General features: G+C 40.9%; 4 protein-coding genes across 18 annotated transcripts; 2 read left to right on the top strand and 2 right to left on the bottom strand.

The window, feature by feature from the left end:
- The first annotated feature begins 16,197 nt into the window (after positions 1-16,197).
- On the top strand, positions 16,198-17,419 carry fibinb (fin bud initiation factor b). Its single transcript, XM_030048111.1, has one exon. The coding sequence runs from the start codon at positions 16,602-16,604 to the stop codon at positions 17,223-17,225; it is 624 nt and encodes a 207-aa protein (XP_029903971.1). The 5' UTR covers positions 16,198-16,601; the 3' UTR covers positions 17,226-17,419.
- Positions 17,420-20,647: 3,228 nt separating this feature from the next.
- On the top strand, positions 20,648-49,310 carry bbox1 (butyrobetaine (gamma), 2-oxoglutarate dioxygenase (gamma-butyrobetaine hydroxylase) 1). 3 transcript variants are annotated; one of them, XR_003928081.1, is made up of 9 exons: positions 20,648-20,760; positions 22,689-23,157; positions 29,368-29,482; positions 43,064-43,262; positions 44,186-44,291; positions 45,214-45,410; positions 46,297-46,463; positions 47,826-48,079; positions 48,115-49,310. XR_003928081.1 is itself a non-coding variant. In XM_030048599.1 (8 exons), the coding sequence occupies exons 2-8, from the start codon at positions 22,750-22,752 to the stop codon at positions 47,984-47,986; spliced, it is 1,353 nt and encodes a 450-aa protein (XP_029904459.1). In that variant the 5' UTR covers positions 20,648-20,760; positions 22,689-22,749; the 3' UTR covers positions 47,987-49,310. The 3 variants fall into 3 exon arrangements, 2 of the variants coding, with proteins under 2 accessions (XP_029904459.1, XP_029904460.1); XM_030048599.1 differs by having other exon boundaries at positions 47,826-49,310; XM_030048600.1 differs by having other exon boundaries at positions 20,657-20,760; positions 22,694-23,157; positions 47,826-49,310.
- A 167-nt stretch (positions 49,311-49,477) lies between these two features.
- Positions 49,478-114,707, bottom strand: madd (MAP-kinase activating death domain). 10 transcript variants are annotated; one of them, XM_030081332.1, is made up of 38 exons: positions 114,346-114,707; positions 105,996-106,211; positions 103,543-104,187; positions 98,780-99,083; positions 97,130-97,261; positions 96,777-96,890; positions 94,050-94,130; positions 90,607-90,663; positions 89,153-89,325; positions 88,732-88,967; positions 88,461-88,617; positions 88,157-88,260; positions 85,106-85,311; positions 84,273-84,526; positions 83,958-84,097; positions 83,356-83,457; positions 81,226-81,243; positions 74,908-75,016; positions 74,494-74,680; positions 72,749-72,899; positions 72,116-72,319; positions 70,731-70,781; positions 68,377-68,480; positions 67,644-67,727; positions 66,604-66,762; positions 65,754-65,874; positions 64,772-64,834; positions 63,227-63,347; positions 62,993-63,098; positions 62,742-62,852; positions 62,186-62,293; positions 61,908-62,072; positions 61,742-61,814; positions 60,566-60,672; positions 57,146-57,154; positions 56,414-56,483; positions 53,696-53,742; positions 49,478-51,367 (listed from the first exon to the last, which is right to left on the bottom strand). In XM_030081332.1, the coding sequence occupies exons 2-38, from the start codon at positions 106,052-106,054 to the stop codon at positions 51,254-51,256; spliced, it is 5,046 nt and encodes a 1,681-aa protein (XP_029937192.1). In that variant the 5' UTR covers positions 106,055-106,211; positions 114,346-114,707; the 3' UTR covers positions 49,478-51,253. The 10 variants fall into 10 exon arrangements, with proteins under 10 accessions (XP_029937192.1, XP_029937199.1, XP_029937210.1 ...); XM_030081339.1 differs by lacking the exon at positions 90,607-90,663 and adding an exon at positions 93,689-93,697 and having other exon boundaries at positions 85,106-85,320; XM_030081350.1 differs by lacking the exon at positions 90,607-90,663.
- Positions 114,708-118,223: 3,516 nt separating this feature from the next.
- On the bottom strand, positions 118,224-141,974 carry nr1h3 (nuclear receptor subfamily 1, group H, member 3). Of its 4 annotated transcripts, none has more exons than XM_030078468.1 (11): positions 141,862-141,974; positions 138,678-138,909; positions 132,384-132,466; positions 131,510-131,734; positions 127,782-128,051; positions 127,332-127,537; positions 126,422-126,601; positions 125,853-125,952; positions 125,406-125,519; positions 125,189-125,283; positions 118,224-123,419 (listed from the first exon to the last, which is right to left on the bottom strand). In XM_030078468.1, exons 3-11 carry the CDS (start codon positions 132,424-132,426, stop codon positions 123,273-123,275), a joined length of 1,380 nt encoding a protein of 459 aa, XP_029934328.1. In that variant the 5' UTR covers positions 132,427-132,466; positions 138,678-138,909; positions 141,862-141,974; the 3' UTR covers positions 118,224-123,272. The 4 variants fall into 4 exon arrangements, with proteins under 4 accessions (XP_029934328.1, XP_029934323.1, XP_029934347.1 ...); XM_030078463.1 differs by having other exon boundaries at positions 132,384-132,471; XM_030078487.1 differs by having other exon boundaries at positions 131,510-131,606; positions 141,862-141,973.
- Positions 141,975-144,179: the final 2,205 nt, after the last annotated feature.

Consider the following 144,179-nt stretch of genomic DNA (forward strand, 5'->3'; position numbering starts at 1 on the left):
TGAGACTGGGCAGGGTTGAGGGAAAGCTGAATGGAGCAAAGTCCAGAGATATCCTCAATGAAAAGCTGTTCCACAGCACTCAGGACCCCAGACTGGGCTGATGGTTCACCTTTCAGCATGACAGTGACCCTGTACACAGCCAAAACAGCACAGGAGTGGCTTAGGGACTCTGTGAATGTCCTAGAGTGGCCCAGCCAGAGCCTGGACCTGAACCCTGTCCAACATCTCTGGAGAGACCTGGAAATGGCTGTTCAACCAGTTTCATTTTGTGGCTACTTGATATCAATACAAAAATGCATCATTCCCAATAAGTAAATACATTTGACCCAGCTGTTTCTGAGATATTGAGTGTGAAACTCAGAGCTGTCTTGGCCTGGTGGTGGCGCTGTCCTGGGCCAATCATATTTATATTAAAACTTCCACTCCCCAGTGTCAAAATCCATCATTCCCCCAAGTTTCATTTAAAAAAGGCAGAAGAGACTCAGAAATCACAGACAGATAGACATACAGAGCCAAACTGTCCCTTTGTTGTGCATCATGAGATGCTATTACTCCCATAGTGAAATGAAAGGGATTATGGGTAGCCTCGTTTCCAGGTTGTTGCTCTGAACGTGCTGCAGGTGCATAAAACTTTGCATGTTAAGTCCAAATCAATAATTATCATTGTTATGCTGGGAACATGAAACTGTAAAAATATAACAGGGAACAAAGCTTTAGGATTATACATTTTGATTTTGACTTAATTTGATATGTATTTTTCTCAAACTGATCCAACAAATAGATCACCAAATATCAGATACAAAAACAAATATCTCACTAAATAAAACATCAGTCGATATGCAGAAAACACACCTGCGGTGTTCGAGAAGCAGCAGAAAGAAGCAAAAAGCTGATCTGTCCCTGCCTCTTCCTAACACAATCAAATCATAAATAAAAATAAAAACTCTCAACAAATATATATAACATAAATACCGGAGACAACAAAAATAGTAGGGGAAAAAATACATATTCACACATTTTTTCCTACTTTTTGAGCTCCTCTGTTTTATAGTTGTCCATTAATAATTGCTTTGTAGCTGCTTTTGATTTTTTTTTTTTTTTAATGTTATTGCACATTTTTATGGCCACATCAAGGCTGTTCCAAAGGGTTTCCCCACAAACTGAAATACAAAAGAGTTGCACAGACAGCAGCTTGTCTTAAATTCAATTTCCCTCTTCAATCATAACCCCCCTCTCAGCCTGTGAACATCTTTTGAACATTATTTATTACCTTATACATAAGTTGGGCTGTGTTAATTCAACAAAGTCCATAAATTTCAGTGTATGTGACTGAAAAAACGAACGGTTGGTATGCTCTCGATATCCAGCATGATTTATTATCCTTATAGCTCTTTTTTTGCAATGTGCATAACTTTTCTAGGTTGCTTTTCTAAGTGTTCACTGGTCCATTCTGCAACAGCCTGCAGCATTTCTTCAACTCCAGCCCAAATATTAAAAAGGTACCAAGCTCGTTACCGCTCACATGGCACAAACACACTGAGGCCTTGCTGTGGCAGTTTTTATGAACATCGTGTTTTTCCATTTCACAGTAGCACCAGTCTGAGCAACACGGCCGCCAAGATGACAGATTTTCTACCGTGTCATTCACAGTTTCTCGAGCCACCTGGATAAAACACTGGAGCACAGCAACTTGGACTTAATATTTGATCAACAGATGCAGTCATGCAGAGATTTTGGGAAAGATTTCCAATGAGGGTGCACTCTGTTAGTATTACTGGCTTCCTGTCATCTAATTAAAATATATATATATATTTGTTTAATAATTTTAACTATATATATCTGGGTAAGTCATATAAAGAGTGTGCATAAAACTTAAAAAAAATCTATTTATGACATCTGTAATTTGTTCTTTGATTGAAGACTGGGCTATGAAACAAAATTATTAATTGACCCGTTCTTAAATTGTATTATAAACATCTGTGCTGTATTAAAGGGCCAATGAGACACATTTTTATCGTTCCTTGCAGAAAATTGCAGAATGATGATAGAGGTGTTAATCAGCGAGTCAAGCATTGCTTTGACTTTGGCTGGCAGCTTGAGCGTGACAGTTGAAACATGACGATAGCCGTCGTAGCTCAACAGTGACTTCACCGTGACTTCCCCTTGTGACTCTGTGAGCCTTGCCAGCCCTGCTGCCACACATAAAACTCCAATCAACAGTTTGGCTCTGGAGACATAACCAGTCAAATGCTCTCCTTAGAACTGCGTCACAAAATTGAGTCGTGTAGAATTAGCTGGCTGAACGTGTATGTTTGTTTTTCCAAATTTCTCCTGCTATGAATGAAGTAGTGTTTTATTTATGCTTCCCAAGTCAAAAAACCACAAAGTCCCTGAAGTCATTATCAAGTGATTGAGAGTGGAGAATGACGCCACCCCTGACTGCATATGTAAAGCATTATCATTTTATGGTTGTGGTTCTCCAGATCTTATGGGGCGGGTTAGAGATGGGAAGGGGTCACTTCCTGGGTCTTGTCGATTGAGGGCAAAATAAGCATTTGATTATATTTTCCTTTTCCTTTCAGGGTTATGATATTTTGTACTCTTCAGTTTGTGTGGTCCTGCCAGTGTAATTGCATCAAATCTGCTTTGTCTTCTTTTTTTTCCTTGACAATCAAAACTGTCTCCTTGTATCCCCATGTCACTAATGAATAATATTTCCCATAGGAACCGCACATTATAAATTCTTAGTTCAGTTCCGCCTCACAATAACAAGGATCACAAGCTAAATTAGGGATGTTATATTCTAAGTGCAATATATTACAGCTATGACATCCATTCAGCTATCAGGGATTTATCTCAACGTCTCAAAAGCCCCTCAGTACAAAGAGTCTCAGCTGTTAGAAACACCGTTCTGGGTGATGATCTCGCCCCCAGCCTCAGGCATAAGCAGTTCTTTGTTCGTTCTGTCTTGGTTCTACACCAGCAAAGAGTTGGTGCTGCGGTGGAACCGGTTTTCCTGGCTGAGTGCCAGTTCTTTGGCTGTTGAAACACAAAGAACCGGTCATGAGATTAGGCACAGGCTCCGAAACTGGCCCTTAAAGGAATAGTCCGACGTTTTGGGCAAAATACCCTTTACTCCATCTTACCCAGACTGAGACGAGATGTTTGATACCATTTTCACCTCTGTACGTCCACTGGTTCGGTTCCTCAGGGTTGCATTTCGTGTTACTGGTAACACTGGCAGGGCGGGTTAATATAAAGCACTTTAGACAAGGCCATGCATCATCAAACCTTGGCTGCTGTTCTCGTGCACTGCAGTGGTTCCCAGTTTATATTCTACTCTAATACCAGGAGCTGATTTGAACTACCTAAAAAAAGACAGAGAAACAGCAGTTTACTGTGCATCCTGAGGACTGGGATTAGGACGCACGGTGCGATCGAAATCCTTATCACACAGAGATGGTCAAGGACTCACAGTCGATATTACCGATAATAGACTAGACAGACGTTCACCAGAGACAAACCTTGGTCCTATCAATGCAGTTTACAGCAGTCTCTGTAGACTGTTTTATTTAGGAGTTGTTGTTTAGGGTATAACCTGATCGGTGAGGGCTACAGCTGATAGGGACATCAGATATCGGACGTGAGGCATCAAAATTAGAGAGAGAGAGGCGGCAGCTTCCACAATAAAGGAGCTTTACTTCCTTTAATAACATTGGTCTGTATGAATCACACAAACAGAGGAATTAGTTCCATGTATTTCTTCATTTATCTATCAAACAATAAGACTAAGTCACTTTCTGATGCACTCGACGGCCATAAGGGGACAGAGATCTTGTTGGTGGCAGAGCAAACACAACAGTGATTTCCCCTCCTAATTACAGGAGCTTTGATTCAGGGCAGATTGATTTCACCTGTGTCTGGTTAACGCCAGACAGAAGGGGTGCTGATCGGCTCTCCCAGAGCTCAACAAGGTCCTGATGAACATGGAGCACTTCAGTAGTTGTTAAGTTGGTGAACACCTAAGTCTAGGAGACACCAGCTGTAGTTTATTTTAAAATGCATTTTCTTTAACTCTTAGCTTAGCATAAAGACTGGAAGTCTTCGGGAGTTGTGAGCCTAGCTCCGTCAAAATGGAACAAATAAACCTTACAACAACTCTGAAGCTGTCTTATTCACACAGCGTACCATGTGGATTTGAAATATAAGTCATGGAATTAAAATAAACAAACGAGTGGTTTTAGGAGAAGTTAATGTGTGCAGGATCTTCCTCTACCTTCAGCGCTGTGCGGATCACTGCGACAGACGGAAAGATAAATGTGTTCAGAGGTTACAGTTCCACCACCTAACTTTTTTTTAAAATCCCAAGACATGTGCACTGAGTAAATCAGACAGCTTCAGAGCTGCTGAAAGGTCTATTTATTCACTTTGACGGAGCCAGGCTAACGACTCGCATAGATTTCCAGTCTTTATGCTAAGCTAACACGAAATGCTACCCATAGGAGCCAAACCACTGGACATGCAGATGTGAGAATGGCATCAAACATCTCGTGTCAGTCTGGGTAAGTTGCAAAAATGTTGCCCAAAATGTTGGAGTGTTTCTTTAAGGGCTGGCTTGGTGGGAAGGGGGTATCAGTAAAGGTCATTGTAGTCACTGCTGTATCTTTTATTGGGTAATTGTGTAGTTAAATCGTTGAAGTCACCACTGGCCAGAGTTCAGGGAGCATTATGTCAGTGATCACTTGGAGGAAGAGTGACGCAGGACTGTTGTGACAGCTGCCAAGCTGCTAAAAAACTCTAATAAAAGGAGGTTTGTGGGGCTTTTGTCCGCAAAATGCCTGCTCTCTCTGCCACGGTCCTGTTAATTATGTAGATTCGGTTTTATGGAACGCAGTTGTCTTATTAACGTTATAGTGCAACATGCTGGGCACCATCAATAAGCTTCCAGTTTCCATTCGGTGCCCCCAATTCATTTCACCCTAATAATTTTGCCCTATTAATTAAAAAAATTACGAGGAAACCTGTTTCACCGACCAATGCACCTACTCGTGAAAATGCCCCTTTGCTGAAGTGTGCACTGGAATGGAGAAGAAATCCATATATTTTTAATTATATTGTGATAGATTCTGTGTAAATGATGTTTCCATGGTTTTGCCTTTTGAGTCAGCATGTATGTGAATAAGTGGTGGAGTGAGATATGTTTAAAAAGGCAAGATTTAACCACATACAGAACATAGCTCTGTCTGCTCTAGGCTGCAGAAATCACTGTTTGTTGGTTGTTATGTGGGGAAAAGAAGGGCTATATATCAGGCTTATGGAGATGTCTGGCGACGAGCCTGTCCTGTGCATCTTTAAAGACATAAATGTGCATTTGAGTATCCGCAGTGAGGTCATCTCTCATAAAATGCATGTGAAAAAATTCAGTGTTTCATGCTTAAATGTGGAATGGAATCGTTTTTGGCATCTTACAATTTGCCTTCTGATATTATGGCACTTGGAAAGAAAATGCCTGTAAGTAAAACTTTTATTTCCTAAGAAACTGGTGGAATCTGAAAACAACAGGGTTTTTTATTAGTTTCTACAGAAATAAAGCCCAAACATCTACTGTCCCGTGCATCCACTCTGTCTTTTCTGACAGAGTTCAGGTTCAGATGAGGTTCTCCGTGGTGAATTATTATTCCCTGCTTGTCTGAGTTCAATCAACCCACACGCGTGTAGACAAGGTGCCAGTACGAGTCAGTTCTTTGTCTCTCTCTGTACTCTTTATTCTATTTTATATGGCGAGTCTGAGGATATGACTGACAAGTCTGAACAGCAACAGCTGGGTCTATGGCCAGTGGCCATGCTTGAGGAGAAAACCATTATAGGAAACAGAGACAAAGAAAAAAAAAGCCCTAAGCAGCTCTTAGGCTAAAACTGTAATTCATAGGATAAAATTGGTCTTATTTTTAAATATATAAAATATCTGAATATCAACACAAACCATTATGTCATCTACTAATTCATAAAGGCACTTAGAAAGCAGCACTTGGTGGACAGTTTTGGACAGGCGTTCAAGGAACATTGAGACTGAATGTTTATTTTATCTGAGTCAGGAAATTTTCTAAATGGCATTAAATTATGAGCATTACTGATACTTTCATCCAATATTTTTTCATAGACCAAATGTTTGACAAAACTTGTCACTGTGGATAAATCACCGTACACACAACCAGCTACCAGTCTGATTTCAAGCAGGCAGCTGCGATGTAAATGTGTGGCTTATGCATAACTGAAACAAAATAAAGACACTGCATATTTAAAGTGCTAGCAGGCTCTTGATTGTGTTTGTTCTGGGGTTTTACAAGCTGGGTTTCCATCCAAATATATCGAAATTTTTGAGCGAATTTTGTCAAAATGCGCAAAAGAAAATGCGAATTTATGCCTGTTTTCATTAGTTTTGTTTTGCGATTATTGAGAGGAGAGTGCGCCGTGAGATGACGCCATAAGATAGCGTCTGTGTGTCACTGAACAACAACAAACACTCAGCTGACACTCAAACAGCTGATCAGGGACAGATTCCTGCTGAACTTGTCGGCTCTTGGGAGAAGTCTGCTTACTATTTTGGCAGCGCTAACTTCGTACCGAACCATCCTAAATAAGGAATAAGAGACTAATAATAATAATAATAACTAATAATAAGACTGTAGCGTAGAAGTGTGACGTGGTATCCGCTCCAGTCATCGTTTATTCGCAAAACCTGTTTCCACAGCAAAAAGTCGCATTTTCTTTCATCGATACGCTGAGAAATCCACCCCCTCCAAGCGTAAAAACGTTTTTGCAAATTTTCGGCCGTTTTTCGAATTTCTGGCGTTTCCATCCAAGTTTTTTTTTTTTTTTTTTTTCGCAATTTCTGAAAATGTGAATAAAAATAGGTGGATGGAAACCCAGCTACTGTGGCTCGTTTTTTTTCCCCGAGTTGTGAGCATGAGTAGGAGGGAACAGGTGCACACAACTCAGGTAAATGAGTGGAGGCAAGGACCAAAGTGCTGATAAAACAGTGAGGAGCTGTGAAGGCGGGCGCTGCATCAGGGGGAACCGGCGGTGAAGGAATCAAACAAACAGGGAGTGGTGGTTTCCTCAGTACAAGCCGTCCAGTTCTCTGCCACAGGACATTCCTAGTTAGCAGAGGATGGAGCTATTTGAGCGGGGAGCAGCTGTACAGTCTGATGGGGGAGAAAAAAAAAACCCACACACACCTTAAGCAGTGTGTGTGTGCACCTCTGGGCGATGACTGTGCTCCTCGGCTGTATTAGCTCAGCACTGAGGCGGTGAGCTGTGCTGTCAAGATGTGGGTGCAGTTTAATCATCCTACCTGCCCTCTGCTACTGTCTCAGACACTTTGCCTTGCGCCAATCTAAAAAAGCTCTCTCTCTCTCCCTCTCTCTATCAACTGACTCCGCCGCTCTCCTCCTGCTCGTCCTCGCCGAGGAGTCATCTGAGGACGTCTGGAGGTGGGATGACCCGCAGTTGAATCCGAAGGCTGATGATGTGCAAAGTGTGAACAAGGACAGTGACAGCGTTGTCCCCCGGGGGCCCCGTGCCGCTCTGGGAGGGACGAGACTCCGCTCCTGTGTGGGAGCCACTCTGTTAATCTGTCTCTTAGCTTCTCCCCGAGCAAGCTGAGCTGGATGGAGGTGAAAGCGTTGGTTCTCTCTTTTCACAGTTGCAAGAAGTGAGAATATCACACATCACTGTAGGTGTTAACTCGTCCTACAGGCAACACTGGCAGGGCGGGTTCGTATAAAGCGTTTTAGACAAGGCCATGCATCATCAAACCTTGGCTGCTGTTCTCGTGCACTGCAGTGGTTCCCGGTTTATATTCTACTCTAATACCAGGAGCTGATTTGAACTACCGAAAAAAGACAGAGGAACAGCAGTTTACTGTGCATCCTGAGGACTGGGATTAGGACGCACGGTGCGATCGAAATCCTTATCACACAGAGAGGGTCAAGGACTCTCAGTCGATATTACCGATAATAGACTAGACAGACGTTGTCCACCAGAGACAAACCTTGGTCCTGTCAATGCAGTTTACAGCAGTCTCTGTAGATTTGTGTTGAGGTGTCCTTATAGCACTCACTGTTTTCTTTAGGAGTTGTTGTTTAGGGTATAACCTGATCGGTGAGGGCTCCAGCCGATAGGGACATCAGATATCGGACGTGAGGCATCAAAATTAGAGAGAGAGAGGCGGCAGCTTCCACAATAAAGGAGCTTTACTTCCTTTAATAACATTGGTGTGTATGAATCACACAGACAGAAATTAGGTCCATGTATTTCTTCATTTAACTATCAAACAATAAGACTAAGTCACTTTCTGATGCACTCGACGGCCATAAGGGGACAGAGATCTTGTTGGTGGCAGAGCAAACACAACAGTGATTTCCCCTCCTAATTACAGGAGCTTTGATTCAGGGCAGATTGATTTCACCTGTGTCTGGTTAACGCCAGACAGAAGGGCTGTAGCAAGATTAGCAGCAAGCAAGATTCCTTTACTTGTCATTTCGCCCATAGTAAAAAAATACACAGGTTAAAACGAAATAGCGTTTCTCACTAGTTCTAGTGACCAAAAGTGCAAATCGTAATAAATAAATAAATAAATAAATAAATAAATAAATAAATAAATAAGAAAATAAACTAGAAAAGTGCAGTTTCTGGGGAAAGTTGGGCAAGCTGGAAGAGTGACCGTGGTGCGCGGTTTCCGAGCAGAAAATAAAATGTATCATGAGAAAGGTAAGGCTTTGGGCTTTCAAACTGTGTCAAAATTATGTTTCAGTTCCCAAAAATGCCCGCCTTAGAGCGAGTTTCTCGCTCTCTCCCCAGATTCTGGGTTCCAGATATAATGGGAGTCTATGGGGGAGAGAGCTGGCACTCCTGCCTCGTTAAGTGTCACCGTTTAAAAAGTTGAAGCAACTTTGCTTTTGTATTTACATTTTTCAAAGCAAAACTAGTTTTCCTACTACTTTATCTGAATTTATGCATGTGGAGTGAAAATTGTGGCCAGTGGAGCAAGTAAAAGACCAAATTTTTAGACGATTTTTCAGGGCTGCTGCACTCTAGCCGTGATGTCACTCACTCTGGCACTCCGAACATTCCTCCATTAGTGTGTGTTGCATCTGAAATTCCGACTTCAAACTGGAATTGCGGAAAAACGGAAAGTCTGATCGGTTTGAAAATCGGCACACCGCTTCTTCTCCACAAGACGCACGTTTTTCCCATTTGGTGCGTGGATGCAGGTCAAAAGCTCTGCGCCCTGGAGCCTTCCGAAGTTTTGGCCATTCATTTCGGATGGCCGAAATTTTCCGTAAAATTGGAAGTGCAAGAATTCTGTGATTCGGATTGCTTATAAAAGTAATAGCACACTTCTCCCAATCAGGCCTGAAAATTTTCCCAATTCATTGTGTGGGCCTAAAACCAAAGCTGTAGGAGGAGTTACGGTCCAGAAAACGTACAGAAAAATAAAGAAAGAAAGAAAGAAAGAAATAGTCGGAAGAACGTGAGTGTGCATGCTACCAGCTTGCCCACTAATAAATAAATACTAGTTGAGTAGATATAAAATCCACACAGCACTTATATCTAAAATGTGTAAAATACGAGGTGCATACATTCTTGTGGTCTGGGAAGGAGGTAGATCATTGAGGGAGAGCAACAGAGTGTGTGTGTGTGTGTGTGTGTGTGTGGGTGGGGGGGGGGGGTACGAGTATGTGTAGGGCTGGGGAGGGGGCTGAGCCCATTCACCAGTCTTACAGCATGTGCAAAGAAACTGTTCCTCATCCTGCTGGTCCTGCAGCCGATAGTCCTGTACCTCTTGCCAGATGGCAGGAGGGAGAACAGGCCCTGAGAGGGGTGATAAGGGTCCTGTATGATAGAGACGGCCTTGCGCGTGCAGCGCTGCTTATAGATCTCCTCCAGGAGCTGAAAAGGGGCACCAGTGATTTTACTCGCAGTCCTCGCAGACGACCTGGTTTAGCTGCCGCTGATCCTGGACCCTACAGCTGCCGGACCAGGATGTGAAGCTGTATGTCAGGATGCTTTCGATGGTGCCGCTGTAGAATGTGATGAGGTGATGTGTTGGAACTCCCACTTTTCTGAGTCGTCGGAGGCAGTGCAGACGCTTTTGGGCCTTTTTTGTGACCTCTGAGGAGTTGAGGGAGAAGGACAGGTCATCAGCGAGGTGTACTCCCAGGAACTTAATGCTGTTAAGCCGCTCCACTGGGGCCCCATTTATAGTCAGTTGTGAGTGCTGGTCCTTGTCGCACCTCCTGTACTGATCGGTCCTCCCAGTGCTCAACAAGGTCCTGACGAACATGGAGGACTTCAGCAGTTGTTAAGTTGGTGAACACCTAAGTCTAGGAGACACCGGCTGCAGTTTATTTTCAAATGCATTTTCTTTAACTCTACTTTTACTCAAAACAACTTTTAATCCCACAAACATTACTGTAACGCAGCAATGTGACGTGTTACTGTTCCTAAATTCACTAAACACATTACAGTCACAAATCAAACAATTGTAGCGTTACTTGCATTGTATAAGTTCTTCATTTATCTGTCTTATCTGTCTTGTCTTCATGCAGCAGTCGCCTGACCCCTGACCTCTGACCTTTGGGAGTCATCACCTGAGTTTGGCCAGAGTTCATGTGGGAGAGAGGACAAAATGACGGAGCAGTCTACAGCTTTTGAGGCGTGGACATGTGCACGTTACTGAGAATTTGTTGCATGCAAACGTGCAAACTGTGGCCAGCAACAACTCTCCACTCCACTGCTGTGAACACGACATCAAACAGGCTGCTTTTATTTTGCTGTTACGTTATTTAAAATATCTTGTGTATGTCCTTCATATGAGGATGGGGATTTGTGCCAATACCCGGCAGATGTAAGCTTTAACATTTTGTTAACTGGCAATTACATGACAATGAATCTCAGGTGATGTTGTGGAGTAACGTATAGGTAATGTGACAAGTAGCGTAATGAATTACTTTCCACAGTGAGAAAATAAGTAAAGTAATGCATTACTTTTTTAAAAAGTAACAAGTACTGTGTAATAATTACTTTATTTGAGTAATGACCCAGCATCCCTTTTTCTTCCATCCTAGATTTCCTAAGGAAATTGGGCGACATGCCTTTAAGTTTAAAGCTCCATCTGACTGGAACAGGCTGCCCAGTTCACTTGGATCTGTTACCTCCCTTCATTACTGCAAGGCATCGCTTTATGCTGTATTGATTTGTGTACTTATGAATTTGGACATCTTTGGGGAACGTGTGTGTGAGAACAGCTTGGTCTGGGAGAGCTTTTGTGTGTGTATGTTCATTTTGTATGTTTTGTATTTTCTGTATGTTTGTGTGAAGGAGACCCTTGAAAACAAGCTAATTCATCTCAAGGGGTTTATCCTCCCAGTGAAATGCTATGACGTTATCAGCGTTGAATCCAGTGTCACACCACTGTCACATTTCTGCAGCACCACTAAACCGTTTTCACACCTGTGATTTTTTTTTTTTTTTTTTACACAATACATAATCTATTTCGCAGTTGGTTTTCCATTTGTCCTCAAGTTTCACACATCTGCATGTTTTTCCACTTTTCAATAAGGCGTCATCAAGGTTCAATTTCGCTTTTAAGATTCTTTGTCACAGAAAAATAATCATAATTATAGAAAAGGGGGGAAAAAGTCATGTAAATTAATTTGAGAGTTGCTATTGCAAACAACAGAAAACCTAAGCATCCAGACTGAGGAGATCAGAGTGCAGAACAGGACTGAGAGATGACTGTCGTAAATCTGTGCACTGTGTTTTGTGATCCAGCTCTGGTGCAAAAAGGGGGAGTTCACAAATAAATAAAAATAAATAAATAAATAAATTCTCAGGTCTTCATGAGACTGTCCAGTTTGAGAGGGTGGAGTGCGTCCCCTCTTCAAAATGATTTCATGTAAATCTAAGTATGCCACAACATAATATAAATGAAAACAGAATGACACACCCTAAACCCCATAACATGACATCATTTTCCTTTTTTTTTTTTTTTTTTCCTTTTTTTCTGCCTCTTGACAGACACCACATAAAAATTCCTGTTCCAAAGCAATGTCACAGAGCAGCGATTGTTCCCTCCGCCGCCTCCTCGTATTGTCTGTGTCCTTGGAGTTTGTACAACTGGTTCCTAATAAAAAGTGGAATTGTCCGTGTAACTGATCACAACTGTGTTGGGAAAGACTCTGAAACTTCAGGGACTCCGTGATGTGCGCACACTGTGTGATTTTCTTTAAATGTCTTTCCAGGTCTTTGTTGCAACATCATGAATGGGACAGGTGCATGTGACAGGCCCAGCTTTATGGATGGTTTATGAGGCATGCTTTTGTCCATCTCAGTAAACTGATTGCATTGTGTTTCTGTATTTGGCAAAATATGTCTTTTTCCCTCGATGAATAAATAAATCTGGAATTATATGACTTCTACTACTACTCCCAGGGACGGGGGGGTAAGCCCAACTAAAATCAGTTTGCTTAAATTTTTATTTGTGGAATAGAATTTACCCATATACTCCAATGTTTTGGGTGAAATCCCCTTTTTTCCAACTTTCTTAGACTGAGATAAGATGTTTGATACCATTTTCACCTCTGTGCGTCCTTATTAGCTTAGCATAAAGGCCTGAGGTCTATAGGAGTTGTTAGCCTAGCTCCGTCATACTGAAAAACTAAACCTTACAGCAGCTCTGAAGATGTTTTATTCACACAGACTATAGTGGATTGGATCGAACATCTTGTCTCTGTCTGGGTAAAAGGCTACTTCACCCAAAACTTTGGAATATTCCTTTAAGACTGATTAAATGATCATGACATCAATCCATTCAGTCAAGCATTCATTAATACTTTTTTAAACCTATTTAAATTGCTCTGGCCGATATTTGCCATACTTAGTACTTACATACTTACTTTGCTTATTAACCCTTTTGCAGCATCTCCTGTCTTTCCCTACTGTATGCTTCCTCCATGGAGGTCAGAGGTCAGGATCAGTTACACAACAGTGCCTCTGGAGGTGGAGGAGTGTGTGTGTGTGTGTGTGTGTGTGTGTTTGGGGGGGTGGGGGTGGGGGGGGCTCACTGTTTTGCTCCAGGACACTTCAGCAGTGCAGATACTTTCCAAAACAGGGGCTAAAACCAGGTCACCGGTTGATGAATGGTCTCTCTACGCACTAAAGGTCACGTTGCTCCACCACACCTCCTAAACTGAGATGGAAGTTTCACCTACGAACAAATGGGAGCCACCGAGGAAAATATGACTTCACAGTGTTGACATCCCTCTTTATTTTGCCACTCATTGTATATGTCTAAAGGTTGATCCAAAAAAATAAACCCAAGAGTCTGGAGATCATGAAGTTAAGGCAGAACACAGCCAAAAATAATCATTTACAATTAAACTACAGAATAATGATGATTGTGCAATAATAATAATGATGACCTACAGCCCCTCACAAGAAATCCCCTCAGTGACAGAGATAGACTCCCTAGAGATCCTCTCTACAGAAAGATCACCACACAGTAGCAACGTTACATACTAATCTAAACCTGTGATACCCACTACATGCACTGCAAAGCTACCTCCTCCTAACATCATATCTCTTACAAATCACTTATTTTTATTAATGATGTTATTTCTGAGCGTAATCTTAACATTCTACCTTACCTTGCCAATAAAGGCGACACAAGTGCGACATTTGTCATGTCTGATAAGCTGACTGATAGTCTGATTAATGCATCAGTAATATATTTCATCACTAAAATCTACACAAACAAATCTACACATGTAACCAGGTTCAGCGCGGCGGCTCAGGGGAACGGCTGCCTGGTGATTGGAGGGTTGCCGCTGGAGATGGTTGAGCCTATCAGATTCCTCTTAACATGTTAGTCCTTGTATAAGATCTGTTTTGCCAACAAAATCACTGGACCTAGAATCAAATTCCTGTTGGCACATGTGATTAACGCCTGGAGTTTGCAGGGGAAAACAGCCTGAACGGCATTTCTTGGTTCATCATCATAATTAAAACCGCCTTTTAGCTGCAGCAGACTATAACAACAGGCCATAAGTGTTTCAAAAATGCAATAAAATGGATTTCTTTTGTCTTTCCTAAAAAAAAAATTAAAAATGACTCTTTAGCATCATTGCCAAAATCTAGTCAAAAGTCAACAAGATGTAAAACTGACAGTCACTTCTCATCAGTCACATGCATTTGTTTTTGTTTGAGCCAAACTGAGATCTTGGGGTCAAAAATGACTTGTCATTTGACGCCGTTGAGTGCCCAAAATAACAGGTGGTCACTATTTACAAGTTAGGGGAGGTTCACTTTACGTGCCATGTCATGTCTCACACCACTTGAATGCTGCTTTCTGCCTCTAGCTTCCACCAAGTGCACAAGACAGACCTACAGTATGTTGTCATGACCTCGCCACTCGACTTTATACTGAATTTAACAGGCTGATCAGTTTGCAGGCAAGGCCTTTTAAACCCCGTTTAAAGCTTTCTGCAAACTTAGATGTGTTTGAACTGTAGACAGGGGTGAGGTGGAAGGTAAACTCGCCTACAGCCACCTTTTAATATGCGGATGAGGGATTTATCCTGCTTTTTACGCTACCATCGGCCTAAACCTCTGATGTACATTTTTAGCGGGTTATAACCTACATCATAAGTCCTAAAAAACTAATGTTTAACAGCCTATATAGGATCTTTTAAAGGGAAAAAAGGGCATAAATTAATACTTTTCAAACTACTTGTTGGTCTCAGGACAGTCACTGACACCTGGTCATCTTTTTATTTTATTATATAAAGATTATAATATCAATACAAGAAGAATATCTGAACTTGACACACTACTACTAATGTTTAACAGCTTATATAGGATCTTTTAAAGGGAAAAAAAAAGGCATGATTGAACACTTTTCAAACGACTTGCTGGTCTCAGGACAGTCACTGACACCTGGTCACCGTTTTTTAGGATATAAAGATTATAATATCAGGACAATACAAACATCAGAACTATCAAATCAGTGCTCTCACACTGGAACAGTCATCCACATTTTGATTTTCTCTAGAGTCGCCTCCTGTCACTCCCTCCTCTGTGGCACAAACCAAAAGGCTCTCTCTCGCCTCCAGCCAGTCCAGAGAGCAGCAGCTCAGCTTCTTCCTGGATTTACAGGCGACATCCCATCCTGTCACCTCAGTCCTGGCTTCTCTCCACTGACTGCCTGTTTGATTTAGAGTTGATTTTAAGATTTTACTGATCACTTTTAAAGCTCGTCTGGGTCTGGCCCGGAGCTACCTGCACATCATATACATGTTGACCCCATAGGAGCCAGCTCCCAGCCTTAGATCCTCAGCCAGGAGAGTCTCCTGGCTGACATCTAAAGACGACAGTGCTTTCGCCATCAGGGTCCCTCGGCTTTGGGACGTCCTGCCTGAGGAGATAAGACTCTCAGAATCAGTACCTTCTTTTAAATCACTTCTTAAAACCTATTTTTATTGACTTACCTTTATGTGATGTTGTCTTTTTATTTTATTTTATTTTATTTATCACTACTTCTATTCGTGTAGTTGTAGTATTGCTGATTTTATTATTTTTTAAATTTTAATTTTATTATATATGTTAACTAAAATAATATAGTTGATTAATTTAATCATATACATATTTTTCTACTGCCTTTTTATCTCTTTCACCATCTTTATCTTTCATCATCCCTCTGTTTCCTCTCAACTGTGTTTTGCATCTTTTGTTTTCCTGCTTCAGTCTTATCGTGATTTTACCCTTGCTTTGGTGTTGCTCTTGTTTTGCTCTTTGCATACAGCTTTGTTGTTATTTTGCTTTCTGATTATTCTATTTTTTTTTTTCTGTGACTGTCAAAGCACTTTGTACACTCTGTTTTTAAAGGTGCTATGTAAATAAAGCTTATTATTAGTAGTATTATTAATAAGTTTCCTGTGGTCCTCCTGTGTGCACAGCCTGTTGGTTTTCCTCAGTTTCAGTAAAGCCCCCTAACAGCTCGGTGCAAGCTGAATGCAGCCTTTTAAGTGAGGGGGGAGCTGTAATTTGAGAGTAGGAGAGAGGTATTATTAGCCAAAAAAAAAAAAAAAAAAAAAAAACGCAGCGCGGCTCTTGGAGAGGTCCAGATGTTGAATGTGAGGCGCAAAGTGAAGTCGGGCGCACAACTGTTTCCTTCCACACTGAGTCTGAAGTTTCACCAGCCGCAGTTTGGCCTGCTGGGACTGAAAGGGGCTCCGCTACGAGGCAGAGGAAGAGGAGCTGGCTACTTAAACATCTCACGTCACTATCATCTGCGGCGGCGCTCGGACGGACGGAGGGGATCCTGAGCAGGACGCAGCGCAACAAAACCTCCGCGAACTACGCACTTTTACGCTCCAACCTAATTGAGATGTGTGTTGTTCAGCGCCGGGTTGGGATTAAATAATCTACAGGCTGCTATCCTCTAACTTTTGCCAACTTTTCGGCGTTTGCATCGCTCCCTCTCTGTGTGAGTGTGTGTGTGTGCGTGTGTGTGTGTGTTTTGCGCTGAAGCGTGGATCATGGCTTTTCTTCACTTGCTACTGTGCGCCGGGATGTTCTCAGCGCCGCTCGGTGCAGCTTTTTTCAACGGACCTCTGCATCCGGAGATGTCGAACGGCACTTTTCATCATTATTTCGTGCCGGACGGCGACTACGAGGAGAACGACGACCCGGAGAAATGTCAGATGCTTTTCAAAATGACCGACGACCGAAAGTGCGGTCTCGACGAGGACCACGACTCCGTCATACGGGACGATTTCACCATAATCAAGAGGCAGATCGAGGACTCGGCCAGGGTGCTGGAGGGGATCGGGAAAAGCATCTCGTACGACCTGGACGGAGAGGACAGCTACGGCAAATATTTGAGGAGGGAGACGGCGCAAATAAGCGAGGCGTTTACAAACTCGGAGAAATCCCTGCTGGAGCTGGAGGTCAAATTCAAACAGAGCCAGGAGAGCGAACTGAAGGAGGAGCACCGGATTAACGACGACTTTCTCAACATGGTCGTCCACACGCGGGACGTCCTGAAGGAGACGCTGGACATCTCGCTGGGGCTGAAGGACAAGCACGAGCTCCTGTCCCTCATCATCCGCAGCCACGGCACGCGACTGAGCCGGCTGAAGAACGAATACATGAAGTTTTGAGAGTCTGACAAAATACAGCCCACACGTCCGAGAACAGCTCTATAGTATTATTATTATTATTATTATTTTTAAATAGTAGTTGACCATGAGGCAGAGGCAGTGACAAAGGAGCATATAATATCAGGGATTAAAAACACAAAAAACTGTAGGTCTTTTGACAAAAATCTGTTCATTTGTTATTGGTTAACTCTCTGGTTTTATTTTTTATTTTTATTTTTGTAATATTTTTCTTTTAAACTTTTCTTTTTTTTTTTTTTTTTTACTTTATTTGATTTTTTTTTTTTTTTTTTCAGTTCATATAGTCAAAGCATTGGCGCTGAGCAGCTCGCTTTCATTAAACAAACCCGTTGTGTTGCTCGTTACCATGGCAACACACACCATGGCAGCACATCATTGTTTGAAAAAAACAACACCAAACAATGCGTTTGTTCATTTTTAAAATAAATATAAATATATATAAAGCCTATATCTATATATATGGAACATATAGAACATAATACATGTTATCCTTCCGCCAAGCCAAAAAAAAAAAAAAAAAAGTAGGGCTAATGGAACAAAAGGTAAACAATGTGGTTGCTAAGCAACGCCCCAGCGCACGGGGGTGTGAGTGGCGATGGTTTAAGGCATGCGCATTAATTTTAAAAATGTAAAGCGGTCAACAGGTTAGTGTTTTAACAGTGGCTTCGAACGCGAGTCAGCCAATCAGAGCAGAGGACATGCAGGAACTATGTTCTTGATGTAAAGAGGATCCTGTCTGACCACAGTGCGGTGGCGGAAGGAGTGGTGACGTCATGTGAGACAAACCTTCATCACCGGTCTCGTGACACTCATGATGAATGTGTGTAATATTAAAAAAATGTTTACATGTAATTCCTTTCAGTTGTATTGTTGCTTCGAGGCTCGGCAGACTTTGCACAATTCTTTCCTGTTCCAGTGCTAAAGGTTGTGACTTGGTTTAAAAATGACCGGCCTGTTCCTGTGCCGTTTTGCATAGCCAGCGTAATCCTGGGAAATGTACAGTGTATTATTGAAGTAAATAAATACTGTGAGTGCCAATATCTTAATTACAAGAATACCTTAGTTTGTATTCACTGTTTATATAATGTTTTGAAATAGAGAGTAGCATATCTATTCTTGTATATCGTTTAAAGATATGTGGAGAGATGAAAACTTTGACAGATTAAGACTGCAGGCAGCACTCCGTGGACTTGGATGTCAAACACTGATCTGTGTGACAACACTCTGAGCAGGTTGTGTGTTCATGTCTTTACAAATAATAAAGAGGTTGTGTTTTGAAGTGCGGTGTTGTGCAAGAGCATGCTCTCTGTGGGAGGTGTTCACAGACTTTTTCATGTCCCTAAATAGGGAGGCAAAGATCAAAGGCCCCTATTTTATTGGATTTTTGTCCCAATTAAGGCACCCAATCTGAGAATATATTCTGATTTAGGATAGATATGCATACCTGATTTTATTGGAGGTGGTGTGGAGCCAAGAATCAGAGCAGTGTACCATTACTGCCATTGCAATGGTAGCGCTAATGAAGATATAGGAGAGTGTATTCTTGAGGGACCCTCTGAAACGCACACACATAAACACACACAGCATCCTCTAATTACTGATGCTTTCAAGGAAGACGCTGCAGCTGGTATTTATGAGGAACAGAGATGAAAAGCAGTGTTACTGGTGTTTTGAGTGGTTTGGTGACCCTAACCCTAAATAACTTGTTTTTTGCTTCTTTACTTCTTTTTACTTCTGCTCCAAAATGGGTTTAAAAAAAAGGAAAGCTTTAGTGTGATACCATATGCTTAAGAGATATCCAAAAGGGTTGAGGACATGGTTTGGGTCCGGGGCTGCAATTATGTGGTTTTATCATCAACCAGAGGAGTATCCCAAGCTGAGTACTACTTATAGGAATCTCTGAGATGAACACTGAGGGTGAGAATATGACATGACATAATATTTCACTGTGCATCTTGACTTTCTGCCACCACAAACGTAATATTTGAACCACACTGACTGTATGCTTCATAGGCAGTAGACTATCACTGATATATGAGATGTAACACACAGCACTGACACTCTGCCATGTCAGTGTTATCAAGAGACACCAAATCATGAAATAGCAAACTATCCTAATCCTATTTGTGCATTAACCCTAGTTGGAAAAAGTATGTGCATGAGGATATTATTGAAGCAGTTATTTGCAAATGTGTGTGGAGAGTTGTATAACTGTCTGTGTGTGTGTAATCTGATTTGTAAATGAGTAAAAAAAAAGTCTCTCCTCTGTTCCACATTTACAAATCAGATTACACACACACACACAGATTCTGAGTACACATTTGCAAATTATCTTGTACATTCACAAATCTCAGTGCACATTTACAGATCTGTTTTCACATTATGTTCTGTTACTACAGGTGTGCTAATATTACTACAGGTATTGCTACAGGTGTGATTATGTTACTACAAGTGTGGTAATATTACTACAGGTGTGATTACATTACCACAAGTGTTACTACAGGTGCGGTTATGTCACTACAGGTTTATTATGTTACTACAGGTGTGATTACATTACTACAAGTGTTACTACAGGTATGGTTATGTTACTATAGGTGTGTTATGTTACTACAGGTGTTACTACAGGTGTGGTTATGTTACTACAGGTGTTACTACAGGTGTGGTTCTATTGCTACAGGTGTGTTCTGTTACTACGGGTGTTACTACAGGTGCGGTTATGTCACTACAGGTGTGTTATGTTACTACAAGTGTTACTACAGGTGAGTTATGTGACTACAGGTGTGTTACATTACTACAGATGTGTTACGTTACTACAGGTGTGGTTATGTTCAGTGAGGACCCTACAGCAGAGGGAAGCTTTTTGATGATTTTAAATGACATGTTGTAGCTCTTCAGTGTCCAGACCAACTAAAACAAACAAATGTTTGTAAAAAGTTGCTATTTTGTATATGTTTTATACAACCAAAACAGCCTGGAGTCAAACTGACCCCAGAGAAATCCTTTGCATACAAAATGTGTACAGGACATTGAAAACATATCATTATGTTAATTTGTCCCCATTAAATTAGTAAAAGTCATTAAATATTAACTATGAAGCAAAACAACAACAACAAAAAAGGCTAATCATATATTAAGAGGTGTTAAACACTGAATGGCGTCAAACTGACCCCAGAGATAATATTTTGCACATTTGTTTTTTAGTTGTACCTCTCACTCTGAAGATGCAGGCTTGCTCCAGAAGCCTCCTGACTTTATCTCCCACCACTGTGTACGCACATATCCCGAGGCTCCACTCCACTCCACTCCACGCTATCAGCAGTCATAAAAAAAAAAAGCGGATCATAGTTCATGCACTTTCACTGGTTATGTCATCCTGCGTAAGAGCCGGCACCCACGACCTTTCACCCACTTTCTGTGTGAGCGTGTGTCTGTGTGTGTGCGCGCGTGTGTGTGCGCGTGTGTGACAGCCGGCGCTGCACCGCCTCTGCTGACGGACGCTGTGATATCAACACTGCAGGTAACTTTGGATATTTTAAAAAAAAAAATGTATTTTCTGGTTATGAAGCGGCTGTAGTGTCTCTGTTATTCGCCTGAAGCCGCCTGGAGCTCGGCAGAGAGCAGGTCGGCTGTCTCGCCTGGTCAGTTAGCTTTAAGTTGCTGACACCAGGATGCACAGCCAATAACTTATGCTAACCGGCTTCAGGCTAACGCCGAATAACGGACGTTATCTGTGTAAAAATCACATTTTTTGTTTGTTTGTTTGTTTTTAGCAATAACTTAAACAGTAACTTTGTTCGGGCAGCTTGGCTTGATGATGATACTCCGCTGAGAGCAACACTGAGGGATGTGTGTTGATTGACAAGAAGCTAACTAGCATCGCTTCAGTTTTTAAAGCACCGGTGTTAAAACAGTCGGTGGCCGGACGGAAGTTGTACGCTAATAAAACTTAAATCCACCCGTTGTTGATATTGCAGCCAAAATGATGAATCTTCACACAAAATGATGACAGACTCGTAATATTCAGTGTATTATGGCTATAATAATACAACAGAATACTGTTATTAGAGAGTATAGAGGCGAAGCGAGAGGACTCACTTCACACAACTTCCGGTTTCGTTTAACGTTACTACTATCTTTGGGATCAATTCGACTCTGCTGATGTGTTCTGACCAACTTGTGAAGCTGAAGGCAAAAGACTGTATCTTTCATGCTAATTACATGTTTACCTAGTTGTCCCCATTAAATCGGGAAAAGTCTCTACATAAATGATTAACGTCTTTTTTTTCTTTTTTGCTCTAAAAAAAATAAATAAAAAAAGCATTAAAAAAATTAATTAAATTAAATTAATAAATTAGTTAATAAATTAATAAATAAATAAATTAATTAAAAGCATTAAAAAATTAATTAAATTAAAAAAAAGCATTAAATCGGTAAAAGTCTTGGAGCTCTCAAGACTTTTACCGATTTAATGGGGACAACTAGGTAAGCATGAAATTAGCATGATAGATACAGTCTTCTGCCTTCAGCTTCACAAGTTGGTCAGAACACATCACAGTAAATCACAATACATGAAATTAGCATGATGATCATGTTTTCAATGTCCTGTACACATTTTGTATCCACTGGTGTGTCTTTGGGGTCACTTTGACCTCTGGCATACATAAAACACACCATAAATCAACATTTTACAAACGTTGTTTTGGACACTGATAGTTAATGTGACATTTGGGAGGGAAAAAGAAATTGTTCCCGCAGGAGGTCTGATGCATAAGGAAGGTGAGTGGTTGGATTTAGTTTTATTTAAAGGGCTATTTAGCAAAACTCATAAAGTACCTGACACACACAAACTTGGGTAAAGATTTTTATTTTAATAATTTTCTGGAAGTTTAAACCACCGGGGTCAAAGTGAACCCAGTTGAAAATATTAGTAAATTTGAAGGTAACAGAGCTGGCAAGACCACCTTGTGGCTAGGAGTCGGCATGACTGATTGGATTGAGAAGTCTGTATGATGTTCTCATGGTGTACTGTATTTCAAAGTGCAGCGCACAGCGAAACATTGTCAAACAAGATAGCATATGATGTAAAACTGAAGAAACTGAAATTAAGAGATTTTTTTTATTTGATCTTGCCAACAAACTAAACAGTAGTTGGTTAGTTCATGTACAAGCTGCACTGCCATGTAACTATTTCGTTCTAATTTTAGACAGATGTTCCCTGTGCTAGTGAAATGGAGAATGCTGAAAAATGACCTTAAGTACAATCACAGGGAGATCATAGAAAAGAACGAGGTGCCACCATGAAACCCTTTCTTATCTCTGTTAGATGGCAGCCATTCAAAACAACCTGTGCTGAGTCATGGGAAAAAAACCCTTTGATTTGCAAAGTGGAGTTGTGGTTCTCTGGCTTCCCATTGGTTAAATCAGTGCTCAAATGTTCTTCATCAGTACAGGGTTGGTCGCAGTTTCTCACCTGGCGACGTAGAGTACACCGAAGACCCAATCAAGGATGTGGAAGAGTACATTTGTACGCTGTGCGCTGCCTGCTCTGCTGCAGAGAAGTAGCTCCGTCACGGCCTGCCAGGCTCTGAGGGCTCGGGGTCGGCTGGGATCGCCTGCAGTTTCCCCCCCATGTTTTCTGACTTCAATGCAGCTCCGCGGACAGCAGACGCTGGTGTCAGCCTCCCTCGCCATGGCTCGCCACGGGGTGAGGCAAGCCCGGGCCCTGCACAAGGAGAGGCTGGTGGAGGTGGAGTGGGAGGATGGGGGCCAAAGCCTTTATCCATTCACCTGGCTGAGAGACAACTGCCAGTGTCCGCTGTGTACGCTGCAGTCGGCAGAAGCCCGCAGCTTGTTGCTCTCTGATCTTGATATCCACACGGGCGTCGAAACTGTCCAGATCACCGACAGCAACAAGGTAGGTCGGCTCCTCTCTGACTTATCCAGGTTCAAAGAGTTTTCAGGCTGTGTTTCAGCTTTTTCAAAACAGTTACCCTTGCTGCCATTTGGAGCCACCAACATGTGCAGTTGTCTGCTGTAGTTTTAACACATGAATGCTCCTCTGTGTGTGTGATGGTGTTTAGTCAAACAGTTTGATGGCTGGCCAATAACACATACAGACTCAGATTGTTGATGCAGCTACATTTGTAATCATCTGCACGTATGCATTCACATGAGCACAGTGTTGTTATTAAACATTTATTATTGCTATTGTTATTATTGTGTTTGTGACCTCTATTCGGTGACTTTAAAGACTTTGATCATCCTGAATATACTTTTGTTGTTGTTGTCATGTGTCAATTTTTAATCCCAGTCAGAACCTTTAAGCTGTCTTTATGATTCTCTCAAATTCATAACTTTTTATTTCATCAACATTTTTGTGTTCTTATGACTGGAACAATCCAAGTAAAGATATCCAAGTAAACAAGTTAAAAAAGGAAGGACTCAGTACAGTGCATACCTCCACCAATTCCAACCATGCAATAGTCAAGTCTTGCCAGTTCCACTTGTTGCATGTTCACCAAAAATAATGCCACTGGCCCACATGTGAAAAGTCTGTGAAAAGTTATTCAGTTCTTCCTTGTCCCATGACCGACCCTTCCACCAAGGTTCATACAAATCCCTTCATAGCTTTGTGATACATCCAAACCAAATGGGGCTAAAACCATAAACTCCATCCAACTCTGTTGGCGGCGGAAATAAATGAATATATGTACACAAACTAACCCTAACCCTAAGAACCATGAGTTCCTGCTTCATGGTTAACCTTTAACCCTGAGAGTGGCCAGCTAAATCTAATGTATCTATCCCTTCAAGTTCAGGCATTACACACCTTGAAATTATCATTATAGTAATCTGATAATAAATTAGTAATAGTGACTTATTAACTAATTGGAGAACCAAATAAAAAGAGCAATAAGCATATCTAAAAATCAGGGTTTTTTTTACATTGAGGCATAAAAATAAGCATTACAAAATATATGAGGGTGTAGAGAGGCAAATGAGAAACAGCTTAAAGGGGAAAAAATACATAAAATGAGATAGCAACAGCAAAAGACACATTAATGCTACAGAATGCAACTTTTCAGTCTAGTGTTTGCTTGGTCCAGACTCTCTTCCCCCTCAGTTGGACCAGATCACACAGCAACACTTGTCACTCATCTTGATGAGTTGTCTAGCTTGAAAAACACTGTAGCCTGAGGCTGAGCAGGGTGGCATCTGCAGAGACACCACAGGGGTTGGACAAGCAGATGGTGTGCACAGCAAGTCTGCAATTAAAAAGAAAACAATGACAGTGTTCAGCTGTATTTTTGAATGGTCCTGTCAGTTTTACATGTAGATTTTGTGTTTTTTCTTTTCTTACTGCTCTGCAGCATCACTAAGCCTTCCCTGCACTAGAGCTGCTCGCAAAAGCTGAATAACTGCAAACCACATCACCACTGGCTGTGTGCATACAACATTCACCCCACAGCAAATACATATTATATACCACAAAACATAATGATCAAAGCTGTAAAAGATTTAGACATGAGGGTCACAAACAGACTCAAGATGATTCATGTATCTTAATGTTTATTTTAATGTTAAAAATGTACTAATGTTAAAAAAAATAACCTTTGCAACTTTAAAGACTGGAAGAGGGTGAAATCAAAAACAGTTGTTTATAAAAGGAAGTCGCAGGAATGCATTAACAAGCGATGTAAAAGATTATAGTAAATTAGTGAGCCTAAAGGTCAAATTATACCTATGCACTGAAGTATTTACAGTTCTGCTAGGGAGAGTCTGACTGTGCTAATCTCTGAAACACTGGTCAGCCATGTCAAGATTTTATTAATTCTGTGTTAATGAAGCACTTATAAACACAAAAGCAGTCATGTTTGCATCATCTGAAACATCTGTGGATCCCAGGAAGAATAGCGGCTGCAGTGCTGCAGCTCGTGGGGATCCTAATAAACTAAACTAAACTAAACTAAACTAAACAGAGAGTTCACTCTTGGACACAATGGCTGTTTCCAAAGCAATGTTTTGAGATATTTGTCTCCATGGATTTAGACTTCTCGCAATATAAAATAATATGGGGATGAGTTGGCAAGATCAGATCAGATTTGCACACCTCCTCAGTTCCAGCTAGTTGAAATGACATCATGTTGTAGGGCTGGGCGATATGAGGTCAAATCAATATCACATTTAATTGAACCGTTTACCTCGATTCATGAACAATTATTTGTTTTTGTTTTTGTTTTTTTCCCTCATAGTGGTACTCATAAAATTTCCTCAAGGTTGGCAGGTCTGCGACGGACACGGCATTTTTCTTTGATACGAGCTGCTCAAGTCGCTCAGTCGGCTCGGTGTTTCAGTTCTCCTTCCTGTTGCTTCAGTGTCGCACACTGGACGGGGTGGAGTCACATGACTACACACACTGTCGTATGTTTCTAAGGGGACATTATATGAACACACAGTGATGTAAATATGAAGTTAAAAAACATCTAAATTACTGACATGAGCAAGATAATGTTGGCAAGAGGTTTTGAATGTCTGCCTCGGTTAATTTTCAATTAATTGCCCAGCCCTGTCATATTGTCTTCACTCTCACTGGAGATTAACTCACAAAACACTAAAAACCTGATTTCTGTGTTCTGTATGAGCTGGAGACATGAGAGTGACTTTTGGCTCAGACAGGACTGGAGGGAGTTGCAGTTTTCAAAATGAGACAAAATGAAAACATGGATAATTTAATTTAAATTTTGTAGTAAAAATCTGTCAGACGTTTCTGGCTGGTGGCTCTGTGTTGGACGACAGGTCACAGAGATTCATTCAAGAATGACAGTTTTGGCTCTAGGAGATTGAATAAGGCAGCATTTAACAGATTTGCCATCACTGAGCTGTAAAAAAAAAATGCTCCAACATCCAACTCTGTGAGAAAACGCCTGTGTGTTAATGAATTTGGGTATTGAGGTTTTAAATAAAACTGTGTTCAATATAACAGAAAGAAACACTAAGTCTACAAATGATGTTGCTGTGAAGGTACAACTTTACTGTCAGTAATCTTATGAACATTTTTAATGTCTGCACAACAATTTCTGCTGACATGAGCAGATATACCATTTCCAAAAATACCATTGGCTTAGATAAAATGATTGTCTGCATCAGTCATGCATTCTGAAAGGCAGTAAATAAAGACATTAAATTTCTGTCCAGCCTTATTGCTAAGTATGTAGGTTGAGAAAAGGATGAGGCCTACAACTGAGCCCTGAGGGACACCACAGGTCAAGTTTTGCTGAGTTAGATGATGCATTACATATTATAACAGTGTATGTTCTGTTCGAGAGATGGGATGAGAGCCAGTTCAGCGCTGGAACAGAGTACAACCATAACCAGAAACACATTTACTTTATCAGTCTTGAATTTCCATTTTTTCCCCAGCTGTTTTTTAATGGAACAAAAGGCCCTATTTTTTATATATATATTTATTTAAATTAACTCCTTACTGTCTTCCTCTCTATTCTTGCTCATGTGCTGTGTATGTTAGAGAGTGTAGTCCAGTTAGGCTGACAGTGAGTGTGACTTCAGCTCAGTCCACTTTAGCTCAGGAGCAGTTATGTTGTAGTTGTTGTGTGTTGTTGTGTTATTTTTGTAACTATGGACGGGTTGAGTGTAGAAATGAATTGCCCTTCTGGGACTAATAAAGTATTCTGGATCGGAGCAGCATAGTGAACATGGCAGTACTCGAAAAGAAAAGATTTTTATTTGGGATTGGTAGTAATCACTTCCGTTACAGGCAGTGAAGAATGCTCAGATAATTACAGTAACATAAGTAAAACAAGATAATAAAATAAATGCTAACGCTAGAATCACCAAAATAGAACAATAAAAATAACAAATTAATGAAATAAAATAAAATAACAGCAGCAATGAAAGCAGTACCTCTGGGTGCCTGGTGCTGTATCTCCAAACTTTGTTTTGTTGTTTTTTTACAGTCTACTGTCTTCTATGTAATGACAGTTTGTTTAAACGAATTGCACTGTATCTAAGAAATGTCATTGATTGGGCTGTTGTGCCCAAGGCTGCACTGCAGACAACATTTGTTAAGTAGAATAAACTTTATAAAAAGGCTACACATTTCTCACTGCGCTCAACAGAAAAAACAGACTTCAGGTGTGAAAGAAAGCCTCATGTCTGCGAGCCACATGTGGTGTCTGCTGCTCTTGAGCTTTTATTTCTTTAGGTTGCTGTAAAAGTGTAAATGTAATATGTTTAATAGAAGAACTGTTAAAAAAAAAAACGTAAATGAGTTGAAACTGCCATTTTTAACACTTATATGTTCACATTAGTTCATGGTGGATGGTTCCAAGTGGCATCGTAGCCATGTAGTGCTTCTTCACATTCACAAAGTGAATACAGTAGAAAAGCATACACGATCTTCTTAAAACAAACAGAAAAAAAAGAACTTGAGAGCTTTTTTGGCAAAGCTGTCTCCTAAGGAAGTGTTACTGTCAGTGTCCACAACTGCTGCAACTTTCCATAGAACTGAAAATATGCTTGCTTGCTGGTTGCCAAGGTTGTTTTTTTGTGACATAGAATCACTTCTTGTTGAGCCTTTAAATGGAGTGAAAACCAGAGATACAGATTGTCATCCATTTCTAAACCTCAGCAGGTTTTAAAACACTCAAGACACGGCACAACATTCCTGAAGTCAAAAGACACAGAACTTTTGTATTTTCACTTTTAGGAAGAAACTAAATTTTTATGGCACTTGCAGACAAAACCATAAAACAAGCCCACACAGGTTAAGGGTTGTTGGCCTGAAAGCAGGTTATTTTGACCTGAGATCATAATCAACCTGTCAAAATCGGGCCTGGTGTTTCTTGTGTGTAGTTCAAGTCTTTCACATCCAAATAAAATATTTGGAAATGAAATTGGTGCCATCAATCTGTTAAGCTTTTCAGCTTCTTGTTAGTAACACATGGACATAGTAACACTTCTGCACGCCACTGAAAAAATATAAAAAATAAAGTCACATGTACATTTCAGGAGAGAATCCCCCACGATGTTGCACAGCTGACATATTACAGCACTTAAGCTAAAATTATTTGGGGAAAAGTGATTTGGACCACATCATTACTAGGCAGAAAAACAAACTTGTCTCGTTTACTGTCAGCCTGACAGAGAGGCATAGTGCTCGCTTCGGATAGATGGATTAACACAACAAAATATTCAGCAGTGACAGCAGAGAGGGAAAAAAAATGCTGACTGCGCTTTGGCCAGTTGGGGTCAGTAAAATTTTGTTTTGTGAATAAGTCTTTTATATCTGATTAAATAATAATAGCCTTAAAAGTCAAAACCAGAATTGTCTGGAGTTAATGGCTTATTATCATTATTGAGCTCTAAAACATAATTTACCAAACCGTTTGGAAATTCATAAACATGTTCAAATGCTCCAAGCGATATTATGAAAGAGTCACCAGATGTCAACAAATCAGTTCAAATAAAATTGGTTGAGAATTCAGTGGTTGGTTCAGTCAGTGTTACAACTACACACAGTGGCCACTTTATTATACACCTGTGCAATCTAATCCTATCCAATCCAATCCAACTGTTGTGCCATAAAGTTTCCTTTCCTGCTGCCTGTAATAAGCTTGTCTTGTTGTCACAGTAACAGAGGTGTTCATTCACTTCTATGTTTGGCATTGAGCTCATAGTTAGTGCTGCTGTTGGACTGGACTGCACTTTACTGACAGCTGTTTCCACTATTCTGTCCCCCCTCATGTATACAAATAGGGAGGACAAAAAATTTGAAATACCTCTCAGTATAATATAGTCCAGTACAAGACCTCTGCAAACTACAACCTCAGTAATAAACAGAATTAAATCAACACATTCTCCACAATGTCATCACAAACTGAACATGATAAACTTTGTTAAAAGGTAGAAATTATGGCAGAGCTGCTGAGGTGAACTGCATCAGACTGGACAGGTGGAGCTGATAAAGCTCACAAACAATGATCTAATCCAGTTTGTTCACTTTTCTTTTTTGTCCTGAAGGGGTTAAATGCCTTTGTACAAGTTGTGTGTGGCGTCACTGTTCATCTGTTATTTGTTGTAGATCATCGAACTCATCTTTCCACAGGTGTCCATCGTGTGGCCCGACCAGCACACCAGTGTGTTTGACGCGGAGTGGCTGAGGAAACGCTGCTTCTCTTCTGCCGCCAGACAAGCAATGCAAGAAGAGCTTTTCATCAATGGTGAGACCAAATTCCAGATTTTTCTTTTACAACGTGATATGTCTTTATCTTGTAAAGAATTGCTGCTTCGGGGGGGCAACTTTTGCTCTTGGTGTGCACAGTTTTCTCCATGTAGACCAGCGGCGCAGAGGCAGTGTATGCAAAAACATATATGCATGCTCATGCCTCTTTGCACGCATAATTTGGGACTGAACTGAAGCGTGCATGAAATTAGAGCGAATAACCATAGTAATGTCATCCATGACCAGTTATCAAAGACATCTGTAACTTGACATTTCATCATGTTTTATTTTATTACGCTTTATCAAGATGATCACTGAAGCGTCTGTCTTCTTTTCCTTCCACAAAGGGCCTCCTCTGAAACTCTTATGCAATCTGTGCCATGTCCCTCATGACGTTTGACGTCTGTTTTAAAAATCAGTGTAAAAATCAGCCTGCCGGAGATTCTGTCTTAGCAGCGCTGGACAGAAATGCATGCAGTATCAGTGTTTTATTATTATCCATATAAATTTAGATGCACAGTATCTGGATGACGTAGGACTTTGGACTTTTTGAAAGGTGAAAGAAATGCAATGTGTCACTTTTATTGTGGACATCATTTTGGTCGGCACTGGAAAAAGTTGCTCATATTGTTGCTGCCCTTTCTTGATTTGGTGTCATTTAATTCACTCTGCCAACATTAATGCTTTCATAGCTTGTTTTTCTGTTTGTTTGTGTTGGCCATTTTGTTATCAAGAGTGACCAACTTCTATGAGAAATTTAATGTGGGCGCAGCAACAATTTATGACCAGGAACAGACACATTATGAACAAAATACTTGTTCATCTGCGCACCATTTCATTGTGTCTGTAATTTAGTGGCAGGTCTTGGATGCGAATATGTGTAACTGTATGAAAGCATTTCATATCTGAAAGTAAGTGCTTTTCCTGAGAGGGAAAAAAACACCCCTGACGTGAACTGTAATATCCTGATTTTTTTCCCTTTTGTTTGTAACATTACAAGGTGCTCAAGAAAGGCAGTTTTTCTCCTGACAGGGAAGAGAAACACCCATTACAGTGAGTTTACAATAGCCCATTACATTTAACAGTGTACCAGACAGGAGAGGAGAGGGTTCAGCTGTGGAACAAGGTAGCAGCGTTTCAGCCGAGCGGGGGATGGACTCCAGATAGTTTGTGTACACACGTGGTCCTGAAGGACCCACAGGGCTGAGCGGCTCCTGCTCTGTCTCTGTTCCAGACTGATTAAGGGGTGAGTGTGTGTGTGAGTGTGTGTGTGTCGACCGGTAAACTCCCTCTTCCCTGTAGTTGTAGCATTATACAGACAGAGACACCACTCATAATAGACTTCGTAGTGTCTTTATTTTTTCCAATCACTGCCAGCTCTGAGCCAGGAGTGCTCAGTACTCTCTCTGCACACACACACACACACACACACAAACAAAATACAACATAACACACACATGCACATGCATACACATAGTCTCTGGGTTTAATTATTTCCCCTTGAGTGCCAGTCTGAAATTCCTCCTGCCGAAAAGTACCGGAAGGTCTGCGTTTTCAGATGGATGATGAACAGCGTTCACGTCTCAGGGCTTTGCTCATATCCTACCCGCTTCTTTTCTCCATGACGTTAACTCACCGAGGCATCGTCCGCGGTCAGAATCTCTGTTTCCTTTTTCATGCAGTGCACCTACATTTTACAGGCCCGGCTCTGCCTATAAAAGTGTTCTCAACAGTGAAAGTGTAGCACACACGGGACACTGTGAGGTCAATATGATAATAGGAGCTGTGGGGATATTACTCACGTTGCACCATGCCTCTTTTTTTTGCCTAGTGTCTGGGATGGTTTTTTTTTTTCTTCCTTTTCTTTTGTTGTTTCTATGGAGTCGTGACCACAGGAAGCAGCATAGTAGTAGTTAGTATCAGTGACATGAAACTAGTACTATTCATGAGGGCTTCTTGTGTATCTAATACCAACTTAACTATATGGATGTAGGTAGGGCACCCTGTATTTGTGCCACTGAAGCCACTCATATGCAATCTGTTTTCTTAATTTGGGGAAGTTTCATTGTTGGAACAAGCATAGTCTTTGGTGAGGTTCACGATTAAATTTATTAGTGTGTAAACCTCCATTTACCTCACTATCAGGCAATACATTTTACGATTAAATTACTTTCCATGCATAATAAGAAAGCTTTTCAGTTTCTTCAGTTCTTTACACTCTTGAACTCTGATTTCCCCTTAACTTTTCACTTAAGTAAAGTTAGAAAACAAACAAACACAAAAGCCAACATATGTAACTTCTCTCTGTATTGCACAACAGTATCACATCCATGTTGTGTCTCTGCTGGTTGAAGCTTCATTGAAGCTCCATCACACTGATATCGAGTGAAATATGTATAGCCAAGTTGCCATTGTTTTATGGCTGCAGCATTACATCAGACAGAAACAATCTACGTGTCTTCTGCATCATTTTAGACTCATTTCCCTGGAATTCAGCAGCTCATGTTTGGGATCTTTGGAAACCTCGGGAGCTCCGCTAGAACTTAAAATAAAGTTGCGAGGGTTTGAACAAAGCAACAAACATTTGTAATGTCAAATGCACACTGTGAGCAACCTGTTAGTTTGCCTACTGTTTTGCCGTCACACTCAAGATACATAACTGAGGTGTGCGCAGCCTGCATGTAAAACAGTTTAAGACAATAAACCCTCCGCAAACCTGTAGTCTGTATAAATATGCAGAGCTTATTCAGGCTCCCTCCCGCCTCTGCCATATGGAAAATTGATTTAGGGCGAGGGTCAAGAAAAGATCTGCATGTTCTTACACGAGCTCACCATCGAAGGCAGTTGATTTCTTGTGATCAAACAAATCCCAAAACCTGAAGGTAAGTGTCCATGTGTAGTCAGTAATTTAAATTCAAATCCCCCCCCCATGCTGGAGACTTTCCATATTTAAAGCCGTGTGAGCTGCTGGTCAGAATTTGTGGTGAAGCAAATCCATTCACCTCCCAATCCCCCCACTGATCCCTGTGTTATTTCTCACAAATATCTCTTTTGTCATGGGCATTATTTTGCGTTTCAAATAACAGAAAAATACAGACACAAATACAGATTTAGGACTGTTGGGCAATGACAGAGTTGGATTTCTGACACTCGATGATTTATGTGAAAAGCAGCAGGAGCAGGTCTCAGCTGGTCAGGGTGCACACAGAGGTAGGTGGAAGAATGTACCGAATTGTGAAAATAAATTATACATCACTTGTCGTGAACAGATTCACAATGTGCTGGCCTTAAACATAATAAAATTAATCTGAAACACCATATTCAGACTAGTTTGTTAACAACAGTTGGTTCTTTAACTGAAGTGCTTGTCTATTATAACAATAATATAAGTATAATAGATTTAAGCTTAATTGGTAATTGAATATAACTAATTGATTTAAAAAAAAAACAAACTGTACCTATATTAACAAGAATGACCATGGAAACTAACAAACACTGTGATATCCAACAAGGAACACTACATTAGCTGTGAATCAGGATTGTTCCAGAGAAATTAGAGCTTATAAATACAGGCCCACAGTCTGGTGTCTATCAGTTTGGGGATCCTTGTCTCTGAAGAACCATTGATGTAAACCATGTAAACCCTGTTAGGGTTAGAGTTAGAGTAATAAATGGGCTGAGGAAATATTCAATTTTTTTATTACCTAGCTATTGGATAAGGCAAGCCAAACTGTAGTCAAATACCCATCATCGTCATACGTGTGTCATCATTTTGTGCAGGACCTTTGGAAATAACCCTCACAAAGTGACGTGTTATTTTCTGGTTGGCAAATGCACTTTGAACTTTTGACACACATGAAGAAGAAGACTGTTGATGCCAGGTTGGCCCATGGGTTTACGGCAGGCTTGTGTTACTCACATCCTTATCTGGACTCAGTCTCCTTTGCACTGATATTTGTATTTGTAGAACTGTATGGTCCTTTTATTAAACCTTAGAGTGATGTTTCTTCTGCACTGTTTTCTGTGGAGCTGCCAAGGTTTACTGTTCTTTGCCGCACTTCATGGTGCCTGTTGTAACTTTAAAGCAGGAGGTTAAATATCTCGTGATACTTTATGACACTTTGGTTTATACTGGGGGCTGAGAACCCAGGGCTAGAGTTTGATGTAGATGCAGGCTCAATGTCAACTGTATTTTATGATTTTTTTTAAAATGAAAAGCTCTCAAGGTCTTGAGAGAGAAAATGATGACACTACAAGTGGGATCAAATTTTTCTCACTAAAGTAATGCTCTCCTGCTTTGCTGATAAGTTGTATTATCTGAAAAAATCCCAGCCTTGAGCTTTGAATTGCCAGTCAAAGAGTTACTGGCATTTTATCAGTGGGGCTCGTTGGATTCGTCTCTGTACAAAAGGTCAAAAAGTCAAAATATCTATAAGAAACTCTGTATCTGGCGGTTCTTAGGCACACTTTATGGTACTTCCTGGTGCTCTGTGGTACCAGAAAGATATTTTTCCTATCTTGAGTGATTAAAGAGGGACCGTATTGAGTTTAAAGTTTCTCTGCTGATTCTACTGACGCTTGGTCTGAACCCAGCCAAACAGCAGCTGATTTATCAGGTCCCTGTCTGGCTGGTGTTTTCCTTTCGCCATTTGGTTTGAATGTAGTTTTCTTTCCCTCTCTTATGTCACCCTCTATTATGACACTTGACTAAAAGCCTCTTGGAAATATCGCCGTGGTGGTTCATCAGTGACAAAACAAGTATCATTCTCCAAATGTGTTTCACCAGACTGCACACTGATCACATGGCATCAGCAGAGCCTGCCATGTGAGCGTGTGTGTGTGTGTGTGTGTGTGTGTGTGTGTGTGTGTGTGTGAGAGGACACACATGTTCACCCACACAGCTTTGCCCTGTATGAACAACTTGAGAGGAATTTGAGGTATAAGAGCAAGCTATGACTACAATCATTTCATTAGTCAAAATCAGCTTTTATCATGATGTAGTCCGCTATTTCAGTCAGTCGAGGGTCAGTGTTGTACACAGTTTCTGTGTGTGTCTGTGTGTGTGTCTGTGTGTTTGTGTCCTGACTATGCAGAGCAGCATGCGAGGTTTATTTACATCTGACAGTGTTCAGTTTTCTGAATCTCTGGTCTCATGTTGAAGAATGGAACATAAACAAAGAGATGTGCACGTACTTGACTTTCTAGTAATAATTTGTAGGGCTGTCCTGAAAATTGATGAGTCGAATCGTCCGTCGGGAACCCCCGAGTCGACTTGACTTGAGGGCTGTTTATTTAAATTTATCCAAGAGATTCAGCACCTGGAGTGAAGTGCAGAGCATCTGCTGCGTGTGAGCAATGCAGTAAAGACTGGTGATGTGAAAGCTGACAAATCTAAATGTTTACTGAGGGGCATCTTGGGTGTGTACACAACATGTAAAGTACAGTTATGATGTTGGACCAGTAGGTGGTGACAAAAACCACTAAATGTCATCATATTTTATTTCCACATTCACGGCAGTGAGTGTCAGTTTCCGTTTTCTTAAGAGTGCCATGGTTTTAGATGTGAAGCAGCTCTGAGGGGAAACAGCTGTGGGTGCGCTCCATGTGGACGTGACGGCTTGCTGTTCCTGACGAAGCGCTGAGGGCGAGGCTGTGGTAGCTACTGGCTAACATGCTAATTATCTTGTTGCTTGCTTGTTTCATTGGCAAAATTTGCCAGTGGAAAAAGTGAAAATTCTTGAAATAAGTGAAAATTAGCTAGAAACAAGAAACAAATTTTGCCAATGAAACAAGCAAATTTTCACTTGTTTCAAGCAAATTTTCACTTGAAACAAGAGACAATTGTCTAAAAACAAGTTACTTCTGAGGTGATCATGTCTTATTTTAAGTGTAATGAGATATTTTGACTAGTAATAAGACATTTTTGACTTGAAATAAGACAAATAATCTTGGTAAGATTTTGAGTTTTTGCAGTGTAACTGTAGCTGTGAAAGCAAACAATGGACTGTTATTGGCTCTTCATCAAAACCAAACTAAAAATGATCTTTGTGCTTCTGTGGCATTCTGACGTTAATCCAGTGACATTTTTTCATGGTTAGATTATCAAATATGGCTCAGTGTTCATGACTGTTGTGGGCGGGGCTTCCAGGTTGTGTGAACAGAGCTCTGGTCACGAGCCGCTGTGCCAGCAGGCGGGGGGGAGGGCAGCGACTATTTGCATATTCATTGATCCGTAAATTTCTAATGAGGGAAAGATTTAGAGTTACATTAAGTTTTTTTTTTTTTTTTTTTTTTTTTAAAGGCACTAAGGAATGCTTTTCATGGAACAAACTTCTACATACACTACTCACAAAAAGTTAGGGATATTTGGCTTTTGGGTGAAATTTACGGAAAATGTAAAATGTTCACGCTACAGTGATATTATATCATGAAAGTAGGGCATTTAAGTAGAAGCATACACTGGTGATTTCCTCATCTCAAACAATTTCTTGAAACAAAAGCCAACAACAGTGGTGGATATACCACAACAAAAAATGTCAGTGTCAATAACTTGTCATGTGCCCTTGAGCATCAATTCCAGCTTGACAACGACGTCTCATGCTGTTCACAAGTCGACTTATTGTCTGCTGAGGCATGGCATCCCACTCTTCTTGAAGGGCGGCCCTCAGGACATTGAGGTTCTGGGGTACAGAGCTCCGAGCCTCTACACGGCGACTCAGCTGATCCCATAGGTTTTCTATGGGATTCAGGTCTGAGAAAGTGCAGGCCACTCCATTTGAGGTACCCCAGTCTCCAGCAGCCGCTCCCTAATGATACGACCTCGATGAGCTGGAGCATTGTCGTCCATGAAGATGAAATTAGGCCTGTGTTGTTCATGCAGGGGCACAATGACTGGATTAATGATGTTATTCAGGTAACATGGGCTTGTCACTGTACCAAGTGTAGGGCAGTTCTGTACTGACGTGTCGTCTTGGTCTCATGATGTCAGGATGTGAACAGCATGATGAGGAGGACTGTTTTAAATGCCAATTCTAATTGAACCAGGAAATGTATTGGTCGATTCATGCATCAAACACCTGATGTGAATTTTGCCGTTAAGCTCCTTGTTAGAGAACAGCAACTTGTGCAAAAAGTACTGAAACACTGAACAGTTGGACATGTGCATTCAAAAGTTTACAGAAGGTCATATTAAATTCACCTGTAAAGGTTAGAATGCATTTTAGGTTCATCCTGAAATTTCACCCAAAAGCCGAATATGCCTAACTTTTTGTGAGTAGTGTATGTAATCTTGACGAACAGAGATTATTTTTTACAGGGCTGAATGAATGACTGGAGGAGGATTTTAATCCCACATGCCTCTAAACTCCAGCTAAAGCTGAGCTGTCAAGTGTCGCCCTGCAGATCCACCAGTTGGTTTTATTTCACTTTTCTAAACATAAACACTGCAAATCAAGAGTAGAGCAACAAAAAAAACAGCAAGTTTTCTTTCAGGATTTTTTTTTCTAGACGTTTATGGTTCCAATTTCGTGTAGACAGTCACACCCCTAGTAATGATGCCATGTCTCGTTCGGGGAATCGATGAATTCCTGGTGGAGCGTGCTGCGTTGCGTCAGGGTGTTTACAGCACAAACAGCTTGGTCTGTTGTATGTCTGTTGTCAGATGTAATTGTGGTTACACACATAAACAGCCAAACTTCATACAAACGAGGCGCGTCTTCGAAGATCAGGGCATTTTTCAACAGATTTGTGCCTCGGTCACCCATGCATGAAAACACTCCTCACGCTTCCTGTCGTTCCTTCACTGCTGAGCAATTTTAGGGGAAATTTCCCTTTCATTATCACCTTTTAGGATATTTCAACACCTTGGCATCAGTCTGTGTGGAAAGCTTGGTCATTACAGTGATTTGAACTTCTCATTTCTCTGGCAACTCAGGCCTCCTGCTTAGCACTTCCACTAATGCTGGAAGTTGGCAAAACGACATAATCTGACAACCTCCCACCAGGCTCAGCGGAGTCTGGGAGTCCAAATCGCTGATGGAGAAACAGGCAAAGTTCAGCCGGGAACTGTGGGAAGTGACAAGAACAGTGAAGAACACTGCTCGCTCTGTCTCTCGATTCACGAAGCAGACCTGCCGTCCACGCCTGTGTCACGAATAAAGGTGTGTTTGTTGAAATTAGCGCGGGGTGGAGCGGCAAATCCAGCGATGCACAGTGATGCAGTGGCTTATTTTACACACAGAGCCTTTGTAAACACACAGGTACAATTTGATAGAAGAAAAAAACATCAGGGCTGGAAGTGGCTGTGACTTCATTTACTAGTTTTTTATTCAAATGCCAGGACTCGTGGGTGTGGTGAGAATTCGATCATAATTACTTTGGAAACGCTTACAATAACGGAGCTTTGTCCACATTTTTTTCAACCACATTTTTTCCTCTACAAGGAACACTTGCTAATTTGTCAGGTTAATTTTGTGTTATAGTTCAGGGAAAAATGCGGCACCACAAATGAACACTAATGAATATGAAGTGTGGCGGCAGCATGGTAATGTAATGGGCATAAACTGCTTTGCTTACACAGGAACTGGATGAGAATCATTTCATCCACTTTTGCAAAAGTTCCAGTTCAGTGATTTCACTAATGACTTTATTTGCACATATAAGCAGCGACATAACAGTTTTGATGGCTTTTGACTTAATTAAGTGAAGATAAAGTAATGAACTTGTAATTATGTAATGTTTTGCTGTTTTATTCGGTTATGTTGTTATAAACGGTAGCGGCTGAATCTGATTTATGAGGCTGACTCTCGCTGAAAGGGGTCGCTTATGCCCGTGTGGCTTCAGGCCCCGCTGTGTGTGTGTGTGTGTGTGTGCATTTCACAGACAGTCCATTGAAGGAAGCTGATCCAAGCGCTGTGATAAAACTTAACTAACTCAAACAAAGCTCCTTGGATAACACGGCGGCTTGAGTCGAGCAGAGGCTTTGAAGGCGCTCCCAGCCGCAGAGGGAAGCGGCGCGGCCTCCAGCTCAGAGCCCGAGCTCGACGAGCGGGAGCCAAACTGCCGTGAGCCGCCTGACAGCCGCAGGAGCCGCAGCTTCAGGTTTCCTCATCTGGAAAAGCCACTGTGGCAGACCGGGGCTGGGGGTGGGGGGAGGGGGTCGGGGGGGATTATGCACACGCTGTCTTGTCGGACGGTCAGATGTGTCCCCTCATGCCCCCTCCAGCGAGAGCCGCCGTGTTTTCGCTCAAAGGAAACCCAGAAACCCAGAACAGGAAACCCGAGGCGCCCACTTTAGACTCCATCGCCGGTTCTCACACACAAAGTCTTTCTGGGCAAGAAAACACTCAGTTTAACCCTTTGAAACCTGAGCAAATTAAAAAAAAAAACTGTCAAATAGAAAAGAAATGTCTGCAATAAATAAATAAAGTCAATAAAATGTTAAAAAAAAATAAATAAATAAATAAACAATAGCAATATCTAGCATAAATGAGTAAAAATCAAGAAAAAAAATACTGGAACAATTTTTTAAAAAAGAAAACATTGGAAAAACAATCTGAAAAATGAAAAAAAAAAAAAATTACAAGAAATTTACTAGAACATCACCAGAAAATTAGCTTGTAAAATATACAATGGAACTAATTATAAATGCATCTTTAAAGTTAAATGACAGGAAATTTACCTAAAATTGCCTTCCGGGTTTCAGAGGGTTAACCCCGGCTGGGTGAGACTAATCTGTGATTGGCTCGGCGGAGGCTCGGGCCGTTCCAGGAGATCGGTGCGGTAAATTCGCCTTTGGTGAGCAAGAGGGTGTTGAGCATTACACGCCAGTAAGACCAGAACATTGTGGGGTCCAGCGAGGTGCGCGTGCGTGTGTGTGTGTGTGTGTGTGTGTGTGTGTGTGTGTGTGAACCCGCTCTCCCAGGCTTGCCTCTGCCGGGCTCTTTGCCCCGTCACCGACATGAAAGCCTGTCTGGCTTGAGTTGGCTCCAGTCAACTAACATTGCTCACTTCACTTGTGCGTTCTCCCCAGGCTCAGTCATTCTCTGCGACCTGTTTTTTTTTTTTCTTTTTCTTTTCCATTGTTACGGCTTCTAACAAAGGCGCTCTCAAGGCATTAATCACCACTTAAGTCTCTTTTATTCCAAGGCAGCTCGGCTTAACTATACACTGTCAGCTCCTCACAAATCCACTGAAAGGTTTCTCTTTTATTAGCTCCTAAGTAGTCTGATAGTACAAATGGCAGCGAGGGTGACTTGGCCCCGTGTGGCTCGGAGCTGTGGCCAGCTGTGAGCCGATAGATGACAAGAAAAAATCTCCAGCCCCTCACGTCCAACTTAGAGTCAGCGCCAAAGCTCCTGTGTGGGCCCAGACTGACACGACTGAAAAGCGCGCGCCGGTGCAGAAACCTCTCATGTTTTCTATTAACGCGCCGCCACAATGTGAACTCATCCGATGGCAGCAAACACCATGAGTTTACAAAATGAGTCAGATTTTTTTTTTTTTTTTTTTTTTTTTGTGTTAAGAGTAGAACTGCAACCTCAAGCCATTTTTTTCTGCCATGTGTGTCATCCAAACCCCCCGGAGCTGAAACATCCCAGCGCCTGCGGAGACACGCAGGTCCAGTTTCACGAGACTAATTGTAACATTCAGGCTTTGACCTTTGCCCCAGTTAGTCATGCCCGGCCTTTGTGTTCTAATGGTCACCCTCAAGAACCGGAGAGTTAACTGCATCATTACGGCTTCCTCAAGTGTCTCCCCCCTCCCTCTTGACAAGTTTTAACAAGGAGGGGGCTCTTGACCCTTCAGAGGGTTTGGGACAAGAGCCTGCAGGGACGTTGCTAAGACACGACGATGAGTGTGTGTCCGCGCGTCGCATCTCAGGAGGCTCTCCGTCTGTCCTCTCCCTGAGGCGGCGGTGTGCTTGGAAAGACGTATGAAGAAACAAAGACACGATGAAAGAAACAGTAAAGTCAGTAAGAAATGTGTCTTTTGCGGCAGACAGAGGTTTGTGGAACAGGCAGGCTGAGGACAGAAAGACAGAATTCACTGAACCGACTGTTGAAGACAGAAAAATGTGTCTGAGTTCAATATTGACCCAAATGCACTGCAAAAACCAAGACTATTTGTCTTATTTCAAGTCAAAAATGTCTTATTTCTAGTCAAAATATCTCATTACACTTAAAATAAGACATGATCACCTCAGAAGTAACTTGTTTTTAGACAACTGTCTCTTGTTTCAAGTGAAAATTTGCTTGTTTCATTGGCAAAATTTGTTTCTTGTTTCTAGCTAATTTTCACTTATTTCAAGTGAATTTTCACTTTTTCCACTGGCAAATTTTGCCAATGAAACAAGCAAATTTTCACTTGTTTCAAGTGAATTTTCAGTTGAAACAAGTGAAAATTGTCTAAAAACAAGTTACTTCTGAGGTGATCATGTCTTATTTTAAGTATAATGAGATATTTTGACTAGAAATAAGACAAATAATCTTGGTAAGATTTTGCGTTTTTGCAGTGTGTTGGTCAGGATAATTCCATAGACTATTTTTTACTTGCATTCTTGTCAGACAGTCGTATGTGCAGCACGATATGTCCTCACATTTGGCTCTGTTTTTGTCTTTTTGTCATATTGATATAGTGTGATTTTAATTGTTTGATTTCATTGTTGCTGTTTTTGCACGGACCTCGGGGAGATTAGCAACCCCTGTCTGGAGGCTAACAGGGATCCAAATCGCTAATACTCAACAGAACATGGACCAGCTGCGGACGTGGAGGTCAAAGAACAACCGAAGCCAAAGTTTAGTGGAGAGGCTTCTTGAGAACGCTCCTCATGACGTCGCCGTGCCGTGCCAAACGTCTTTTTGCCCCAGAAACGTTCGACTTCTCACCGACCTTCCTGCCTTTAAACGGCGAGGTGCTGAAATTCCCCGTTGCGCTGACGTGTTGCAACCCTTCACCGCCGGTTTCAGCCTGTTACAGCTCTACATCTGCAGGGCCTTCAAAGTGCGCCATTCACCGAGGTGATTTCTCTCCTTCCACGTTTTTCAGACGCCTTTAACGATGATAAATCACACAGGACGCTCAGCGCAGCCCCGTCTCTCCGGCTCCTGTAATCTGCTTGTTTGTGACGCAGCGGCGGTGGAGTGCGGTGTCACTACTGGTGGGTGATGAAAAGAGACATGATGAGGAGACAAACATCAGACAGGTCCACCGTCTCTGCAGTAACCCCCCCCTCCCCTCCCCTCTCCTCTCTCCCTCTTTCCTTTCCCCAAATGTACTTAGCAGCTGTTTCTGTCAAAGTCACAGGAGAGAGCTTCCATGGAAAAAGGAGTCGAGCCAGCTGGGTGGAGAGCTGTGGGAGGATTTTTTCCGCTGCTGTCTGTCTGTCTGTCGGTCCGAGACATGCTGATTCCTCTCAGTGAGCTATTCATCTCAAAGTGCATGCAGTGGCAAGCTGCAGCATTTTCAGCTCAACAGATTTTATGAATCGTTTTCCTGCTTTACAAGAAAGAACGAAAGAAAGAAAGTAGTCACCTTCCTAAAAGTCTAGCGTTTAGTTTTGCTGTCTGAAACTAGAAAACAGCAACCTTGACTCCTGATGGCGTGATTCAGTGTGTTTGTGTTTGCTCATGATGACTTTATTTCCTTTACTTTGACCCATCAGGCGAGGCTGTCCAGGCCTCACTCAGAGCCTGTGTGGCCATATGGTGCACAGTTTTATGTTTTACTCTCCGTGTGACCTGCTGACTCGGCCCTCAGCGGCCAACATGTGGATTCAACCAAAATCCTAAAAATTGGTCAAGCCACAGTATGTTCATCCCTGCATCTCCTGTATTGATATCTAAAGGGGAAGAGAAGGAAGGGAAGGAGAGGAAGGAATAGAAAAAGATAGGGGAAATAATAACTAGATAAGATTTATAAGAGTTACATTTTTGTGGTTTAAAGGGACTAAGAGCTCAGGTCACTCGGTGAGAGGGGGTCAAAAGATATAATCCAGATCATAGCAGGTTTAAATGGAGGTTATAAAATTATGTAGAACTGATTGTAGTTGTCATAACACACTAATGCACTTATCTCGGCTTCTGGGTACACATTCCTTTTTTAAAATTATTTAAATCATTTATTTCACTCCATCTCTTCATGTGTATGCAAACGTATTTATAATGTATATGTGATTACCTTAGTGAATAGATGTAGTTGTGTTTTATTTCAGTGACTTGATTTTTGTTATGTAATGGCTCCTCCATAATGAAAGCAAATGGAGGGAAAGAAAAACCAATAAAAATTTGGTCCAAAAAAAGGAAAAAGAGCTTATGCGGCCACCTCGGTGGAAAAAGTGTCCTGCAGGTCGGGAGGAAGAGAGGGGCCTGTGTGTGAAAACTGAACCTGGCCTGCTTCTGGTCCAGTTTCTATCACTTGATTTAAACCAGAGGAGGACGGAGCCTTAAGTGTGAAGAGTCTTTAGTGGGGAAAAAAGTGTGTATTTCTCAATCTGAGCATAAAATGGTGAATTATGAATGGTGCATATGTGCTCCTGTCCGTTACAAACTCAGTATCCTCCTCCTCCTCTTCCTCCTTTCAGAGCGTTATTACTGGGACTCCAAGCTGCGCATCCCCACCGCAGATTTCCACGAGGTTCTCCATGACGACAAGGCGGCTCTGGCCTGGCTCCTGGCGCTGCGTCGCGTCGGCATCGTCTACCTGAAGGGGGCGCCGACCACCCGAGGCCAGGTGGCCAGACTGAGCGAGCGGATCGGCTATCTGAGGCTCACGTTCTACGGGTAAGACGCCACCGCGACATTCGCCAGTTAAACTCTCAGCCAAGCCACCGTTTAATAATCTAAATCCCCAACAAATCACACGGCGCTGAATTTTCCACTGATCATATTTTAGCTGGAGCGGAGCCCGAGGAGGGTTTTAGTGCAAATTAAAAACAAAGTAAACTTGATTTACAACCTTTTTCCAGGGAATCAGAAACGTTTTTTTTTTTTTCTGATGGACAAATCACAGCTCTGAGCTTCTCACTTTTGTGCTGATGTTGAGGAAAACTTGCAGAGCACCCAGATATCTGCGACTTTGATTCATCTCGGTGATGAGGTTTCATGGACAAGCAGCCCCAGAGAGTGTCTGCTGCCCCTTTCATCACACAGGGATTCAGCAGCTTGAGTTATTGCAGTGCTGATTGCTCCAGGACAGAGACGAGGAAAACAACCTAAAAGCATTCCAGCCTTTTTTTTTCCTTTTTTTTTTTTAAAGCCAGAGGAATTACCTGCTGCACTCAGTCAGAACAGAGTTTTGGAAATACAAAGCTTTTCCACTGCCAGCGAGTGAGCTCATCCCGGTGGAAGCGAAAGACTGCAGACCAAAGCTGCAGACGTGCCGCTAGAAAAAGGCGAGACTGTTTTATGAGTCGGGCAGCGGCTCAAGAAACGCATCTGAGCGAGTTGTGCAAACAGAACATGGAAGTTAACTTTAGCTCATTAGCACAGCGCCCTCGCCGCATCCTAATGAACCGTCTACTTCAGAGGCTACAGTGTGTAAGCACTCTTCTGAAGCTACCCAATTTCCCCCTCGGGGATCAGTACAGTTCATCTCTCGTCTTATCTTTTTCACCCAAACCGCCTAATTGTTGCTGCTGATCTTCTAAAGCTTTAATTAAATGATTAGCATGGAGTTTATTAATGAGTGTCCCGCTCCTCTGCAGGCACACATGGCAGGTCCAGGACAAGCCCATGGCAAACAACGTGGCCTACACCTCAGGAAAACTCAGCCTCCACACAGATTACCCTGCACTGCACTTCCCACCTGGAGTGAGTAAATCGGACTTTAAAGGGATAGTTCACCCGTTTAACAAATGTTGATATTATTTCACTTCCCCCCAGCTCTTATGTAGGACAGTAGTGGTGCTCTCTTCCTCTCACTGTTACTGAGTGCTGGATGCTCCAAATGCTAACTGTTAGCCTCCTGCCATTGGCGTAGACTTCCCCCCAGCTAGCATTCGTCAAAATATCCACTTTAATCCACTCAAATTGCTTGATAAACAAATTCTGAGTTTATGTTTAGCAGAATTTTTACAGCCCAAAATAGTTGTCAATTTTCCAAAAAATAAGTAAAAAAAAATACTATATATACATATATCTCAACTGTAAAGCTATTTTCTTGTGCGGTCCAGGCTCTGTGTCAGTCCCCAGATTCTACGGTGGCTCGCAGGGGCCTGAAAGCTTCATGAAACATGTGACGTAGAGGGGAGCAGACATTACCCGCCTGCTGTCTTTTAGTTCTCTGGAGAAAGTTGTTCTTTTTGTCCTCCAACATGCGTTCATGTGTTCAATAAAGAAAACAAATGGTAATAAACTCCTGAGAGCAAGTCTGTCTCGGTGGTGGCTGCTGCTCCTCTGGTGGAGGGATACAGGAAGAGCAGGAGTTACCGGATCCTTCTGGATGCTGATAACAGGAGAAATACAGTTTCAAATTGTTAATTTGACAAAAAATCTAGTCTGTCCTACCTAACGGCTAAGGGGGCAGTGAAATAACATAAACACAAATGCAAAATGGGTGAACTGTCCCTTTAATGGTCTGTTTTGAGGATTGTTTTTCATTTTTCAGACATGGCATCACCCGTGTTTTGAAGAGCTTTTGTTCCTTGTTTACCTGAGTTGCTGGTGTTTGTCTGGATGTAAAACGAGCGTGTGTGTGTGTGTGTGTGTGTGTGTGTGTGTGGGCCTGCTGTAGGTGCAGTTCCTGCACTGCATAAACCAGGCGGATGAAGGAGGGGAGAGCGAGGTGGTGGATGGCTTCCACATGGCCGAGCAGCTGCAGAAGGAGGACCCCGGGGCCTTCGGGACCCTCACGTCTCTGCGTGTGGACTTCAAGGACACGGGGACGGACTACTGCGACTTCATGGTGCAGTCCAAGAACCGCATCATCGAGTGAGCGGCTCCACGTCTTAACCAAACACAGAGAAAAGTAACGAGTAGAGCAGAGAGCGAGCGGCTGGTCAGGGGTGAAGATGAGGAGGAGGAGGCGTGTGTGTGTGTGTGTGTGTGTGTGTGTGTGTGTGTGTGTGTGTGTGTGTGTGTGGGCTGGGAGTCCGCAGGTTTGATCCCAGCCAAACAGCACAGGAGCAGATCTGAGCGGGTCCTCCTGCTCTCTGGGTGGAGGTGCTGGTCGGTGTGGAGACCTGATAGGAAACTGAACACTGCCACCTGCTGTTCAGAGGCGATATTAGCTCTCAGGACAGGAGCACAGCATCATTTTAACATACAGAAATGAAGTTTCTTTAATTTTTTAAATGTGTGAATTTTTAAAGTAATTTTCAGGCAATTTTTTTTCTTACCAGTGTGCCAGCCATTTTTTTTTTTTTTTTTTTTTTGCCATTTTTAAAACTAATATCCCAGCAATTTCCTTGTAATTTGCATTTTTTTTAAATTAATGTTCTGGCAATTTGTAGTATTTTTTTTTTTTTTTTTTTTTTTTACTAATGATCCAGTAATTTTCTTGCAGTTTCTTTGTATTTCTTTTAACTTTTTTTCTTTCTTTTTTAATACTAATCTTCTGGTAATTTTCCTGTAATTTTTTTTTTTTTTTTTTTTTTTTTTTTTTACTGATATTCCAGTAATTTTCTTGGAATTTCTTTCATTCTTTTCTCATTTTATTTATTTATCTTTTGCTAATATTCCAGTAATTTTTGTAATTTCTTGTAATTTTTCATAACTTTTTTTTTTTTTTTTTTTTTTTTTTACTAATGTTCCACTAATTTTCCTGCTCATTTTCTAATCCGTCTGTATCCTGTCTGTTGCCTGTCTGTTGGCTCAGTGTTGACAGCGAGGGTCGAGTCTGCAGGATAAATTTCAACAACGCCACCAGAGACTCGGTGCTGGACGTCCCGGTCGAGCAGGTGCAGCCCTTCTACCGGGCGCTGAAGGCCTATGTGGACATCATGAACCGGCCGGAGAACGTGGTCACGTACCGGATGGAACCAGGTCAGCAAGCCCCTCCCCCATCCCCCCAGCCCCCCAGCCCCCCAGCCCCCGGACCCCCACACGACCCCCACCCCCCTCCTAAAGTCACATTTATCTGTCGGTAACAAGTGAGAGGTGAAGGAGCCTAACCCTAACCTGGACAGGACCACAGCAGAACTGAAAAAGGACCTGGTGGCCAGTTCAGCGTCCTCATACCCGCTGAGGTCACTGGGAACGCCAAAAACATCACCGGCTGGACAACAGTGTGCCGTCGTCATGGTTACCTCCTGCTGTGCCAGTCCAACCAATAAAACACTCCCTTCTGATTCATTAAACCTGCTTTTCTCCTCCTGAAAGAAAACTCTCATCTGAAGCAGAAACTCTCATCTGAAGCTGCTCCTTTAGTCTCAGTTTGTTTTGTCTTCAAACTTTGTCACAGAAATCTGCCAGACAGATGAGATAATCCCACTTTCCAGTGAAGTTTGACATGTTTTCTGGGAACGAGTAGAAATCTGTTGAACTGAGGCAGAACAAGGCAGATCAGCCATCAGGATCAGGAAAATGACACTTGATTCAAGAAATTTCTGGAAACAAGTTGATTAGTGTTGGAAACAGGTGGGATTATTTCATCCTGCTGGCAGAGGCGGTGTGCTCTTCTTGGCCAGGTCTCCCTCAAAAAAGAGATTTTAATCTCAAGGGATTTCCTGGTCAAATAAATAAAAATAAAGAGGAAACACAAGATACCAGACATACGGCCCGCGGGCCAAATCTGGCCCAAGAGCTGGTCTCATCAGGCCCAAGAGGTTTGGAGGGAAGGAGGAAGAAACAAACATATTTTATAATCTTAATTTTTTAAAATTAAATAGCTGCATCCGCTTATTATCAACTACATCTAATAAGCAAAATAAGAGGTTTATATGATAAACTGATAAATTAAATTATTAGATGTAGCGCTACAAACTGCATCAGCTGGAAGTAAAATTAAACCCTGCAGGCTGACTGCTGCGCTCAGAAAAGCAAAAGGTCGACATGGAAAGTAGAATTTTTCCAGAAAGATGGAAAGAGCGGTTCTTTTATTTTCCTCTGGGAGGTAAATGGCCAACCTGTATGCAATTTCTGATTGGTTGGTCGGCTACAAATTGATTAAAATAATAAATCTGAAAGTAGCCTAAAATATCCATGTGTCGACTCGAGTCATACTGATGTTAACAAAAAAAATAATCCAGTCCCCGTGAAGGTCTCATTTGAGCGAATGTGGCCCGCTACCTGATGAGCCTGACACCTCTGGGTTAAGACGTGGATTTTATTTTATTTTATTTGGCTTTGAACGGTGAGGTTCTTCACATGGAGTCTGTCCTGACCTGCGGCTCCGTTCTCTCTCAGGTGACCTGGTGACCTTCGATAACTGGCGGCTGCTTCACGGACGGAGGAGCTACGTCAGCAGCCCGGACAGACTGCGCCACCTGGAGGGCGCCTACCTGGACTGGGACGAGGTCATGTCCCGCCTGCGGGTGCTCCGCAAGTCTGTCCACGGGGAAATGTGAGCCCGCGCCGTTTGACCATGTAGCCTGTAGCCTGTTTGCTGGTCTGAAGAGATTACCGAGGGCAAAGTGCAAAGACGCTGAAAAAGGCCACGAGCTTCACCTCTGACCTGATCTGAGGTCAGTCACATGACTCACAGACGGTACCTCCTTTTGTAGGAACGCATTCTGATCAAGTGGAGTTTAAAATATCACTTCACCTTTACAAGTGAGATTGGGATCTAGTGCCATGCAGATATCATGTTATTTATTTTGTCATGTGATGCATTTCCCCATAGGCCTTAAAACGTGTTAGAGGAAGAAAACTCTCGGCTTTATGAAACTCTGCCGTTTGGTTTGGAAAAGGCAGTTTTGTGCTCGACTTGTGACAAACATGCTTTTGTGCATGGCAACTTTTGTAAGCGCAAAGTATCTAGTTTTATACGCTGACTCATCATGTGTTTGGACAGACAACGTAATGCTTTAGTCATTATCATTATCATTAGTATTATTATTATTATTATTATTAACCTGTTGTAATGCTGCATTCCCTGTTGCTACCTCTGCTGTGTAACCCCGTGCCTTGGACCTTCCCCCGGTTTGAGTTCCAGTCTGATTCAGAGCAGATCAATAACAAAGTGCGTCAGGCAGCTTTGCACGCTCGTAGTAGGAAGAAGCAACTGTTTGAAAAACTCAGAACTTCAGTTTCTATTTTTGGATATTTACATTCACATTTTTCAAAACGGCTCTTTAACTGATGTCACGTTACGAGGCCTTTGGGGCAAAAAATCTTGTATTTCTCGCGGTGCGTTTGTTTACCAGCCCAGGCGGTTTGTCAGCACCGCGGGCCAAAGGGGCTACAGACAAAACAAAGTGTTTAGCAGCTGCTGTTTAATATTTTGTATTTTGAATTGAAATCTCCTCACTTCCGGTGGATGAAGTGGCCGTCCCGTACACCGGAACTACATTTGGGCATTTTTAGTATGAATCTGCTGAGTTTCAGTCAGGGGGAAATGGGACGCTCCCGTCTATTGTAACCTCATTTTTTTTTTTTAAATTACAGACAAGACGGGTGTGTCTTTACAGAAAACTGCACGCTCACTTTGGACATTTTGTAAGAAGCCTTACTAATCCGCATCAGACCGGTGTCAGCCTAATACTCACTCATGTTTATGGACACTGTGTAAACAAAATGATTCTGTCCCTGTGCTCCTTCATGTTTCTCAGTACGCACCGTGCTGTGTTGATCTTGGCAGATCCACGATTTAAATTCTGTTTCTCAAACTTCAGTTTCCTAAAAACTGGTTCACTGTAATCACACGGTCCACTCCAATAAATCCTCAAAGCTCTGAGTCCCACTTGTGGTGTCGTTTCTGTGTTGTAGATGTGCATCAACCCCCCCCCTCCCACACACACACACACACACACACACACACACACACAGACCCCACCCACCGGAAAAATAAATAAATAAATAGACAGATAGATAAATAATAACAGTAAAGAAAATGGAGCTCCATTTGGGACAACTTTATTATGATATTGCCAAAGCTGTACATATTCTATAAATAATTTTTTCAAAGACTTAAATACTTACACCTGGCATCTCATTTCACTTATTCCCTCTGTTTACAGCAGCAGGCTCGTACAGTGACAGGGATGACTTTAACAATCCAGTGTGAAAATGTCCTTGAACTCCGGCACAAAGAGCCGTTTCTCATTCCCTAAACCCATTTGGAGATTTTATTTTTTCTTCTCTGAGTTCTTTTCTATTTACACTCGTGTGGTGTTACTCATTTAGGGAACATCTAAAATATCAGCATCTGGTGGACGTCCTATTGATTATTCTTTTGCACAGTTTGAATTGCTAAAAATAAAGAGCCATTCAACAACAAAATAAAACATCTTCCAGTGATATAGCTGTATCAATATATTGCTGATCAGGAGAAACAAACAGTTCACTACATGAATGAACATGCTCACACCAACCCACACACACACACGCACACACACACACACACACACACACACAGAGTGAAGGTGGGCGGGGCCAGCGGGGGGAGCGGAGCGGACAGCTCTTTACTTTACAGTACAGAAACAACATGAAGACTCGGTGCGTCTCCTCACGGACCAAACAACCACAGCAGTGGGCTTACACGTTTCGAGACAAACTCCAAAACACAGTCATGTCACACGTAATGTCGTCATATTCACTTCAATCAAAATGCACTGTAGAAAAACAAAAGTCCTTTCTTACATTCGTCAACTCCGTGAAAGCCAGCGAGACAGTAAACTTGTTAAATCCTGGCTCTGGCAATGGCTAACTACTAAATATTGCACATCTAGCGAATAAACAGTTGGTAACATTTTCTTCTGAGAAATGTACAGCATATATATATGTATATATTAAATAAATACTATATATATATATATATAGAATGAGAGAGAAATATATATATATAATATTTATTTTGAATCCTCATAATAACATGCAATTGATAACAGCAGACCACAGACAAGAAATTGTACAGTGTAACTATAACAGTAATTCTGCCTCTCAGGGCGAGCTAGGGCAACACATCTTAGACCACTCACAGTATTTTAGGGTTCGAACAATGAAACCTTTACAAAGCGTTTACATGCAGTGCTCGGGGTGCAGTGTACAGTAGCAGTTTGAGAACGGGACATCCTGCACTACAAGAAGCTCTCTAAATGTTTCACCTGTTTCAACTTGGACGGACTGGATTTTTTATTTTTTTTATTTTTTTTTTGTTAACAGTACCACGTTAGCACAGAATAACTCACAGAGTGGGTGAGGGGGGCGGGGGGAAGCTACTCTGTAGTGGATCTTGAGGCTGTGCATGGGACCTGCATGCACGTGGCGCCTCGAGACCGTCCCTCACGTCTCCTATCGATACAAACAGCTGCGTGTTGGCAGTGGGAACCAGAGAGGACCATGACTTCACGAGGGAGGGGAGATCGGGAGCTTCTACCCAGTTAAGGAGCAGGTAAACAGAGAGCAAGCTGCTATGGCCGTCAGGACGGCGGCGATGAGGGAACCGAGTATTTACACGAAACCACAGACCAGGGACAAACACATCTACACCCCGGGGTCCTGGGACGGATCCTGTCTTAGGGCTGTATTTACAGGGCAAAGGAGCAAAAGGTGTGTGCTTAGAATAACATCAGGGATTGTCAGAAGTCTAATGTGGAACTGAGATGCAGCTGCAAGTCAAGAGGCACACCGAGGGCGGGGGGAGGGGGGTGGGGGTGGGGGCGTGTGGGTGGAGACTAGCTGGGGAGGGGTCTCGGCGACAGGAGCTTGGGCTTGCCTTCCGCCTCCTTCCCCTTCACCGCCGCCACGTAGGAGAAAAGGCAGAGGACGGAGTAACAGATCTGATGTGCCTGGAGGAGGAAAAACACGGTGAGGAGTCGAGCTGGTTCACATGTGACTGGGTCACGGTGGAAAAACAAAAACACAAGATGACCTGCTGAGTCCTCATCACATTCACGTTTTATCATCTCGACCTTTTCAGTCTGCCTCCATCTCACACAGAACTGTTAACTGTTCCTGTCACTAAATCCAAAGCTGACAAAATCTGTTGTAACCTGACAGTCCGAAGTCGACACTCAACACTGATTGGTCACTGCCTGCCTGTAGGTACCAGACAGCACTCTCAGTGGAACACTGCTCAGTAGGGGGCGCCGTCTACAGCTCAGTAACCATCTGATTCACGCTGTGAGAGCCGCTGCTTTTTTAACGTCTTCGTACATCCGGGACATCTGTCAAACTTTTCACTGAAGAACCGGTGGCTCGGTACTTTGAATCTTGGCTCCAGCATCTTCATCATATCACAGATGTGACAGATGATGTTCTGAGCGGGTTCTTTGTGACCAGAGGAACTTTTTCACAGATCTAAAAACTGTTGGAGGAACTGGTCCTGTTTTTGTGTTTTTGTGCAGGAACGGGAAACAATCGTAGCTCGTAAAACTATTTTTTAGGGACATTTTTTTTTCTCTGACTTCAGGGAAGTTACTTTCCGAGCAGAAGAGGAACCTTGAGTGATTTCTGTATGCAGATATAATTTAAAAAACCAAAGAAAACAAAAGAATGATTCTCAGAACGCCGTCATCACGCTGCTGTCAGAGCCTCGCTTTAGTGCTGCCCCCCCAAGGAACACACTGGTATAACTGCCTTTTAAAAAGGGAGGCAATGTTTGTTGTTGTATTTTAATGTATGTACTATATCTTGTTTGCGCTATCTCTTTTTTTTTGTAGTGGACACTGAGTCCAATAAAAAAGCTGAACTGAGCTGAAATGAACCAGCTCGTAGCGTTGGCCTGTAAAAATGGAATAAAACACGGTGAAGTCCAGGCTTTACTGAACCTGAAGTAAACGGTTGGTTGAAGTTAAGTTTCTTTGTGCCACGCTGGTTTCATATCTTCCCTGCTAACTGCCTTATTTGACGATGTTGTCTCAAGTGTTTGTTCAAAAAGTCCCCTGCAGGGACGTCGTAGAACTGGATGTTTCACTGCGACGGCGACAGAGATTTCATGTCGTCTCAAAACGAGGCTCAGCTTTATTCCAGACCGTCGTTTCTCTTGCCAAAGTCCAAATATTTCCAGACTTTGGATTTTAGGTTCGCTGGAGCTGGAAAAGTATTTACTTCATGCCAATTTGGTGTGTTTTTCTAAAAATCGTGAATAAATCGACTGACGGCGCTATCTGGACTTGGGCCGACATTTGCACGATTCATTCAGTTTCTTTTAGCCGACTGATTCATACTTTATTCTCCGTCATTTGAAATCGAGATGATTCGTTACACCCCTGCTGCTCAGTGTTTTCTGGAGTGATGTCAAATGAAAACTGAAAATGTCTGCATGCATTTTCACTTCTCATTTTAAAAGAAATACAATGAGTTTTTGGAGGTTTGGCCCATCGGTCATCTTGCCCAGTATTTGATGAGATAAACGGCATCAAAAAAATCTCTCAGACCTTTTGGTATTGGCTTTTAACACAGTGGCATAACACAAATAACACTCTAAGTCAGAAACTGTTTGCCCTATTGCCACGAAACTCACAGGATATGTCCACATAAGAACGTGAAACATACCTGGAACGTTTCATTCAAATTGACCACTAGGGGGCGCTATAAACGTGGCGTAACACAAATCGGACTATAAATCAGAAGTTGTTTGTCCAGTCATAATAAAATTGGCAGGATCTGTCCACATCAGTGTCTGAAAGTTATTTTTAATGAAGCTGTTGGACCTTTTCACTTCTGACGGTCTCTGTTGGCTTGAACCCTGGAATCGCCGCTTGCTGCTTTAATTAAAACTGGTTTTGCTCCAAGTCTTAGAGGAAGACAGATTTTTTTGGCCCTGAAATTTGTTCCAAAGAGCAGATTTTTTTTTTGCTGATGCTCTCATCACACTCTGCCTAAGATGACCAATGGGTGTTGCTGGTCTTGTCCTTTTTTAATTATAATTTATGTGTACATTATCATACAGAGGCAGTGAGTTGGCCTCTCCCAAATGTACAGCCTGAACCCTCAACCTTAATTATCTTGTATGATTTTCCAAAAAGGAAAAAGCGTACCTCCACAGTGGCGTCTGCCATGCATTTCAGATGCAAAAAGTCAAATACTCTCAGGCACATGTCTGTTGTGCACACCAGGTGACTATTACATGCCTTGGCAAAGCATTTACTGTGAAGGAGGAACAGGCGACTCACCATGGGGGTCTTGTACTTGTGGATCACCACTTCTTTAGTTTCAGGAACTATGCCGGTGCAAGAGACAAAACAAAGAATTCAAAAGCAGTAGGAACCTCAATGAGTTCAAAGTTAGAGGGCTAGGGGTTGGTAGGGCTGTTCATGTGATACAACAAGGTGCAAAATGAGCTGTGGGCCAAGAGAGTCCACCACCAAACACTTAGCATGACAGTGGACAATCAGAGAGGAGGATGGGTGCAATGGTGTCTTGTCTAATTTGAGGTTTCCAATTTGAGCCTATCTGCTTATGTTTTTGTGTGTTGATTTGTTACAGCACGCCAAACCACAACGTAAAGGCAAAACCGAACAGCAGGTGATTGTTGGTGGGAGGGACACTCGTGGCCCACAGAAAAGGGACAAATAAAAACACAAATGGCTTGAAAGTGTGTAACAAGAAACTGCACATGTTGTATAGTTTCAAATAACAGATAACAAAAGACAGGAAAGAAAAACGAGATATGGACAATCCCCTTCCCTTCCCCCCAAAATGAAGTGAGAGCTTAAAGACGTCACAGAAAAGCAGCTAAGAGGCCCAAATCCTTTAGACCACTGGACCATGTCCCTGTCCAGAGGACAAACTGACTTTTCATTAGTAACCGTGAACCCAGAGAGTAGATGAAGGGCTGAGATCAGGACAGGGGAGGGCGTTGGCAAAGTTAAACCCTCTCTGCTCCCCATAAAAATGGTCCCACCACAAACTCCACTTGCTGGGACACCAAGGCAGACTGTCAAAGCATGAGGAACACAGGAGAGATGGGGTCTGGGGTGATTTCCAAATTAAAGAACAGGTCATGAAGGAAGCAAAGGAAGACTCAAGCCACGTGGTACAGCACAGAAACGAGCAAGAGGCTCTGCAAAAGGAATGGAGGGACTGACGGAGGTGTATTCTACACAGAGTATTAAGAAAGGAGAAAGGTGACAACACTTTACCTGCTGGAGAATGAAGGTTTTCATAGTGGCAAAGATGAGGGCAACATTACAAAAGCAGCACATGGACACGGCAGTAACCCAGCCCGGCACTGGACGGACTAATCCCTTTGGTTCCCTGACAAACCTAAACCTCCATGAGTCTCACACAGCCCCCTGCCTCACGCCTTCCCCTGGGATTTCTTCCAGAGCAAAGTAAATGACACACTCGTCTTTCCACGCTCCCGCCTGTTACAGGAAAACACAACCAACCCAACTCAGGCCAGCAGACACCTGCCAACCAGGTGAGTCAGCTCTGCTTCTGGTCATCTCTCTCCGCTCTTTTTTCCCAGGAGCTAACTCAACACATTCGACTGCACAGCACTGAGCAACCATCAATGATCAAAATTAATCCCACAAAAGACATGAATTGTACTACTGAGGGCCTTATCCATACACATTAAATTTTATTATATAATGCACATTTTATGTCCATATTGTACATAGGATTGTATATAGGAGTGTATATTTATACTTAATACTTTCTATTTTATTTTTATCTATTTTTTTTACTTGCACAGTACTGGAGTCTTGAATCTTGAAATGTTGCATTGAGGCGTAACATTTTCATGTGCACTTCTGCACCCAGGAACTGGACTAAAGACAGTTTCTCAGTAAACATAATATGGAGTTAACCATTTGTACTGCCCATTCTTTTTTTTTTTTTTTCTTAAATGCTGTGCAAATGTCAATTCTATCAGCTTTTAACAGTCATATTATAATACAGTTATGTCTACATGGTTGACATTAAGCCTCGACCCCTTTGTGACAGCAGAGCTGAAGCTTCAGGAAGCGCAGGGTCACTTAAACAGAGGAGTCCCTGCAGGCTAAAGGGTTTAATGAGACAAATAGGTGGCAAATTTCCCTGCTAAAATAGCCGGTTAATAAACTGTGCACTGTAAAGGGAGGGGTTTGTTTTCTCTGCGGCTGCCGTAGGTCAGAGTGCAACTAAAATCACACCGACATGGAACGGGCAGCATCTCACAAGATTATGATGCAACGAACTCAAAGCAGTTTATTGCATTAAGACTTTTTCTTTCTTTTTTCTTTTTTTTTTTTTTGGCAAAGCTGCTCCTCTAATGTGCGTTCACTGCCAACATTTACCCGAGATGAAAGAGTTTAACCTGAATAGGTGAACTGGCACTAAAAAAGTACTGTTTCATGTGTGTGCCAGTGACTAGACATGACTCACTGCTGAAGTTCAGCTCCATTATCACTGGCCATAAACCAACAATCACTAATTGACTTTTTTCCAGTATAAATTAATTGGTTGACCTTTGCCACAAGAGCCTACATGGCTTTCTAAGATCATTTTAAAGTGGGAAAAAAAGTTCACAGTTTCTACTTCTGCCTCATGCATTGCTTTGGAATCTACCTGCAAATAGCAAAAAAAAGACAGAGGAAAAATCACGCTGTCCTCCAACTTTTAACCGCACAGACTTCTTATTTCTCTCTGTTGTTTCTTCACGACCAACAAAAGACCGGCAAAGTGCTGCTTCCAGATTCCCGTGCTTTATGACTCGAAGGCGTCCGTGTCCTCTGAAGATTTCATTCCTCTTTAAATAACAACAGCCATCAGCGACTTATTGCTCCTTGAGGAGAGCAAGTATCCAATTTACTGAACCCTTATTAGCCCTTGTCAATATATTTGCCATGAAGCTGAGTTACTGCCGTGCCGAGTACAGGCCTAGAATCAATAGATGGTGTAATTACCAAATTCCTCCAGGACAAAGACTCCCTTCACTGTATTGCACTTTTTAATGTGATTCAGCTCTATGAAAACCTAAAAACAAACAAAAAACAAACAAAACAAAGACAGAACATTATTAACTCAACAACACTGGCTGAAATTAAACACTTCATATTTAAATCAACCATGTTAAGTCTGTATTATCAGGTATGAAAGGTAAAAATAAAACAACTGCACGTGGAATGCAAGCTTTTAACAGCTACCAAAAGAAAAAAAAAAAAAAAAAAAAAAAAAAAAAGCACATTATGGGAAGTTTCCATGATCAAACGCATACATGGGCAGGGGTTAATGGATACAAATGCACTGTAAAGACTGCTCTAAGGATGAGTTGCACATTCAAAATAATTCACAATGACTTTTTTTTCTAAATTAGTAAAGCATTGCTGGTATATGGATCAAGAAAATCATTTTTGAAAAATATATGTGTATATAAATACACATATACATATATATATACACATTTGGATGTGAAAAGCAAAGGCGGTTGGTAGTCTTCTTACGCTAAATGATATGTAATATGGCCCATATAATGCATACATGGAATTTCCAGGTAAAAACGTAGACAAAGACACAAAATTAGATTTGCCATACAGCTAAAACAGTAAAAAAAAAAAAAAAAGAAAAAGAGAGAAGAGAAAAAAAAGAACCCAATAAAATGTAACCGCTAAGAAGCAAACACAGCAGAGGTTGTGTACCTTCCGCTCCTTGCAGGGGGAGAGAGCATGGGAGAGAAATGGTTTTGATTATTATCGGACAGAAGAGCACAAACACTCGGCGACACTCCGAGAGGGCACTATATCCACAGAAGACTCGTATGGATTTTAAATGAGGAACTCTAAATAGTGACCAGAGCCAATGAAAACCCATCACAAGAGAATCCCCACCCCCCCCAAACTAGACACTAGGAGAGGAAAAAAAAGAGGACTAGAGGTTTGACTAGGGTTTTGAGAGCTGGATTCACCTTTGTTTTCCTGGACTTTATACATCTCAGCCCCCCAGTGCCCTCCATGCCTCCTCCTCCAGCAACAAGGGCTGGCACCAACACCACTTGCTCACACAGCAGAACAGAGAGATGAGGGCAGTCACTGGCGTACAGTGACCTCCGCCTATCACCTCCGACACCATCTCACTGCAGGAGCGGACCCCGTGCTCACTCACTTCACTGCTCAGTCTCTAGTTCGGTAAGCGGTTAGTGTCGATGGCATGAAGCTCCTGCTGAGGAGGCCGGTCAAACGGTGCCTCTGTTCCAGGCCGTCACTTTGCCGGGCTACTCTGTTTTTAACGCAGCGTGCACAAGGGCTGAGCGACATATTGTTGTATATCTAGATATGAACATGCACGATATTAATGTCACAAAAGGCAACGATATGGACAATATCAAATTTAGGGTTAGGATTAGCCTAAGACAGTGACTGGTCCAAAAAAATAATGTCTAGTTACTGTTTTTTCTACATCCAGTTGTTATTATCATGCTGGGAAAACGCTGAAGACTGCTCAATTTTCACTGCTGTTACACTGAAAACATTTTTGAGGCATTGTGTCGAAGAAGAGGTTGCAGGAAATATATATATTTTTAAATTTATTTTAATATAGCATAAGACAGTGATCGGTCTGTTCTGATCAATAAAATACTTTCTCTAGTACCTCGTCCATTTCTACCTCAACTGGATTAACTGACTCTGAGGAGAAAAACTGCTCAAAAAATAAAAAGAGCTCCCACCCACTAAGTTATTTTACATACTAGATTTTTTTTTTTTTTTTTTAACAGTTTGATTTTCAATTCCAGATTTATTTGTATATTTAGTGATCCAGATTTCTTGATGTATTTATTTAGGTATTTATGACTCTGACTCAGACGTTAAGCCTAACCCCGCTGGTGCCCCGTCAGAGAAAAAGTTAAGAGGCCACTGACCGACTTTTCACGGTCTGTCCCTCAGTGACGGCTTTAACTTGGTGAAGGAAAGAGCTGTCCTGGAGTCTTTTCTTAGCAGTGCCAGTGGTTTCCATATTCAAAGTTTTGTTCAGTGAGCACATGACGTTGCCGCTTTCAGAGACTGCAGAGCACTTGGCCGTAGAGACTGAAGTGTAAGGACAAGATATCTGGCACATGGGCAAATGAGTGATGTTGTCTCTGAAAGTGCTACTGCCACATTTCATGTTAAACTGCTTTTTAAACAAAACTTTGAGGACGGAGCGTAATATCATGCGAAGAAAGTCTTCCACAACTCCAAAACTGTCTTTACTTCAGTGAGTAACTCAACTATATTAAAGGAATACTCCAGTGTTTGGGGCAAAAGAGCCTTTTTCCGTCTTACCCAGACTGAGACAAGATGTTGGATACTACTCTCACCTCTGTACGTCTTGTGGTTCGGCCTCTGTGGGTAGCATTTTATGTTAACTTAGTATAAAGACTTACAGTCTATGGGAGTCATTAGCCTTGCTCTGTCAAAATGAAAAATAAACCTTACAGCAGCTCTGAAGCAGTCTTATTTAAACACTGTATCATGTGGATTGGAAATACACATCTTGGATTAAAAAAAACAAAAAAAAAATCAAAAACAAATGAGAGTCGTTTTACGGGGACGCACAGAGGTGAGAATGGTATCGAACATCTTGTCTCAGCCTGGTGAAGTCGGAAAAAAGGGGGATTTTGCCCAAAAAGTTGGGAGTATTCCTTTAAAGCCAGTCACTGAAGTGAGGACGATGAGAAGTTGGCCAGTGGCATTTTACCTCGTCCCCGACAGGGACAACGGCAGGGTAACCACGGAAACCGACGCCCTGGAACAGAGATGGTGAAACTGCACAATGAGCTGCAAACCATGAAATTATCCATGAGAGCGACACAGGCTGTATGAGTCGATGTGGAGATACTGAACCTGTGCTCTCATACAAGCTCACAAATGAAGTGCTGCTGCTAATGCAAATCAGTTTGAGGAACGAGGGGTTTTGTGCCATGAGCCTCACATATTTCTCCAGGTCATTTAATTCAGCTCGTATGGCAATCGAGTAATTTTTTGCCAACGAGGCACTCCACAACTTGCAATATAAAGTGCAAAAATCCAGCCTGAGCCAAAGAGGGTCTACATTAGCAAAAGCAGAAGCAGCAAGATGTTAGTCGCAACAGTGACTACGTGAAGCGACATCGAACTTGAATTCCTTTTGCCTCTGAGGAATCAGGCGACAGATACAGGAGGTTTAATGAGGAATCCAGTTGTACAATCTGTTTTGATGCTACGACAGCCGCTAATATAGAATTTTGTTAGTGTCCATCACTCTTTGGAAATGGAAATTTCACACGATTCTTTCGATGTCCAATCTGTGGGAAGTGTGTGTTAACACTGATACGATGACTTTTTACACTATTTAAACACCTGGTTCAGTCAAAGCCTCATGTCCTGCTGGAGCTCAGGAAGCAGCACCGAGGACTCAGGGAGTCAAGCGGCCCCAGCTGCCACTAATTATGAAGATGCTGAGTAAAACACGAGTGCCTTCAAGGGTCCAAACTTGAATATGACAGTTGCTATAAAATAGCCAATTATTAATGAAAAGTCTTTGCTCAAGGTCATCTGTCTTACCACTGATGCGTCACACACTCACACACAGTAACACTTCTCATTTCCTCCAAACATAGATGGAGAGAAGGTTTGGGCGCCACGAATATCAACAGAAAATTTGTGTGGACAGATGTGTTTGTAATTTCTGAAACACATGCACACAGACAAACTCACACACACACACACACAAACACACACACACACACACAAAATGAAATTGACCAAAGCAAATAAAAAAAAGCAAAAGCACAAACAGGACTTCTTCCTCTAAGTTCCCTGGCTCTACAATGATCAGAGAATTTCGGGGAACATCTCACGCCAATCAGAAACATCTTGTCACATTTTTCAATCGATAATTTGTTTCTGAAGTGGACATTAGAGGAAGAGAGCCACCAGATGAAATTAAATGATACAAAGACAAATGGGAGAAACAAGCCGGAGTTGGGCGGAGGGAGAGTTGAGAAGGAGATGAGGTTGTGGCCACGTGGCCGTCATGACTTCAGAGGGATTTCCCATCATGCCCCTGTGTGAGGTGTGTCTGCTGTGCCGCTGGCCTCCTACCTGGCTGTGCATGAATTTGAGGTTGATTCCTTCCAGTGTGACCTGCAGCAGCCCCCCCTCGCCAGTTTTCATGTCCTGGACGGGGAACTCTCCGCCCAGCTCGGGACCTGAGGGACGGGCACATCGTTCAGCAGGAAACGAAGCTCCTAGTGACGAGCGACTTTCTATCCATGTCAGCAGTCCAAGTACATATTAATTATTATTAAAACAAAATCGTTTTTTTTGTTTGCTTGTTTGTTTGTTTTATTTGGTTTGGTTTGTTTTTGTAAATTTTCAAGTAAATACACCAGAACAATCAACACTTGTATCAGCATCAGGAAGCTTCAGATTAAAATCAGATTAAAAATTTGTTTCACGTCAAACAGGGTTGAACCGAATTATCAGTTCACCAATAAATATACTGAACCCGGGCCGCTGCGCTAAGAGATTTAGTCTAGTAATAGTTTACTTTTTCTTTCTTTCTTTCTTTTTTACAAAGGTATTTTCAAATTTAAAGACATTGAATATCAGCACAACAGATTGTCTATCAGCAGCGTTAGTTAAAGTCCCCATGAAATGACCTCACATGACCTCTATTTTCTGTAAAGCTGAGTATCTCCAATAGTGACATCACCTTGCAGTAGTGGGTGTTCATTAAAATTTAAACCAATAAAATCTTCACAAATCTTTAAACATCCTCTGTCATCTACCATACCCTTTCAAATCAAATTGTTTCTCTCCCAAACGGAGATCCTATTGGTTTGCACTTGTTAATGATCCTTCCCTGCACCAAGTCCCGCCCAAACTCCCTGTTTCTACAGGAAATATGCCAAATCAAGACAATAAGTCCATTTCATGAGGTCTAATATGGTTTTTAAAAAAAAAAAGGTCTTCCCCAATGTCGAATAAAGCAGAACATTTTAATTTTCTCCATTTTTGGCGCTGAATTGTGCAAATGGTGGGAAAAAGAGGGATTTATTATGTCCAGTGACTGCAAACTAACAGTCCATACTTTTCAGGAGGGATCTAGGTTTTGTACCCGGTATTGATTACAAGACCACCTTGACGCATCATTTAAAAAAAAAAAGGGTGAGTTGTGGTCTGGCACCCTTTTTATTTAATTTTTTTGACAAGAAAATCTTTGATATTGATGGAAAAAGGGCACAGTAAGAAGTAGGCAGACTCTTAATCCCATACCTGGTTTAATGCTCTGCTGTCTGGCAGCAGCTCTTTCCATACTATCTTTCACACAGTAGTAGAGTTCACGACACTGGAATGCAGAGAGGAGAGTGTTTTGTGTTGAGAATTAGTCTGTTAGTCAAGTAAACAACATTTCGGGATGCGGCGGGACACCAGTCCTGACCTTTTTGGTATAGAACTTGTTGAGCTGCGTCTCCTGGCCGTTGCGTCTCCAGAGACACAGCACCTTGGTCTTGGGGCAGTAGGTCATGTTGATCAGCTTCTCGTACCACCAGCGCTCATAAACCGTGCCGATGTTGCTACGCAGGACTATGCAGTCGTCACAAACCTGAGACGGACGGACGGACAAACAGGAAGTATTCATCAACACATCCCACAACACGCTCACTGAGGCAAAGTCCCAGACATTAAACTGCATTTTACTGTGAAGAGTCTCCATACCTCCATGAAGAAGATGTCACCTGTGGTGTCAGTGCCAGCATGTACAACAAACGTTTGCTTCTTGATGTGACGGCTTCCGCTCGGCCTGATGGACAGCTCGCGGCCGTTCTAAAATAAGTTAGAGTACAAATAATTTAAAAAGGGATGCAGGATTTCATTAACTGCCTTGAATTAATCTTGGAAATGAGGAAAGAAGTGGTGTGGCAAGGGGAGTTTTTGTTTTGCCTGCTAAGAGAATTAACTCAGGGGCCATCATCCTGTTTGTAGTAAACTAAGTTTTGAGACTGTAAACAGTGATATTGGGCTTTAAATCAACTTGAAATTGACTTAGCTGTTTGCTTGAAGGAAACACTAAGACGAAAGGCGAGTGCCAACCTTTCACTGTTCTTTTTTTTTTTTTTTTTTTTTCCATTATCAATTAAAATGTCTGTCATTTGAAAGGTGTCTGGCTGGTTACCTGCTCCCGTTTTTTAAATGAACTAGACAAATGCACCAAAAAAAAAAATAAATAAAAAAAAAAAAAAAAAAAATGCTGTGAAAGGGGACAGATGTTTACCATTTGGGCCAGTTTGTCCAGTATCTCGTTGATCTCTTGGCTGTGTGTGAGGCCAATGTGGGACTTGCCCATCAAACGCCTCACTTTCTTCCGGATGTCATTTTTGTTCACCTGAACAAAGAGAAAAAAAAAATCACAGGAGACAAAATCCTTGATTGGTCATGACAAATCTCTGGGGGAGAAAAAAAAGATCAAAGCGGGCACAGCTCCATCGTCTGACTGGATTAGATTAAAATGACAAAGAGCCGTACTTTCATCATTAGCATGTAGGCGATCATATTGTGCAACAGGGTGGCCAGAAGTCTGTCCTCGTCGTCCTCCAGGCGCTTACGGTCATGTTCTCCCAGAGACAGGTATCTGTATTAAAGCAAAACACAGGACAAAAACATCACTTTTAGCAGTTCTAAATGTAGGACTTCAAGTAGGAAAGCTCTGTGTGTTGGTTACACTGATCAGAAAGTCGTAAAACTGAAACCGTGATTAACCTTTCAATCATCTCCTGAGGTCCTTGGTCCATGCCCATGCCTTCCCGCTCCAGCATGACGGCGTCTAAGAAGGCATCTTCCCAGAACTGGAGCTGGTCCCACAGCGTGGAGCGCTCCTTACCTGAACACCGCACACATGAAGCTTCAGTCTCCAACACTTACAACACAGCTGAGTCATTTAAACACAACAAATCACCATACACAAAAAACAAGGATTTGCTTTCAGGACGGCTATAAACAGTAAAATACACACTCTCACTACACAGTCACTATGAATGGATTCTACTGGCTATTCAAAATTGATAAAATATCATTCATGATGGTAAGAGCAGGCGATATGGACAAAATTTCATAGCACAAAATGTTCAAATATTGCTGCAGGGTTTGACTCCTACAGACTTCAAGTCTAAACTAACATGAAATGTGACCCACAGGAGCTGAACTCCTGGATGTACGGAGGTGAAACTGGTATCCAACGTCTTATCTCAGTCTGGGGACGTCGGAAAAAGGGGATTTTGCCCAAAAGTGTTCCTTTAATGACTCTGTACAGAGTGGATTACTCCTCTTGCTCAACCACAAGCAGAACTAACTTTGTCTTATTACTTTTATTTTCTACATCATCTTCCTTTATGGTTAATATTACATAATTAGTAATATTAGTTATTATAACAGCTGCATAGCAACGATGACGAAGTGCCATTTGAGTTCAGCGTTGCTCTTTGATGCGTGTTTCAACAGGAGAAAAAACAGACGACTTTCACACAGCCTTCAGCAATCCACGCACACCTGCACGTCAGATGTTTTGATAGAAGTAAACACCACATTACACCCTCCATAACCTCTTGAAAGCACATGCACATGCTTTTCAACTCTTCAGCTGCTGCTCCTTCTAAGTTCCTGAGCCTGAATGCTTTAATTACGATTTCACATACATTCAAGTACAGAACTGCACCTGTAGGTTTTTGTGTTTTGTTTTGTTTTTGGAAGAAACATCCATCATATCAGTAACATCTATTTCAAACAAAAATGTATAGCGACAAAAAGTGAAAAGGACAAAGGAAATACTAATTATTTTCATAGCGTGTCAAACCATGTAAAAAAACACCATTCATTCATTAAATTTAAATTTTTTGGTGGGTCATTCATGTGCATCCAAATGCACACGATAATCATATTTCTGACAGCAGCTGAAGGCGACATGCATTCAACAAAAAAAAACAAGCAAACAAACAAACAAAAAACCCACTCAGCCATGTAATGTTAAGCTGTGAATGTTAAGCTTTTGGGATTTGGGTGAAAATGTTAATAACTACAGCAAAAGAAGCTTCTGTGTCATGGTGTTCGTGATATTCGATGTAAGATGCGATGTGAGATTGTCATATCGCCCACCCTTATCTCATGAGAACGAACACAGAGGAAAGACAGGAGGTGGGAAAAGCACATCTCATCACAAGACCAATCACAGACACGAGAGCGAGCCCAGGTGAACAATCGATGCACCGCATACACGTACAAAAAAGGGCAAAGGCAAAAGATTAGCCCTACTTAGAGAAAAGGTTTCCATGGCAGCATCCTCTAGTTGATCCCATACGGAGCTCTTATCTCGCCCTGGAGGAAATTCCCAGGAGCGGCAGCGGCAGCGGGAGAGGAGGAATATCGAGAGCGGAGGGGGTTAGGCGAAGAGGGGAGTGGGTTAATGGAAAAAAAACAAGAGCAGAGCGAGCGACACCACACCATGGGAACAAGAGAAAGGACAAACAAAGACCAGCCCATGCTCATTTACTCACCAATTTAGAGCTTATTGCCATTATGGTTAGAATTACACCCTCACCCCCCAACCAAAATAATTCTACCAGGTCAGCTTTACTGGTTTACTGTGATTTGTGATTGTGCTGTCGTGGCTGTACGTGTTTCTGTTGAAATGTATCATGAACTTTAGTCCCTGTTTGTCACATGTGATATTTAGAGACACAAATTTAATTTCAGTGCTGCTGAGTCTAACTGTGTTGATCTGTCAAAACATGCAGTTAAATAAACAATCAAACAAATGATTTGGAAACAAGGTACCACTTTACAATAAGACTACACTTTATGTAGTTTATGAATGGTTTACTTATATCGGGTTACTACTTAGGACTTTGCAAATCATTAATAATAATAATAAAAAAGTTATAACAGTTTTCATACACTGATGGAGGCTCACTTTTTGGCAAGATCAAGTTACTACTGCACTGCATCCATTCTGTTAAATCTCAGATCTTGCAAGTGGCTTAGCTTACTTTACTTGATCTTGCCAAATAGTGAGCCTGCGTCGATGTATGAAAACTGTGTTATAACTTGTTTAAAATCGTTTATTAATGATTTATAGTGTTTACAGCCTAAAAAAAAAAAAAAATCTTCACTGGTGGCAATCACAACATGCAACTTTTTTTCTAAAGGAGTATGGGATTTAAAGTTAATCCTGCAATATCAGTGTGAGTGCAGCTGTGCCTGTTCACTGCTGTCTGCAGCACAGAGTGGATCATACCCAGCAGGCCTTCACAGAGGTAGATCCTCATGCTGATGTCCTCCATGGGCTGGGCAGGAGGGCCCTTCGCCATCGCCATCATCGGCTCTTTTGCACCAGCTTTCAGCTTGTGGGTTTTCCCCTGTCGAACGAGGACAAGCAAATGTTTTCAAGCTGACCGCGAGAACTGCTAAAATGTTCATGACATGACGAGTGTAGGAGCTTCGGCCAAAACAGTTTTCCTGAAAAATTTTAGTACCTAGGAGTTTTCGCCAAATTACTGTCTGTTTTTAAAGGTGCTGTACAAATCAAGAGTATTAGTACTATTGACTTGCCAAAGTCAAGTCAAGTCAATTTTATTTGTATAGCCCAATATCACAAATTACAAATTTGTCTCGTGGGTCTTTACAGCAACACAACGTATCCTCCTCATACGTTCAGGCCAATATAGTCCTTTGTGCTGTTACACGTGTTATACAAGTGTGTGTCTGTGGGAGGAACTCCAGTGGACCAGCTTTCAGCTTCACTGCTCTCTTTGGCTGAGGACTGGAAATTATTATTATTTTAGACACCAGTGCATCTTTTGTACCTTTATCAGTCAGGTGTGTGTTGGTGCTCACGTTACCATCCTGCTTTGATTTGACTAAATGAAGGCGAGAGAAGCTGGAGGCACATCACTAAAGAGATTAATGTTTTTTTGTTTTTTTGTTTTTTGAAGAGGGCAGCTCACAAACTCAAGAAATGGGGAAAGCTTTTACCAACAAAAGCACAATTAAGTCGGTGAGGGGTTTTAAACATTCATCTGTAAATTGACTGTGAGCTGCCCAGCCCTGACTGATGATATTTCAGTTCAAATGATCGGTAAACTCACAAACACGGAGCTGGTGGCTGGATTGGTCTCGATCTCGCTGTCGGAGAGCGTTCCTCTGGACTGGGCCAGGTGAGGCGCATGTCGCCCACCCAGCCCGTCTCCTGCTGTGCTGCTCAGGTCGCTGTCTGCTCCCAGTGTCTCTCCAGAGCTATTGCTTATCTACAAAAAGTCAGATATCATGGTATAAGAACACAAAATAAATACATGACATGTTATAGGTAGTGTTGGGTTTATATTACAACTGCAACCAAAGATTATTTTTCAGTTCAATAATTGTTTCATTTATATAATCAATCATAGTCTGTATATAAGACAGTCTGTAAGTCTGTAACTTATCAAAAATAATGCCAAATGCTCATGAGAAATTAGCAGAGCCCAATGTGATGTTGCAAATTGCTTCCATAGTCTGAACAGCAAGCCAAAAAAAAAAAAAAAAAAATTGCATAATGATCATGCACAGAAAAAAGTAAGATTTTTCTTAGAATCATCATGAAGCTGTAATCAGGAATGTTAAGGATTTTTACCTTCATAAATTCCTAAAACAGTTATCAGAGTTTTATAATCAATTCACTTTCTGTCACTTGACCATCTGATTAACGAGACAGCCTGTGGTATTCATATTTGTGGTCACTAATTCTATTCCGAAAAAATATTTCTGCTCCTTTTTTTTTTTTTTTTTTTTTTTTTTAAAAAGTAAATTGCATATTTAAAAGCATTACAGATCCATACGGATACGGCTCCTATATGCAACTCATAATCCATAACCTAACATAGTAATACTAGCAAATAGCACCCTCCACAAAGGGAAAGTGCTATCAGTCCATACAGCACCGCTAAAAATGTCACCGGAACACACTCATGTTTATTTATTTTCCTTATCATCATTAGAGATATCGGAGGAAAAGCACTCACAGTGAGGAATTACAATTCTGTAGGGCAGAAATGTCACAGTGGAAGATTATATTATCTGTGATAAAGCACTATGGAGCTGTAATAGACAAAGAATGAGGAGTATAATCTCTGTGTTGGCTGTGCCCTACCACTGTGCTGGCCTCTGAGTCCTGGCTGGTGCTCCTCGTCAGGACCGGAGGCTCAGAGCTCGTTACAGACTCTGTGTCGCTCTTCTGCAAAGCCAAACAGAGAACAAATGGAGAGAAAAGAGTTGAGTGCCAAACTCAACAGTTTAAAGAGCAAAAGAGTATACGACCAAAGGCTGAGGAAAAGGTCCCTTTTATTCCCCACTTTTGAAAACGAAAACTAAACAGAAACAGGAGAACAAATTGTATTACAGAAATGGTAAGACTTACATACCAAATGACAACAAGTTTGCAATATGCTTACTAATATGCTCACTCATTTTCACCATCACAGTTGCTGCTGTTTATTTATCTTGGTGCTCTCACACTACAAACATGGTTTGTCTGACTGGATGAGTTAGTTACTGACGGTAGATGGATGATCTAATCACCTGCTATGTATTCTTTGCTAACATCCGCTGCTGCTGTCCATTTTCCAAATGGTTTGAACCCAGCAGCCCAGACTCCTTTGTTTAAGTGACAAATGGAGACAGAATCGGACGAGTATCGCTGTGTGAGGCTCCTCTCAATGACGACTCTCCAATACAGCCAAGATAGAGCTACTGTGATTCTAGTCAACTTTTTATTTGCTTCACGCCATGTAATCTTTGCTATCTTTGCTTCAAAACTGCACTCTTTCAGATCTCAGTTCATGTTTCAAAGACAATGTGCAACACAGACATTTATAGGACCAAACCTGAGACCCGGAGGTAACGCTGAGGCCGCTGTCGGCACTGATCTGTGATTTCTTCTCCTCTGTGTCAGTCAACTCCGGGCGCTGCTGCTTCGCTCCATCTGACCCTGCGGGACAGATGCTCTTGTCACCACGTTGTCATAAACACCTCCGCCTCCACACTGCCTTCTTACCTTATTTTGAGTCGCATGACTCAAAGCCACCACTGTGCAGCAACACTGACGCTGTTCATCTATGGTGTCACTATTCAAACACGGCATTATTCTAGCAACACCTATAAAACTAAGCAGTTTCAACTGTCTTTTTGTGAAATCATTTTATCTTATTGTATCTAGGTAAAAAAAAATATAGGGTGAGGAAATTTACAATCTAAAGAGATAAAAATGTATTCTATTTAATATCTACTAAATTTTCTGTATATAATACAGATCTGGTGCATAACTTCAGTATTTATATATATAAGTAACTTTCAGAGACCACACAGAGAAGTGACAAAGGGGCAAGCAGAGTGCAATAAAACTGGGAACAAATTACAGATGAAAACAAAACTGCAAGAGCGCAATAATAAATCTGTGTCAATGTTGCAAATGTGGCCCAAATTACACAAAAAAGACAGACAGACACAGGCAGTTAGGCATGCAGACAAACTGATGGACAGTAAAGATAAGGAGACCTTTCTGTTTCAGGGGTGTTGTGTGCTTATTCATGTTACTTATCATCTTCAATGGGTAGGTGTGGTGGCTGGTGGATGTTGCTGCATCGTAATTTTCACTTCTTTGCAGCTAATAAAATCTTAAATATACCAGCCACTCTGGAATATTAGCTGTAAATACACCATTTACAAATAAACCATAAAAAATGCAGTTACAGAGCAGGATATGGCAGGTACTTCTTGCTGTTCATCTTCTTGCTGTTCATCACAGACCCCCCCCCCCAAAAAAAAAAAAAATATATCCAGATATCCACATCAGTAAACTTTTCTGCTACGACATTTGATATCAAACAGAATTTAATAACTGCCTAGACTGTAGGTGGAGAGATAAAAGTGGAGAGGATAAAACACATACATACATGTTTGCCTCCGGGTTTCTGGGTCCCACTTTGGGAACCACGTGTTTTCCAGATGCTACGACATTACAAGGCATTGCTCGGCTTGCAGCCGTAAACACTGAGTAGGGTAAGCCTTTTTTTTTTAGCGATTCATTTTTACAAAGTTGAAGACATGATGTATTTTTCTGGAAGAATTATCATTTGCAAAGGAGGAAGGACGTTAGGATTGGTTGCCATCTTAAAGGAATATTCCAACGTTTTGGGCAAAATACATCTTTTTTCCTCTTACCCAAACTGAGACAAGATGTTGGACACCATTTTCACCTCTGTACGTCCAGTGATTCGGTTCCTATCAGTAGCATTTTGTGTTAGCTTAGCATAAAGACTTAAAGTCTATGGGAGTCATTACCCTGGCTGCATCAAAGTGAAAAAATAAACCTTACCACAATCTGAACCTGTCTTATTCACACAGCGTAATGAAACACATCTTGGATTTTTTTTTTTTTTTAATGAGTTGTTTTAATTAGTTGGTTGTAACCGCTGAACACATTTATGCTTCCATCTATCACAGTGATCTGTGATCAGTTTCAGAGTTTAACAATAATTTTTCACTTTAATGGAGCTAGGCTAATGACTCCCATAGACTTCAAGTCTTTATGCTAAGCTAACAAGAGATGCTAACCACAGGAACTGAACCACTGGACGTACAGAGGTGAAAATGGAATCGACCATCTTGTCTCAGTCTGGGTAAGATGGAAAAAGAGCGTTTTGCCCAAAACGTTGGAGAATTAAAACAGGACAGGAAGTGTTGTTTAGGTTGGAACTAAAGTGATGATCAAACAGCTCCTCACAGCCCTTTATCAGGGAGACAGCATGGATCAACCATCATCAGTTTACATCATCAGCTCACTGGGGCATGTCATTGATTTAGTGTCATGTTCAGCAAAGAAAAAATTTAGAACAGGAGAAAAATCTTAACTCAGAATTTAAGAAATTTCCTTTTAAGCTAATTAGCTTTAGTGCAAACTGAAGCTGGTCCCTCTTTATTTAGATGCTGTTGCTAGTACAAGTACATAATCCATTAAACTAAACTATTAGGATATACTGTACATTAAGACTTTTGTATCAACATTTCTTTAAAAGTTTTATCCTTTATATCATGGTTGTTACTAGGTGAATTTTGTTTATGTATAAAAACACTGGTGGGTTTGAAAAGGTGGAAGAGAAGGGGGTGGAAACGTCAACAGCTGGCATTTAAGCAATAGCCCAATCTTTTTTTTTTTTTTGGTGTGTGAAAAGTCTCTTACTCTGTGGTTTTTCCATAGCTTTTTGCTTATCCTGGTGCTTGCTCCACAATTCTACCAAGATGCATTGCAAGCAAGGAGAGAAAGACAGAGAGAGAGTCAGAGAGCTGGTTGAGTAGGCATGTATGGTGGATGAGCATTAAAACGTATAACAAAAAACAAAATCATTGAAAATCTGCTACTACTAAATGGAGATGTTTTGTAATGTTTGCATATAGCTGCGTCTCAGTCTAGGCAAAATGAGAAAACTGCTCTTCACTTGTCAAGCTGGATCCATTGCGAGTAACAGCTGCTAAGGTAACATTACAACACATCGAAAGCTCTTGGCCCGTCGTCCTGGAGAGCCACAACATGATGTCAGAATGAGGTTGGCTCTGACCACATGGTAGTTTTCATTGATTCCATGTGTCTGGCTCTCCAGAACAAGGACGTGAAAGATGGCATCTTCTGAAAAGAGCGTGGGATGGGGATGAGAGGCCGACTAGCCAGCAGGTGGAATGGAGCAGTTGCAGAAGCCGGGGTGCAAGCCTCAAAACATTCTGTAGAATTGAAGGTGCATCTTTTAAGAAGGGAGAGAGGGTTGAGGGTAGGAAAGGGTATCGTGAGGGTGGTTGACTAACCCTGTCCCCTGTATACAGACCCACACCAATTCTCGAAAATTAAGAGTGGCAGAAGGATTTTCATGAAAAGTTCCCAAGTCAGTGGGATCTTTGGCAGCCAATAGACACCAGACACAACCTGTTGAGGTGAAATTTGTCTGTTTACTGGGACTGTTTACTGGGGAGTGATGCTTCCACCCTCCATGCTGAGAGCCAAGGGAGCTGCCATTTGTACAGCACGCCTCGCAAAAACCTGCAGTAAAGGCACAGACAAGCACTGATTCTCTACCGATGCACATATCTAGTCTCCCTCGCCCACTACTGCAGATTTAAGTACAGAAGGACAAAAACAAAAAAAAAAAACATGCATTCAAGATGCTAACAGGCAAACAACGCAACTCCAAGTAGGAAGAGGCAAACAGGAGCATGGGTGTTTAAGGAAGAGGGGAACAAACACACACAAACCACGCTGGAGGACAGGGTAATATTCCAGACACTTCTACAGTTCTCTTACCTTGGGCACAACATTTTCACCAAGGCCAAATTGAATTTAGGTAGCTATTTTAGATTACTGAAAGAAACTGCAACTTAAGACAGAGTGAATACCACCAGCATTTCACTCAAAGTGCATGGAATATTTCAACACCTGCAAGAGTCTGTAGGAGAAGGATAAGGAGCTTTCTCTTAGATGGTGGGAGATATGATGGGTATTAAGGTCAATGAGCTTGCTGGGGCAGGGTAAGGGCTCTCACAGTGCACATGCAACCAGGGATGGAGTGGTGTACACACCAATCGAGGCAATAAAGTTCTCCTCGTTCAGACTCCGGGTATCGAAATGACGGGCTCCTTTGCCCGATGTGTGGTGTGGCAGCTGCAGGTGGGGAACATGGAGAAGGCCCTGAGGTCTGGCAGACTCCATTCGCCCAGAAGGACTCTCTTTACTCCCTGGGCTGCCAGCACTGTCTGTGGGGCTTCGCTTGCGTTTTTCTGGGTCTTCCAAGGCACCAAAATGGGCCAAAGAAAGCATTCATCAAGATGAGAGAAAAAGACAATAAGGGGAAGCAGAGGTAGTTTTCAATTGAGAGAGCAGTGATGGTGGTCGAGAAATGAGGGAAAACAGTGTTGAATTCTTACAGTTACAGCACATTAGGACAAGCAATAAAATCTTTTGCTGCGCTTTTGTTACAGTCAGCCTGCAGCTTGAAAGAAAATGTAGAAAAGGGCTTAAAGCTTAGTAGAAACCCCCAAAGACATGCAAATAATGCTAGTAGCACAGCTACACTGCAGTAATGTTTTCAAGACTCAAAAACGAGTTAACAAAATGAAAATAACAATAATAATAATAATAATAATGATAGAGGTAACAGAACCCAACATTTTTTGCATACCTGCATTAAATTAGTGTGAGTTATTGATTATTACCTTTGGTTTGATAATGAGTGCGTGCTATTTCCAGTAAGCTGAAGACGCTGGCCATGCCTCCGAGGCCTGCGTTAGTGTAGGAGTGCTCCAGGCTGGAGACTGTACACTTCAGGATGTCCAACATGCCCTTGTAAACCTTTCTGCTCACCTCCTGGTAGCCAAACACATAAACAAGGCATGCAATGACTTCAAAAAATAAAACCAAAACAAGTATAACAAGGAACACGACTGCCAAGGTGTGACTGCTTGCATGGGCCAAGTTCTTACTGCTAATGAACTTGGATGTGACCAACAGAGATTTGGTAATTATGTGAGGTGCTAGCACAGCAGTGTTGCACCTGTGGCACACTGGTGAAAGATGCTGGATTAGGAGGAATAAATTATAACTCAGTTTTGTAGGGGATTGCATTATATTTAAAAAAAAAAAAAAAAAATCATATGAGCTCTTCTCGTTCCATGGCAGTGTTCTTCCTGCCGTGGCACTCAGTTTCATAATGCTGGCCAGAGAACAAACTGACTTCCCTCAAGAGAAATCTAATGTCCTTGTCCAGGAGGTGTAAAGGCACAATGCACTGAAATACAGCACCCCAGGGGCAGATGATGTCCTTTTTATACTGAATTCTCATCTGTGGAGATACACTGCCAGGTTTATGCTGTAAGACTATGACTCACAATAACCACATGTGCAGATACAACAGTGTGCTGATACAAATATTCAACCCTGTAGTTCGAATATGGGACTGCAGCGCCGCTCTGTGGTGATATGGTGGCAGAAAATAGCTTGTCCATTCTGGACACCAGGGGACTGAAAAAAAATCTTGAATGTGAAACCAAAACAAACGTGTGTTGTTGTGCCTCCTTCAAAAACAGCTTTTCAGCTTTGTGTCGCCGCTCATAATCATGTTGTTTTCCAGTCTATATCTCCTCCATTAATTTTGGAGAAGTACAATCCGGCTGAAGCTCCTATTCTCATTGGTGGATGTATTACACATAGAGCAACAAGTACAATTATATTGGTAAGAATCAGAACTATCCGTTTAAAACTAAGAAACTGAAACTCAATCGCATTTGCCCTTTTCTGTTTTTCAGTAAGATAACTCAAAAATGTGGGGATGGAGGGATTTGGACAAAACTTCCCCGGGGGGGTTGGTGATGAGCCAATTAAATTTTGGAGTGTCTAGGTCAAAAGTCAAGGTCACTCAGAGGTCAAAATTCAAATTTTGGCCAACATCTCTGGAAGAAAGCATCATAGGAAGATGCAGTGAGAAGTGTTATGTTGGCATGAGGGATTGTGTGGCATGGTGGAGGCTGCTGTCTCCTGTTTGAAATGTCATACCCGATTTGTACTGACACTACCCTCAAGTGCGGTTCCCCCTTCCATTTTTCCTCAAGCAATTTCACGCTGAGTCATGAAATTACCAGATAAAACCGACACTTCACCAGTGCTGTGCATTCAATCTACACTTGCAAAAATTAGAACTCCAACATTTTCATCAATGAAAATAAAAATGAAACTGTTCGTATAAACGAAAGAAAAAAAAACATTATTTCTGATCATAACAAACGTTTACATTTGGCAAATCTGGCCACATCTGGTCTTAAGATTTGAACCAACACTGATATTGGTGCAAGATTTAGCAACTCTACCACAATAGTCATCATCATCATGTTGTGTTTTTAAGTATTCATATTGTCTGCTTCTTTGCATGGTACTTTCAGGAATAAAGAAAAAATGAGCATCTCACCACATCACGTATGATCTCCTGTCTGGCGTCTTCCTCCGACTGGACGGCTCTGTTTAGTTTGCTCAGCACAAAGACACGCAGCTGCTCGTTCTCCAGCAAGCGACGCACTTTCTTCATATTGAGCCAGCCGACTCCTTGGCCCTCCAGAACACTCTGCACTACTTCCTTTAGGAACTGCTGGTTCTCACTGTATCAAAATACACCCAATATTCATCAGACACCAGCAAAAAAACCAACCAACCAAAAAAAAAAAAAAAAAAAAAAAAAAAAAAAAAAAAAAAATCAAACATCAGCGTGATACAAAACACAATCTGACCATCTATGTTTATATGTTTTCAAACCAACATACTATGATGAAATGAAATTTGCACCACAGTTCAAGATAAAAATTGAACATTTGAACAAATCCATTACCTGGTGTTGTTGACACGACCCTGAGGAGAGGGTGACTCTCTCTTCACCGTTGGACTGTGCTTGATTACTGAAGATTTCTGGTCCACAAGTGCCCTGGGTGCACGTGCGCCTGAGGAAGTGCCAAAACAATGAGGTGTCTGGACACACCACAGAGCAAACCAAGATAATACAAAACACACACTGCACACTAGCTCACTAAACAGGAGAGCACTTGGTAAAAAGGAACTGGACGAGCACAACGGCACTTGCTTAACAAGGCACTGTAAATCAGAAAGGGTAAAAGCTCTTCAGACTAGTCTTGCAAAAGCTACTACATCAAATACAGAAAGAGAGAGATATTAACACCACACTGTGAAAAGGACACAGACCTGCAAGTGATCTACGCTGCGGAGATACAAACTAATATCGCTGCTAGGGTTACTAATACAATAGAGGTGAAGGACAGATCAACCAGGGACATGGCTTACAAACACACGCACACACACGCACACACACACACACACACAGGAGTCCAAATGACACTGTTGGTGGTGGCATCACACATTGGCAGCGTACAGATGTGAGGTCAGTTTGAGGACAGTCTGCAGAGCAACTACATCAGTGAGACCATGCACAAAGAAAATAAAGAGATGAGTGAACGACAAGACAAAAGACAAATTACACAAGCTGTGCTATAATGTTCCTGTGGGCTTGGTAGAGCTAGATTGTTTGAAAGCATAGTCTGACTACTGAGGGATGTTCTGTGCATCTGTGAGAGCCAATTACAGAGATCAGGTCCGTGACCTTTATTAAAAATCACTGAAGAGTCCCAAATCTGTACATTTAGCCAGGTCTGTTTAATCTCCGTCACTCCACAAAAACAAGATAACTAATTATTCAAGGTGGAAGTCCAATTTATATGAAAAGATTATCGGGCAAAAAATGTCAAATCCTAGGCTGAAAACAAGCATGCAGCAGCCAATGCTAAATGAGTTCAGAATGAACAATACTCTGTCAGAGGACTGATAATAAGTTACATATTTAGACACAGTGAGGTCAAGGAACACAAAGCACTACGTATGGGAAGCGTGCCTTCACAGACCTCCTATTCTTTTTACAATCAAAAGCACTTCTTCACATCTCAGTGAAGGTTCAGCTCAAGCAATTTGATGAGCAGGAATTGTTTCTCGCCACCTTCATTAGAAGGACCAAGTAAATCTGTGGTTCTTCTGCCTTATGCTCCGATGAGTGCTGCAGCCACTTCTGTGCATTTAGTTAAAAAAAAAAAAAAAAAAAAAAAAAGACAAACTAGAGAGAACCAAAATAATCAAAGGCAAATTAAAGGGTGCAGTCCCTGCTCACTATGCTGCAAGATCAACCATGAGGTCCTACATTTTGGCACTTGCTAATTACGTTTTTCAGGCACAGAAAAGATCAGGGGTGAAGCGCCCTTGTCTACGGAACAAAAAGATGAGATGTGATAGTAGTAACAGGCAGGTTCATTGTGGTACTTAGAAAGATGGGCTCTCTTTATTTATTATTACTGCCTGGCATGTGATGGGGACAACAAATGAGGCGTTTACAACACCTACATTTTTATTGCACAATCAGAATTTATCAGCAGGTGTCCATCTGAACCCAAAGACACAGACACAGTCATTAGGGTTTCTCTCGGACCTACTCAAAATGCAGCTATTTCTGTTAAAACATGCAGGGAGGGGGCAAGGCACCTGCAGCTCTTCTGAGTGTTTAAGAAAAGCTGCTAGAAGCTTTTGAACCCATGACAATGGCAAAATACATTGTCTGACTGAGAATTTGTCTATCAAAGAAAGGTCTCAGCCACCCATGGGGGCTCTGGTAGGGGGCCATCATGAATATTTGTGGGGCAGCCCAGGGGTCTTGAATAGTCCCCAGATTATAACTTCTGCTTCTCTGGGTGGCTACAAGAGCCTAGAGGTTTTCCAGTTGGTAGACATTTGAAGGTTTGTCCTGAAAGCCTCAATCCAATCTGCATAAATCCAAAGACTGAGCCAAGAAGAGCTTTAACTGCAACTGCAAGACCAAGTCACAAGGTACCTGCACATTTTCCATGTCAAAACTACATACTTTTCCGCATCTCCATTTCCATTTCGGGGCCTTTGCTAACCATTCTGAGTAATCTGGATGAGTTAGTGATTCGGGCTGCAACAATTGGTGGAAAAATTGATTTAACTGCCAACTGTTAAGTTGCAATTATTTTGATAATCAATTAATCCTTTTCAGTCATTTTTAAGAAGAAAGGTTCATAATTCTCTGTTTCCAGTTTCTCAAGCATGAATATTTAGTGGTTTCTTTAGTCCTCTATGACAGTAAACTAAGTATCTTTGGATTGTGGTTTGTTGGTTGGGGCCAAACAATACATCTGAATACACCACCTTCGGCTGTGGGAAAGTGCGATCAACATTTTTCACCATTTTCTGACACTTTATGGACCAAACAACTAATCAAATAATCAAGAAACTAATCGACAGCTCTAGTTAGCCACTTGTCTGAAAATTTGCATTTGCACATCTTGTGGCCAGTTGGAGGGAGCAGCCACTGTTGTCATTTGCCAAACTGTATGCCCAAAGTGCAGAAGGGCCGCTTTTTCATACTTTTCATACTTTTCCAGATTGCGCAGGAACCCTGAAGTCCGCCTGCTAGCAAACAAAACACACAAGACTAGAAAAATAAGCAGACAGCTGCTAACCCAGCCCAGCCAAAACTTGGAGCTTGGCAGCTTTGCAGCATCTCAAGAGACCATGTGCCATCAAAATTAACCCGAACTTCAAACTGGACTGCCCTGGCCAGACTGGAATTCAAATTTACAGAATTAGGGAGACAGGACGCCTGAATATTTAGTTCAGTGTGGGATTCAAGATGGCTCTCATCTGCCATTGAGCTGAGCTGCTGGAAAGCACCAACTCCAGGTCCCAGGTTGTCCTCAGAAACACACTAACAAGTCTAGTTCATCCTTAGAACTCTTGTGCCCCTTTTCCACTAGTACCTACTCAGCTTGACTCGGCTCGACTCTACTCGGTTTAAGAGCTTTTCCATTAGGTGGTAGTACCTGCTAGCAGGTCCCATTTTGGGACCTACTCAGCCAGGGTTCCAAGCGAGCTGAGTCGAGCTGAAAATGTGACGTAAACGCCGTGCAGGCAACTGATTGGACAGGGAGTGACGAGAGCGACTCCTGCACGAAAACAAAACTCGGCATTTAAAAAAAAAAAAAAAATGGCAACAGCGGCCGTGCGGATTGATCGTCAGTGAAGTTGTCAAAGTCAGAAAATGGCAAGCAAACCGCTACCGCGGTCAAATAAAGACGTGGAGACATTTCTGAGCTTGGTGGTGGCCGGAAGAATCCAGAGGGAGCTGGACGGTGCGCCGCCTTGCTATGATGACTCCACCCACGGCGAGGTGCTACTCAATTGTAATGGAAAACCACCTAAACCGCGTCGAGACGAGTAAAGTCGAGCCGAGTAGAGTCGAGCCGAGTCGAGTCGAGTAGAGTAGATACTAATGGAAAAGGGCCATTGGTGTCATCTGCTATGACATTATCTTCTGAGGTCATGTGGGCAGAAGAGGAAGACAAGGGGTGGCGTCTTTGTCACAGCACGATCTCCAAGTGCTCAAATGGCTGTTTCTTTCAAAAGTATGTGCAAATGGAAAAAAAACGGGGGCTGATTAACCACCTTTTCATGATGTTTACTGTGTTGACTGTGGCAGGCCACAGTGTGCTGTAATCTGAGAGACAGACTTGATGAGTGGACATGCATCCACTGGCATAACTCCTAATCTTATCAGGTAACACAAGCACACAGAAACTGCAATTACTCCATAGATAGGTCAGTTGCAGAAAAGATCTACCAACAGAACCCTAATAATATAACTAAATATAATTAATATTAAAGTGTCATCGCTACAATATCCATGAAGGCACACTTCCAAATTATGTTTTGCAAGAGAACTAATTTAGAGGTCAATTACTAAGCAAGGTCCATATCCCTTTAATGAAGTACTCCATAAGTTATGCAGTGCAAGATGTACTCTTGTCTTCATGTCTTCCTGGAAAGAAGCTTTTACTTTTCAATACTGCTCTACTGTTCATGATTATGCCAACAAAAATAGCGATAGCCTGAGGAAAGACAGTGCTACTGCTTTGCTTTTTTTCTGTTGTCATGAAATATTAAAGCGTGTTATAAACCAGCCAAGATATTTCAGAGTGTATGAGATGCCATGATTTATCTTGTAGGCTGTATTTCTGATTATAAATAGCTGTTTCAGTGGTTTTTGATGCCATATCTGCAAGACTAAAGGTAAATGTGTTTACTGAAACTGAAAGGGTTTTACCAGCTAGGGCTCAACATTAGCATAATGCTAGTAACTGCTGATTCTACATGATTGTGAACACCAGTTGTACAAAGTAGGTGGTGACAGTGGGGTGAAATAAAAACGTTAGTCAGATGGGCAACAGTCACTATGATTGGTGATATGGTAAGAGGACAGACTCGGTGCTCTACAGTATCATACATGTTAGGTGACTGAAATGAGGACAGAGAAAGGAGGATGCTGGGAGATGTAGTTGACTGGCTTGGAGAAGCATGCAGCTCACGCAATAAAAAGGGCAGAACCCACCTTCTCCGCTCCCCGGGCCGGCCTCTGTAATTATCTCCATTAGAGAATTTAGCCCAAATACTGCACACAAAACCCAGAATTAGTGCCGCGAAAAGATGGACAGAGAGAGGGACACCGGCCCAGACACAACCAGTCTGAACATCAGCCCACAACACAACAGACATGCACACTCAACATGGTGCCGAACAGAGACAGAATTTAAAGAAGGAAATAAAAACAGAGAAAAGTAAAGGACAGACAGAAACAAGAGAAAGGCACACAATATGTATTGATGATGGAATCACCCTAAAACTGTTTAGTACAGAGGACTAACGCCATGCCTGTGGCACTGCGTTCAATATTTTCCAAACAGGGGTACCAACTGGGAGTCGCATATAGCTGGTACGAGTTTACTATCAATAAGTAGCCTGGACTAGACCAATGACACTGCATAAAGCTAGGCTCTTTATAGTACTTTCAGTCCAGTTCTACTCTGGTCCAGTTCAGATTTTGTTTAAACATCCGTCTCGGGTGATCTAATCTCAAATGCGTCTCAGATACATCAGAATCTTTTCTTGCTTTGATTCCTCTGTGCTCCAACTACCTCCCATCCTTTCTTCCTCCTCACTTCTACATGTTATACTGCAGTGTTTCCCATTTATTACCTAGATTGTCCAACAACATTCTTACACTTCTCATAATGACATAAAAGATCTCTAACTTTGGGTTTTAAATTGCTGCATCAGAAAAGCACCTCTCGCTCTTGGTTATTCCCCTCCCTACAGTCTGCTCTATCAAGTGTTTCTTCCTTCCACAAAGCAACCATGAGGTTGTCCCGTGTTGTCAAAGACGCATCGAGACACATCATTGTTCACACCACCAATGCTAAATGGCCTGATGAGTTTCTGACACATCCAAAAGTGGTTTGCATGATTGGACCACCTTGAAGAAGAACCGCCCCCCATTCAAACCTGTTCACCAGAGACAGATGTTAAAACCAAGTGTGAACTGGGTCACTGAAAAGCTTGCTGGATTTAGTTCTCCAAACCTGGTGCATGAGCTAACGCTAGCACCAGAATTTTTATTTCAAACACACAATGTTAGGGAACATAATTAAAATTCACAGTCATCATTGGGGAACTTGTTGTCTTCAAAGTTTCAGTGCTACTACTGCTGGCATAGTGAGTTATTTGTAAAAGGAAAGAATACACTAAACAGTGGAGAGCCATTGAACCGGCAAGCAAGGCAAAATACACATTAGAATAGGGAGGCAGGTGGGAAATCAATTCCATTCACTGAGGACAAATCTTTGTCATTCAAAGAAAAAAATATATGGTTTTTTTTTATTATTAAATGCAGATACAAAGGAATTGAGCATCCATCTTGCAGTACTGAAAACACCCCATTCTATGCAGATGCCACACAGATAACAGTTTGTATGTTAGAACAAAGAAATTGTTGACTATGAATGTGTGCATCATAGCGCATCAAAAAGACTCCCAGCAGTCACACAGAAGGGGAATGGCAAAGGAACGGGGAGGAGAGGGTATGGATATATGTGAATGAAAATAAAAGGTATATCTTCTATCTTAGTTCTAGGCTCAGAGAGAGGGTGTAAGATAGGTGCAGGTCATTTCAAGGTCAAAAACGTCTAGTTGTAGGGGGGGGGGGGGGGCAAAACAAACTATCACACCAGACATAACATACCCGGGCTGTCAGGGTCATCTGAACGACAAAGACAAAACACATCAAAATCAAAAGGAACAGAACATTATGGCAGCTATTCCACATGGGAGTGGAGCTATTGAGTACACAACACCATGCTTCATCTTTTTTTTTTTCTCTCTCAGTGTGTCCCTGTAACATTCAGGTGTGGACACTAAAGTGAAAATCTAACCTAAACAGAATTCACAGATTAGTCCTGTAATCTTAAGTAATGTCACCAATATCAGCCAACATTATAACTCTATTCGCACGCTCTATTCCTAAGCAAAAAAAAATAGGAAACTGAAATATTATCTATTATATGCTCATATTCATTTAAAAAGGGGTGCTATATACAAGTCTCCCTCTCACCATCAATGGAGCAGTCCCAGTATTTATGTCCTCAATATCATTAAGAGACTTTTGGCTCTCTTGCCTGGTTCTGGGATGAGGCCTTGCCATGTATTGATTCGATTTTGGCAGCCAAAACAGGTAAACTCAAAGCTGCGTAAGTACTTTTTTGTTTTACATTCATTTCAAGTGCTGTGAAGCGTTAAGCTCGCAATCAAACCTGGCATTTCCCATCAGCGTTGTTTAATGATTTAATGTTTTCAAATGTAATATTTCATTGCACATATGATTCAAAACATTAAACATACACTCACTATGCTTATGAGGTAATCCATTTCTAGTGGTCTGTTTATTGTACTTGCTGGACTTAAGCAGCAATCATTAAGTGCAAACAAATTATATTTGTATTCGGTTTGTATAGATTCACACTACCCAGTTACTAAGGAAATGCGGGCTTGTGAACAAAAATCCAGTGTGATCGCAAATAGCTTGTTTTCTGACAAGGAGTTTTGGCAAACTATCATCAGAGACAGAGGATGTTACAGATTTTGGTAAAACAAAACAAAACAAAATAAAATAAAACCAAACAAACAAAAGTTCTGACCATGAGCTAGGTAATAGCTAAATATTTTGTCATGCTAGGCTTCCAAACGTGTAAATTCTTTATCTATAAAAAAAACTTGCATTTTGGCTGGTTTCCTATAGTTGGTTTAGATAACATTCTCACTCCTATATAAAAGTGCCACTATATTCTTGGATGGGGAACAAACCACATTTTAAAGAACTTGGGGCATTTGGAGTGTCACAGTTGACCGCGAAAGTGATCTGAACTCTTAACACCCTCACACCCACAGGTCAGCAGCTTCTTCAGCGAAAAAGCTGCTGACCTGTGGGAAACTGAACCTGGGGACATGCTTGTCTTCACAAATAAAGGCTGAGATGTACAAGATCATAGTAATAACATATGTGAAGTCTGTTTTTGAGTGGATTTTCCCTTTAAGACTCAGGACATGAGAGAAAAAAAAACTAAATTGACATATCCTCAATATCCTCCTTTAAAATAGTGCCATATCAATTTGGCAACCCAGGGGGAAGAAAGTCAGGCTACAGAAGAAACAGTTCTACAAACCTGCTTGCTCCATTTCCTCCTCAATATCAAAATTAAAATATTCTTTTACGTGAAGAAAATAATTGAGAGAAAAAAATAAAGACAAGGAAAGAAAGTAAAGATTTTGAAAAAGAATGCTAAAACTGAAAACTGAAAGTAGAGAGCTATGCTGTTTAGAGGAGGAAAATTTGTTATCTTTAACAGTTCAGACCTTTTTGGGTTTAAGTAATGGGGACGATATGGATATAACTATTTTGATACTCTTTAATCATTTAAGTTTCAAAACGGCATATTAATTCATGCAGACTGATGGCCTAAGACTAATGTTAATGATTCTGTATTCAGCTTTAACATAAATACACATAAGGAAGGTGTAGAACAAAATTTCTGAAAGAACAATGGCAGCCATAAAGGCAAAAGTGCAAATAAATAAATAATAACACAAAATGGCTGGGTCAGAAAAATAAAGTTTTTGAAGAAAATGACACTGTGTCCCTATTCTTTACTCTTATTGCACCTGTTCCTCCCAACTACAAAGTCTATTTCTTATGACCCCATTCACTCTAAACCCATACTGGACCCAAAGGGCTAGAGAATGAGACAACAGAAACATCAGTTTCATAGACCTGAGATACATAAAAGAGATGGACTAAAAGCGAGCACAATTATTGTACCTTTAAGACTTGGGAAAGGCGTGGACTTCTCCCTCGCTGCTTTGTTGGGAATAGCAAGGTTTGACAGACTGAAACTGGTGCCATGGTTCTTATAAAGATTGCCTGTAGCAAAAGTGAGAGCAGTTTAATCACTCACAGTAATCAAAAATGAAAATGACAATCAAAATGTTCAACCAAAACCAAAAGATAACATAATTTAACATTATTAACTCTTTACATCTCCAATTTATGTGGAGGCTACCAACGGGCAAAGCACATTAAGTCTTTGAATCAGAAACATAGCAGGTTTGGCTAACAGACATCCTGAAAAAAAAAAAAAACATTTAGTGAGCCATTTTCAAAGAAAAAAAGGGAAAAGACACAATTTAAAAGAATACAAAAAGATAAATAATAATGAGAAGAGGAACTTCTAAGGAGATGAGATAATCTCCTGAAAATGCCTGTGTTGGGTCTGGTAATTGTTTCTCTAAGATTATGAATCTGTATAATAACCACTTTACATATATTGACAAATCTGATAACATCTTCATGCTGCACGTGGAGGAATGAACTGGAAAGATCTTGACCCAGTGGAAACTTCAGCTACAAAAAAAACTACTTACTAGCAAATGACATGAGGCCTCCGAAGCCGTCGTTGCTGTTGTTGGAGATGGTGGAGTTGGGGGAGCTGTTGCGCGAGTCTCCCTCTCCATCAGACTCCCCAGGGAGCCTCAGGCTACTGGGACGCAAGGGACGCTGTGCCCTGAAAGATGACCAAAAGGTATCAGAGGTGCCTTAGAGATATAGAAACACGTACATACAATGTGGGAAGCTCTTAAAACTGAAGGATTTTGGTCACTACAATGACAATGAATGGTCAGAGAGCACATTTGAATGACAGAATGCATTCTTTCAAGTGATGAACAAGTTTAACACACTTGTTGCCATTGAGATTCTGGTTGAATCGAGGAGTGTACGACTCCACTTGCTCCTCTGCTTCAGTGTCATCCTCAGTGGGGAAGCCATACTGAGGCTCAAAGTATGGGTTGTCATATTCTTGCTTTTTGCTGGCTGGATCCATCAGACCAGCATCAGGAGTAGATCTGGTGAACGGCTGGGTGCCGAGACCTGGGACAGGGTTCTGTAAGGCTGCGCTTGCTGAAGCCTCAATTTCAACTGGTTCCCCCTGCTCCTGGAAGCGAAAACAACGAGATGTAAACTAGTTTGCAGTTTCCATGGGGACTGCAAATACAACTGCAGATTTGGACAACAATTTATTCTTGTCAGTCTGATAAATAATGGAAGAGCAATCCAGATTTCTGCTTTTTATCCTTTATTCCAATCCAGATGTAATGAGCATAATAATAAAAACATTTGGCCTCATTCACCAATATCTTCCCAATTTTTTTTCTTAAATTTCTTCTTAAGGAAGATTCCAAGAACAGTCTACATGGGATTCATGACCTTTTCTTGACATTGTTCACACCTGTGTTCTTATCCCACTGTCATCATAAGTTTAAAGCATGTGCCAGTTAACCCTAATCAGTATACAGCAGGTAAACACAGCACCAGTCTCATCTGTTCTTACTTAAGAACAAATCTCAAATAAGAAAATGTTGGTGAATGCCAGAATCTGCTTGAAAACTGCATAAATGGGTTTTAAGAACAAAGTTGTTCTTGAGAACAGTTGGAGAATGAGGCCCATTGACTTTTTTTGAGTAAAAATTTGCAATCTTCAAGACTCTGTCAGGGTATCTGAACGGTCACACACATGGTTTACTCCCTGGATAATTGTGCTGGGACTTGAGCTTGCAGTTGTGCTGGAGCTTGAGCGGAGGGGCTGTCCGTCTGAGGGTTCAGCAGCTCCGTCCCCACTGGGCGGACACTCCGAACCGTGACCTTCCCTGAACTCCTGGAAGTCTTGGAACTCAACCTCGCTTGCGTCCCCCAGTGCAGCATGGGTAGGTGGGTCCAAGTCTAAGGCATCAATTGAGGATGCAAAGAGAAAGCGAACATTAGCATGTAAAATGTGGACAACATGAGCCTTGTAATAAAACAGGGTTCAGGTCAGTAATAATCCATAGGTTCAGGATTTCTGCTCCTGAACCTATGAATTATTACTGACTTTTTTATAAGAGACAAATCCTGCAGTACCACCAGCAGAAAGATTTACTTTATGTGCATTAAGAAGCAAGATGAAAGAAGGATGTATGTAATGAGAGGGACAGCACAACCTCCCTCGACAAATACTGCATAAAATGGGAGTGTTCTCAGAAATTAGAGTGAAGAACCCAATGCTTTGAAACCTTGAACTGATAATAACTGTCTTGCATTATGCAGGTTTGGGACACCAATACGACTACACAGAGACCACTGAGTCACAGGAAAATTGATTGGTAGTAGTGTGTGTTTAGACTGTGCACCATAAACTAGTGGTTTATATCCCCCTGATGCTAATTATTAAAGTGGCTGCAGAGACTGTTTACCATCACATCGAGGATCTGGAGGCTATCCAGAAGCTCTCTCTCCTCTTGATTGGGAAATTAGCTCACCCATTCAAAACTGGGTGATTTTATTGGCTGCTCTTTAGCGTTCATGCTGTCAACACTGTTGTCAATATGTTAAATGAGCAACCAGAGGATAAAAAACTACTTATCTGCATTACATTAATATCAAAAACACTTACAAGGCAACCAGAAAACCACTGACAGCTGCATTTGACCATATGCCGTCCCCTTGTATTATGATCCTTCCAACAGAAATCACAAACTGAGAAAGTCAAATCAGGATGTGTGTGAGTGTGGGATGACAAAAGTGTATGTGTCAGGTTGTTCTGACTGTTTGACTGTACGAACTGGACGGTCTGAATGTACAAACACAGATGATCGCGCAGAAGCGCTTACACAAAAGCTAATAAAAGATTTATTAAATAAATAAATAGTAAACCCTAAACTGATTTATTAGATTTTGTGTAGATAAGGTGATCCAAACCAAACGTGAATAGGTAAATAAATAGTAAACCCTAAACTGAGTGTTATGAACAGCTGAGACTTTTATTTAGTAAGTTCTATCAAGCATCACTTAATTCATACGTCATGGAAAATGTACAAAATCATGCCTTTGCCTACAAAAATAAGTTCCTCTGATTTAGACTTTGGGCCAATAGCACTGAACTCACTAATTATGAAACGTTTTGAGCTCATTGTTTATTTGCAATAAATCTGTGAATCAAATGTGCATCTTTTCAGTTTGCAGAGAGCACAGAAGTGTGAGGAAGATGCAACTGTAACTATTCTGACCTGTGCATTTAAATGTTTGAAAATCCAATCATCTTAAGTACATATACCGTTTCCTGACATCTCTTCTGTTCTCTTAAGTGTTATTCAGGCAGATTAACTGACATTGAAACTGGGCGACATGAGTGTAAATAATACCTTGATAAGATGGATCAATAACTTTCTTACTAATTGACTACAGTTTGTCCGTGTCCATGGAGAACATTCACCTCCAAAGACACTAAGCTCTGGGTACTGCAAGGTTGTGTTCTTTTTCCTTTGCAGTTTTCTTTTTATTCTGACACAAATGACTAATCTAATTATATATTAGTCATTGTGGGAACTGTACATGATTCAGCCTCAGTTGGGCTTTTCACTAATGATAAGACCAGTTAAACCATTGAGATTAACCACTTTTATAATTGGTGTTAAAGTAACAAAATAGTGCCAAACATACAGAAAACTAAAGAAATGACTCATGAGGGAATGCCTCACTGTCCCCTGTAGTACTGAATGATACAACCACTGAAACTGTGCAGTAGTACAAGTACCTGAGTAGTACTATTGATAGTAAGCTGGCGTGGGATGCCAACACTAAAAAAAGGGGGTTATAATGTGGAAAGAATCATATTGAGTGCATTGTTTGTACAAACCAAGAGCAAACTGGACAATGCTGTTGTACCTCAGGACATGATAACTGGAGGGCAACTGTCCAGTGCTGCCAACATATCTACCAGGACAGCATGAGACTAGAGCGTAACGTCAAAGCAGATTCCTCACTCCACTTACTGTATACTCTGAGGATGAAGTTTTACCCTCAGGGTGCCAGTAAACCATGCCCAGGATGTGTACTTGAAAAGAGGCTTTATCTCATTTGGCCAAAAGCATTCAGCTGCTTAACATGAGATTTTGACATTTTATTGCACTTTGCAGACTAGAGGTTATTCTCTGTGACTTCTCTGTGAGTTTTAATAATTAATGGGTTTTAAATGATTTGTATAATTTTTTCATTCATGCTTATTTTGTGTTTTGTCCGTTATGCTCAATGTGCAATTATACGTTTATTCATTCAGTCATGTGTAGTGTAGGGCTGGGCTATATAATTGATATTACAACGATATCGTGATTTGACTGGATATCATAATATCATGATGCAACATAAGTTTTGTCTTTTCCTGGTTTTAAAAGCTGAATTACAGTAAAGTGATGTAATTTTCTAAACTTACCTGTTCTAGCCATTCTATTATTTGTGTTTAGCCACTGCATTTACTAAAATTTAACACATTAAACATATTACACTGCATACATTTCTTGTGCACATATACGATGTGGTAAGTTTTACTGTGTGCAAGAGAGTTCAAATGAAATTTCTCCTTTGGAAGACAATGGAGAAAATTTCCTAAAGCAACCATTAACCATCAACAAAATTGCAAAGCTGCAAAGAAATAATGTATTTGATGCCTTTCTATTTAAACACTGCATTTTCCCTCTTATGTCAAACTGAGAATATTATTTTTCACTGCATGTTGTGCAGCTGTGCAACTTACTTGGCGTGTCTCCCTGGATGTCTCCTTGGATCATCTCACTCACAAGGTCTCCAAGCGAGGAGTAGGAAGAGCTGGAGTCATCATATGCTTCACTGTCACTGCCACTGCAGCAAATTAAATTTATTATTACCAAAGGCCCGCTAACTGAAACTACCAACTGCAACTAATTGGACACATAAACCTCAAACTCAATTCTGCAGTGCAGGATGAATTGAATTAAGCGGTTCATGAATACCGAGGGAATGCTGAAACAGATCCATAGTTCCCAAGTTGATTTGTTAAAGATGCAATCGCTGGCTCTTACCTGTCTGTGGGGTCAGAGTCATTGCCATCATCCTCCAAAGGACCAGCCATGGCCTCAACCAGCTGGGAGCTTCCGTCGTACACGCGGTAAACCACCGGCTGCAGCTGGTGAGCATACCACTTGGGCTTGTCTCCAATTAAGGAGGGGTCATAAACATCTGAAACAGAAGCAACAAAATGTTAACTTACATAACACGCTCACTACATGCTCAATTCTCGATGCAAATTGAGAAAATAACACCAGCTGTCGTTTATCTTGTACAGAGTCTTACTGTTGTGTATCCTTTGAAAGGCTAGGTTGCTGGGATTGAGAGCCCACTCTCCATAAAACTCCACTGCCTGGGTGTGAGAGAGTTTATCTGCAAAGCCAGAGCGCCGGGGTCGAGATGCAAGAAAAGATGACGCCTGGAAGGCCACAACAGGCCGAGGGAACAGGCGTAATGTGCGAGTGTGCATCTGGAACCCCTGGAGGACATTTGCAGAGTTGAAGAACCTTACCATGGCAACCCTGTAGAAGAATGGAGGATTTAAGTTTAAGTTTAATAATACTTTTACTTCGGAAACTGACAGTGTGTACCATGTACAATGTCATTCCACTACACTTTCACTTGATCATTCACAGTGCTTTAACATCTTACACAAATAAAAGGTAATTTGCTCAATGGACAGTGGAAAGAGATATTCAAGGCTTGCCTAGTGGCTACATCCACAGAATCTACGTCATTTCCATAAATGAGGGGGTTAAATTCTGTGGAGGACGGGGAAGCTTTGTCTCGTCCAGGGGGAAGCAGAGGCAACTCCTGGCCTTCCTGGAACTTCTCCAGGTTCAGGATCGGCTGGGTGTTCAAGCTCATACTGGCCAAGGCCTAGAACAGGTGCAGATGACACGATTTTAAAACATAGCAGTGGAGCTCAAGAGAAAACAACAGCGCCATGATGGACCACTCCCATTTCTGGCATCAACAGTAGTTAATAATATTATCAGCTGTTATATTTTATTGAGTCCGACAGTGAGCACAGAGTCAGCTGCAGAAAAGCAGCCTGTCTCACTCAAGGACACTTTAGCGGGACCGCTGACTTCCCGCACAGTGGCTTGGTCCCAGATAATCAAGTTAAGGGGCAGTGTCTCTGACCGCTAAGCCACCCAACAGAGTAAAACAGAACAGTGCTAGCGTCAAGTGAGAGGAAGAATGGTTAATTAACACAGTGGTTCTCAAATGTCTCTCCATAATGTACCACCTCTGAAATACTTTTTGTCAGCCAAGTGCCCCCTGACCGGAGGAAAAAAATCCAATAAAGAGGTCCAACCCAGCTCTGAAACAACAACCTGATACTGATGATATTTTGTCGGTTCTGTTTTTGTTTCTTTTTCTCGTCTTTCTTCTTGTTTTCAGCTGTATCGCTACTACGTTTCAACCACAAATCCATTTTATTTTATTTATTTTTTTGTTTTTTTTTCCTCTTGGCTTCTCGGTCATAGTGAAGAAACGTCTGTGCTCGATGACCATGGCAGCAGATTTAAACCACAAACACACACATTTGACACCTTTGGGAAACTCAGAGGGAATACTGAAGATAAAATGTGGTTTATCAAAGGCACCCTGATTTGAGAACCACTGAATTAAGACCGCTTCCTCTTGCCAAATGATATATTAAACACAAACTTAGATTTCCTATCTAAAATTTTCAGTATTAGTTCTGTGCATGTTGATGCCTGCTGTGGGAGTGCCATTTTTTTTGGAGGAGGAGGAGCAGAGGGGAAGTCAGTAACTATTACATGGCTTGCTTTAAGGGAACTGCTGCAGACTTTTGAGTCAATGTTTTCGCTTAGCAAGATGAAACATTTAGTGGCTGGAACTGGATGAATGTTAACTTTGTCAAAGTGATTAGCTTCATCATATCTTGTTTGGGTTACAAGAACACTCACTGATGCCAAGATAGATGCACGCACATTCAGTCATGCTCAAGCCAGAGCTAAGCAGGGTCCATAAAACCGGGCTACTTCATCATTATTTGCCAATGTTATGCATTTTGGACAAGTCTTGAGAACAGGGAAGTAACTTAGTAGTAACAAGCAAAATCATGTGAGACAGAGTATATATCCGTGCAGGGGCATTACACATTCCACAGGAGGAGAGATGAGGAACCTTATTGTCTGAGGAGAAGATCTGCTTTTGGGTGATCACGGTCAACCTAACCAGACACTAGGAAGGGGGATAAGAGAGATGCGAGGAGAATCACAGGAAAGCCTGGGATGATAATTTCATGAGTGACACTGGAACAACAAGTGACGGAAGGGTCAAGACCACGACCCTTTCCTTTCTTTTCATTTTCTCCTTTCATCAGTACTTCCATATCCCCATTTTTTTGCTGACAGCAAACAAAGCTGTAGTGTATTCTGAGGACATCTTAATGACAGTGACAGCTCATCCAATGTCATGAAAAAAATATATGCTGAGGCTGTTCTAATTTATTTGTGCAAATTAAAACGCTAAATAAATAGGCTACAAAAAAGCCTGGTAAGCTTGTCTTGCGTTCTCATCACTTCCTTTTTTGCCAACTCCAAGAATTCACTGAAGAGAGGAGAGAAGAAAAGACACATTTTTGTTGCTTTGTTTGGAAAACTGATGGATGGCCAATAGAGCAAGGAAGGATGCAAGTGAAAGAGAAAGAGAGCAAGAGAGAGTGTGAGAGAGAGAGAAAGAGAGAGAGAGAAAGAGAGAGAACCCAGGTGATTATGATGCTACTGTATGAAACACTGAGGAAAAATACACAGACAATGCAACAACAAAACAGTAATGGGGCCAATCTATAAAATTCAGCCACTGAAAGACACTAACACCCATCCATGGTGACCAGCAGGGACAAACCAGTGGTTACCATGGGATGGTGATGACAAATATAAAACAGCAGAGAGAAAAATAAATAACAAAATACTTGCAAACTTAAAGAGTCTACTGTATATCCAAATACTTGCATGTTCAGACCAATTTAGTTTAGCAAAATCAATAAATGTTGGGTAGCTAAAAGTCAAATCTGTTGTGTAGCATTAAGTGCAAGTATTTCCAGTGACTCTCACATCCGCAGCATTCTGCTTTGGCATTTCAGTCTCAAGATATTCTGTGGTTTACCATCAGTTACCCGTCTTCAGTGACATTTTTCCATTCACAGGCACTGTATCAATATGGTGCTTGTTTCCAGATATACTGCAACTGCTAAACCGAGGCTTTGCACACGCCTACACACCAGCCTCTCAATCACACATACGCACACAGGGCTGGGACAGGGCTGCTGATCACAAACAACTACTGAACCGGCTCTGATTCAAAGCATAATCATCTAAATGTATGCAATCATTTAAAACAAGCTTTTTTTCAGAATTGACGAGGAAATGTGTAAAAGTCTGTGATTTGTAAAGTTATATTTCTCTAGTACTACGGCTTTATAGGCATTTGTACCTCTGCACAACTTCATGATTCATGAGCCTGTGATCTTCGCTGTGCAGAGTATCCATAATACTCACCGTCATACTTTTTGAGAAGTGATGCAGGGCATTATAAAAAGATATTACCTAATTCATCCCACTATAGTTTGTTTGTATGCTGAATGCCTGACTGTTTGATGCAGGTTTTCAAACTGAAAACAAGTAGTCCGTACCACCACCGAGTTACTGAAACCAGAGAAACGGATAGGGCTGCACAACTATGGCAAAAATTAAAATCATCATTAATTTGGTCAATACTGAGCTCACGATTACTTGAATTTGGGAACTTATGCTTTCTATTATTTAAGGAACTGGTCCTTTTTAACAGTCCTTATTATCATTATGGTAACCTTATAAGTGGTTCAATAAATCTGTCTCGTTTCCTTAGGGTATGGACTCGACCATGCAACATATTTTGCACAGTATTTTTTTCTTGTTCCATATTGGATTCTACGAGACTGAAGTGGCTCCAAATAACTGAAGTAGTCTTATCTTTTCTGTCGACCAGACGTTCTTTTTCCCACCACTGTTCAGCTTTCACAGAAGGTAGAAAAGTAAAAGTAAGTAGTAAAGTAACAATCCTTCCATTGTTACATATATTTGGCTAAACTAGCACCAGGGCAGCACCCTCTGCTGCCAGGGGGGTAAAAAGGAGCGCTTGATTTGATATACAACATCAGAGAAAGTCCAATGAAGCCAGAGCAACACTGCTAAAAAATCATTTAGGGTTGATTTTCTGGTATTCACAATTATGGGAAGCCAAAATTGTATCTGAAATAAAATTCTATTAATTGTGCAGCCCTATATACAGTCATGACCTCATACCTGAAGCAACATAAGATGTTTTTGCTGAAGCTTGGGCAAGCTAAGCCCACTTCAAAGTTAACAAGAGGTTCCTTGATAACACTAATGTCCCAATTAAATTAATTTCTTAAGTGCCATAAAAAATAAATAAATAAATAAATAAACAAAAAAAAAAAAATGTAAGGCAACAAAGTAGGAAGGCCTGCTTGATCACACTGCAAGCAACTCCAAAGTTATGAATAGGAAACAAAAATAAATGTAATTTATACATCACCATAAATTCTTGCCCTTATTTTCTGTTGTTTTATTTTTATTTTTCTATATCCATGTCCATGTTTTATATGTTACAAGATTTTTTTTTTTTTAAATTTAAAATGTAATCCATTTCACTTCCACGTAAATTATTTGTCTGATATGTGGATGTTTGCAACCACAAACTTGAATCTTGAACCCTGAGCTCAGTGGATGCAATGCTTATCCAAGCATAAATTTTGAAATATTTATTCCATTAATATTTTGAATAAATGGCTGCCAAGAACTGGGATGCTTTGAATAGCTGTAATCAACTTGCCACTGACTTTGCACTTGCCAAGTGGAATATTTGTTTATGAAACAAAGCCACACTGGTGGTGCAACAAGAAAGCACAGAAATGTGATCGGCTGTTGACTGTAAGAAGTTCAGCTGTGGATAACTTGTCTCAGCTGACGGCTTGGTGACTGTCCACGTCAGCCAAGCTTCTCTGATCATTATTTACTGCATCAACTTTTTGATCAGGTTGCTCGCAGTGTGGAATCAAAGGGAAAGAGAGGTTTTTCTATGAATCAGAACCAGATTCTGAGGTTATGTTGGATTCTCAGGTTAGAGGGGCAAGTTAGTTACTACTGTTGCTGTTACTAAAGCTTTTACTAGGTTGGCAGGGACCTAGTATATCTGTTTTTACCTTCAAGAGCTAGTGCATGCAGAGAGAAGAAAAAAGAAAGAAAGGAAGAGACACAAAGAAAGAAAAAAAAAACTCATTTCTGTTAGTGCACTACAACATTTAATTCAAATGCTGCCACACTCCATACACTGTACATACAACTCTGCTGAAGTTGGAAGGCACAGTTATGCCCAGTCCCTACTCTTCATAAGGCTGAAAAAGAAGTTTCAAACTCATATAAAGTGATCAATTAGCAGTTATAGAGAAACATCACAGGTCTGTCCTTAAGCAGTATCAGGGTAGAAGAGCCTTGACAACTATGGTGTGGCAGAATAAAAATATATATCAAAGAGGTTCCAATTAGCTTTGACAAACTGCTTACCTGCTTTAGATGTTTCTTAAGTTCGCTCGATTCAGGCTCTGGCAGAGGTGGGAGAATTTCTGCACTGGTGGGTGCTATGACCTGCAGAGGAAAAGAGAAAGTCTAACTTTGGTTTTATATTCACAGATTGGAGAAAACAAATCTTTAAGTCCCAAATAGGGACTCTCTGGTCCAGGCTGCTCAAATAGATCAGCCATCAATTTAAAAACAGCTAGTTTTTATTCCAAATGACTCAACTGGGGATCTCCAAATTGGCTGATGTGGAGAAAATATGCTTAAAATATGGAAACCAACGCAAAATGCAGAGGCCAAATGCTGCTCCACAAGCTTCATGGTCATGTCGTCTCTGGTTTGAAATGCTGATACTGTGCCAGAAAATAACTGAAAAAATGCAATATTCAATATATGAAGAAAGGAAATCTCATTCACAAAAAAATTACAACACCATAAACCTCATTTGTCAGTTATGTAGAGAAAAAAATGGCATTGGTATTGGCTGATCCTGAAGAGAAAAAAAAATCATTTCCAAGATCAGAAAAATCCAGACCGGAGCATTCCTGCTGATACCAATGCTTATCAGTGCATTTTATCGGTAATCCAATAGCATTTGGGCGTGTGACTGTGATCCTGAGATAGTGAAGCTGTATCAATACCCGTTACTTAAAGGGCATCTGTGATTTCTGACATTTTTCTCTTTGAGCTCAGCACAAGCTTCCAGTGTTTTACAACAAAACCCATTGTGAATGGACTGGCACTGGGGCCAAGTATTTCTCAATATGCAGTTCACTAATTCAAAGCTTTTCACACAACTTTCTGCACCAACATGCAGCTTGGCACCACAGTTAGTTTCATGCCCAGAATGCATCAAAACTATCAAAACACTGTAAGCATGAGTCAAAATTAGATATTTCCACCAAAGCACGAGCACTATTTTCCTAACAAGAGCACTCTGTCAGTCAGTATGCAGTTTTTGGCATACAGCAATTACAAAATACATGAAATGGAAATTAATGTAAGTCCCCATACTGTAATACAGTAAAACTGAACTGAATTGAAACTGACAGACCCAAAAAAAAAAAAAAAAAAAAAAACACTGATCTTCTGCTGAAATGTTCAGGCATCCAGGAGCCACCTGACTGTGTGGTTGGTCTCAGCTACATAACTTTAATCAACAGTGTTCTACCATTTGTTTATATAAGCATTACAGCTACTTTTTTAATGGGATTTTTGACTGTGTTATTTGTGATTCAGGTAGCTGTCCACTTGTGTGTTAGATTTTAAGGTTAAATTCAACCGTTTTGCTACCTTTGCTGAAGCTGTCAATCACACTGTACTGCTTCAAATTAACATCATGCTGGAGTTGCATGTATTGATTAAGGGCTGTAGTTGTATCATCATCTAATACACATAACATTCACCTGTGCCATATTGATCTGTGTTTCTGTCTGCATCAGCCAAGTTAGTCTACAGTTCTGAATGCTGCAGGATTTTTTTCTCTCTACAATTAAAATCTTCATAAACAGGATACGACACTCTCCATGTCATTGTTACAACTGCTGTTAGGGAGCATTATTACACTGGACTCTATATGGAAATGACGGAGAGGTGTATGAATATTTCAGTTCTGTTCAATCAGAAAACAGTGCCTAATTGGCGCTGGTTCCTGATATCAAATCTTAGTCCACACGTTCCCTTTCCATCTCCAACCAGACAAGCACAGAGATCCAACACACGAGATGAATCAGGCACGATCTGTAAATTCAGTCTCAGTGTTAACAAATCAGACAAAATAAGAAGCATTCTGTTAATAGAGTAGCAGAGCACCATTCAGAAATACTGACCACATGTTTTCTGAGTGGCCAGAGACAGTTTTGGTCCCAAGTGACAGTGACAGTGATAACATGAGACACTGATGTTCATATACCATGCCAGTCAAATGTCGTCCTATTGAATGACAACTCATCCCTTAACTTATTAAGCCATCAGGAAAGGATTCTCTTTACTGTATTGACTGCAGCCAAGAAAATCCTTATCAGTGTTTCCCATTAGCGGACAATGTAAAAGGGGTGGGTGGAGACGAAACATCGAATGGAGAGCAACTGCCTTCATTTACCAGCGAAATTTCCTACAGTATTAACAGTTTTTGCACTGCACCCATTTTAACTATTTCTGAATGTCGGGGAGTTTTAAGCAGCACCGAGTGTCTGCTTGTTTACCTGTCTACCTGTTTACAAACACTGTTACTAACAGTTGCCAGTCTGGAGCAAATTGTAGAATTTTATGTTTCACTGTCCTTTTGATTTTCACAATTTAGGCAGCATTTCTCTCACAGAACTTCTCTCACAGAAAAAAAGTTTGACTCCAACCAATTTTATTATCTACATAGGGATCATACATTGGGACAGGTGTGTGTGTGTGTGTAGCTGTAGGGAGGAGTACGAGCAGCCTGGCACACGCAAAAGGGGAGATACAGATACAACATTCAATATTAGTTGGCCCATTTCACAAAAAAAACAAAATTGTGGAGGTCAGTTGCGATATTTGGCCGGCCACCACAATATCAGCTATGCATGGGAAACACTGCTTATTCTCAGATGGAAATTCCCACACACATTACACATTAACCAATGGATATGCTTATTTCACAAAGCAGTAAGGAAACAAATAAAAAGCTGGTCACAAGGGGGAGAAAGAGTAAAAGAGTAAAAGTAAAAGAGAACTGCTGACCTTGTTGCTGTCCAGGTCCACAAGCCACACATCATCTGGCATTTTGAAGTCAGATTTGTAGAGGAAGAAGCTCGCTGGGACACCTATGATGTAAGGAGTAGGGGCGAGGAGGAGCTGTGGAGAGAGGAGACTGATCAATTGCATTTCACCGTCACCATAACAGACTCACATCACAGCATTCCCTGTTAAACTGAACTTCCGGTGGAACTGCAGATTACATAAAGGGAATCCACCTTTGTAAAATAATTACTGAATGTGATAAATGAACCTAAAACACCATCTTCCTCTGTACACGGCTGTCTACTGCGACAACCAGTATCATCGGAGTTGCAAGTATGTTTCCGCCTGCTTACCTGCTCAGCTGATGCCATGCATGTCGGCAGTAAGGGGATGACAGGGAACATGTACTCCAGAGGGTAGATCATGGCCACAAACGCCATGACACTCATAGACAGGGCGTTGTAATCTCGGGACTGAAGAACAACCTGTGACAAGAAAAACACATAAGGAAAAAGACTACTATCACATGCTGTCGAATCACATACAGACAGACAGACTCTATATCAGGAGTGTCAGACTGACATCAGGTAGCAGGCGGCATTCGATCAAATGATACCTTCATGGGAACTGGGTTATTTTTTGTTAACATCAATATGACTGACACTGACACATGGATATTTTAGGCTACTTTCTGATTTGTTATTTTTAAAATCAATCAATTTGTAGCCGACCAATCAATGAGAAATTGCTTGTTGGTTCATGAAAATAACACAAAATGTAAAATTACATAAAGGAGAAGAGAAAATGCGACAAATATACAGCAGACAGGTTTGCTATTTACCTTTCAGAAGAAAAAAACTGCTCTTTCGTTCTTTCTTGAAAAATTCTACCAATCTTCAAATTTTTGGACAGCATCTTTGCTAAACTAAGGTACAACAACGAGCCTTCAGGCTCTGACTTTACTTATACAGCTGATGAATAGTTTGTAGTGCTAGGTATATATACATATATCTATCTATCTATCTATATCTATCTCTCTATATATAGATATAGAGAGAGAGAGAGATAGATAGATAGATAGATAGATATCTATATATCTATATCTATCTATCTATATATCTATATCTATATATAGATAGATAGATATAGATATATAGATATATAGATATAGATATAGATATAGATATAGAGATAGAGATAGAGATAGAGATACATAATTTAAAAGAAAATGTAGTTTTTTTATATTTATTAAAAAATATGTTTGTTTTTTTCCCTTTCACTCCTAAACATCTTGGGGGCCGGATGAGATGTGCTCACAGGCCTAATTTGGCCCACAGCCAGATCTGACATGTCTGCTCTAGAATCTAGAAAGACAACATAATGATGGACCGGCCCTGGGTGTCATGCCATCAGTGCTTTCATCAGTGTGACAACACCCTGTGAAGTTAAGTTTTAAATTCAACATCAACACAAATGAGCTGACATAACACTTTCACTGTGAAGTAAGATTGACAAAAGCACAGCACACCTGCACTTACATCCCTCTCATTTAAAAATAGCCAGAAACATCTGGAGAAGCCTGTTGTGCAAGCCCTGATGTCAAACAAGACAGCTCTGAAGAGGTCATTGAGTATTTCCCATCAGTCATGCGGCACACGCAGCTTTGTTCTCCTCCATCATATTTTTTCACGCTTCACTGAAATGGCTTCAGCTAGCCAGCATCTAATAGAAAATGTCTGATGAAGGTTGCCCAAGGCATTTCTTTCCTGAAAGTCTTTGAAAAAGCCCTTCCCCCAGGCAGGGACACATAGCTGCACTGTAGAGAAAACCACTGGCCAATTGCAATATACTAAATAAAGCTTTTTTGTCCATTCTCCTTGAAACAACTACACTTCTCTCCTTCCAGCTTAAAAATCACTGGAGAAAGCAAGGAGTGGCAGGCCTGCAGGAAGCCTGATAAGAGACCCTTTACATCCAGACCTCTCTGCCGTGTGTGCCCTTACCTTGTGCTCCAGCAGGACACAGCTGAGCACCTGCAGACAGGCGTCCACGCCCAGCAGCTCCAGTGGCAGATGCAGGGGGAAGTCGACCATGCAGAAGCGCGAGTTGTCAGGCAGGGCGAAGGTGAGTGGACGCTTGAGTTCATGGGGCAGCACCTCCACATCCACACGCCTCTGACCCGCCACCGGTACTGGTGAACGCAGCAGCCGGTACACCCAGGACTCAATCTCTCGCAGGTCGGCCAGCAGCTGACTGCCTTTCTCTTCCACTGACAGTGCCCCAGTGAACACCCGCCACATGGTGTCTCTGACAAGCACAAGATGAGGGGATATGAAAAAATAAGAACTCGCATTACACATCATTAGCTACGCTTCCATCCAAGGTGTTTTGCATATTTTGAGCACAATTCAAAAAATTCAGCAAAAGATAATGCAAATGAAATTGGGCTTCCGCCAACTACATTATAAGGGCTCTATACTAACTTTTTTCCAAGGAGTACGTGTGGTCCTACATGAAAAAAAAAAAACAACAACTTAAGAGCATCCAAAGAGATTTAGGAGCATGGTGAAAAATGAGTTTGTTAATGAACATTAATTACCACCAAAAGGTAATGTAATGTTACCACTTCACATTCTGCTGTCGTTTAGTAATCACAGCTGTGTTGTCTTTTGATACAATTCCATTCAATACATTCACAATTGTAACCACAGATCACTGTACACTGTAGTCTTTACACACACACACCGTGTTCATAAATTATTTTTCTAGATTGCACATATCTATTTTAGCAGCAAATGTGAATGCAATACTCACAACTGTAGAGCCCTGATTACCTGAATTACCAAGAAATGGGTGTTGTAATGCTATGTAATCAAATGTTGACAGTCTAACAGAAGCACGAGAGCCTTAATGACCTCCTTGCTGTGGGAACAGGGGTTATTACAGTCCTCTGTCAGTAAGATATAGCTGTAAATGCAACTAAGTGACACCGGAGAGGCTATGCAATGGCCCATTTTATGCAACTGAAATGGCTGCTGTTACTATCAGACGCCATGCGACCGTATGTCTGGGAGCCCGGTGTCCTGTCTTACATCGCCCCCTGCCACAGAACGCCTCCCTTGTGATCATTCCAATTCAGCAAATGATGTTGGTGTTAGACACCTGAAGTCAGCCATTATTCCCAGAATAAGTATTGTGGCTCTTTGGTAGTTCTGTAGTAAATTAATAGGGATTAATCTGGGAAAGGAATGCATTCTCTGCAAGGACGGCGATCCTCAACACCACACCCCCACTCAGAAAAGTTCAGAGCAGCGTAGTAGTCTCCTCTATTCCCTTGGTTATTGTCTGACGCAGAAACAGATGACATAGTTCCCTGCTACGTCATGGTTACTGTGCATCTTCCATCAGCATTTTTTCCATATTCAATTCACCAACTTATCTACCTCATCCAAATGCATAAATTTTAAGCATATTTTGGGAGTACTAGCGCTTTTCAAGTGTTTTATTAAGGTTTTCTTAGGCATAAATTCAAAATGTGCATATAAATAGTTAACCTAAATAAATTTAAAGTAAATACTTGGCTCATTTTATTGCTACAAACAAGTGCCACCATGAGGCCTCAGCACACTGTGCGTAGTCATTAATATGATGAACAAATGAGATCAAAACACAGGAGAGGCTCTTAAGTAATTGCCGATATATTGATGAGAAATACTCCACTCTACTCTCTACTAAAGCCTCTCTGGAGTGTGTGCTCGGTGTGTGTGTGGCAAGGAGGGAGATAAATCATTAGCTGTTTGGAGCCCTCCCACCAACTGCAGCTGCTACCCAACGGCAGCCAGAGACCTCAATCTGTCAGCCTCGCCACAACATTAAAACCCTCACAGCCATTATGCAATGGCTCTCCTCAGTCCCTGTCATTGCCATGCCACATGACAACCAACCATGTCGGGAAAAGAACAGGTCTGTTCGGCCTTCCAAAGAGGCACCAAGAAACCACATAATCCAGTACCGATGATATGCGGATGCAGATCTGATTGCTAAGGTGGAATAAAGAAGAAGGTGTGAGATTAACTGCATTATTCTCTGCTACAATCCTCTGCAGTGATGTGGGGAAAAGCTGCACTGATTCTGAAGCTATAAATAGATGACTGCTGAGGAATCATGTGCACCTTCTAAACATCAGCAATCAACTTACATGAGTGGCATGCTTCTTACGCCAGTAAGAAATAAATGGTCTCCTCATTACCACATGGTTCATTCAAAAATACTCAAAATTAATCATTAAAGACCACTGCAACCATTCCAAATACAAAGAACATTTTTAGCCTGATAGACCAGTCAATCCACCACACACCGACATTATAAACACAGTCAAAATCATCGAGTTTAGACTTATTTTTATTCCATATCGAAAGTGTTAAACTGGCAATGCTCCCGTTACTATGGCAACATTACATAATGAGGAAGCACAAGTAATGCAAGGGACGATGGGAAATTTACTATTTTCCTTTCTCTGATCATATAGAAATCAAAAAACTCACAAATAAAACAAATATTTTACAACAGGGAGTTATGCCACAGATATCTGTTATCATCAACTGACGCTGGCATAACTTGTTACAAGCCAAATGATGGCAGTTTTCAGTAGCCTCATCATTTTCCTGACAAAAGAAATATACAACATGCCTGGCTGAGCTGGCTAAGACATGTAGTGAAGTGCGTCAGAAGCCTGAAGATGCAGGAACTTAAAAAAAAACTAGGAGATTTGTCTCTTTTTTATGTATTTTATTTTTTTACTGATCAGAAAAATCATCGAACCCCTGGCTCAAAAACCATGGTAAGATCTGAACCATGAGTTTGCAATCCTCTGAATACCTAGCACTAGCATGCCCGACATCAAAGTGAGCACGACGTCTCAAAACGTTCTGTAGAAAGGTTGGTTCTTAGCTAAGCAAGAGTTGATAAAATAGATACAAGGACAAACAGAAACATGGCTATGACTGTGCTGTAATTTGCGTCATTCGCCTCAGCGCCATGTTTGGTAAACTGACAATATGTGGGGAAATCAGACATGGAAGTGCAATAGACTCTTATGTTAAAACTCGGCTATAAAAATACTATTTCAGCAGTACTGAGTGAAATGACATATAAGTCACACTCTTGTAAATTCAAAGCCCTTCCAAAGTGCACCATCCGTCTCAGATCCGTCTAGCTACTGCAGACGTAACACAACCAGTGTTGGTGGTTCAGCTGATTTTACTGAGTGTGTGCCATATCCGACCAGCTGACAGAACGGAGACATACCACACTATTGGGAGAAGGTAAATACCGGATCTGCACTCGCCCAAGTGCATTTTCTAGTTTTGGATGCCATTATTTGTTATCAGTGTGAAGTGTGTTATCATAAAGGGTAGTGCCAAAACACGACACAGGCTACAGATGGCCAACATAACTGAGTGGAACCACAGTCGAGGCTCCTGTATTTACTTTGCATCGTAGACATACACACAGCAGGTCAACAATCAAACAAGCAGGTGGAGGAGAGGAAGCGTGACGGCAAACATCAGTGGTAACGCTGTAAAGGCAGAAACTGATCTGCTTTGTTCTCATCCAAACTTTACTAACCTTGAAAACTTAGAAAAATTTAGATATTTTTGAAGATTTCAAGAGCTGCTCCCAGCCATGCATGTTTATTACATTTGATACGGGAAATACCACGTCAACAGCAGTACAATTTCAAATACTGAAATCTGACAGATATTTTAATCCCTTCCTAACAACACTGTGAATGATTTCTCCAGAGATGTTCATGTTTGCAAATTGATGCAGAGAAAAATGCAGGGTAATCTCACTCATCTGCTAAACTCAGTGCTACATCCTGATGACTTTATGGTGACATACCGTTGTTAGTAGAAAGCTTAGATGAAATGCACTGTTAAAATAACATACACATAATGAAATGAGAATTGGCACCAGAAAACCTAGCTGGTGAATGCCTACAATATGACTGGTTTACATGAGTTGTTAAAGACTGGATCGGTATAGGACAGTCATGCAAAATACTTTCTGTTCATTGGCCATGTTTCCATGTTGGTGTGCCTATATCACTGTAGAATACTTTGCAGTAGAATATATCAGGTTTCTGTTCACAACATTGACTTGGCATATGAATTAGGGTTGGGCAATATATGAATGTTATATCAATATTGTAAGACTATACACTGTCTGGAATTTTGGATATCATACTGAGATATGGCCTAAGTGTTGCCTCTGCCTTGTTAGGGTTAGGGTTAGACAGGAAAAGGCTGCCATTTTTTGGATCGCATTTATCTCTACCTGCTTGGTCATCATATCCACATTACCAATGACAGTTTTGCCAAAACTCTCATTTTGTAAATATTTTGTGAAAGCGCCAACAGTCATCCTTACAAAAATGTCACAGTATCGATACCATGGTCTTCGGTCAAAAATATTATGACTGATTTTGATTTTGTGCACAAATAAGAAATAACAGTTTAAAAAAAAAACATTCAAGGAATGGTGATACAGAAGATGCTGCATACTATTTTTTTTTGTGATTAATTCATAAACTCTGGTTGCAATTAACATTTTATCAATACCTGATGTACACTATTTCCTGGCAAAACTGTTTAAAATTTGTTGATAGATTACTTAATCATTAATGTTACTGACCAATCATTTAATAAAACGTTCAAAAATCTACAATCCTACTGCATACTATACATGCAGTCCTGAGCCTCACCTCTGGGTGGCGCGGGGGAGCCCAGCGCGCTGTGTCAGCCTCTGACTGCAGCAGTCCACCAGCCTCTTGAGAATATACAGACATTCCCTGAAGGTGGAGAAGAAGGGGTAGTGGCTGAGGATGCACAGTGAGGTCAGCGTGCTGTTGCGGTTCCTGGCTGCCGCCTTAGCGGCGCTTCGCTTGTGCCGCGGGGACTTGGCGGTGTTTGCTTCGCCACCTGGCGGTCCACTCTCCGTCCCAGAGGCAGGCAGAGGTGCCGAGTCAGCGCCGGCGGGTGGCGACAATGATGAGGAGGGTGGGCCTCCACCGCTGCCATCAGATCCTTCGCTTGTGGTTTCCGCCCCTTGCGCTGCGGCCTCCGTGTGGGCGCTCTTGTCCCCACGACTGCGGTGATGCCCTCGCTGAAAAGAGCGGTAGAAGTTGACACAGATTCCATAGCGGGTGATTCCTGAGTCCTTGTCGGTCAGCGTGAAAACAAAGGAGGCGTCGTCACGCAGGCTGACCCTGCGCTGGCGTACACTCAGGCAGCCCTCTGGCTGGCAGAAGAACACCACGTCTGGTGGGAGTGGGAAGTCATGATGGTCCTCCAGAGGGTAGCGGCGGAGGAGCTGAGGAGTCTGGGCCACACTGTCACTACTTGGTTGCCTGGAGGATATGAACAGTTCTTTTTGTTTATTTGGTTTTAATGAAACAGAGAACCAAGCTAATACAGAGAGGCTTGAATATAATTAAAAGCAGCACACAGGTCATCACAGAGACGTTTCAAGATGTTTGTTTTATTGTAAAGTGCTAATGCGAAGAAAACTGAATTTTAATCGGTCATGAAGTAGTAAAAGAATCACTTCATGAGGCACACTGTCCTTCACAACTAGTGTATCATCTAACACAGCTTTCACTTTTGCCCAGCAGTGAAAGGAGAAACCTTTGTAATTATAAATTTGTCAGTTCAAATTTGTGGACTGACTCAGAACATTTGGTCACAGAAGACGTTAACAATAAACATCCTCCTCTCCCCATCAACTGTCAAATTGGCCTTAAAAAGGACCACAACAGTCATTTTGAATGTTTGACCCATTTATCCAATTTACCCATTTACCAATTTTACATGTCAATAAGCCATTTTGCAATTCATTGGGGGGGGAGTTGGATTTCACAACATATAATCAAAATCCCTCCATTTTCAAATATGAATTTTTGTTTGATACACCCAGCTCATAGCTAATGTTTGCCTCTGTGGCTAACAACATAACCACCATTCATAAAACAAAACTGATAATTCACTGTGTGAAGCAAACATTTCCCCAGGGACTAGTTTCTAGTGAAGAGACCATTTCACTCCACACCAGTTTCAAGCAATTCAAGTCATCAACACACAGCAGTGCTGCTGCTTTTAGGAAAACAAAGTGGAGGACTTTATTACACTGATAGAATACTGGTGTGAAAAAATATGAAGTTCTTTTTCATATTGTAGTGGAGTGAATGGAAACCAATGGCTAGATAAAAGGTAGGATAAATGATAACACAGTAAAAAAACACTGCTTGCTTTGGGAAAAGATTAGTGGAAAGTGAACTGTATACATTATGTAGATATAACACTAAACATGCAAAACCTCTGGTATAGTCCTTAATCCTCTACTCAGAGCTACTCAGTGGCAAACAGAAGACTGCAGTCAGATATCAATGTGTGTATTTGTAACCTCTGCAATTACTGGGCAAGTAGGCCACTGCATAAAACAATGTGTTATGCTGCATTCCCCTCATACGGAAATAATGGCTGGAACAGCTTTGAAGGTTCAAGAAACAACTTTGAAGTGTCCATGAGTTTAATGTCATATGAAGTTAAACGTAATAACTGATTTTTTCTGCAGTCTGAGTTGCAGCAAACGTTATGCATGTGGTAGCTCGGCTCTAGCCTGGCATCACCACACCAACTCACAAGTGCAAAAATTTATCTGGAGCCTCTCAGTTGATTTCGGATTTCCAAAGGGTGTAATCAATGGTCGCAGACCAAAATGCCCCTGGACACCATTTGATAGACCTACAACCACTGAGCCTCAAAGACGCTCCTGTGTTTGTCATCGTATCAAACCCGCTCCATATTAAATAAACAGTTGTTTCTGTCTGAACAGGAGGGGCCTAGTCCAACCTGCTAGAGCAAATAACACGGGCATGCAGATTCATCTGTTCAGCTCCATCCTGCCAATTACAATCACATAACAATGTATGTGATGAAAATCATTTATTTTGCTTGATTTCAAAAGTAAATATAATATTCCACACGTGACTATCATTGGTGATGTCAAATTCAACAATTCTGAGAAATTCCACTGTCAAACCCCAATATTCAAAGTAATATTTACAAACACCTTTTTTTCTTTTTTGAAATAAACAGGAGGTATGTATATAACACATTTCCCATATGACATGAATTCAACATTTATAAGTTTTCTTACCTGGCTCCGACTACCACCAGGTAGTCCAGAAGGCGGGGGCACATTTTCTTTTTCTCCATTTTGGAATGACCACGTCCTTTACGTCACCGCATCTAGGACATACATGTATTCCCTCTGGAGTCAGTGGCTGCTTTCCAATCACAACCGGGAACGTTTAGATGTAGTGGTGAAACTCGGCTCCCCGATGAACATTGCGATGCATGAAAATATTTGTACCTGTAAAATAAGAAAAACATAACAAAACCTTCTTAAAACTTCAACAATCTGTTTTACTGCATGTTTTTCCTGAGGTCAAAGTAAAATGTTTATTGCTTATTAATCAAAACAGACAGTTGCAGGTTTTGCGTAAACAACCAAGCAGCATCTGACATGTTAAATTACATATCACACCATCACATCTTATAGGGTTTGACATTTTTAACAAATATCTAAACATACTTAAAATTCTACTTCTGTCTGTAGCAGTGAAATTCAGCTCACAACTCACTAGTGCAGATTACTGTATTAAAAAAAAAGAACAATCCACCCTGTGATACTGTGTTGTAATATACACTTTTTTGGTGTACGCACACCACCGAAACATTTCTCATCTACTACCTTCCCACAATGCCTTTCAACAACCACCCAGAGAGGGGGCGTGTAGGTGTAGAAATTCATAGAGAGAGCGAAGTAAGAGCTTCTGGCCGAGAAAACAGGAGTGGAGAAAGCACAATGCTGCGGTGTGCCCTGCCCAGTTGTTCAAACAAATTAAAAAAAAAAAAAAAAGCCATCAAGGAGGAGGTTGTACTACAAATGTTACCAGTGACAAATCTGCCACAGTACAAACAGTGGCTGCAATGCATTCTGTTCAACTGAGGTTACTGTCAATGGAGAGACTGGTATCTCTGCCTCTTTGATGATGCATCTCCCCCTGTGTGATGGTAAAACCCTTACAGATAGTTAAAAAAAAAAAAAAATTAAACTCCAAAGCAGCTAAAGCTATGCTGAAAATATCGGTGTGATGTCACATCATCGACATTTCACCAGTTACCTGCAATAAGAAGAATACATCTCGAAGTACACTGCCAACTGCAGATTTTTCTAATTGTATTCAACTGATTTAGGGTGGATTTTTTTTCTTTGAGAGCACTGGAAGACGTTGATAATGATGTCTGGCTAATGATTAGAAACTGTCTTCAATTAACAGTGCGGCCCGCTCCATCAGTCAGACATGTCAGAAGTCAGAGACAATGAGACAAAGGATGAGGAGCACAAAACATGTCAGATTTGACAAGCCCACATCTGCAATTCTTATTCATCACACTGCATACATGTCACCAGTAATCTGCAGAAATAAGAAAAACACCAAACCAAGCAACCCAACAGACCCTGCAATGCATGGTATTTTGCTAATAGTTTTTATTTACCCGCATTTTAGCTTAGATTTTTCCATTTATATCACCTCTGAAAGGACAATTATTACAACATGATTTTTTGGTTTGTTTGTTTTTTTGTTTTGTCTGTTTTGTTTTCATGAACTATGAAGGTTTTTCAATAGAGGCTCCCTGGTGAGGTAAGCAGCTTAGGGTGCTTGGGGTAAGGGGATGTGGAATAAGCTCCACACCAAGCTTGTACTATGACCAGTACAGCCCTCTTCGATTTATTAACTGGACAACTCAGGATGGATTTCTTCCTCTACGTTAACACAGAGGAAAATGTGTACAAACAATCAGCAGCTCACTACCAGCATAAATCTCAACTACAGCTGCTACAGTGACCGCCAGAGGCAATGTCACCAATTAAACTGAGGCTCCATATTCCTATCTGCGCTGTGTCATGTACAGATATGATTAGGCAGTAGTGCTCGAGTGCGCAGGCTGCACTGAAGTCGAACAAAGCCACACCATCAACACTGATAGGTTAATCAGCTCAAAGCAACGGTGCATCTGGACAGACCCTTGTTAAGGCAATGAGACTCACATAATCCACTTATTTGAAAAACAACAGCAAGGAAACACCAGCCTGCAGGGATTAGGCTAGACTCGGCTCGACAGACAGTATTTGAAGCTGAGACTGAAAACAAAATGATTTCAACGCATTCAAATATTCCATTCAGCAGATAATTTCATGTTACAAGTTCTAATGTGTTACTGCTCTGCATAGGAAATTTTGTTGTACTTTGACCCCCTGCAGACATGCAGGGTAAACCTCACCTTGCCTAATGTAATCCTACTTAATTTTGTTTTTCCTCAGAGAACAGCCCTAAACTTGCAGCATGCATCTGTGGGTTAGAGTTCAAGCTGGACAGAACAACTGTGAGAATGCAGTAGCAAAGCAAAGAGCAAAATGTTGAGGATGCATAGAGATTAGCCAATGGGAGCAAGAAAAATACTAGGGGTATATCAATCCATCAATCTGGATCAATATAACTGATACTAAGTGAAAATACTGATCCATATAGCCATCTTAGGGATACACCTTTATTTTGAAAATCCCATGGCGCATCTGTGTCACAATCCATTTCCGTCCAAGCACACCGCACTCCTGAACGTTAAAATAGTGCCAGCGCCAGGCAGATAACGGCAGCCGCAGACAAGAAAGGGACAAAAGGGATATCTACTCTCCTCTCGAGAATAAGTCAGCAGTGTGAAAATATTGTGGATTTCAGAGAAAATACGGGTCAACTGACAAATCACATGCTAGATGCAAACAACGCCAGTACCAGATTAAATACTCAGGAAATGTGACGAACTTGGCCAAGCACCTAAAACAAAAACACAGCATTGTAATGTAAATGGTGGTGTTGAATGGGCAAATGAGTGGAATCAGAATTGTATCATGGGTGACTTTAAGGTATCGATAAATACTTTATCACTGTCCAAAGAATCAATATGATATCATACAGTGAACCTTGTGATTTACACTCCTAAAAAAATACAGCACCAAACAACAACACAAGCCGGGATATACAGGGGTATATTGCTAATAGCTAGCCAACATCTTCCAAAAAAACAATAATACAATAAAATAACATTTTGAATGCATTTGCTGTTTTATTAGACATGGTAAATCTGAGACAATGAGGTACACAAAACATGTCAGCCAGGACAAGTCCACATCAGCAGCTCCAGCATGTGCCTGGGAAAAAAAGACTTGATCTAATCAGTGTGGCATGCTCTAACGAGAGGATCTGCATGGACCGCAGTGTCGTGACATGAAGTCAGAGTAAAGGCTGTTGGTCAGTTCTGAGGCTATAGGTCTGACAGCAATAAATACTACACTTAGCTGTCCCACAGAAAATCCACCCAGAAAGACAAACACTCCAACCACAGCAATTTGCCAGCGTTTCCCAAAGGCTGTTATCTGCACATCATTAAGTTAATGGATCTTTAAGTTTGACATTGGGTGATTATGAATTCCAGTTATTCTGATAGTAATATGAAGGGAATACAATTAAAAAGTACACTGTTTGAAAATGTTGGACATTTAAAATGTAAAGATGACTAGGTGTTCAGTAGCTCTAGTTACGATCAAATTACACTTGAGGGGGACAAAAAAAAAGTGATATTAATCATTAGGGGTGCGATTCACCAAAGGCCCCATAGTACAATATTATCACGATACTAGTACTGCAATTTTAAACAATTTGCAATATGCTGAGTTTTGTGGAAACATGTATTGTGATATATTGGGATGTTACCTTTTAAACTGCAAACTATGTGCCCAAGGGAAAACTAGTCATGTTTTATCTGATAAGATAAAGTTTTCATTCTATTCATCTCACCTCAGTCATTTTTACTGCAGAAAAATGGGACAGACTGACAAACTCTGTCAGAAAAACCCGCCATAAATGTTACACCGATTGTTGGCGATACAATATTGACACTTTGAGTCTGTGTATTGGTACAATATTGCCATACAAAATATCACAATACAATGATGTATTGATTTTTTCCAACCCCTATTAATAATCAACACTCAAACCTTTTGAATGTTGGAGCAAAAGTCTAACAGCTTGAAGATGAAATTAAAATAAAATGGCATTAAAATCAATATGCACTAATCCCTTACGGACATTTGAGTTTGGTGGCTGCTAATCCACAGTACTGTATTTCTATCTCTTCATTCACTTCCATAGCAAAACAGCTCCCAAAATAACACTTTTAGCACATAAACCAACACCAACAAAGAGAATTATGCCATTATAATAATAATAAAAAAAAAAAAACAGCATGTCTTGGTTGTAGTATAAAAGACAGGCAAATGAAATTAAGATAATCAAAGCACTTAAATTCAATCATGAATTATCAAAGCAGGGTGTTATGTTTTTAATTTTATTTTCATGCCAATTAAGTTGACAAATGCTACAAAAAATGTGCTAGAAGGAAATCTGCAGTGTCCCACATAATAAAAGTTGAGGTCAGTAATCAATGGCACGACTAAAAAAACAGCCAGTGCGACAGTATTTGATGATTTGTGCCATGTCATCGGGAGAAGGACACGATCCAAAAAAAGCCACATGGCGTCTTGAAACGAGTCTTGTTGATTCAGGTAAATGTCAGCACTCCTCGTGTTTTCTTAAATTATTTAAAAACTACACAAGCATGCCAGCCTCCTACTGCATTTCAGATCAGCTTTCAGATCATGACGAATGAGAGAGAGCAGTGATCACAGATGAGCACTACTTCTCAGAGACCTGTGGCAGAACATATTTGAGGCTGGGCGGATTTAAAACAGGGACAATATTCAATGTATTCTCTACTCCTCTGTGTGCTGTATAATGCTGAGCATGTTGGTGGGAGGTGCTCACAACTGGCATGCTCTGTCCTGCCATGCTTAAGTATATAGCATGCATTATTCTAACAGTCAAATAGGCTTGGGCAATATGGACAAAATCAACTATCACAATGTCTCTGACCAAATACCTCATATATCAATATTTTAACGATACTGTAGTAGGGACTGTTGGTGCTTAACAGTCATTAGCAATATGGATGTTATGACTATGCAGGTAGATACAAATAATAAAACAGCTAGAACAGTCTAATGAGTTCAGAAAATTGCATTTCTTTACTGTAATGCAGCTTTTAAAGCCAGGAAAAGACAACACGTATGCCATATCACGACATTACAATGAAAGCTGGCCTATACAGAAAAGCGAGCCCTTTTTGTTTTGCAAAGCCATAAAAAAGGTCCACAGATCAACATGCAGGCCTCAGGCTGGCAGCATGAACGCTTCCTGGAGGTTCGCTATATGTCTGTTTTATGAAGCAGTAGAGGATGAAGCAGAGCCAGAGGCCAGATCAGCTAGTGTTAGGATACAGGCCCGAGCTCTTTTATTTTCAGATGAGAGAGACAAGACTGAGCCAGCCAATTCACTGTCGACTGGTGAATGAGAAGAGCTAAATACCGAAACCTCATTTTCCTCCATACAAAAGGAGATAAGGAGTCACATTCACAACTGAATCTTCGCAGGCTAAATAATGGTGCACGGTAAAACAACAGATGAATCCGGTCAGAGTGGTCTGCAGGCAGCACTCGTTGGTTATGTAAGCACTGAGGGGAGAGATATGATTCATAGGCGTCCAACATGGATAGCATTTCTTGCCAGTCACAATGAATGGTGAGAATGCAAGAAATACAGTCTGTAGGAATAATTGCCTTCTTGGTTAAAAAGACCGCACAAATAGTGAAAGGGCTAAAGAGTAGTTTATGGAGGGATTCATTCTTAACTCTTGCAGGAGCACTTTATATAATATGTTGTTTTCTTCCCAGCAGCATTCAAACCATATGCCCAAAAACACTTGTTCATATACTGATGACAGCAACATGTGCTGCCATTGGTACTCCTCTGATGATTATATTTAAAAGGACTTATTTTTAGTCCGCCTTCCTCTAGTTTGTTTATTAATTTGCATGATTTGGCATTGCTACACGAGCACTAATGATGGCAGGTGAAAAGCAGGTTTGGCAAAAGTCCTGTCTGCCAGTAAACCCCCAGACTCAACATGGAGGCCCATCTCCTCCCATCAGGTAGATGGCACAACGCCCCAGGGTGCAGGCTGAACAGACACAACAACAACCTTGGTCTCCTGTCAATAAAACTGGTTAACACACATCATAGCACGGACCTCTCGTCTAACCACGCCTCCGCCAACAGAGCCACATTTTCCTCTCTATCTATATAATAATCCATACTGACAGACTGCATTACACACAGTATGAAACTGCGAACAGGACTGATCATCAAGATGCACACATAACACCGGACATACATCTGTGCTGTGATGCTGTTTACTGGCAGTTTATTTGGCTGTTTTTAGGTCTTTCGTGCTGTGGCCTCAACATCCATGACAAATTTTCCTTCAGGGACAAGAAATTGATCCTGTCTCACCTCATGTCATCAGTGTTTAGCCTGTAACAAGGCTGTCTCCAAGCACACAGCTCTGCCTGCGCTTGCTTACTTTGTAAGATCTGCTATGTGATGCAAAACCATCATATATATTAAGGCTGAACAATATATTATTATATTGTTATCTAGATATGAACATGGGTAATGTTAATATCTCAAAAGGAGACAATATGAATGATATCAAATTTAGGGTTAGCCTAAGGGAGTGATTTGAAAGGTGCTCAATATTCACTGTTGTCACAGTTAAAATTTTGTTGAAGAGTTGTATAGAGGCAGAGACCACAGGAAAATGTTTGATTTTATTTTATTTTGAATTTATTTTAATGCAGCTATGGACAGTGATTGGCCTGTATCAATAAAATACTTGAAGTGACTGCATCTTCCACATCTACTTGGTATTATCATTCTGTTTTTTGAGGAATGGTTAATTTTCACACTTTCATATGTGTGAACCCATAGTTATATCAAATGTATTGTGTATATATTTGATATTTGGCATAAATATCGAGATATGAAATTCTGTCCATATCGTGCAGCCCTAATATTCATATATTAGGGATGTAAAACAAATACAAAAAAACAAACAAACTGATCAACACACAACACACCCTACAAGGTGCAGGATTACACACACACATCCGCTGTAAAAGAGCCGTCTCACCAGACACTGAGCTGATGAATTAATGAATACACTGAAAGTATTTTTATGTTTGCTTGCCCTTGAGAGATATTTATTGATTTTATATTATCCCAAATCTCTCAATCCAATGTATATATATATATATATATATGTGTGTGTGTGTGTGTGTGTGTGTGTGTGTGTGTGTGTGTGTGTGTATGTGTGTGTGTGTGTGTATATATATATACACACACACACACACACATATATATATACATACATAGATATATACACACATATATATACACGTGTGTATATGTATGTGTGTGTATATATGTGTGTGTGTGTGTGTGTGTGTGTGTGTACATATACATATATACACATACATATATATGTATATATATTTGCTAACAAGAGAAATTACAGTGAACACTGGAAAGAGTATGTTTTTTTTTCCCTGATGCACAAAACAAACCGAACCGAACCCGAAATCGTGACCCAAAAACCGAAAAACAAAGCAAAAAGTGGTTTATTGAAGCGTTACATCCCTAGTAAACACATATACATATTCTGCTGTTCACCGTATGGTCACAAACATCTATGGTTTAATTTACATACGATTATCCTTACTAACTACCACATCACCTACAATCCACTGACAGCCGACTTAATTGCCTGGTCTGAGCAGCCTTGACACATGTCATAACTAGATGGAGGATAGCGATCATTTTTGTGTCGCAGGTTAGGATTGATATGTGTCAAAAATGTAAGGAAAAGCTTGAAGAAATGATGAAGTCACCGTGAAACAGGGCTTCAACCAAATGTTGCCACGGCAACATTTCGCTAAAATCAGCAGACGATAATAGTTAATATAGCACAAATCCTACCTGAGCTAGCTAGCAGGTTAGCTGGTAGTTAGTATGGAGATTAGCTGGTGTCACGCTCCAGCCGGGATGCGATGACACTAACATCGATATTAAAGAATACAAAGTCATTTGTTACTACCAGAATAGCAGACCACACAAATGATGCTATTTTATATGTCCTTCTTTATGTCCTTCTTTTTGGTTGGCCTTATCTCGTCCTAAACCATCACCCTTTGCGATGCATCCTCTCGCCTCCACGTCCGCTAGCTCGGTAGTGTCGTACGTCACGGATGGATTATGCTAGCACGGCTAACTAGCGGCTAACGGCGGTTTGACAGATTTGTCTCACAAGCGCACCGTTTAAACCAAATATTCACATCCATAACAGTAAATAAATCAAATCTGTGACGCGACACGGTGCACTGGCAGTGGATGGGTTACAAATATGAGACCATACACAGGAAATATCCTTACCTGTTCACATTAGCATGTTAGCCGCTATGCTAACCGCTCGCTGCGAAGCCAGCTGCTGATAACGGCCTGGGTGTCGGTGTCCTCCTCGCTCGGTGACAGAGACAGAAACGGAGAGGCAGCGGACGGTGTCGACTGAGAGCTCCTTTCTCACATTACAGTCTATCATGGACGCGTCTTGACATCGACAGCTGTGAAATAAAATGAGGGCAGCGCGTCAGGTGAGCTCCGCGGCGCCGTGACCTGATGCAGACTCGGGGGTCTGGCTGTTGGTGGCTGCGCGGTGCAGGCAGTCAGTCAGTCAGTCAGTCAAAGCCACAGACCGTCCTCACAACATCCTCCTCATCCGCTAACACCGCAGCCAGTTCCGCATACTGAGAGCCCGACCCAGCGGAAGCACACACAGCCCTGCTGGAGAGCCACGGTGCAGCCCCGCCGCCACACACTGTGCCACAAAATTTAATACACTGCATATTATCCTGCTACTCACTGCATACTACCACAGCACATATTATGCTTCATCATATTATGCAACTTGAACTGCATAGGTGCATTTTGCCACATTTACTACACATGATCATGTTTTTGCCCACAAAAGCCCAGCCCAGTTTTATCAGAATCAGAATCAGAATCAGAATACTTTATTGATCCCCAGGGGGAAATTACTTTTCGTTACAATAACAACTCCCACTCAAAGTGTAAAGTAAAAGAGCAATTAGTCAAGAAAAATAAAGAGAGGAATATAAATATAAATATAAATATATATAGAATAAAAAGAAAGAAAAAATATGTTGTTATTATTATTATTATTATTATTATTATTATTATTGATATTGTCGTTGTTGATATTTTTAGTTAAATCAGTTGTTATTTATTGACGACTCTGTCTATGTATTGGTCCCTCAAGTTCAAGTTCAGGTTTATTTAGAGCTCAATATCACGGTTTATAGTCTCAAAGGGCTTTACATGCCCACATGTTTGAAACAGAGTTATTATAGTTTTGTATTTTCTATTCGTTTTTTTATGTTTTTGTATTCAATTCAGTTGAGTTTCAGTTAATTGTTGTTCTCACTGTCAGTGTTAGCTGGAGTTAGTTGTTTTATTCTAATCTGGCCGCTGTTTGTCAGATTAGCTCTTCACTTTGTGAAGGCAGTGACTCCCAGTAATGTCAACGTCCCAGTCTCAATAAACATCAACACCAACGCAAACTCATGCTGCTTGTGTGAGCACATCTGACCAAACTGACAAAAACAAAAACCAAACATGATTTTATAGTTTTATTTTATTTTATTTTATTTATTTTTATTTTTTATTTTATTTATTTTATTTTAGTTAGTTTCTAAGTACACAGTATCATTTCAGTTCTATCATTTTTTAATCCTCATAGCAGGCAAGAAAAAACTCCTGAAAAAATAAAACAGCTGTAACAGAAAAAATGGAGGACTCCTGAGGGAGCACAGAGAGAGGAGAGCACACTCCTGGCCACACAGGTGGACAACAAATTACAACATTACAGTCATAATGCAAATGCAAGAAAACACAGGAGCAGACAATATGACAACAGAGGCAGCAGGAGGCCTTGACCGAGGCAGCAGACACACATACACACACACACACACACACACACACACACACACACACACACACACACAGGAGGATGATCAGCCACAGAGCAGCCGCAGCAGCCAGGACGAGGGGGGTGATGATGACGAGGAGGATGACACAGAGATACGAAGAGCGCCTGGGAGGGAGGGGTTCACATTGGCACAGGGCATGCATACTCGAGCACATGACACACACACACACACACACACACACACACAGAAGACGAGCAGGGAAGGGCGGAGAACTGATTTGTCTATAAAATGGAGAGGATACTAACACTCGCTGTACAGTCCATTTGAAATCATCATCATCATCCCACAGCCTCTCAGTTTAGCCGTGACTATCCCTGTGTTTACATGCACTTTAGGATTGGGGGTTTTCACCACATACACCATGTTATCTGATTTCTCACACGCAATGTAAACCAGAACACGAGGCTTCTATAACCACGGGATGGGATTAAGAGAAATCTGGTTAACACAGCTAGATCTCAACTGCTGAAACCCATTTACTGGGCCATGTACACCCTTTCATGGATTTGTGAACAGCTTTATGTTTGTGTGCACATTTTATTTCATTCCTTCATTTTTAACCCTATAAAGCCGCATGTGTCATATTTAAGACATGATTGTTTTCAGCCTTGTACATCAACTGTACAGCATTTGTACAGCAAATTTTTACTGAAACATCGATAGGAAAAATTACTGAGTTGATGCAATGTGAAATGACTGAATATTTCATAACGTTTTTGTTTGTAAAACCGTGTTGAAAATGGCTGTATCAAATTTAACACAGCAGGTATATTGAGGTCATTTTCACCAAATTGGTCAAAATAATAAAAAGATAATACTAAATAATGGAAAAAGTGTTATTTTATATGTTTGGAAGGAAAAGTGTTATTTTATATGTTTGGAATTACCAATGTGTTAAAGAATTTTTGTGTTTTATGATGTTTTTGTTTGTTTAAAATAAAAATAAAAAATTCAAGCACCATTGCCTGATGTGCCAAATATGATACCAAAAACTCATAGTTGGGAATTGATATTTGATTTTTTTTTTTTTTTTTTTTTTGGCTGTTTAGTTTGACCAATAATGGCTCCAGTTTCGAAGAATTGGAATTTTCAGTCAATTATTTGATGGTTCAGGCTTTACAGGGTTAATGGTTATAGTTTATGTGTTGGTCAGCTGCAGGTGATTCATTTTCTCTTATTTATTTATTCATTCATGTATTTTCTATTCATACTTCTTAATGGTTTTCAACACACATGTATTATTTATCAGTTTGATTCAGTTGTGTTTACTTGTGTCTGATGTTTTATTTTGCATGTTCTCCACATCATTTTTGGGGCTTCAGTTCCCATGCTCAGTGAAGCATACTGTGCTCCCACCTGGAGTGAAATGTGCTAGATAAATAAATAAAGCTTATACAGATTATTAAATTTAACATTTGACACATTGCACTTCCCTGATGTGACTTTGTCTTTTTACATGGCACATCAATTTCAAAGAGATTTCTGGCATTTTTTCTTGATCTATATAAATTTGTAAGGTCAAATCCAATTAATGTCCCTGTAGATGAAGGTGATTGTCATTACACATCATCATCATCATCATCATCTTGGTGCAGCCGGGCCAAAGAGTCACACACACCATGTCAGATATGGCAACAACCTTGAGTGTTTTTAGCCCTCACTGTGAAGTGGATTTCTTTCCTCCAAAGCAAAAATCTAAAGGACAGTCCCATTTTATCTTTCACTCGGCCTGATAGAGGGGGACAACTTTAAAAACTCAAACATCCACTAACTTTTCCATTTTTTAAAATAAACATTTGCCAGGTGAATGTAATATTCATGAGGCTTTTATGGTTATAAATTTATATCCCAGATCTTACCTTGTGAGAGTTTTCTCTGTGAAGCTGTGGGAAATCACCTGAGCGACTGGGCAAACTGTAGTGCACTCAGTCCAAACAATGACACAGTATATTTTTATATACAGACACTGATTGTGGTCTTACCTACAAGTGAAGTGCAGCAACGATTTTGATTTACTTCCTGTACTGTCAAACAGGGATGTGAATCTCAGAGAAATTCAAGGTCTGTCTGCAAAGCCGCTGGGATTTTGGCCGCTGCGTGCACACAGAGCGGTCTCAGTTAACAGACATCATGCACATCCAGTGACTTTAAAGTGAACACAGACGATACCTGAAGTTTATTGACAGTGTTACAGCTCAGCCAACACTGACCGCCTGGAAAATGAGTCAACTCTAGTACCACACGTACGATCGAACTGCAGCAAAGTTTTAATTTATACATACAAAGCGGGTCTTGAGGTGTTAACAGTATTAAAATAAGTTTGCATTTCTATATAACAGTGTTTTTTTTTTTTGTTTTTTTTTGTTTTTTACAAGTGTCACTCTTTGAAGACAGAAGGGGGAATCAAACGAGATCTGCACACCAGAGATGCCAGTTTAAATACAGTATATATATACTACAGCATGAGCATGTTACAAATCACTTGAGAGAAAGAAAACAAACAAAACAACAAAAAAAAGAAAACACACAAGAGCTATTGATTCGTACTGTTTGCTCTGTACTTGCTTTGCATTTGGTCAGAGAACAGCCTACCATAACAATGTCACATCAGTTCCATGAAATTCCCCTCTGTAGACTGACTTGAGAGGTGACGAGGTCAAACTCACCCCAGAATCACAGATGCTTCTTCTCAACTGAAGGTACAACAGAGCGCAATTTTTCTGGACACCCCACAGACGTCATGTAGAAAATTAATAACCAAATCCCTTAAAGGAATACTCCAACATTTTGGGCAAAACACTCTTTTTCCGACTTACCCAGCCTGAGACGAGATGTTAGACACCATTTGCACCTCTGTACGTCCAGTGGTTTGTTTCCTATGGGTAGCATTTCGTATTAGCTTAGCATAAAGACCTTAAGTCTATGGGAGTCGTTAGCCTAGCTCCAACAAAGTGAAAGAATAAACCCGTAGTAACCAAACCACTGCACGCACAGAGGTGGAAATGGGATCGAGCATCTTGTCTCAGTCGGGGGTAAGTCAGAAAAGGGCTATTCCACCCAAAACGTTGGAGTCTTCATTTAAAATAGTAGCCGTTTCTACAAAGACGTTAGCCTCTGTCCAGACATCCCGACACACAACGACCCTCCGGCTTGGTCGTGTGCTGCTGCTCACTCTCTCTTTTTTTAAAAAAAAGTGCATCTGTTAAATACAGAATTATTAAGTAAATAATGACAAGGTTAGGACTTAAAAAAATTCCTATCAAAAAAAAAAAAAAAAGAAAAAGAAAAAAGTAAGAAAATCATGTTCCCATTCAAATGAGAAATAGGACGAAAACAATTTGGAAAGGCGAAAGGCATTTTAGAGTCTGTGCCAGGAAATGATACAGAAAATAGTACAACATTCAACACTGAAAGTTGTCCAACTTAGTAAAACTGTTTATGGCAAAGAAAGTAGTACAGGAATTTACTTTTTTACATTGTACATTTTACAGAGCCATGACATTTACAGATTCACCAGTTTATTTGATGGTTTCTGATTTCATCTGGATATCTGTCGTCTCAACATATTACAGCTAAAGACAGGGGCACCATTTCAACCCTCTGAGGTCGTCACAAACCAGAACGGACATGTTTTCAGGAGCAGAGGAGGCCTTTTGTCCGGTGCGAGCGTTGGCTGCCGAGCTGTGCTGGTGGTGATGAAGACGATGAAGGTGGCGGAGGGCTGTCCTCTCCCAAAACAAAGCCAAACAAAAAAAAAATGAGCCGCTGAAGTTACGTTTAGCCGTGCCAGTTTGTGGATAAGCCACATCTGGTTGCTTCCGATGAAAATGTCAACACAATTTAACTAAAGTGAGGACAAAAATGGAAGCCATGAGGTTAATTATTTAACCCGGGGGGGCTGATGGGGGTCATCTTGTGTTTTGTGCCATGTGTTTGCAATGCCACGAAATACAGAGGTCTGCAACTGGGCAATACACACACACACACACAAACACACACACTCGCAGATACTGTGTCTGTTGTTAGTTGCTACATCTGTTTTCTTGATGCCATTTGCTTAAAGCCAGTTCTGCCACATCAGCAGCATTTTGGGAACTGGAGTCCCAGGAGGCCGCAGTCAGCTCGGCCAATCAGATGTGGTTCAGTGTCAGAATCGCCGAGGAGGAGAAATAGGTTCCCATACACCGGCATGGCAATTTTTTCTGTTTATCTGTTTCTTTTCAGACCATAATGGTGTCTGCAATGGCACCTGAACTCCTCCCTCCCTCCCTGTCCGCTGCCACACTGATCTGCATGTTATATCTCCCGAGGCTGACTGTGCACTATTATGCAGTATGCATTATTTAAGTAAATTACTGGTATGTGTTATAGTCATAACTGTATCTTTGTTTAGTGGTGAATGTGTTTTTTGATCTGGCTAAGATTTATTAAGAGCCTTGTTTACTGATTATTATTTTTATGTGTCTCAAAGCCATTCAATCATCTGTCAAGTATTCAAGTGCAAATCCTTCGGAGTGATGATAAATTGTTGAATGTTTCTCCTGGTCCTCAGGTTTTAACCGGTGTGTCAATACAGAAGCTCTCTGAATAACCCAGCTACCACAAAGTCAGTTTTCTACAGGCTCATAACTGTATAACTTTTGCCATTTTGCTTTGCCATAGTCAAATGAAATTAGTTTATTCCCTTAAATGTCAAACGCAAGGTTATTAAATGGATGGCAATTAGATAATTCCAGCTAATTCAATGCAAAAGTCATTGATTATGAAATCAGTGTTTTTCACCACTCACGTTGACATTAAGTCAAGATGGCGGCTGAATGAACCCCATGGGCCATTAGCCGACCTTGGGAACATGAATTCTCAAGTAGACACCATTAGGGTCCTAAAAAAACAGGCTAAAAAAAATGCCATGCGGGAACCGGCTTCTCCTACCCGACTAGAGGTAACGCTGAGTTGAGCTCGCATTCGGCTCCACCAATAAGAAGCAAAGCATCGACATCTGAGCCAATCCCAGCTCACCTGATCTCAGCCAAGATGGTGGTGCACCAACAAAACCAGGCGATCATAATCTACTGCTTGATTTTGAACAGTTAGATCATTTAATCATTTAAAGACAAAGGAGAAAACCCAGGAGTCGCCCACTAATTTGGGCTTTTACCAGCATCAGAATTGCGTTAGTGTGTGCATACTCTGGAAACTACTGCAATATTCCCTTGGAAATTACACACCTGTGTTCGGCAGATAATATTTGTATTCATCTTGTTATGTGACGAGTTGACAGACTGATGCTCCCATATTAGCTGTAATATGTTGAATGCGTTATTAGTTCAATAAACACCTTTTAGCTGTAGCGCTGTGAATTCCAGCGGTGAAAAGCGGTGACTGGGATAGTTGGAGTTAGGATGGAGGAAATCATCGTACTAAAATAACCACAAATGACCAAACCGCTAAGGGAATGCCTTCACAGAGAGCTGATGACAAACCTGACCGAAGGAGGGCGCAAAAGGCTTGTTCAGCGATCACATAAATAATCTTCACACCGCTAACAATGTCAGTATAGAGAGGGAATACATTGCACAACGACCGATTTCCTCTGACGTTTTCCTTCTCACCAAATATTCAGCATTTCACATTTTAGCCTGCAGAGAATCCATGGGAGACTGTAAATCTCATCATAAAAATCTGTCTCATGGGTCTCCGCAGGTGTGATACCATTCAACTTAAGACGATGCACTGCCATTTTTATGATGTTACTCATTCCTGTTGTTCTCTGCTCCCTGCAAATATGTACAATTTGTTATTTGGCTAGCTAAAATTCACAAAATTTTAGGTTCTAGCTGTTGGTGTATAGTAGCCATTCTGGAAGATTACTCTGAACATGCTTCAAATGGATAAAATCACGTATAAGAATGCCCAATGTAAAAATAACTGATGATTTCTAATTAGACAAGCAAAATCATCATTTCACATAGCCATAATGATTACCACTGAATTTGCAGAAGCTTTTTTTTGTTTCTTCCAATTTCATCCAGGTCTAGGGTCTGGATGTTTTTGTACTTTTTTTTTTTTTACTAAGTTGAAAGGAGGGTCACTGCAGCAATAATTGAACTTCCTTTTTCTGTCAACTTCTTCATACGGAATAAGAAGACACACCAGTACCACCCATTTCCAGGTACACGTGCTCTGTGTAAAGAAAGCTTCAGTCGCAACATCATTTCTTGAAAATGTAAAAATAACTCAGAAAACAAAACAGCTCCGACTAAACCATTTTATAGAACGAGGCTTCGGTCTGCCAGTCACATTACCATCAATTCTTGCAGACTCGTTTCTTGTGCGTTAGTATATGATTGTACAATCTTGTGGATATTTGTCACATGAGCAGTCTATACAATTTTTCTTGTGAAAATAAATATGCCATTTACATGAATATTTGTGAGCATGTATAAATGACCAAAAGGGTCCCTTGTGAACTTGGAAGAATAAACTCAAGTAATTTACTCGAGAATATAGATTACCTCTAATTACCAGAGTTCTATATAACATTATACCTGAGCAACTACACCATCTGTTTGATTTTTGTCCCTTCTGCTGTCCTACAAAACACAAGCTACTAGTTGCCATATCACGATGCACAAAACCAACCAGATGACCTGCCGTTTTAGATCACCAATATTCCTGAACGTCAGATTGCAGTCGGCTCATGCTCAACTCTGCATGTTCTTTTATCTATTGCACAACTGCGTCAAATGACCACTTATACAAGATGTGCAACCGTTATCCTCCACAGACTGTAACACAGCCAAGACCTTCTCAAAGCTCTCTGATTAAAGTTGTTAGAGAAAAGAGTAAAGAACTGCACTAGAGATAGATTTAACAACATTCAACAGATATTAATTCATGGGTAACACTGGCTAGAAAAGCCTGATGCTGGTATTCATGTAGCCAGAATCAGCCCATCTCAGCATCGACACGACAGGAAGAGCGAAGGCTGAAAGAAAACTTGGTGCTCATGCTTCAAACCCCTCATCAACACAAATCCATTCAGCATTCTGCGGCAGAGCAAACAGGGCATCGGTGCGCTCCAAAAATTCTCCAAAAAAAAAAAGAAATTATGAAAAAAAAAAAAAAAAAAAAAAAAAAAAAAAAAAGATCCGATCTTTGAACCAATCCCTGACCAGAGAGGAAGCGAGGTTCCTAGGTGACTTTCAACGTTAAGTCTTTCTGTTCTGCTCAGAGGAAGCCATGTCTGTCTCGGGCTTCGTGAAGCCGCCAAGTGTGACGTCACGGCCACAGTCACTCGTGGACGTCCCAGATTTCAGAGAGAAGAGGGGGAAGTTTCTTGTCCTGGAGACGCAGGGCGAACACCTGCTCCGAGTGGACGCTGCTTAGTGTACGGAGGCTCACCAGCTTCATCAGCATACGAGGAAACATCAGGTGGTCCTGAGGAGAGGAGAGAAGGAAAAGAAGAGATGAGATGAGAGGAGAAAAGGGAAGAAAATAGGTGAGACGAGACAAGATGAGGAGAAGAGAAGAGAAGAGAAGAGAAGAGAAGAGAAGAGAAGAGAAGAGAAGAGAAGAGAAGAGAAGAGAAAAGGAATTTCCCAGAGGGATTTTAGGTGAAGCAAGAATGTAACAAAACAACTATTTAAAATAATACATGTGACCAGTGGTTCCCAAACCAGTTCTCAAGGACCCCCTTGTCCTGCAGGTTTTTGTTCCAGCACACTTGACCCAATTAAGGTCCAAGCACCTTCATGCACACCCTTTTCAGGTAGATCTGTTTCAACCAATCAGCATGAAGTGTGAAAGAGTAGAGCCGAAACAAAAACCTGCAGAACAGGGGTTGCTTGAGGACTGATTTGGGAACCACTGTTACAGAATACTGTTCGGCTGGCAAACTGGAAAGCACTCAGTAAAGCGCATTTCTCTGCCAACATTATGCAATTAACATGACATGCCAAGTTCCACATGTTGAATATCCACCAAAAGTTAACCACACCCACAGTCACACCACACTTTGACCAAGCAGTGTGGAAAGTGAATCAGTTCCTCCCTGCCGTATGACCAACCTTTCCACAGAGTTTCATGCAAATCGATTCATAGGTTCTAGAGATATCTGAACGGACAGATGGAACATTAGTTTCATTTCTATGTGCTGTATTCATGTAGTTCACTCCAGTACGTGGGAACCTTTAAGCACACCACAATATGTAAAGCAGCGCAGAACAGGGGGGTTTTGTGTCCTCTCGACAGTAATTTAGCACACTCATGAATGCACACACTGTGAAACTGCTAAAAGTCTACAGTACGAGCCAAAAACTAGTCTATTCAACCCCTTGAAATCCATTTTTCCCTTAAATTTCACCTTAACTTTAAAGTTAGAAAGAACTATTTTTTCCACATTGAATGTGGAACGCGAAAATTGAATAAAGCATTAATTGAAATCACTCATCATGCTTATGTTAAGTGAAATATTAAAATCCAAGATGCCATGTTTTAATTGCTGCAGAATTACATCAAATTTCCCATTATTTTATACACATTTCCCTGTAATTCAGCAGGACACATTTGGTATCTTGGGAAACCTATATACTCATATGGTGTATATAGGTAGACTTTTTTTTTTTTTTTTTTTTTTTTTTAACCTATGTTCAATTTCTTACTTCTGTACTGGATTAATGCATATATTTAGACATAATGAGCATACTTTTTTACAACTATAATTAATGCACATATTTAACGCACACACATTTTTTTGAGACATATATATTTCTTTCTTTAATTTTCTGATGTATTTCTGAAGTATTCCTGAGTCTGATCTCCAGTAGAATTTAAAATAAAGTTCTGTGGGTTTGAAAGCTGGGAGGCTTAAGAGTGGCGTCTGAGGCTGTAAGGGTGATTGTAATACTGACCATATAGGTTTTGAACACTGCTGACCATGTGTTTGAACGTTTAACATTTCAAATTTCACTTTGGCGCTTCACTCGGATAGTACCGAAACAGCTACCGCGAACACCTGGGAACAGCATGTTGTGTTTGTCACCTCACCCACTTTTTGGTGCAACATTAGCAGCTGCTGAAACTCTCTACCAGTCAGAGCCAAAATACAGTTGACCCCTGACCCGATGTGCTTGCTGCGATGATGGGAAACCAGGTTATGATGACACAGATCACAAGTGAAGAGGTTGCATAAACCACAGCCTACTTACATTTGGTCTCTTTATCATGATGTAAGAGCGAAGTGCGTCCACGTAGGGCTGCTGCAGCCGCTCCACCAGATCATGATCCTGCACGTTCGGCCGATCTAGATCAAGTTTACCACAGTACAAAACAATGAGATTTCAAGTCACCTCATATGTAACACTGTCAAATGATTTATGTTGAGGGTTCTACTTAGCCGGCCTTGCTTTGGCCATGACCTCTGACCTGCAGAGAAGATGTTAATGGCAATGAGCAGGGCGTATTCAGCCTCGTCCAGGTGCAGGTCGTTCATTCCCTTGGAGAACTCGAAGATCGGGTCGATGAACTCAAACTGAAGCCCTGAGAGGGTGAGAGGTGAGAGAGAGAAAAGGGAAACCAGAAGTCACATTCAGGAAGGAAATATGGTGCAATAATTAGGCACCCTGAGTTTTAGGGGTACTCAGCAGTGTCAGTTTCATATGTTACATTTTAGTGTCTCAATCACAAGTTTCCATTCAAGTGCACACGTCTTCCAAGAGCAGTACAGACAGAACCTGGCAGACCATGCTTATGCTCTTTCCATTCCAAAAGACATGAGACAGATGGAGTACAGGCGATATCTGTCTGAGCTGAGGCGGTATCTAATATAGATATCTTCAACAAACTTTTGGCAGGCAAAAAAAGCAAATGCACCTGCTTTGGCAAAATCCTCCTTGTTATAGCTGAAATCCTTCAGAAATGTAATGCTCTCAATGGCAGGGTTGTATCGCCGAGACGTCTCGAGTAGCATAATCTGTGGAGGACAAACACATCTCTGTGAGTGGAATGTGGAAAAGTGACACATTTATGTGTTGATATATTCAAGAAAGCTGAATTTCACTACCATACTGTATTTATTTGTAACTGTAAATTTTGAAGGGGGTTATGTTTTTGCCCATTACCATTTGTCTTTTTGTTTATTAGCAGGATATGTCTGATGGTTATGAACACATTTGTATAAAACTTGAGGGAGAGTTTGGTCATAGTGCAAAAATGAACTAATTCACTTCAACACCAAATGCCTACATGGGTGTGTGTGATTAACTTTTGGTGAATATCAAACATGTGGAACTGGCAGATCTTGACAACTGCATAGTTTTGGCAGGGATATATGCACTCCTGAGTGCTTTTTAGTTGCATATGTTATAACGCCTGATTCATTTTAAGAGGAAAACAAACCAAAGCTGCATGGAAGAAAAAATAATTAAGAATAAGTGACTGACCTCAATGGTGGAAGTCTTCAGCAGAGCGATCTGGTCCTCCCTGGTGAGCTCCAGGAAACCAGGAAGTTGCTTCGCAAAATCTACAATCTCCTGGACTGACATGATCGCGAGCTCAGTGAAGTGGGCAAAGCGCTGCTGGCGAACCTCGCGGTTCTGCAAGTCCTGACTCTGCGGCCACGGCTGTTGGACACACACAAGATTCAAACTGTCAGCATGGAGGCAGCTTGCCTCAAAACAGCAGAGCAGCAGACACAGCATCTGCTTGGTTGAACACATCAGTAAACCAGTTGACAGAAGAGCTGCTGAATTTCATTACACTGAATCCACATATTTACCTCCCTGAGTCATAAACCTAATAAGTCTGTCAGTTTTACTCCACCATTCAAAGGCAGTGTAAGAGGTGTCAAATAATAAGCCATTGTTTTTTTTAATCATATAAATCCACATGACACACTATGCAAATAAGACAGTAATGGGGTTAAAATGGAGTTATAATTTTTTTTTTTTTTACTTTGACAGAGCTAGGCTAATGATATAGTCTTTTATGATAAAGTCTTTATGCTGAGCTAACAAGAAATGTTACCCATAGGAACCAAACCACTGGACGTACAGAGGTGAAAATGGTATCAAACATCTTGTCTCAGTCAGGGTACGTTGGAAAAAGGGTATTTTGCCCAAAACGCAGGACTATTTCTTTCATAAGTAAGCATGTAGAAAATTCCATCAACTCTTTCAAAGCTGCTAGTTGTTGCATTTTGTTAGTCCTGCTGCTGAGTGAAGTAAACTGGTGCTTTGACCCTTACCGTAAGTCACTATATGGCTATCACTGAAAAAGAGCAATAAACTGGGTAGCTGTGAAGCGCTGGCACTGCAAAAACAGCTTTACATTTATACTCTGAGCATCACTCACTGTCACTTTCGGTCGGTCAATGAAGGACCTCTTGTTGCATTGCTTCTGCATGGCCACCAGCTTCTCAATCATCTCCTGCTGCTCGGGGGCCAGTGTCGCCACTTCCTGTGGCGGGGTGGGTGTGACCACCGTGGACGTGCGGGCTGTTTCCTCCTCCTGCTGCTTCTTCAGCTTCTTCAGTCTGATCTGCTCCTCAGAGAGCACACCTGTGGGGCAAACAGAGCCACCGCAATCAATGGATTACTCACCATTTCACATTTGATAGGTATTCTTCTAGGTTTCAAAAAAAGCACAATCCAAGTTTAGAGAATTTCCAGATTGCACAGCACATCAGAACAAATAGCTACCAATGTTTTTCAATTTATGGTCTGACAAAACCCACACGCCAAAACACAGTGGCATCTAAACGTTCTCCTCCATCTCTCAGGCGCCTGGCATACGGACACTCACACTGCTCCAGCATGCCCGCCTCTCGGCATTTGCGCAGGCGGCACTGCTGGCACTTGCGGCGCATGTACATGTCCATTTCACAGCGGCCGTTGTTCTTGCAGGAGTACTGGGCACTTTTGATGACGCTGCGTCGAAAGAAGCCCTTGCAGCCCTCGCAGCTCAGAACGTTGTAGTGGAAGCCAGAGGCCTTGTCGCCGCACACGCTGCACACCTCGTTACCCAGCATCTTCGGGGCAGGACCCTTCTTCCTCTTCACCGGCTGGCCGTCCACTGCCACACAGAAAAGGCACATTACACACAAAAAGTAATGAGAGTGCGGACAAGGCTGCAGTGTCGATATGTTATCACCTGTAAATGTGTGTAAAACATAAATCAGACTCAGAATCATAAATTCTTCATTGCTCTCTGAGGGGAAATCGGGGCAGATGCAGCTGCTCAAATTCTAACGAGAAAACTATATTATAAGCATAAGTGAAATTATAAGAAAAAATATATATATATAAAAATATGTGCATTAAAAATTTGTAATAGACACACACACACACATATATATATATATATACATATACATACACACACACACACACACACACACACACACACACAAATATGGCCACTTATACTACTTGTGCATTAATCCTACTTGTAAAAAAGTATGTGCATTATGTGCGTAAAGAATAACGATTATGAATTTTTTTTTTTTAAAAAAGGAAAAAATCCACAAGATGGTAAATTTAAGACCTGATAAATGTAACTGCTTAAATACATTTGCAACAGCCTTTGGCAATTAGATTGGAGACAAACAGTGATTTTAAAATTAAAAAGCCAACAGCTGTGGCTTAAAAAAAAAAAAAAAAAAAAAAAAAAGAACAAGACTACAAGGAGTGTCAAACAGTGGGCAAGACATGTCTGCAGGGGAAACAAGAAAAATACAGTTTAGCCTACGCACTGGAACTTGCCATACCGGTCTAATTACAAACACAACATACTCACTCAAGCACTCACTCACAACACACACACACACACACACACACACACACACAACTAGACTGCAACAGATTCCAGTAACTCTGTCTGAAACACACTGACAAATGGGCTTCATTAACAAAAAGAGATGAATGACATTTTTCTTCACATACGTCCGCTGGTGGTTTTTGCGAGTGCCAGCCAGTTCAACGTCTGTGACCTCTGCATTGTTTTCAGCTCAACTCTGAATCATCACAGGTATATTTTTTTCACCACTGTATCACTGACTCTGGAGCCCAGATCAGATGTTGTGTCTTCATGGCAGTCTTCCACGCTCAGATTCAGCTGTGTCTTCTCTCTTTCTCTGTCTCTCTCTGTCTCTCTCTTTCTCTCTCTCTCTCTCTCTTTCTCTCTCTCTGTCTGTCTCTCTCTGTCTGTCTCTCTCTTTCTGTCTCTCTCTCTCTGTCTCTCCCTCTCCCTCTGTCTCTACTGAAATGACTCAGGGTGCTGCACTCGATGCTGCTGAATAAGAGATTTGTTGTTTTTTTATTCCCGACAGTGATCAACAGCAGCAGTATTTACAAAATCCGGCTAGTTAGAGCAGAGATAACAGATTTGTCACTCTGTGACATATGGTTAAAGGGAAATTCAAGCGTTCATTTCCTCCATTTAGTTACTGTACATTACTGCAGATAATTTCTAGTGCTTTTATGACACTGTGATACTTGCTGCTTTAGTCTTGTCTTAGTTGTTTTTGAAAGTAAATATTTTGAAAAAAATACTCACTAAATATAAGTTTCTCCTAATAAATAAGAGAGGATCAATTTTGAAGTGTAAATGTGCAAAATCTAACTTTAATTTTCATTCCTGTTGATGGACAATGGCTGCTGGTTGTGACTGACAGAAGGCGGGTCCTGATCATTGATCATTCGCTGTTGGTGGCACAGGTCAGTACAATAATCAGACACAGTGATCCAGAAGTGGTAACTTTCCCTCTTTTTGTCTACAAGCACGCCCAGATAAATGCGTAGATTAATATGAAACTGTGAATAGAACTCCTTTTGGAATGTAAACGTTTCTGCCAACTTCATGAAGAATGACTTTTGGCTTCTTGCTCACAGTGATGGATGAACTTTACAGACCACATTAAAACATTCTGGAGTTGTTTTCTAAAGAGCCCCTAAAGGGACATGATGAAAAAAATATGACATGTTTCTTGTGTGCAGGAAAAGTCTGCTGTGCTCATGAAGTAATTTCCAATATTTTGCTGTGGTGGAACATGCTTGTGGGTGTCAGGTCAGTAAGGTCTCCTCTCCGCTATTTAATTTCTGCAACTTCTTTCAACTTTTGGAATGAACCGTGGAGTTATATTTTCAACTTGGATTTCATGATAAGGAAATTGCAGCTTTGCTCGGCAGCTGCGGCAAAACAAATTTTACAGCGAGGGGGCCAAAACTGATGGCCAGCCACAGATATTAGGCATGCACTGACCTTTTAACCACTTCATTTTTTATTTATTTCCCCAGGGAGACAAATACCTCAGCTGCTATGGCATAACTAATGAATCTTGGCAACACCAACTTCACATGGAAGATGTCTTAATATTATGAGAGACCTTATAATAAGGTATTAGTCATGATTACCATAAGTTTGTGTTGGCCAGTGAAAACGTTCCACACTGATCACACCACCAATCACCAGTTTGACTGTATTCCAAGTTGAGATCACATCATTTATTTGAAAACCAAGCAGGCATTTAGCCTACGGGTTAACAAAATATGCTGGCCAGACAACAAAAAAAGCCAATGCACTATTTTATACCTTTAGACCTGCTGCATTTCAGCACCATGGACAGCCGCTTTAAGGATGACTACTGTTTACGACCAGCCACAGAGAGAGGCGTCATTTAGACTTAAAGTATTTGAAAGGGCAAAGGCACCAACAATAAAACCAATATGACAATAAAGTACGACCAACGCACCTACAAACTGGTGAAAAAAACAAGAAGGGGTTTGCTGCTGCCTTGGAGCCGTGGCAACAAGCACCCCAACCCAGCTGGTTCCAGCATGTTTATGGACAAATTATAAAAACTCAGAGATCCACCAACAGTTTGTCGAGTCTCCTCTCTTCACTGCTTTGTATTTTATTACTGTTGCTCTGCACCCATACCATAAAACAGCTTACAAATTTGTTTTGAAAAAGTGACAGAACAATTCATGTGAATAATGGGGTGTTTTCACAAATTAAGACTAAAATCTAACTTCATGCTTCAGTTACTTAACAGTAATCTGTTCTCAAATTCAATTTGTTACAACATCTTTTATTATAAATTTAAGGAATAGGAATGTATGGGATATCAACTCATCATTTCCTGTGAGATGTAAAAATATTTCCTAATCTGTATGGGCCAGTAAAATTAATCTGTATGGATACATTACTACATACTACATACATCATACATACTACTAGTTTTGTAAGTGCAAAATATAGTTTCAGTTGGTTTTCTTTTTGAAAGTCTAGTTTTAATTTTAATTTCAGTTTTTTCACACCTGGTTTTGGTTTTTAGTTTAGTTTTAGTGAACTTTTATAACCTTGGTCATTACTACTCAAGGGCTCCACTATGTTAGTTCTGAAAAAGTCAGTAAGTCAGTGAGTGACAAACCAGTTTCATGGCCTTGCCCCCAATCCAATAACAATACCTCCCTTTCATTCTCTCTCAACTTCTCTCTCTTTCTCCCTCTTTCTCTCTCTGTCACACACACCTGTGTTGGCAGGCATGTCGCTGGCAGCAGGATCCAGCTTGATGTCACTGGGCTCTACAGGCAGAGGGCTGCTCATCTCGATGAGCGCGGGGCCGTTCTGCGGAGGAACAGTAAAAGCGTTCAGCGACAGCAGGCCATCGTGCTTCACTTCGGTGCTTCCGCTGCGTTCCTCGACCATGCAGTCCAGCTGCAGCTCCGAAGCCCCGTCAAAAACCTTACTATCGCCTGGGAGGGACAAGACACGTGGACACATTTCTAATGTCATCTTAACAGTGACTGGTGTGCAACAATAATTTTACTAATCAAAATAACTCATACGCATTTCTTATAGATACATTTACCTGTTTACCTGCAAATATATTTTGAGTTTAGAATCAGATACTGTGAGCTAATCTGAAAACTTGCTCATACACTTATAGAGAAGATACATCATCACCATCATCAGATAAACGGAATTCAAATTACAGTCAAAAAGATTCAAATGTTTTTTTTTCCTCAAAAAGTTGCCAACTAACGTGGCAGGTCACGATTTATCTATCAAAAACACATTTTACAGACAATTTTTACTTAGTGCTGAGAGGTAATTTTGCTGATAACACCCCAGGCATGTTCAGGGCCTGCTCCTTATGAATGGACATTGATGAGCTTTAGAAATCTACATGTTGTATGATTAAGTTAATGCCAAAGAATCTTTTCCAGTTCATTCGTTGGACTATGAAAACTTCCAACTATGTAGTCCCTCAGCTATTTTACTAAAACTACAGAAACCTATCAAAGACCAAGCAGGAGTTTATTTCCCATGGAGCCACATCACTCCTACACCTACTATCGGCCTTATTCCAACACCAGGATCCTCTTTCTCAGCGCCACTTACCATGACCAACATCTGGGATATCAGTCGCAGACAGCGTGGACATCTTCTGCACAGCAGCTTGTCATTACGAAATCAACCTGCACCTGTGCTGGAAAAACATGAAAATCAATCAGATACAAGAGGGTCTTACTACTGACTAAAACTACTACAACTCTGGTGATTATTCCCTGAAAATTCGCTGAATGCAGCTCCAGGTGAACAAAAAATCTTTTTTTTTTTTTTTTCTTTTTTAACACCATGATGACGCTATACCCACCTGTCTGAGAGAAAAAACAAAACAAAGGGTCTTGCTGTTGGTTGCCAAAACAATTACAAGTCTTGATCTGTTTTGGTCTTATCTTGGTCTGGGACAAGAGAATCTTACAAAAATCCATGGGACCATTTTCTTTTGTTGTTTTATCAAAAGGACCGTACACTTTACAGGATCTGGAAGATAACTCCCTCCCTCCCTTACTCCCGCTTTCACATAAAAGTTAGCCTTTTTGACCCCTTGTGGCTGTCCAGAGGCAAGGAAACATCTACAGACAGCACACTGAACCAGGATTATTCACTCTGCAATACTGCTGACTGTTGGATTTTAATCTATGACACTCTGTTCTTGTTTAGACGTCTCCATGTGTTTTCCCTACCATCCAGGCAACCACTGGCTCCCATTCATTTCAATTCATGTAGCACAAAAATCAACTTGCAGAGACCTGAAATGAGTTTGAGATGGGTAATCCATCACAATTAACATCCAGTCCATGTTTATTTTTGTCAAAATTACTAAATTGTTTTGTGGTAAAAATTTAGTTAAACAGGTGCACTGATTTGAGCCGCCAACCAGATTAGACCCATATGCTTGGGAAAAATTGAGCCCAGAGGGCAAATGATGACAAGCACATATGGATAAAATAATTTTTCCAATTCATTCAATAGCATATGAATGCACCGTTACCCTCCCTCTTGCTCAGAAATGTATCAAACAGAATGTACACCTCCACCAGAAAATGGTCAGTATGCGTAATATGCATACAACATAGTACATGGCATAAAATATGTAAAACCAGTATGGCCTGTTAAGTAAAGCATCTCCCATCTGTGAGCGACTGCAATGAACCAAAACAGGCCGGAGGCGGTCAAAGATATTCCTCTACAGAAGTTAACTTAGTTGTTGTATTTTGGTGCCTTTTTGTACAGCAAGCTGAATTATACACAGTTATAACATGCTGAGTTTAACTTCTGTTCTGTATTAGAAGTATACAAAAGTATAGTCTATTGGGAAATCAAACCTCTCTACCTCTACATACGTTTACAGAATAATGAGTGCGTTGTAGTTTTGTAAATAAACTCAAAATGTAATTTCTTCTGACTCTGTGGGTGTATTGTGCACATTTGTGTATGCAGGCTATGTATACATTTCAAATAGGTAAATAAATTGTATCGCATCATTTATTTAGCAGTGTTTTCGAGGCTTATGATATACATTTCTTGGCCTTAGAAAACATGAACACCAGGACAGTTCTCAATTTGTGTAGCTCTCAACTTGAACACTGTGTTACAAAAGGCGTGGAGGGGAAAACTAAGTGGACAAAAAAGCAGAAATGAAATTGGTCATGTGTTACATACGGATGTATTTGAGGAAACTGATTCAGTGGATGGCCGTGCATGATTTTGTATCCGCTGCATGACGTTCTTTCTAATTTAACCACAGAATATGCTCCACCAAAGGAAATGACTGACAGAAGGAAACAAAAAAAAAAAAGTATTCCTTCACATGATTTTTTTTATATCAGCAGTGTTGGTTGTTGCAATTGCGGAGGCACAACAGAGCCGACAGAGTTACAACTGAGTGTAATAAGCTGCCATGAGTAACTCAAGTATCAAGAGATACTGGGGGTATTTAAAACAATTGCTAATTGAAGGGATACTGCAATGTCATCTGAGCATTGTTAATGTGTTACTGTAGTTCAGTCAGAGGCGAAAAATATAATTCTAAAATCTCTAACCATTTTATTTTGGGATTACTGGTGTATTATATTGTTTTGGTGTTGTTGCCATTATTTGTAAATTTTTTTTTTTTTTTTCATTTGGCCTCATGTCCCCTTCTGTTCTGTGGGACTGATGAAGGCGACAAATATTGTGGCTGTGGCTATAAACCATTCATTTTTTGTCATTTCCATCCTATTCACTCATCATTTTCGAAGACGTCATCATGTTTATCATGAACGTTTTACTTCACTGCAACATATGTGCTCTCCTTTATGTGTCTGTGTGAAGCAAAGCAACAACAGGTTCTGTGATTTGTGTGCACATTTTACAGTGATAAAAAGTTTGAAATCCAACGTCAAGATGTAGATCTACGCTCCATTTAAATTGGCCTGCGCTGACTGATCATCAGTGAACACAATTTGCTCTCTTGACTTTCATGACAACATTCTGAACTTCTATTAAATATATGACTGATAAACAGGAGGAAAAACAGCAATTCTGTCTACACATGCAGAAGAAACTTTATTGAAAAGTTTCAGTCAGTCGGACCCTCACATTAGGCAAACATGCTGATTAAAGACAACTGAACAGGGACAAATGTCGGATTCAGTTCAGCCTAATGCCAATACTAGAAAATCTGCCCTCATTTTACTCCACAAATTCTGAGGTGAAATGAAAAGCTACCGCTGAGTATCAAAAGGGAAGTAATCTTTGTATCCAATCCCAAGTAAAGTAAATCACACTTCCTTTCAAAGATTGGACAATTAACTCGCTTTTTAATTTTTTATGTTTTGTTAGCGTTTGTTTTATCAGGACAAAAATGGAAGACTGAGTGGGTGAAACACAAGAGCTGTTCCCAGACTGGAGGCAAGCTTGTGGTTCAAAAGGTGTGAACCTTAACCACTGAACTCTGTGGAAACACGTCAGCTAGTGTCTGCTGTGAGACTAAAAACAAAAATACAACTGACGTAAAAATGTCTGATAACTCGAAAGTATAAACAGCAGTCATTTGAGTTTCATTTGCTGAAAGGATTTTGTTGTGTATTCATCCTTTGTGAATACATGATGCATTTCTTTCCAACAGCTCCATGATGATTCACTCCTAATGCCAGCTTTCATTGGATGTTCGCTGAAACTGGAAGTGAGCTGTCATTTGCACAGGAGTTCCTGGAAGTATTTTGTGTATGGATACTCTCTCAGTATGACATGAGGCAATCAAGTATGTGAAATACTGTTGTGCTATAACATGACGACTGTGGATAAGAAAACACAGTGCAGTCACAACAGTTTCACCTTGTGGGGGAGTTGAAACGCTGCCAATTGACAGTCTGAGTTCAGCAGATAGCAGATGAGCTGTTCAAAGACTCAGTCTCTGTGTGTCTGATCCTGTAATGATTCCTGTCCTCTCTCAAACATGGCATATTGCTTCATCCTCGTCGCCTGGGTCTCTTGTTTTTGTTTGAGTCAAAACCAAAATGTGCCACAAAAGAGGAAATTCTGTTTAGGACCAAATCCATAGCCAGTGATCACAGATGTACCTAGATAATAACAAGGCCAAAGGCAACACACAGGCAATGACCGTTACGTGACTGCTAGACGCTCCTCCAAATAAAATGATAGAGAGAGAATCGGGACAAAAACCTCTCAGCAAACGGCTGCTGTCTTGTCTGGTTTGTTTGTATTTTTTGTATCACAAGCTGACTTTATTCAAGTCAAACCTTCCTGTAACTGAATGCAGCCGAATTTTCTAACTTCTCTGGAAACATCCTACATCCTGCTCCACTATCAGTGAGTCATACACACACTCAACTATAAATACACAGAATTGGTACATTTGTGTATGTGTTTTTCACCTGTTCCAGGTTACGTTCATCAACAAATAACAGGAAAACAAACAATGAACACATAATAAAGAAACAGTTATTGAACTACTAAGCACCCAAATACTGTGATAGGCCTACAGCACTGAAGCAGCTGCCAGACTGCTAGTGTTGATAGAGGGTGCTGAGGCAGCTTTTCACGAAAGACGCCAAGATACCAGACCTGTGGCAGTTGTTAAACCAATATCAGTTAAATTCCACATTTCTCCTAACCTGATTCCACACCACAGTAAAAAACTATTAAATGAATAAAAATCTAGCCAGCAAACTCCTTTATTGAGATCCTCTGTGTCAGGGGGGTCAGACTCACATTAGGTGGTGGGCCACATTCGTTCTAATGAGACCTTCACAGGGTTGGATTATTTTTTGTCAACGTCAGTACGACTCAAGTCGACACATGGATATTTTAGACTACTTTCTGATTTATCATTTTGAATCAATCAATTTGTAGCCGACCAATCAATGAGAAATTACATGCTGGCTCATGAAAATAACACATAATGTGGAATTACATAAAGCAGAAGAAAAATTACACATCCCATGTCACACTTTCACTTTTTTGACAGCATGTCTGCTAAACTAACAGAGCACAGCAACGGTCAGTACTACTACCCTGCTGGTACTTTACTTACAATATAGGTTTGCAGTGCTAGGTCTAGTTAATTTATCGTATTTTACCATTAATTTATCAATTTATCATGGAAACCTAGTAGTTTACTTAATACACACAGTTGATAATAACTGGATACAAATATTTCCATTTTTTTTAAGTTGATTTAAAAATAAGTTAGTTTGGTTTTTTTCCCTCTTTCCCTCCAGGGCCAGATGAGATGTACTCACGGGCCGAATTTGGCCTGCGGTCCGTATCTCTGGCATCTCTGCTCTATATAAACACTAAAAAGTAAATAGAAACTTTGTGTTTAAACTATTTAAACATATAGGCACTATTAAAATGTGACAATTTGCACTGTCAGCACACTGAGCTGTGTGCATATTACCGTCAAAGCTATTTTTTCTCTCCTGCTTGATCAGAAAATTCTGTTGAATGTAGATAAACATCAGTTAAAAAATCTGTAAGACAAAAAAAAAAAAAAAAAAAAAAAAAAAAAAAAGAAATTCTTGAGTAATTTGTGGTGTGGGTGGGGAGGGGGTGGGGAATTTGGGAAATTATCTGTTTGCTTGTTCTATCAATTTATGCCAACTCTTGTGGTATATTCACAGTACCTGGGACTGCACATGCACATTACACAGTGTCTTTTGTCCATTACTGCATTGGACCCTACTCGTAATTTAAGCAGCATATTAACAAAAAGAAATGAATGATGATTGTCACAAGTATGCTTTTTTCATCACACTACACTGATTTTTTGGTCTGCAAGATTGCATTTGACGCTTTGCCTACAACCAATTAAAGTCTTTACAAACACCAGCACAAACCAAATAATCCATTATTGGCTCATACCAGCCAATGATTCGTCACTCTGGAACTCAGAGTTGTTATTCCTATGTAGTCTCTGCTTGTAATGAGGATGTGCACCACAAATACTCATTTCAAATGAGAGGAACTGTATGACATTTCCTGCTACAACAGCTTGCCCTCATTTTGATGTAAGCATGACTGCAAGTTTAACTGTTTCAGTATTTAAACATACAACAAAGGGTTTCGGGTTTCGCCAATGCTACCACTACTAAAAGCACTAGAACTGAAACACTGTTCCATTTTGGTGTTGATTGTTTTGACGTCCCTGTTTATGGTTGTATTAATAATATGAATCATGATTGTGCTAACTGAGCCTAAGATATCTCTTACTCATGTAATGCAGCTTTAAATCAAATTTTAAAAAAGTTTGCAGAAAGGTCTCCAGGGCAGGGTGATGCGGACTAAATCAAATATCACAAAACCTTTGACTAAGTGCCTCAATATCAATATTGTGTCAACACTGTAAGGATGACTCCTGGCGCTTTCATAAGCTGAATATACACAAGAGATTTCTGATAAGCAGTCATTAGTAATGTGGATATGATGACCAAGCAGGTAGAGACAAATAACAGAACAGCTACAACAGAAAACTGCTGCTATTTACTGTAATGCAGCCTTTAAAACAAACGAAAAAAGACAACCGTTATGGCAAATCACAATATTACAATATCCAGTATCGTTATGCAGCACTGCAAAAGCTTTAACAAAAGTACGCTGACAACTTTAGCATCTTCTGAAGCAGCCCGATGTAGAGAGACAAAGTCCAACAGCGGCAAAGTTCACAAGTAACAGTGAGGATAAAATGAAATGTTGTCTGCAGACTGAAGATTTAAGGATGAAAGGTTTCTCCAAACACATTCATGTTGCTGAGCAGTGCCGGCATGATTCACGCCGTATTTAATAAAAATACACCATTTTGATTCAATTAACCCTCCCTGGTGACACTGCGACAGCTGACCTTACCTCTGGGGTTGATGTCTTGTTTATAGCCGATCCATCGTGCACCATGTGAGTCCACAACCTCGCTTTTGTCGATATCCTTGTGCTGACAGGAGACTTGCTTGGCTGATGAGCCTTGAGGATGCCCGGTCAAGGAAGCGCAAAATCCCTCTGACTCACTCAGTGGAAGTTTAGCAACTCAATATCCTCGAACAGAGTGAGACGGGCAGAAAGAGCAATCCCTCTCTACAATGCCCTGTGGGAGACAAGAAGAGAAATACAGAGACAGATAGGGGAGGGGAGGGAGGGGGGGGGGGACACAAGAGGTTACTACTGGTCGTTTGCATGGCTCTGAAATCCCCACAGGGCCGTGGTGCTCCAACCTTTTTCCTGTTTGAGTATCTAAGCAGCCCGTTTTACGCAAACACCCTCACCCTGCACACAAACCTCGAGCTAACCCGTCCTCTCTCTGCTGCTTCCCATTAAAAATGAAACATCTACTCAGATCCACCGCCTGAGTTTCACTTCTGTGCAAATCTACAATAATTCAGAGAGGGTACGAAGACATCATTGAAAAAAACTAAAAATATATGGGCTCTGGATCTTAAAAAACATCAGTTATCAAGATGTTTGAATATTGGTCAAAATTAAACTCATGTATGAGAGAATGGGGTGTACACCGCAAGGTAATTTTAGTGTTTCATTTATTTTTGGTTAGTTTTGGATTTTAGAATTTCAGTTACATTTTAGTTACTTTTTCAAGGAACATTTAGAGTTTTCGTTTTTATTTTCTGAAAATGACTCGTGAGTTTAGTTTTTATGTTTTCAGATTTTTTTAATCTCAGGTTAAAGGTCAGATTAACAGTCATATTTTTCAACATACATTGTTAGTATAGTTTATTAACATAGACTGTTTCTGGTCTCACACTACTAAGCTTGAACTGAAAAAAATCTAAACTTGTATATGAAATTAAGTTTGTAATAACTTTATTTATGTAGCAATTTGTGTAGTTTTCTAAATAAAGTTACATAAAACCGCTAAACACAATAAGATGCAAGGGAAATTAAGTTCACATGAAGCATGCAATTTTATGTTTGTGGGATTTTTCCACGAAGCTAAACTTCTGTGCTGTGGTTTAGTGAAGGCACTCTGAAGGCAATAAAAAGATGAAAACTAAAGCATAAATGTGAGTTTTCATTTTTATCCCAGTTGACAAAAATGTTTGTCACCGACATTTATGTTGTTACTTGTTGTTAATGAAAATAGCGCTGACCCACACGTGGAGACTACAGATCAAAATAATGAATTCGAATTAACTCGTTAAGTGCACATGGCTCCTGTTTGACAGTCGTCACACAGTGTGGCCGCCCACAGGCCAAAGCTTGTTTGATGTTTGATTGTTTTGCAGCGGTCAGAACAGGCAACAGGAGTTTATAGGACACGCTGGCACTGTCTTTGGGTTTAAAACGTTCCTGCTGCTGTGACCTGAGGTAGCCCCACCCGTCGATCCCTCTGTCCAAGTCCAATGTTCCTGCAGCTTATCAGTCAGTTACCTTTATCCGCACGGCTGTTCTCATACACAGCTGTAAATGAATTGAAAGCACCAACAAATCGATAAAGAGCTAAGTGAAATCAGAAGCTTGAATTTGGAGTTTTACAGTCAAAATCACCGAGGAAGACAGTGGAACACAGTTTTTTAACTTTCACTTAAAAACAGCCATTTATCTGTGTAATCTACTGGGACTGTATGTAATTAAAAGCCACAACTCACATGGCTGGGATGAAAAATGTAGCCATGTTGGGATGTTTTAGCCATTATAACTTATGTCAAGAAAAAAAGGGAAGCCACGGCTCTCCCCCTTGCAGACGTGCCCACCTTATGCTAATCCCATGCAGTTTGGGCCACAAACCCTGCAGTCCAAATGTGTTCTTTTGGCCTGTTGTAAAATGATGTATTTGTGAAGACTGGGGCCTAAACAGTATTGGAGCTGCATCAATTGGGTTTCACTGGAAAGCTGAGACTCTTGTGGATTCAATGAGCCACATTTGATTCATGTCATGCCCATAGCAGCCTTTTCATAGTAGTGAAACCATTTCTTGAAACTTATCACTGTATAAAACGACCTATAGTGAGCTCTAGGATAATTACAGCTTCATGAAACTTTACATCCATAAGCCAGAGGACAATTCAAAAAACTAAAATCATCATATCGAACCACAATACATATTGAATCGGCACCCCAGCATCATGATGGTATCAAATCGGGAGACAAGCGTGTCCCAGCCCCCAGCCCTACTGCTAACTCGGGACGGGCATTTGTGATTATTTTGGACACTTTGAGGGCAAAATGATTCAGGCGACTGATCAAACAAGCAACTTGTAGATTCATGTTGATTAACTGACAATGAAAATCAGTTTAGTTGCAGCCCTAGTTAGAGAGTGATTGTGTGCAGGATGTTGCTGGATTGTGTGTGTGTGCATGTGTTCAGAAGTGTCTTTCACTTTCTAGACAAAAAAAAAAAAGAGCAGAATACAGAAAAATCAGTGTGACTCGGTGGGAAACGTCCCTGTGCTCCAGTCTCAGACTGTCAGCAGATGTCACTCCCCAAGACTCAGCATCAGCATGGTGAGAGAATGAGAGTCAGTACTTTTCACAATTAGGGATGGACTCAAGTTCCCACACACACACACACACACACACACACACACAGGAGAGGAAGAAGCACACTAATCACTTCAGCTACAACCTTGTTTAGGCCCACAGGTACCAATGAAGGCATATTTAACGAGAAACGAGGAAAAGCAGAGAGAGAGACATGTCACAGGATCAGACCTCTTCAGGCTAAGCTAAGACACAAGCAGCGTCAACAGGGACTTGTCAGAGTCAGGGAAACAGCCTGGGGTTTCGCAACAGCGTTATGTAAACACCTCACAGGCAGCCGAGGAGCAAAGCACCTGTGATAGCAACCCAAGTGACTAGTTCCGCATGGAGTCTGACGCTAAAGTCGCCAGTTTGGGGCTAAAAAACAGAGACGTGCTGCTTTAGACGACACATTAGCCGTTAGCCGAGTTAGCTGTCAGTTAGCCGGGCAGCACCGCCTCGCTAACGAACAGGATGACCGAGTTGTCATGACACCATACTTTCATCAACAGGTGGCTAGCTATTTCCTCAAATGTTTATAACACAAACTAATAAGATGCATTACGTGTTGCCTGGCTGGGAAGTCAAGCCGAAGAAGGCCAGTGTCGTTAACGATAGCCGTTTGTTAGCAGCGGTTAGCTCGACACCCCCGCACTCGCAACAAGAAACTCCCGTTAACAAGTTAATATGAGCTCGGCGGGCTCACTTCACGCCACAAATGGCACCAACACGCAGGAAGGAAAGTAAAACACGTAAGCTGGGTTCACTTGCCGGGCAGTTCACGGGTTTGTACTGTGAGTTTGTGCTGCTTTAGTGAACGCTGCTCCGTCTGCTCTTGGCTGCTCAGAGCGGCTGACAGCTACAGATAGCATAGCAGCGTGCTAGCTAACCAACGTAAAAGCGTCATGTGACTCGGCAGCCGGACGCTAATTTGCGTTTCCTAGTACGACAACGGAAGTGTTCGCATGTTGGGTTTAATCGCGTAATCATTGTTTATTTTATTTTATTTATTTTTTTTTTTTGCTGTATTTTTTGTCCATAATGACTTATTTTTAATTTTGGCCATGTTCTTTTAACCGTGCAATGTGAAGCACTCTGGGCTTCATGTTTGCATGAAAGTTGCTGTATAAATAAAGTTGAGTTGAGTTAATAATTTTACAGTTAATAAAGTTTTTTTTTTCTCAGATTTTTTTTCTCTTTTCTGTGGAAACATTGTATTTGGATGCTATGTTTATGGTGTCAAAGATGATAATGCATTTTTTTTTCTTTCTGTGTTTTTATTAATTTAATTGCATTACTTCTTGCCACATTCTACATTCATAAATGTAAATTCATTTAAAAAAAAAAAAAAAAAAAAAAAAACTATTCTCGGTGTTCATGAAGGAGCAGGAAAAACACGTCAGTGGTTTCCTCCTCACAAAATACAAAAAGCTCCCAAAACAATGAATGTATGTAATGTTTTCAAAGTCTTTAAGAGAGATTATTGTTATACAATCTTGTTTTATTAATTTTAATTTATATTTATTTTTGCGACTTATCTTTTTGTTAGGTTTGCTTTGTTTGTGCTTTATTTCTCTCTTTTGCACTACTTTATCTTTTATTGTCTTAATGCTTCAAATATTTGTAATAATATATGTAATAATAATATGTTATCTTCTTTTATTTATGACTTGAAATACAGATTAAAAAGGAAAAAAGGAATAAAAGGGAAAAGGAAAGGAAAAGGAAAAGGAAAAGAAGGAAAATTTTATCGTTTTATTTAGTTTACAGTTTTCTCAGATTTTAATATTTTTGATAGAAAAATTATATTTGTTTGCTGTGTTTACAGTAACAAATATGATAATGCATTTCTTCTTATTAATTTATTTTACCTCTTGCCAAATTCCACATTCACAAATGTACAATTTGCATAAAAAAATGATTCGTAGTATTCATGAAGGAAATGGAACAATACATGTCTTTTTCACCAAATAAACAAACAAACAAAAAAAAAGCATCAAAACAATGAACGTATGCAACATTTACAAAGCTTTTACGTGAGTTTATTGTCATTGACTCATGTTATTTTTTATTTTTTAGGACTTGACTTGTTTTGTTAGGTTTGTTTTCTTCTCCAAAGGGAGACATGATCCCTCCAGGCTGCAGCTGATCAGAAACTGAGATGGTGCAGTAAAAAGGTTTCTGAATTTCTGCTGCTCAGCTCTCAGCAGCTTCAGTAGCAAAACCAAAAAGTGACGAGTCAGCGGCAAATCAAAACCCTGGTGTCGCTCATGAGGCTCTGATCAGATCAGACAGTCTGACAGACTCTTAACACAGAGGAGAGCCTGCAGTTGGACTGGATTCTTATAAAATTCTCACAAAATTAATTTTAATTTAAAAAAAAAAAAGCCTCCTTTCTGAGTTCACAACTCCAGACTGAGCTGAGAGGGAAATGGATCATTTTAAACTCTGGAGCCACTCTCCAAGTTCAAGTTCAGATTTATTTTACAGTCCATAATCCATAATACAGTCCTTACAGGGGGGTTACAGACCCACAGTGTCTAGAAAACAAAATATCACCCCTGACCTGAACCTTCAAGGAAAAAAATATAAAAGCCAAAAGGAGGAAACGTTGGGAGGGACCACCAACCAAGGGAAGGCCCCTCTAGGTTTGACAGTTCACTCAAATTAAATCAAATCAAATTATCAGCTCTAATTAATTGTCATCAGATACTTAAACAAAATAAATTAATCAAAGCAAAACAAGATCAGAATAAGGCAAATGTTACAAAACAACAAACCAGCAAAGCACAAATCCACTAGATTTAGAGGTGGCATAACCAATACAGTCTTTAAATCTCTTTGGAATAATTGTGTTAACTCGACTTTTTTTTATAATTACAT

Source organism: Myripristis murdjan, chromosome 3, assembly GCF_902150065.1.
Source record: "Myripristis murdjan chromosome 3, fMyrMur1.1, whole genome shotgun sequence".
NCBI lineage: Eukaryota > Metazoa > Chordata > Actinopteri > Holocentriformes > Holocentridae > Myripristis > Myripristis murdjan.

Coding starts and splice junctions, on each gene's coding strand:
- fibinb (XM_030048111.1), top strand. CDS start 16,602: ATGGCTTTTCTTCACTTGCTACTGTGCGCCGGGATGTTCTCAGCGCCG.
- bbox1 (XM_030048599.1), top strand. CDS start 22,750: ATGTGGAAGAGTACATTTGTACGCTGTGCGCTGCCTGCTCTGCTGCAG. Junction 23,158..29,367: donor AGATCACCGACAGCAACAAG/GTAGGTCGGCTC, acceptor ATCTTTCCACAG/GTGTCCATCGTGTGGCCCGA. Junction 46,464..47,825: donor CACGTACCGGATGGAACCAG/GTCAGCAAGCCC, acceptor GTTCTCTCTCAG/GTGACCTGGTGACCTTCGAT.
- madd (XM_030081332.1), bottom strand. CDS start 106,054: ATGGAGAAAAAGAAAATGTGCCCCCGCCTTCTGGACTACCTGGTGGTA. Junction 72,900..74,493: donor AGGAGATCATACGTGATGTG/GTGAGATGCTCA, acceptor TTTGGCTACCAG/GAGGTGAGCAGAAAGGTTTA. Junction 63,348..64,771: donor CATGGAAACCTTTTCTCTAA/GTAGGGCTAATC, acceptor TGCGGTGTTCAG/GTAAGGAGCGCTCCACGCTG.
- nr1h3 (XM_030078468.1), bottom strand. CDS start 132,426: ATGTCCACGCTGTCTGCGACTGATATCCCAGATGTTGGTCATG. Junction 126,602..127,331: donor TTGACCGACCGAAAGTGACA/GTGAGTGATGCT, acceptor TGTGTCCAACAG/CCGTGGCCGCAGAGTCAGGA. Junction 125,520..125,852: donor GGAGGATTTTGCCAAAGCAG/GTGCATTTGCTT, acceptor TCACCCTCTCAG/GGCTTCAGTTTGAGTTCATC.